The following is a 131,413-nucleotide window of genomic DNA, read 5'->3' as shown; positions in this document are numbered from 1 at the left end:
CATTTGCTATGCTCTTTACGGTGGTCAGAATGGAAGGCAGAAGAGGTTTGACCACATTTAGTTTTTTGGTGTGTAGATGATTTATTACATTATTTAAAGCATAAAATTTCAGTCAAAAAAAATTGACAATTAAAATAAATAAATCCTTTGAACCATACAGCTTAGAATAAAATTGAAGATATAAGTTTTTTATGTTCTAATGGTCCATTCACTCTCAACGAGACCTTACTTGCATGTATTAGTGAGGTGGCACAGCAGTGAGACACAGTAGTAGCTTTCAGAAAGCTGGCAGTACGAATCATTATCCATCCATCCAGATTTAAGTTTTTTGTGGTTTTGCTGAATTCATTAAGGTAGATATCAAGATGGTTCCTTTGGAAGGGATACAGTAGGTTCTCTTCCCCAACCCAAGTTTTGTTCCATCCCAAGTGACCACTATGTGAACAAGACATTAAAAGATAGTCTTCCTTTCTTACATGCATGTCAGATACTGGTACAAAATGTATAGGTAAATTCAACAACCAAACATTTCTGGAAGTTCTTAAGTTTTGTTTGAACTGGATGTTTGCATTGTTTCTTGCCTCAAACAAGTATGCATTGGGAAGGTTTCACTTTATTGAATGTGTCAAATGAAGAGAACTTAAAGAATTCTGCTGATAAGACTCCTAGAAGAATAGTTCATGTGAAATAGAAGTACATTGAATGCTGATGTTTCCTCTACAATGAAAGGTGTTGACCTGAAATGAGTTTCTGGATGCAAATAAAACTAAAATAGTCGATAAAAGGATGTTAAATTTTAGGAATTTGTAAGGGTAAACTGGTGAATAGAATACCATAAGCACTGAAAGGAGGGATATAACCAACTGTATAAAATACTATATGGTCATTGCAGAATCATTATCAGTCCTCACATGCAAAGAAAGTAATCCAGATGTCCATAACATTCTGCTGGGTATGACCATATGTCAATTATCCACAATGTCATTTAAAAATCTTATGTTCAAAGACAAGTTTAAGCAGTGGACAGTTTAATGTGTAGTTATTCGTAAAGAAAGACAGGAACTGGTTCTGATCATATCACAGTGCAAGATTATTTTGTAATGAACAGTTTCTTCATTACTTAAAGTTCACTGTTGTTTTAAATCACTTCAGTGTAAAGGATGGTATTTATTCTATAATAACAAACGTTTCAAGTATAAGAGTCGGCAAATTTCCTGTTGGCTTCTGTCTCTGGTTCTTCGGCTGACGTTCGTCTGATGATTTTTCTGTGGTTTTGCCAGCAGAAGTGGTTGACATTGTCAAAGTTTCACCCACAATTGCTGGTGGTGGACTGGAGCCAAGCTCGTGGCCGCAGACTATATGTCCCTGGTACGCCAACGTCTGATGGCTCCTCCACAGTCATAACCAGTGCAGTTCTCTTGTTAACTATGATGGTCGTTTGCTGCGGCTAGGGAAGCCAGGATTCATGTACCTTGAGGCTATCTTGTTGAAGCTAGTTTTGTGTTTGTTTATGTCTGTAGTTTCTCTGAACAAGCGGGTGTGACAGTTCTTCTCTACAGCCAGAACTTCTGTGTCAGCGAGTTTTACTACGTGGATGGTCTCGCACAGTGCATGCTCTGCCACTGCTGATTTCTGTGACTTCCAGTGTCACGTATGTTCTGTTATCCTGGTGTTGATCAACTGTCCAATCATTCCAATATAAACTTTCCCAAATGTGCATGGTATGCAGTATCAGTATATTGCCAACATTGCAAGTGGTTCCCTTTTCTCCTTTGACAATCTGAGACACTCTTTGATATTCTTTGTCGGTTTGTAAATGGTCTTTAAGCTTTGTGTGCATGATATATGGTCAATTCTGTCAGTCAGTCTGGGAGTGTATGGCAGAAAGGCTGTACCAGACATTTCTTTTCCTGATTTGTCACTTTGCCAAGTGTTTGGCTCTGTTCTACTTCTAATGTAACTTGTGGAGAACCCATTGCTCCTCCCAACACTTCCCATGTGTTGCATTTTGCATCTGAGGTGCTGTGGCTCACATATTCGTCTTGCTTGTGGTAGGAGCATATTAATCGTACCTCTTTTCTGGCTCAGGTGGTGATTTGATAGTTTGTGCCGGTATCAGTCCATGTGTGTCAGTTTTTGATACATGCTGTGTCCCAGGTTTTCACCATCTCTTGTGACCAGCACATCTAGAAATGGTAGGTTTTTTTTTTTCTGTGGTAAATTTTATGTTGACATGGAGGCTGTTAGGATCTCAGGAAGTCACCGTCCTGTTCTTCCCCATGGCTCCACACAACAAAGGTATCATCAGAGTATCTGTTCCATACCTTAGGTTTACAAGGTGCCAAGTGCAGTGCCTCTTGCAAACTTTTTCTTCTGTCGTTCAGTACAGCGCTCGAGTTTGTTATTCATGCTCTTGCAAGTGATGCTTTTGATCTTGTCCCAGTTGTCTCGATGCATTCTGCTAATTAGTTGATAGAAAATATCCTAAAGTTCCTCATCTGTTCTTGCCAAGTCTGTCCATGTTGTAAGAATTCACTCGCAAAGAAAAGCTCATTCCATTCTGTCGTAGATACGGTATGCTCGGGCAGTAGTGAATAGGCGCTTACATTTCAAGAACTTCGGTGTAGCACCTTCATCCCGGTACTGTGACAGGAAGTTGAGAGAGGACATCAATCGTGCTTTCTTCTTTCGTCGTCGTACAGTCTACAGATCTCATCCCTGTAGAGGCATAATACAAAAATTGTTAAGGCTTTCATGGCCACTTGCTGGCAAACTGCATGTTGGCTTCTGTCTTGGGTTCTTTGGCCGAAGTTAGTCTGATTTTTCACACGAACGTCGGTCAAAGAACCTGAGAAAGAAGCCAACAGGCAATTTGTCAACAAGTGGCCATGAAAGCCGTAACAATTTTATATTATAGTTGGACCCAATGTCCTGTTACTTGTTCGACATACTCCCCTATAGTTTTTACCCTCTATAGATGTTTTAAATACTGTGGAAGTTATTCCTTTGTGTCTTAATACACATCCTATCATCCTGTTCCTCTCCTTGCTGCTTACAGAGATTCTCCTTATTTCTTATCAGTGCACACAACTTTCAGCATCCATATATGTCACCACACCTCAAATGCCTCGATTCTCTTCATTTCCAGTTTTTCCACGCCCATGATTCACTGCCGTATAATGTGAGCTCTAAACATAGAAATTTCTTCCTCAAATTAAGGTTAATGTTTGGTGCTGATAGACTTCTTTTGGTCTGGAATGCCCTCTCTCTACTTGTGCTAGTTTTACTTTGTATGTCCTCCTTGCTTCCAAGTGGCAGAAGTCCTTCACTTCGTCAACTTTCCACCTGTCCAGATTGTATTGTTAAGATTATTCTTCATCTCATTTCTGCTGCTCTTCATTACTTTTGTCTTCTTTTAGTTTATGCTCAGTCCGTAGTATGTGCTCATTAGGCTGTTCCATTCAACAGATTGTGCAATTCTTCTGTACTTCCACTGGGTGGGATAGGGTAGGGCAGCAGGCAGGCAGCCATTTGACCCTAGCAAGACTTCATTTAGTTTATGGGACCTTTAACTGCTGGCACTCAACAATGACACTCTCCCGAACTCTACAGCATCATCAGCAAACAGTTGCAGATTGCGGTCCTACGGCTCTTTCCTGGGACACTCGTGACACTACCCTCGTCTCTGCTGAACACTCGCCATTGAGGACTTAAGTCTTTAAGCCACTTACATACCTGGGAACCTATTCCATGGAATTGGACTTTTGTTGGCAGTCTGCAATGAGGTATCATATAAAACACTTTCCAGAAATTTAGGAATATGGGATCTGCCTCTTGATCTCCGTCCATGGCTTGCAGGCTATAATGTGAGCAAAAGACATCCTGAATTTTTTGTGAATGATGCTTTCTAAATTCATGCTGATTTGAGAATAGAGGCTTTCCTGTCGCAAAGAAATGTATATGAGAGTTTAGAATATGTTCAAGAATTCTCCAGCAAATTGATGTTCAGGATACTGGTTTGTAATTTTATGGGTCTGTTCTTATACTCATCTTATATACAGCAGTCTTCTGCAAAAATTTTGAAACCTCAGCTTCCCTTTCCCTTTTGCTGTCTTCGATTACCACGCCAGACTGGTTGACAAATGACTGGATAGACGCCTTTGATCCGCTTAGTGGTTTTATGTAGGACCATAATTTTCTCGAGTTAACTGCAGCATCTTTTGCTAATAGCTTTTTAGTTACTAGTCCAAAACTTGATTACAGTTTTATTATGTTGCCATGATTAATAAGGAAAGAATTGCGGTGGAAGTAGTTGTATGCTTCATGCGTCGATCTTTCTATAGACACACAAATTTCTACTCGTTTTTTCCTGTCAACATTTTTGCGTTTGTGTTTGAACCAAGAATGCAAAAATATGTTTCCTCAGCATTTTCCGAACATTGTTGTTAAACCATGTTTGGTCTTTTTTGTCCTGAATGAACTTACTTGGGAGATACTTTTCTCATTAAGAAGGATATCTGTGATGAGAGTGCTGTCTCAGAAGTGTTGCTTTCTTAGGGAATGAAATAGTCATCCTCCCAGTTCCCACCTAACTAATTGTGCAAGTCTTCATAAACCTCAAATGGCTGTTGATGCAACAAAACAGTCACACGACAAAACACATCCAACAAAAGCTTACTCCTTCAGAATTCAGATAATGGTTAACGAGTGTCAGGCATTAATTTTAAATATATTGTGTTATTTGTATTCAAATGATGGGGGGGGGGGGGGGGGTGTTCACTTGTACTGTGTGGCTGCTGATCAGTACTTGCATGTAGAAGTAGGAAGTCATTGTCCTTGGAAGTACTGGAAGTATGCACTCTTAATAGTTATGGCACTCATTGGGTAATTGTTGTACAACAGCCTTCATTTAATTAATTTCACAATCTCTACTGCAGGTAAACACCATATTTGAGCAGGAACATCTCTGTTACATGCTTGTGTGAAACTCAGTTGATTGGTAAGACCCAAGGGAGTTGTTGGCAGTTAATGAAGTTCACTTTCCATTTTTTTTTTTTTTTTTTTCCTCCCCCGTATTCAAAAGTTAGTTGAGTAGTGGTTCATGAAAGTGGTTTACTTAGAATTTTGTACATTGTGAGATGTGAAAGCACAATGAAAAAATGACCAATATTTGTAAATACTTCATGAGTTTTTTGTACTTCATAAACAAATTAAAACCAAAAATGAAAATGATGGAATCGACATTATACTACTTGTGATGTAATGTCATAGAAAAAAAGTCAAACTCAAAAGTCTTTATTGAAAATCAGTCATTTTACTGATGGAGAAAATACACATGTAACTAGTACCTCTGCTGGCTTCAAATGCTGTGATGAAAAGGGTAATTGTCACCTGGGCAGTATTTTCTATGTTGGAAATTACATTGAAGGAAAAAGGAACTATTCCTTAAAGTACAAAGTTTCGTTGAATTTATGGCAACCTGACAAATTATAATTTCAAGAGATATAGATGGTATAAAAATAACATTTCGATTAAACTGGATGCCATGAAGACTTTATTCTAAAGCAGTTAAGGGTGCACTTTCAAGGTTATATAGGCTTATCTAACCAGTGGGAATCGTGCTGAATTCATAAGCCATTTAGTGACCAATTTCAAAAAAAGTTTCATAAATCTGCAAAAATGCATATGAATTCTGAATGGCGTAAAGAGACAGTTGAAAAGTCATGTAATTTTGTTAATATTATAACAAACAAAAAATATGGCAAAATTGGTTGAAACAAATTGTGCTAAGGTGAAATCAGTTGTTTCCTGCATATGACTTTGTGGACTACATGACTTGTCTTTTAAGAGGAAAAACAAACTCAAAATGATTTAGATACTGAAACCATGTTGTACCTATGTGAATATAAATGAAAATTGATGTTAAAGCTTTTGAAATGCTATACATATGAAATTTTTAATAGCAGGAAATCAATCAATTCAAAGATTGGCTTACGACAGTACCAATCAAAAATAAAGTAAATGGAGGAAAAATGTAAAATCTGGGAAAGTGTAAACAGGTGTTACTAAATTTATACCATTAGTTTATTTTTATAACACTGACCAGGTATGAAAAGTGCACACCAATAGGAGAAAATCATGAGCAGATGACAATGTCCTCAAAATTTCTAAATCACATTCATGGGGGAAATGTTCTGCCCCTACGGACCTGAAAACCTTTGTGTGCCCCTGTATGCTACCAGAGAATCTTATCATTCAGAACCTTTCACCTTGAATTTTAATCCTACTCCTGATCCTTGCATTTATTTCTGTCGCTGCACCTTTGATGTATATATTGAACAGTAGAAGTGAGACTACAATCCCGTCTTGTACTCCTCCTAATCTGAGCAGTTCATTCTTGGTCTTCCATACACGAAAATTTCTTAAGGTGAGACCAACCTTCACAACATTGTAGGGCTTATCATCAGTAAGCTAAAAAGTAGTTTACAGCAAGTAACAAATTTTATGATCTAAATTAAATGACAGAACATAAAAAAAGTTGTAGGTCCAGATTCCTTTTAAAAGGAATGAAGTTTCAGGTCTGAAAGGGTTTGCAGTACTCCAAACGAAGGATAGCAATTTCTGTGGAAGGAGTACCAAGCCTGAAAAACTTTTGAGTCTGAATAGACCTTTTTAAGGCTTTTCTACAGAAGCTTTTGTCGGTGGTACAGTTACTGTTAGTAGTTCCAACTTGTGATATTCTAGTAGTATTATAAGTTGGTGCTCTTCAATGAACACAATAGCTGAAACTGGTGTGTTAATTGTTTAAATTAATATAGTAAAATGACTTCATTCTGTAATTACACGAAACTGAAGGTGCCTTTTAAATTTGTGCCAGCTTTTCAAATGCAGTGGTAACAAAGTTGGCAGTGCTTACTTGATACTTGGACTTCAGAAAGATGTAAATGATATGAGAGAGTCAAAATTTGCTTGGATAGTGTATGTATGTAGCCAAGTATGTCACAGTAAAAATTGCACCTTATTTTCATGAATAAGCAGATTCCATATGGCAAAAGCCGAATGCATGCCATTGTTGAAGGCAGTAAATTCTATAGATGTTATTGCACAATAAACTGTTCAACTCAGTATTGTACATGTGTTTCTTAGACTTCTGAATATGAATGTAAAAATACTCACGGTTCAACATAATTGCAACGTTGGTGTCAGGGCATATTCTATCATGTGTATGATACACAGTTATAATACTTAAAACGATTGCAGTCAGTTTAATAATTGTTCATAGTGTAATCAGTAATTATTATTATTTGTGCAATTAAATGTTCACTGCATAGTCCATTTTTATTACATTGAAAATGTACGCTGATAGCCAGAATGTTATGACCACCTGCGGAATAGTTGGCATGTGCATATTTGGCATGGATAACAATGGCAACACATTGCAGCATGGAGGCCATGGTAGGTTGCTGGAGGGAGATGGCACCACCATTTGCACACACGTCATCTGCTTCCCGTAAATTCCGGGGAGGGGGTGGGGGTCGATGAGCTCTGATACTACATTCAATTGCATCCCAGATGTGTATGAGCGGGTTCAGATATGATGAGTTGGGGGGCCAGCACATCAACAGGAATTCACCACTGTGTTCCTTGAACCACTCCATCACACTCTTGGCCTTGTGACATGGTGCATTATCTTCTTGACAAATGCCAGTGCCGTTTGGAAAACATGATCATCATGAAGGGGTGTACGTGGCTTGCAACTAGTGTAAGATAGTCCTTGGCTGTCATGCCGCCTTGCATGAACTCTGCTGGACTTGACGTATCCCAATAACTACGGGCCATAACGAAAAGAAAACAAGTTCATTATCAAGTTGTAGTGTGTGGCTACAAAATATGGAAAAATATTTTTTTACTGAATAGTTACCTCAAAATCGTATGAGAAATACTACATAGCGGAGGACATGCACAAATCAAAAAATTGTGGGTTTTATTTTTTAACACAAAAACTAAAATTTTTCTTGAGAAATTAACTACAGACACAGATGTAGTTTTGCTTCATCTATGTAAAACAGTTTTTTTTTTTAAAGGAAAATCGGATGACATGAAATTTGACTCCCTATGTACTGTGCGATGTGTGTTGCGTACCAGCACCTTGGTGGTTGTGGGTACCCGGATGGAGGGGGATGCTTGACACACTTCGTGTGGCCTGAAGGCCACTCTGTTTAATTCTATGCTGAGTGCTGAGGGGCAGAGCCCTTGCCAGTAGACCGTCACGATTCTGCAAAAGCTTGGCTTTCACAATGAACGGACTGGGCACAAAAGCTGGTGAGGCACTCGCCGATGTGCATCTGGCGTCAGAGTCCTCTACTTGATTCAGAGTACAGGGGCACACAAGTCACTGATACTGCCATAATCTCTTTATAGCATGAAAATTGAGCTTTGGGCATCGTATGTTATTCTGGCTTCCTTTTGTGCAGCTCTTCCAGGAATAGCGTATTTGGCACAGCAGGGAGTGCAACAAACAGGTGCCCACGGAGTCACCTGCACTTTCCTGCGCATGCAGAAGGTGAGCCTGACAATTGGGACAAGGCTGGTGACATAAAGTAGCACCACTAACTTTTGACGAGAAGCCAGTCGATTGGTATAGCGTTTCCTGCCAGAGTTTTTGGCTGAAAATCTAGTTGGTTGGTGGGATCAAACACCCCAACTATTCAAGGATCTCTGTGCAGTAGAGTGCTGGAGGGATTTCGTTCTGGACCGCCAGAAGAGAAACGAGTGTTTGCTGTCTAGGCAATTGGGCAATGTTTCGCATTCTGTATCACCGTTCGGAAAACTTAAGAGTATTTCCCGAGACAGGAAATGCTCGGGCTCTTGCCAGCTGTCAACAATAGGTGCCGACAGTGGATTGCAATAATAGCAGCTCCAGCACATTAGGGACTTTGTCGATTTGCACTGACGTCCTCAGCAGTGAGAGTGTCCGTATTGTGGCAACGACAGTCACTAGTTACAGGAAGGGTAGAATAGTTCAGCCAGGTGCTCACTCACTGTGAAGCAGTAGTGCAGCACACAAGAATGGAATAGTACACTCTGATGCTGTTCCCATGCCCCTCGATTTCTACTTTGCCAACCAATCTCTGCTGGGTTAGAAAACCGAGATTTGACTTCATGTACATATGCTTATTAACACTTTCGCTGCGGCTGACGCTTATAAGCCTCACAAGAAGCCACGAGCCAGTGCGGCTGACGCTCATAAGCGTCCGTGCTCACTGTCTGATTACACAGTCTAGTTGTAGCGTCTAAGCTAGCATAAAAGCGTTATCAAACATATATTGTTCATAATGGAGACCAATGAACAGACACCTGGACCTTCCAATGTGAAAAGGAGCAGGAAAAGTGTTAAATTGACAGATGAGCAGTTACTTAGTGTACTAGACGACAGTGATATTCTTTGTAGTGAGGATGAGGCATACCATGGAGATTATCATTTAGAGGCTACAGAAGAATTGCAGAGTGATGATAGTGTGGACGCACAGCTTTCGAATCTGTTTCATGACAGTACCTGCCGTTTCAGAGTGTTACCGGTCCGCACTCGTGCGTTGCTGGGCCGCACTGGAGAGTTGCGCCCCTGCACCGATGCCGCAGCGAAAGTGTTAACAGCCCTGTGTTTAATATCAGTACAGTTTACGTTGTTATGCAATAAATCTATTGTTATATTCAAACCATCAGTCATTACAGTACTAGAATAATCAATCATAGCTCCTGCCCTTAATGCCATGTTTTGGGGGATATTAAATAATAATTATGAATTATGTGTACGTGTCCACTCGTGAAGATATTGCTAAGGCTTTGTGTGCAATTAAAGCAGTGTTTCTTGAGTGTGGAGTGTATCTAGGGGCACCTCAGGTACAGATTAAATACATAATTGGAGCATAATATCCGACCTCCACCATGGGCATCTCGCCTGTGTAATGAGCAGAAAGGGTGACATATTAAAATTGTGAAGTTTTATGGGCATATGTATCAAGAGAGTCAACAGAATTAAACAGCAAAACAAGGGCCTTGTGAATCATCTTTCATGAGCAACGAAATAATAAAATCTGCACATTGACAATTATACAATGTATCAAATACACCAAAACAAGTTTTGCTTCACCCCAATATGCAGCTTTGGAGATGGCATGGTGTGTGCATTGGGGAGCTGATCCGGGTACACCGAGTGAGGAACTTCATTCAGGAATGCTAAGGAACAGAGTTCATCCACGGGCAGTGATTGAGGTGAAGTCCAATGTTCAAGCCTGAGCATGGATGCCCAGGTGATGGAGATTTTTTGCAGCATCGATCTGCCTTACATACCCTGTGGCATGTCCTTTTGTGTTTCGGCAGCAGTTATTCAATTAATACACGTTGCACAGCCCTTCAGTTCCGTGGTTCACACTCAGTCACTTAGAGCTACTGTTGGTGAACAAAGTGGGATGTGTCACACAGAGAATTCCATCTCTTCAAGCAACTTTGCCAATAGACTATTATAATTGACATAACTGTCATTTTTATGTGTTTTGTTTGATCTGTTTTTCTGTATTATTTGCTTTGCACATCATATTCTATGTACATTTCTATGATAATAAATCAATCGATTCAATGAATAGCTTTTCTTATTTCAGTAGAGATTATACCTTGTTATTTAACAGTTTTTGTGGGATATTTCATGTTGGTATTTGTCTTATCGCAAGTTGCCAACTTAGGGTTGACTACTAAGGCAAAATAATACTAATAAGTGTTCAGATAGTTCTTTGTGTACATGTTTCATTAGTGTATCCTAAGGGTGAATCTTTCTCAGCAGTCATTCCAGTGCATAAATTAATCATAGATAATTCTCACATTACCATGCCACCACAGCATCTTGTAAATGTATGCAAAAATCGAAGAGTAATTAAAATATAATCTCTTAAGTTATATAGCTTGCCATATTTTTGTACCCTATTATCAACTATTTATTTTTGTTTACACAATAGACATGAGATATTCTAAACTGGCATACAACATTTTCAGAAAGTTTTTAACCTGAGCAAAGTTGTCTGATTTTGTTTCATTCAGTAGTGTTTCTTGATAACTTAGATATGAACACCACTGTATTCTTCACCCTAACAATTCTTTTTCTTAACTTATTATTACTTGTCACAGTTTTTCTTTGATAATAATGATGCAACAATGGTTATGGCTGCTCTGTTTTTGACAACAACACTATAAACTTCAGCTTGCCTATTTTCCATGATGCAACTCTACTGGAAACACTTCTGCAGGTAGTTGGGGCAAGTTACTGAAATTAACTTGCCGAAGTGACTTGCAGAAGTAAATTGGGCAAGATTTTGTTGCAGTGTATATATCGCAGCAAGTGCTTGTGGAAGTTACTTGCAGGCGTTACTTGATAGTGGATGACGACTTGAAGTTTGGTGAAACATTGATACAAAATATCAATATTTTTGTTTCAGTACGCGTACCTGGTAGGAAACGTTTGTGACAGGAACTCTTCTGCAGCAAGCCCTGTCCATTCAATCCCATCCACACCTGCCATGATAGTGTCTCTGATAGATATACCTGGTGTAAGTTAATGGTTACATGTCAGTGATAATAATCAGGAGAACCATAAATTTATTATTGAGTCATAAATGGGTGTTAAACATAAACATGTATAAAAATGAAGTGAAATCTTAAAAAGACATCATCTTTGAAGGTTTAAATTTACGTTTCTATAGCCAGAATATTCAGATTTGAGTACTTGTGAACAATGTGTAGCTCATAAGGAAAGAAAGATTACATGTCAGCAAACTCGGCATTACCAGTAAGCTATAATAAAATGAACATACAGCAACCGATCAGCTGAATAAAGAAACTACTACATATGTAAGCAGTCCCATTTAAGGAGGATGACCATAGTGAGAGCTCTGTTCCTAAGGAAAGAAAATGCCTCCCGCCCATTTTCAATGTCACTAAGTGTGCACATCTTCATAAACCTCAAATGGCTATTGGCAGTTGACATTTGCTTCAGTAATACTTGCTAGGGAATTGTGTTAACAGTCTAGGCATTGATCGAAATGGTGTGGTGGTAATTGAGTATTGACCAATGATTAGTGAGCTAATGACAACTTGGATGTGTAAGTATAAATTAATTATGAGTTAGAAATGAGTGGTCTCAATCCCTTAGCAGCCACAAGGGTCATCTGTGTTTCCAGACTTTATTCCTGTCACTTGCACTGAGATTCCTGATGTGCTGGTTTAGAGAGGTACAACAGGAAAGATTAAAATTGCCAGCATGTTGTATACCTGGAGGAAGGTTAGGATGCCCACTTCATGGTGCAACTGAGTGGCCGTAATGAAGTTTGGGGAATGTACCGCTCACCACATTGCTGTGTTTTGCGGAATCTGAAACTCCTGTATCTTGTGCGAAGCAGCATATGATTACTCGGGACACACACATTCCAAAATTGGTCGATATCACTTGAAATACTCATTCGCAGTTGCTACACAACGTAGTTGCAGACCACTATTGTTAGGTGTGTCAGCAACCTTTCATTGTAATGAAAGTAAAATTGACCAAATTTACATAATTGTAGATCTGTTGTTTCCAATCTGTTAATTTAAATCCAATTGTATTTACTGCGTGAGCAGTGAATATTATGCAAAGCAACCACTAAAATTTGTTATGATGTGCTCAAACAATTTGTAATGGCAAGAGAATAATTTATCAAAGGAATAGGGCTTATGATGGGACCAACAGAAAATAATGTAAATGACAGACAAACATAAAATATGGGAATGTAAAAACAGATTGTTCAGTGTACTTTGGAAACTGTAAATATCTCCAGTGACCAGTTTGTCAGGTCAGATTTACCAAACTCAGTTCTGGATTTTGAAATACACATGAAATCACCCACATTGAATCTATTCTCACATGGATCCACCATTTAAATAAAATTGTATACTATATTTAGAAGATCATTATCATGAACATCAATAGGTTTCATTCTTATGGTATGATGATAAATTGTTTCCACACACAGTTTTTATCATTCTGTTCAAATGCTACACAATACTCACTTCCATGTAGGAAAATGTTGATTAGTAGTGGTCTATTCCAAATCACTCTATTACTGTCTTGAAACACCTGTTGCAAAATTTGCCCCATTGGTCAGTTTGAAGATTGTCAAGGCAACGGTTCAGCCCTGCCTGCAGCAGTTGTTCAAACACCTGTGCAAATTGCTTCCCAGTCTTTGCTTTCACAGGTGGGTCCCAGATTAACTTGGAATGTATATTCATAATCATTAAAATATATTTGAAACCTTTATCAGCCTGTGAATATTGCCCCATATCTATGACATCTGCCTGCCATAAATCATCCAAACCTCCTATTATGACATATCTGTGTGGGAATGTTTATCATGTCAGTTTGTGACATTCTTGTGTCACCATTTCCATAATTATGATTCAATAATACATAATTTCTCAAAGCTCTGAAATGACTGATATTATTTCATTCATGTGACCTCTGTTCCCTGCAGCAGTTGATGCTGTCAGCTGTTGTAGGCATTCTGTTATTTCATTTGGGTCATTGTAGTATATGTACGCCAGAGGCAGATTGTTCAGTCTTTTATGCTGAATGTCAATGCCTCCACTTGCACTGTATTCACCAAATAATGCAAGTCTAATTATGTGCATGTATTTCCTACTGTTTTATCTTTTTATTTGTCTGTTAGGGGTGTTGTTTCACCTATGTGCATCAGTCATATGTGATATTTCAGGATACATTTGTGTCTCTGTTGGTAAATGCTTGTCTGGGTTCAAAGTTTTTAAGAATATTAGCTCCACTAAAGCATGTGTTCATTCAAATTGCTTATCCCCAACTTTATAGCATGCTTTTCCGCATTATACGGCTGATCCCAGCTCACTCTGTAAGCTGCATCAATTTCACTAATACTGTAATGTTTAACGTGATCAATAATAGCTTATATTTCTTCTTATCCTCCTCCTCCTCCTCCTCCTCCTCCTCTCCTATCTTTAACTGTTGTTTGTAAGAATTGTTTAACACTTCCTGTGTCTGGTTTCAATGTTTTGGAGAGAGACTGATCTTGCTCCAACATCCAAATTATAGCACTCTTAATTTCTGATGAATAGCCTTCCAGTCCTCAGTGACATTACATTTTACTGACATGCTGCTGCATTTGAAGATAGTATACATCTTATATAGTCTTATAGAGGGTTTTCTCGTTGTATGTCTAAAACTTTGTCTCGTCAGCCCTTGCATTTACTACATTGATTAACCTCAGAAGGTTTTTATTGCTTTCTTTCCAAGTTTTTTCTTCCTTAATATCTACAGGAGGGTTTTTTACATCTTTTTTTCTGTTTCGTTACTTTTACAGTTACCATTTTCATAGCATCTCTTAGCATTTGCTTTCCTATAGAATGACATTTAAAAGTTCCATTGAAATTTTCAATTTCTGTAGTAGTGCTTTTCAGACTTCCAACAATTGCATCAATTTTTCTTTCAACATATATGTATATGTTTGGCCTGTTTGTCATGCCTTCAGAGTGAGTACCTTACATGCATGTGATTTTATCCATAACCTACAATGTACTGACACAATTATGTATTGGTACAATTGGACATTCTGTTTAAAAAAAAAAAATGTCCTGGAAGTTTTGTCTATATTACTTGTCATTCAATTTTCTTATTTTATCAGTAACCAGCAGAAAACCATACTACATATGATTCCAGCAGTTCCTGCAAATGGTAATAAATAAATTGAATGCAACATTGTCAAATATGAATACACCGTTATGTTTCACTTTTTCAGGTAGCGGGATATCACTGCTTTCACTGAATGTCATATAAGCGACACTGTCAATTCCATGTAAAATCTCCTGTAATAGCCAGTACTTAGACTGAAATAATATTTTTGAAAGTATATAGAAATGTCTGCAGTCAGGTGCAGTAAATGAATCACGAAAATAAGCCTGTATGTGCAGAGTTTATTGTAATGTGTTACAGCTTACAACTAATTGCAGACAATGATAAACACACAGAATAAACAGCAAAATCGAAAGTGTGTAAAGAATAGAAGATCACACAAATCAAAGAAAAACTGTAGTGGTTCTTTAAGATGACATTAACACCATGCCTCAATGTTGATTATCAGTGCCACAAAAATAAATTTCGGGCTCTAAGAGCTTCTAACGAAAGTCTACATTTTTTCAAATTTTATTTTGCATAGTTGCTTTGTTAGAACATCAGCTTGTTGATCATTTGTGCTAATGTACCATAGCATAACTTTCTTAGTAAAAGCTCTCTCTCACACAAATAAAATTTTCACATCTATATGCTTTAGTTAATGATGGAACTGTTGGTCCTTGCAAAGGCGTACTGCAGGCATATTGTCTTCATAAAGTAGAACAGCTCTTTGACTGCCAAAAAGATTATGGTAAAAATTACTGAGGCAACAGGCTCCACTAGTTGCCACGCTTAATGCTATAAATTCAGATTCTGTTGACAACAGAGACATTGTGGGCTGCTTCTTAGATGTCCATAAAACACTACTACCCAAAACTTTGAAAAGATAGCCACTTGACTTTCAGTCTACTCTGTCACCAGCCCAATCAGAGTCCACATAACCGATTATAAGATCAGTATACTTTTCATCCCTGGCATACAACAGACTCAGGTTTGGGGTTCTCTTAATAGAACACAAGACATGTTTTAAAGCATTCCATAAATCCAGACTTGCACATGATTGGTACCTGCTTAGAATAGTTACAGCTATGCAAACATCTGGTCTTAATCCTAACATAGCAAACATCAGTGACCCTATTTTCTACACCTTTCTTCAATGTCTTCATTTTCAGGTTTTTCTCTTTTTAGCATACTGTGATCAGAATTTTCCTCCATGGGGTTGAAACAGAATTACATTTAAACATATCAAAAACTTTCAATATCTTTTCAAGATAGGTACTTTGGAAAAATAGTAATAGTACCCTCCCTTAAATTTTGGACAATATTCATTCCCAAATAGCTTCTAATCATACACAAAACTTTCATTTTCATGTTATCACACTATAAGAGCTTTAAATTGTTAATTTCACTCTGAAGGTATCAGCAGATCATCAATGTAAACAATTATGTATGCTTTATGACTATTTTCTGTCTTTATATATAAGCAGTACTCAAAATCACTTCTTACAAATCCTAAGCCAGTTATTACTGTGTGAAATTTAACGTTCCAATTTTTGGGTGAGTCCTTCAAACCATACAGAACATTTCTAAGTTTACAAACTTTACAATTCATTTTATTGCAACACCCAGTAGGTAATTTAACATAAAAATCTCCAACTATCTCTCCATATAGAAATGCACTACAGACTATCAGTTGATACATGGGAGAGTTATTCACATTACTAAAAACCAGAAAAAGTTTCTGTTAAGTTAGTTTCGCCACTGGGCTGTATATATCTGAATAAGATAAGCTTTGTTGGAAACCTGTTGCTACAAGACAAGCTTTATAAACAATAACATTATCTTTTTCATCTCTTTTTTCACCTAAAAACCCACTTTTTATCAGTAACATCACAATCATTTGTCTTACATACATAACCCCATGCGTTGTCTTCTTCCAGGGTGTGCAGCCTTGCTGTGGCATCTTTACAATGTTTAGCTTCACTACAAGACATTGCTTCAGCATAGGTGCTGGGTCTTCGTCGTTTACTGCTGTCAACAGGCCCAACTCGTAATCTTCCAAGTAATTTGGGTGTTGAATTTTCCTCCTGGTCTAAGATTGTATGTCTTCTTGTCATCACATCAAAAACTACATCTTCCTTTACATCCTCAAAAGAAATGTCCCTGTTTCACTGTATTCACTGATTTCTTGTTCTTCTTTAGGCTGACTTTTATTTTCTTCCACAACCTCAGTCCTCATTTCTTCTTTCTGTTCCTCTGAATCTGAAGCTTTATCACTGTTATGTTCATCACAACAAATAGTATCTGATTCTGTTACACTCGCAACCATTTTCTTCTCCCTTTCAGATACTGTTGGTGGAGAGAAAATTACATCTCGATGCATCTCAGTTCTTTTGTGGAAGGCATAATTATTCCGTACCCCTTCACATCATTATCATAACCCATAAATAAACCTATCTTGTTTTTGGGGTCTAGTTTCAGTCTCTCTTCTTTGGGTACAAGGACAGACATATGAGTTCCAAACATTTTCAAATCTGCTAAGGAGAATTCTCTGCCATAAAAAGCTTCATAGTGGAGTTTTACCTTCTACAGGGCTTGGACTAGTTTGATTTAGTACATAAGCCACCATGTTAACAGCTTCAGTCGAGAAATGTTTGGGCATTCCTGAAATCACCCAAGATGTGCACATCCCTTTCAGCTCTTCTGTTTTGCTGTGATGTGTACATAACGCGTCTTTGATGGGTTATACCATTTTCCCTAAAAAATGTATCTAAGTCAGGATTCACAAACTCCAGTCCAGTCCATTATCACTCCGTAGAACATTACTTTTCAGATCAGTTTCTTTCTCAGTTTTTGTAAAAAAAAAAAAAAAAAAACCTTATCAGACTTTTAACTTCATTCTTCTGTTTCATAAAGAATACTTTGATATAACCATAGTAGTCATTCTTCAAAAGCAAAACATAACTTGCTCCTCCAAGTGAATGCGTCTCCATGAGTCCACAGACATCTGCATGAACCAGTTCAGCTGGGGTGTTAGCTCTTGACGAACTGACAGGGAAAGGCAAGCAATGTTGTTTACCTGCCAAATATTCTTCACAAGTGACAAAGTCGTTAATGAAGCTCACCCCTTTACATGAAAAAAACTCTCTTACTTGCGTAATGCTCTGGTGGCACAATTTTTTATGCCAGTCACTCAAGTTTTCAACATGTTTAGACAAACTGACCAGGCCACCTTCAATATTGACTGATGAAACCTCACTAGTGTCATTACTGTCAACCACAGTGTGTGTTTTATCTGCACACATCAAGGTAATCATTGGCACTTCTGACTGTGTTCTGTTTAGTGAAAACAACATATGATACATTGTGTTCACACATTTGTATAATGCACGAACTTCACCTTTACTGTTGAAGAATTCACTCTGTTTGACACTAAATATATATCTTTGTCTAACACAGTTCCTACAGAAAACATTGAATTTCAGTTCAGGCACAAAAAGAACTCCACTAATACTGTTATGATAAATTTAACTCCATTCCATACATACAGTTCCACAGTACCACCGCCAATTACATCAAGAAGCTTACCATCACCCACAGTATCTTTCATTGAGCTTTGCATACTGTTGAGTTTCGCAAACAGTTCTTTCTTATTGCACATACAATTGCTAGCATCTGTATTCAAGATCCAATAATCTTCTAGCTCAACTCCTTGATTCATACAAATAAAAGCATTTTACATCCTGAGCCATTTTACCTTTCTTCAATTTCAACAGCCTGCAATCTGACTTCAAATGACCTCTTTTCTTACAATAATTGCAGCTTCTAGTTTCTCTCTTTGCTTTACTTGTACAGTCCTTTGCATAATGGCCCTTCTTACCACAAGCATAACAGTTAATTTTTTGCTGCATGCTTACATTGGGCAAATGCTGATCGGACTGATTATTTGTCCCTTTCTCAATGAGCAGTCTTGAAGTTAACTCATTAAGCATTTGCTTCTCAAAGGGGCAGACTCCCATGCTGAACGGAAATGTTCATATTGCTCTGGCAATGAAATTAACACTTTTGTTATTATTATTTTATCTGAAAGTGGTTCACCCCCTTGCTTCAATTTTGTGATGATTTCTTCTATTTTTGACATAACTGTAACCACAGAGTCATCACTAAGCAGGAGTGAGAAAAACTTTTGCTGAAATAGGTGAATACTCATTGTGCACTCTTTTTCATAAACGGTCTTCAGTTTCATCCAGAGTGGTGCTACCTCCATCTGTGTCACAGTAAGTTCCTATGCTTTCATCTCCTTTTCATGCCATCATTTTACTTCAGCTTCTTTCTCCTGTTCAGGCTAATAACAATGCTATTGAAAAAACCTAAAAGACCTTTTCCTCTGAATATCGCTTCCATTTGGTATTTCCACACTGCCCAGTTGTGCTCTCCAGATAACTTTAAACCCTGAAACTCATGAGAAGATTATTCCACTGCGCAATGCCAACACTATGCCAGTAACGTCAAATTTTCCTACTGCACATGACACTACCAAACAAATCTCTGCCACTACACTGAAAAACAGACTTATGCACCTGGGCCCATAAATTGTGATGAGGCACAGTAAATAAAGCACGGAGATAAGCCTGTTTGTGCAGAGTTTATTGTAATATGTAACACGTTACAACTAATGGCAGACAACAATACACACAAAGAATAAATACCAAAAGCCAAAGCATCTAAAGAATGGAAGATAACACAAATCAATGAAAAACTGCATAGCTTCTTTAAGATAACATTAGAATTGAACCAGTAACAATGTCCAAAGTGGATCCACTCCGGATGTGTTAACAATGACATAGCAATGTTCCCCTTCCAGCAGCTGGAGGGTCCTTCAGTTACAGCACGTATAATATTGGGAAGTAGTGATTCATTCTTCTTCTTCCAATTTTCATTATCGTTGTAGAGCAGCCTGTTACTATGAGGCTCTTGTGACAGGGGTGTTTCATCCACTCGGTAATGGTGAGGACTATGCATTTACGTTAGCATACAGGGGATTGGTCTTACAATTTTGTAGCTCTTACACTTTTTATTTATTTATAAACTCTTATGTATAAACATGGATATGGAAATTTAAATAAGAATGTAGTTTTGTGCCTACATCTGGTACAGTTGGTTCACTCATATTAACATGTATTGATACACAACATGAATCGTAAAGTAGAGTGATGGTTTCTTCTCATGGATGGAGATATTGCATGCTAATTCCAACAATACATATATAATTAATTCTGTATCTGTTCTTTATTTTCACATTAACCCCCAGTTTTGGTAATCGTAATTGTACATGAATTAATGCAAACACATTTATACATAGAAACAAACAGTTTTTTTTTTCTTTATGGTTGTAAACAAGTAAAATTCTCCTAAATATACATCTGCAAAAGAAGTGCACTGCACTAATTCAGATGAAGTGTTTTCTTTACAGTATATACACGTAAGCTTACTTCACTGGAGATGCATCACACATCAGCCCAGATGTAGTTATCCAATAAGCATTGATACTACACCACTGACCACTATCAAACTGTGATAGCACATCATTCAATTTATGTATGTTTTGACAGTTGTTGCAATAACAAATATATGTTTTATATACAGCAGTTGTAATGTATGTTTTCACATTCTCTCTCACGTTAATAAAGTAAAAGAGGTTTACAGATGGGAGTGAGCTGCTAGTCTGTTTTAACTCTCGAGTGGGTGCGCCTATGTCCGAAGTGTGTCTTGTACCATTCCATTGTTGTTTTACAGTTGTAAGCCCATACCCATTCCTTCATTATTGCTTCAGATAACACAGTTGTGATGTCATACATTCAAGTGACCTACAGAAATATAAAATAATGAGCCAGCTAGGTGAGAAAAAATTTACTTTCCAGGGAATGAAATTAGTCAGTTTCTGAGCTAGCAACAAAATCCCACAATGAGGCAGTTATTTACTAAAATATCAGTAATCAAATAAGTGGCTGGCAAGGATCTGATGCAACTCTGCTGTTTAATGCTTTGAGTCGGTCATTATTGTGATGTAACACTTGAATGTGACAACAGAGTGATATAATTAACAGCTTACTTTATTATTGTTTAATTAAACAGTGGTTTACCTCATATAATGTAAGTTTATTTATAATTGTGTTACCAAACAGACAGTAAATTTTGATTTTTCTCATACAAGTTTATCTCAGTAACATAAAGGCAGCTATATGTCACCTGTTCGTGTTATGAAAAATGATATGCCAACTTGAGGGTTAAAACACAAAGCTTATGTGTAGTTATTTTAATAATGTAGTGTATGCTGCATTATGTCTATCAACGGTCTCATACATAAAAAGTATCAACTGAATGCATGTCTTCCCAGGGAAACATAGTAATATGCTTGACTGGAGCTATACGCATAATGTAACTTTTAAAACAACATTAATTTACCACATTTTAATTGAGAAATGCTTACATATGGAAAACTTTTGAGATATGCCTATCCTTCCTCTTTCAATATCATAGCAATTTTCCATGTGACAATATTATTCTTTATGTTCACTAAATTCTACATTTATTGCATGTAATCCCAGTATGCAATCTTGTCCACATGCAGCTATACAATCATCCAACTCAGATCTCACATGAACTTTATGCTGCATTACACATTTTACAATACTGTCAAATGATATTTTAACATCATCACCCCACTGACAGAATTGGTACACAGCAATACCTACTGCATTGTATAAACTCTTTATGTTTTGACACTTTGTTGTTCTAAAAAATACGTTGCTACGTTGCATGTTGTCTCTAGACCTAATAGTTTTAGCATTGTGCCACTGAACACACTCACTATTGACACAGTAACGCAGCTGTTGCTGTAGCTGCTGGTACTGCTGCTGGTGGAGATATCTATGTTAATATGGCTCAGGCTCTACTAGGTGGTTAATTGGCTCTAGCTATATGATGGATGTCACACAACCACCCCTCTCTGTTTCAGAGAGCCAAATCTTCCTTCATTCCTACACAACCTTTGTCTCAATTACAACCTCAGACTCAATGTTGCCTGCAATATCAACACTGAGACACTTCAGCACCCAGGTGTTCAAAGAATGTGTGTTTGTGAACAGCAACATACCTATGAAAATGAATTAACTAGCTAGATGGAAGGACAAACTGGTGGGTTTATAAGCGCATGTAAAACCCTTCTTGCAGATGCTGCCTGCCAGTTGTGATAGACCACAACAGTCTGGAGTGGTAGGGGCATAAATGCGGGTCACTACACAACTGGCTATTTTTAATTTCTCGCCTTTTTGGAATTCCCATCACGTTTAAATTTGCCGCAGTTCCCACCATATTGTAATGTCACAAGGGAAAGTAGGGTATCCTTGTATAAAGTCAAACAATGCAGGGATATGCCGGCAATATGACCATATACATACGGAAAAATATCGAAAAAATATGAAAAAAGACATAAAGTCAGTAAAAATCAAGGAAAAGCTGGTATAATTACAATAAATTGATGGGGAATATGTAAAATTGAGGTAAATGTGATGATATATGTAAAAAGTGACAAACTTGCAAAATTACATAAATTGGCTGAGAAATAAAATTACAAGAAAAGTACCATGAAACGAGGGCAATTGAGGTGGGTTGGGGATACACATACATTCAGGACCGAGAAAAGCTTAAAATTATGCTCTGGCTGCACTCAGTTTTAAACCTCCCCCTCCCCCTGTAAAGTATGTGGGTTTTCGCAACACACTTCAACAGAGTATTACACTATATTAAATCAAGTGAAACAATGAGTTCCAATCCATAACTGTGTTCTCACACATGCTATCGGATACAGATACTACCAAATTACAGTTGGTTCTTACAAAAAATGTTATTCCTTAAGTATTAAAGAGAAGAATAAATATGTTTATCAGACTTAAGTAATTCCCCAGAGTGTTCTGCAGGTTTAACAAAGTAGCATTCTTTTGTACAGAATCATGGAGCCATAGGAGAGTGTGTTTATACTCTATGGTCATTTCTCTCATGCCACTACCTTCCTGGTACTAACCCCAGACAGAGGAATAATTCTTCAGAATTGATATCAGAGCTGATTTATCCATCTTGAGCTCCATCATGTATAAACCACAAGTTTCTTCTTAACGTCTGGTATATCACAGCAATACTCTCATGTCTACTATACAGTGATAAGAGGTGCTACCCTCCTTGATGTACATGCATCTGGAGAAATCTTGTTCATTTGGATGGGTGTCATGGGTAGGATTGGTGCAGAACATTCTTTGCTGAACAGCAGTTATGGACACAGCTTGCCCTATTCCTTCATGAGATGTGGAATGTAGTGGGTGTAAGACCCCCATACGTCTGGTCAGCTGCAGATTAAATTGGCGACTGTGGTGCATAGAGTATTGGTCAAGGACAATGTGGGAGGGATCTATCAATCTTCAACTTTATCCTGTGAATGCGAGAATACTCTGTGATGCCCATCCACACAGGGAAAGATGGCCAGTTGTAATCCTAAATTCTACACTGTGATTGATATGCTAGAAATATGTAAACTAACTGCATTGGTATAGGATGCTGTCTGGTATACTTTGGTGTCTATGACTGAATGGACGTACTGCACAGTCATCTATCTGCATTCGCAATCTAGCATATGGTACTCGCAAAATAGTAGGGGTGTGATTTAGTGATGATAAAGAAATTGGGAAGCATTCTGCTGTGTCATTGGCTGACATTGAAATTACAGAACAACTAGTGAAATTGCTAAAACTGAACATGCTATCAACTGCAGTGTGTATTACAGTACATTGTCTCATATCAATGATGTCTTTCCACCCCATCCATCCACTGGCACACTATTGATTACCACATAATGATTGACAGACATCACTTGGTTGAGATGGAGAGAGCTCTGGTGAAACACCAGATATCTGCTACTTGTCACTGAGGAACATGGGATTAAATGTAGAGGCATGTGTGAATTCCTAAGGAACCACCAAACTGCTGAGGTCACCGTCCCTAGACTTACACACTACGTAAACTAACTTATTCTAAGAACAACACACACACCCATGGCCGAGGGAGGACTCGAACCTCTGGCGGGAGCGGCTCTGCAATCCGTGACATGGCGCCTCAAACTGCGCGGCCACTCCACATGGCTAAATGTAGAGGTCATCACCTTCAGACAGTTATTTGGAAGTGTTCCTCAACATTGCAGACTCATCCTATTTCTATATGTTGCGATGCCCTCCACATGGTTTTTTTTTTTTTCCACCAGGAAAATAACAGTACCTCTTTTTATTTCTACTATCTCGCATGTGCTGTGAACATGACATTCCAGCGATGGTCAACACCAGAATAGTAATCATGAACATGACTGCAAAATGAGGAAACAATGATCTTCAAAATGGAACACCGAGACATCTGCTACCCTGTCGTAGTGGAGGATGACATTAACTGTATTAGTTGTCACCTTCGGGTAGCTGTTGGAAACTCTGGTTAAAGACTGGAGGCATATAGTTCTCTTAAAACTCTACCGATTTTGCTTGTAAAACTAATAGAAATCAGCTGTATCTATTCTTGTGGAATCATGACTGTTTTTGTTATTATCCTCACGATTGCGTGTTTAAAAATAGGTGTCACCTCAAGTCCTGTGTTATTTCATACTTTGTAAGCTCTAATTATAAAGTAGACACCACTTGAATTATAGCTTGTTGTGGAACCTTGAAATAATAATGCTTTTCCCGACATGTGAGTAGAAGGCATGAAACAGGCTGTGATGATCAAATTTCTTACAAAAAATATTCTGCAAGAGTTTGCCACTATTGTGAATGATTGTCTCCTGTATGATGGAAACTTTACTGACAGGTTGGTAGAGGGGAGTTATGGAGTAAAAATGTTAAATGTAAGCACACACATGATATTTGGTTTCTACTTATCTGAAGAGATAGATGCGGTAAAATCTTATAGGATGTTCTATTACAAGACAGGCTCTCACGATTTGTTTCGTAAATGCCAGTGATAGAGTATCACACCTGTGAAATGGAACCTGCCATAGTGTACAAAACAGCAACATCCTCTTGAATGGTTGAGTTTTTTCTGAAATGTGAGCAAATGGTTTGAAAGTTATATACTGTAATGTTATTTCACATGTCTGAAAGGTTTTTAATACACAAGTGCATGACAGTTTATTTACAGATGCTGGTTTGAATGCGATAGACACTCTCAGGTCAAGTAATTTGTCTGTCAAGCTGAAAGAAAATTCTTAATGTACATGTTGTTTCTTCAGAGTTTAAATTCTTGCTTTTTTTTTTTTTTTTTTTTTTTTTTTTTTTTTTTTTTTTTTTTTTTTTTAACTCCAATTATGGTTTCAAAATAATGAGGACATTCTGTGGTCATCTGCAGTTTTTGCAGCAAAATAGTGATAGTGGAAGTTTTATTTTTGCCACATTTAATGCAGAATGGACCTGTATAGGCCTCTGCAGTCTGGTCATCCATAATCGGCAGTGGAGCTTTAGTTTTTCTGCTTCATTGGATGTCGCAAAATAATGAGATGCGCATTGTATCCTGCAGTTGAATGTAAAAACTATACCGATTTTGCTCATAAAACTCAAAGAAATGGACTGCACCTATTTTTGTGGAAAGAGGACATTTATTTATTACCATTGTGATTGTATTTTCCTCTTTTAATAGATGCTAGATTATAAGAGTTGCGATGATGTTAAATTCAATTGTTACAGTGAAGTGTTTTCACATTCAGAACGGTGGGCACTTGTGGGGGTGGTGTGGGGATGGTCCAGTGTATGTGAGTTCACCAATGCAGCTGTGCCATGACCAGAGGGAGGTGTGTGGGATGGGGCGATGCCGCTATTTTTAGAAGAATAAGCAAGGTGCACTTGGGGGCCCTCATTTATCTCGTATTGTTTACTTGGATTTACATCCTAATGTGTTGGCAAAGGGCCTATGCTTGGACTGCCACCTAAGACAGGCTGGGTGCCACTCGTCTGCTGTGGGAAGGGTGGTAGGCTGCAGAAAAACTGCGAGGCGCATGGTAGCTCAGAAAATGGTTCAAATGGATCTGAGCACTATGGGACTTAACTTCTTAGGTCATCAGTCGCCTAGAACTTAGAACTACTTAAACCTAACTAACCTAAGGACATCACACATCCATGACCAAGGCAGGGTTCGAACCTGCGACCGTAGGGGTCGCGTGGTTCCAGACTGTAGCGCCTAGAACCGCTCGGCCACTGCAGCTGGTGCGCATGGTAGCTGTTGACCATTTGATAAAGCCTGTGTCCCCACTGTAGATGGAGGCAGTGGGGAGGTGGAGGGATGAGGGGAGGTAGGAGTGCCTATAATTTCGCTAGTTGTCAACCGTACATTGAGGAGAATGCACGTTCAACTGCCACCCTGTCTGCAATCTTTCGGGAAGATGGTTTTCCCCAGTACATGTGTTACATTATGATCCATTGATTATGAGTGCTGTTTTTTCAAAACAATTTTCATATCTAGTTAGAACAGTGAAGCATTTTCTATCAGTTGTGATAGTGTGTATGGGCAGGAGGGTTACTGTTGAGCAGATGTCAGTAGCGAACTCTGACGTCAGACAGCGATAGACACAGTCCTCAGCAGTATGCTTACAGGTAACATGCTTATTAAACTCCTCTCCACCCAACACCAGCATCTTGTCAGTTGAACACAGTTCCCAGCAAAAATATAGTACCTTCCACTGCAGCCTTTTTTCTTGCCAGCTTGTAGATGAATGGTAAAGTTTGAATACGTCTGCCACTAGTTTCGAGTGGTATTGTGAAATATTTTCCCAGCAGGATAACACCAGTTGTATGACATAGTCTACTTTGGAGCTGTATTGCGATTTTAAGCACTCCTTGTGTAGCGCTATGCATATAGTTGTGTAATTAGGACCGATCTTTATGATTAATTATGACCAATCTTTACTTCAGTTTCCGAATCAAAAGAAAGAAAGTACACTAACCTAACCTTCCTCTCCTGCATCTGGAGAGTTTCCACGTGTTGGGGGATAGGCTTTCCATCCAGAAGGACCAGTGTTCGAGTCCCAGAAAGGGCACCCCCATTTTTAATTTCCCGCCAATTCCTTGGTACAGGGTGATGTGGGATGTCAGGACAGCCCTGGGACAAAGAAATTCACACCAAAATTCGTAATTCCGTCCAAAATCTGAAATTCCCGCCAAAGTTCGAAACTCCTGCTAATAGGGTGGTGGGGGAGGAGGAGAGAAGGGGTTGATGGCGGGGAACCCACTTATCGGCTGAGGAAAACATATGACGTCATCTGGGGTGGGAGGGTGGTAGGCTGGGTAACTCATTGTTCATTTTAAGTAATTTGCAGTTTGATATCAAAAGTGACCTAGCACCGCCGTCTCCCTACTGCTGTCCAACAAATAGGATGCACAAGGTACGTTTAATAAATAATATTCCAATGTTTTACTGCCATTAATGTATGGTCTACAGGAAAACTTCTTTTTTGGTGCATCAAATTTTATGATTCTTCTGCACAGGCGTAAAGTTTCGAACAGTTTCGATAGGTGGCAGAGTAAACCATCAAAGCGGCGTCTACGAAAGGCACTCTTTACAAACAACATGCTGTACTTGAATTTTTGGTTGTGGAAAATAAACTGTGGTGAACATACATAAATGTTTGTGTAAAACATATGGAAAAATGGAAATGAGCGTTTGGCGTCATTGGCCGGGAGGCCCCCTGTGGGGCAGGTCAGGCCGCCTTGGTGCAGGTCTTGTTACATTCGACGCCACCTTGGGCAACCTGCGCCCCAGATGGGGATGAAATGATGATGAAGAGAACTTAACACCCAGTCTCTGAGCGGAGAAAATCTCCGACCCAGCCGGGAATCGAACCCGAGCCTGTAGGTCATGCTGACCACTTTTTTTTTTTATCTCTTTTTGTTCGCTATTGTTCGTCGCATCTGCTCGGGGCGGACGTCGTAAGACATCCATTTATGTTCATTGTTGATCGATTGACTCAGTTTTTTTATTACAGAGAGCACGTAACCCTCTGACCGAACACGCTGAGCTACCGTACCGTGCCGGCGTTTTTTCTCATTTTGTTTGCTTTCGTTCGTTGCATCTGCTCGGGGTGGACGTCGTAAGACATCCGTTAAAGTTCGTTGAGCAATTAACTCAGTTTTTTTTTTTTATTACTGAGGGCAGCTAACCCTCTGACCGATCACGCTGAGCTACCGTGCCGGCATCACTCAGCTATCGGGGCGGACAAAGCAAATGGTGATGGACAGTTGATAGGAGTACTGTTGGGCGATGGGTAAGGAGAGTGAAAGCATTAGGATGTGCAGAAATTAAACGTGATGATTGACCACATTCAGGATGTCCTGTGACAGCCATTGCTCTTAAGGTGACTTGCATAGATGGCATTATATGTGCATATCAGCACGTCACAAGTCGACAGTTGGCTGTACAGCTGTTGGTGATCATTGGAAGTGCGTGTGCAATGACTGAGACACTTGGGTACTCAAAGGTGTTCCCAATATAGGTTCCACAAATGCTTACAACAGACCACAAGTTTCTAAGAGGAGCCATTTCATTTGAACTGAGAAATTTTAGGCCAATAGAGAAGCCTTTGTGTCATGTACCTTTAGCCTGAGTGAGTCACTTTAACCCAAAAACAAAAAGGCACCCGCCAAGATTCCACCACCTGCTATCACTGCCACATCTACCCTTTAGCCCTATAGCTCCCCAACATTTCCATTTGTTTGGTCTACTTGCGGATTCTCTGCGTGTGACTCCTTTAAGATGATGAAAGCGTAATTAATGCAGTGAAAAGATAGGTGCAAGTACGGGACAGGAGCTTTTATGAACAGGTAACGCTGGCGTTAGGCTATAAAGCATGATAGAGCCTATGCAGAAAAATAGCACATGTCAAAGTGATGTTGACTGGTATTGTCACCAAATTATAACTATCAGGATAAACATAATTTGAGAAAAAAAATTGTCGAACATTGCTTACTTAACGAGCATTATTATGTGGGCATCTTTACCAGAGATGCAATGGAAACCTTTGGCTGCAGTTTCTCACCATAACAGTTATATCTTCTTTCTTGTCTACAGCATTTATTATGCCTTGTAAAGTTCAGCATTTTTTAGGATTTAGCAAATTTTTATTATTTCCTTGATATCACAGTCATGGTAACCCAAGGGAGGAAGCCTTGTGCGTCATCTGTCTGTGAATTGTGTTTTGTGTGTTATCATATTTTAACTGTTTGTGCATAATATTCTCTGTGACAGAATCTGGGAAACAGCCCATAATTTGACTAAACTAGCGTGGGAAGCTGCCTGAAAGCCACACACAGGCTGGCCGGTGTACATGCCTACCGACATTAATTAATCCGCCACCCGGATTCGTTCCGGGTCTCGCCCACTTCTCTCGCAAGGCAGTACGCTACGCTGTAAGTGCAGTCCGTAACAGCTAAAAATTGAGTAGTCCGCCTCGGTAGTTGCGCGGTCAGCATGTCAGATTGCTAATCGAAGGAGCCTGGGGCTCGATACCTGGCCGGGTCGGGGATTTCTCCGCCTGAAGAACCGGGTGTTGCGTAGTTCTTATGTTCGTATCGTCGTAACACGCAAAAAACTTGTCTTCAATACGATATCGTATCGTCTTCCATTACTGAGATGGCTGAGTGGGCACGACATGAAAACTAATAAAAAATAAGAAACTAATTGAATAATTAATCCATAGCACATAGTTCGACAAGGGGTAACGTCCTTATGAGCTGTTAGTTGAGACAACTTAACAGGAAGTAACTCTCCGATTCAATGTTCCTCTGTATAGTAACTATTCTGAATTGATTGAAAGCTGGTGGATTCTTGTTCACTCAGTGTACGTAAATGTTAAACACTCGCGTTCCCTGTTTTTATTTAAAGATATTTCCATTGCCTCCTCAACCGAGTGACAGAAGAGAAAAACCGATAATCGGGGAAGCAGTCTATCCAGTGCTGCTTTTTTCACGGAAAGGATGTTAATAAGGACAAAATTATTGCAAGGATAGTCACATTTTCCGTCTATTGATGTTATTGCAGAGATCTCTGGCAGCCGCATATCTAAGCTGATTTGCTAACCTTTAAACTCCCAATTGATTCACATACGTGAGGAGAAGGATTCACATTATTGTTCTACCACTCGGGTTTAGGTTTTGCGTGGTTTCCATTGATTAGCTCAGAGGAATGCCGAAATAGCTCCTTTGAAAAATCTCAAATCGATTTCCAGCCCTCTTCTTGATCAATTCGAGCTTATGCTATGTCTCTCTTCTCCCTAACGGCAAAAGTTATGGTGAACCTTAAGATTCATTAAAAATTCTTGGCAGCTTAAAACTGTGCGTCAGACCAGGACTCGCACCCAGAACGTTATCTTTTGCTGTAAATATTCTTACTGACACAACTAATAATCCTTCCTTGTTTCTCGGTACACAGACGAGGAGTGCATCCCCTTAGTATAGCTGAATCCATGAAAACTGCGCCCAGTGCAATTTGCGCCCAACCAGAAATCTGTGAAATCTGCGCCCGATATCTGTTCCCTTTGTGTCACGGTTTACCTGCACCCGGACCGTCGTAATTACCCTAAACTACCTGCTCCTCAGACACGGCCAAACAGCGTCCCCATAGAACTCCTCTACCACAGTAGCTGTCTGTATGAACTAATAGTACCGCTCTAGCTGTGGTAGAGCTGATTTCATGCGACTAATGTATTTCTGTCACAACAGTTCCGATATGAAAGTTTCAATGACCATTCACGGTGAGCCATGTTGCCACTATGAAGGTTATTCTTACATAGTGAATAGAACGAAAGAAGACGGGAGTGTGATGTGGTGCTGTTCAAGACAGAAAGCAAACTACTGCCGCGGAATACTTAAAACCAAGGACTCAATGATGCTTTTTCACTCGAGCATCAGTGTGGAGCCCCGGATGTAGCTCGTTGGGCAATAAGGTAGACTTTGAACGAGGTGAAGAAAAATGCACGAGCGGAAGAGACTTCCATTAACAAAATATACTCAGAGGAGCTGGGTTGCCTGCATAATCGAGGGTATGATTTTGTCACTGAAATGCCCGAGCAGCAAGCATGAGAGAGATCCGCAGACAAGAGCAGAAACTAACCTCAAAGCAGAGTTACTAGCTACGAATGACAGCAGCAGTTTCCTTTTAAGCGACGACAAATTAGGAGAAAGAATAACAGTTTTTAGCGGAAGAACAGGTAGAGAGGTCTAACAAGTAAACAAGATTTTTTTTATTGTTGGTACATTCAAGTGCTGTAGCAAGCAGTTTTCGAAATATACATCATTCACGCCGTCTTCAGGAGTACATATAATGAAACAAATCTTTATCCTGTTGCCTTTGCATTATTGCCAAAGAAAAGAAAAGGGACATACATCTGTCTTTTCCGAAATTTGGTGGAAATCATTCCAGAATGGAAATCAGCAAACGTGACCGTAGGTTTCGAATCAGCAGCGATTTCTGCAACTGAAGTTGTGCTACTGACAGTCAAAGTAAAAGGGTGTTATTTCCACATGAAATGTGACGCTGGAGAAAAGTGCAAGATCTAGGACTTACTCATGAGTACAAAGAAAATGAAGAAGTGAGACAACAAATCCGCATGTGTGCTGCGCTGGCGTTCCTACGGCCTGGAGATGTATGTTATGGCTGGCTCAAGATACATTCACAAGCACCGGTTATCCAGAGGCTTCCTGAGTTTTTTTACTACTTTGTCGATAGATGTAGGGAAAAGAAGAAAAAGAGCTACAAGGCTTTGGAGTTGCTACAAACGGCGCCATCGAACGACACCACGAAATTAATAACCTGTTTGCTAAACCAAATCCTAAAATGAATGACGTAACTCGGTGTATGAAAAGAAAAGCAGAAAATTCAGCGTGCGCGTTAATGAGGGCAGAGTTCAGTGTGGAAGGTAGACGGAAAAGCAATGTACATGAAATGGGATGAAAGGTTGGTAAAAATAGTAAAAAAGAACGAAGAGGATGGTGAGATCAGAGCTTGCATGAAAGCTATCTCCTACCCACAAAAATCTGACTAAATTTATCAGAAGATGTATGTACATAGAAAACTGTACTAAACGTAAATAGCAACTTGTAAATAAAAAACTTTAAAAAAAGATATATTGATGGTGATTATGAGTTGATTTTAAACGCACCTAAAGGACGACAATTTACTTTTGCCATTTAGCCAGTCCAAAGTCTGGATGAAGTGCGATAGAAAACTTTTAAAAGCATAGTCTCAATTCTATGGCCGGCCGTGGTGTATTTGGCTTTCATTGTTTCTCAGATCATTCCTCACAAGTGCTGGAATGTTTGTTTCTGTGAGTGAACTTGTCATTCATTTTATAACTTCTAAGAAACATACACATACTTTAACGACGTAAAGATAAGACTGATGAGCTATTTAAATGTTATTAAATGTCTTGGCGATATTCGAACTTGTACGGGACTGTACAAAGAATTCCGTATTGGGTTACCTACATGGTTCAAATGGTTCAAATGGCTCTAAGCACTATGGGACTTAACTTCTGAGGTCATCAGTCTCCTAGAACTTGGAATTACTTAAACATAACTAACCTAAGGACATCACACACATCCATGCCCTAGGCAGGATTCGAATCTGCGACCGTTGCGGTGGCGCGGTTCCAGACTGTAGCGCCTAGAACCGCTCGGCCACCTCGGCCTGCCTGTTACCTACCTAGCTAGTATTTTACTCTGGTTCAGACTGACGTCTGCGCAGTGGCGTAGCTGGGTAGTATGGTACCCGGTGCAGCTTTTAATTTATGCCACCGCCGTAATTGCCACCCCCGCTGAAGCATAAAATACAACATTTGTGATTAACATGTAACTTAAAATTTCTTCCTTCTTTTCCGGCTGCAAGTTTTGTATTTGCCCTTCAATATCGATATCCTTAGCTGCCACATTAAACGGTCGTCGTTGACTCGTAGTAGACCCAAGATAATTCTTAATTAGACTTTTGAAAAGAAGAATTCTCTTACACAACGTTATCGAAACATACAAAAGTTAAGAAAAATCAGAACGCCAAAATAAAGTTGGAGAAAAAAATCTTCATGAGGAATCTCACCGCTGCGGTCGCAGGTTCGAATCCTGCCTCGGGCATGGATGTATGTGATGTCCTTAGGTTAGTTAGGTTTAACTAGTTCTAAGTTCTAGGGGACTAATGACCTCAGCAGTTGAGTCCCATAGTGCTCAGAGCCATTTGAACCATTTTTTTTTTTTTAGGAATCTCATGATAACTGTCAACTGATTTTTGTATAATCGTTGGAAATTTCGTTTCTGAAGTTTTAATCAAATGACTTGTATCTGAAACAGCATATGATATGAGTTCCATGGTTTTGTAACGTGTATCGATTTCTTGCAGAAAGCTGTCGATGCACTCGTAACATTGACCTTCTCAGTTGCAGCGTTGTGTGTAGTAAGGCTTGAAAATGCGAGCTGGGAAACCTCCAGGTAGCGTCCCTCAGCTCCTCTACTTGCCAGGCAAGGGGATTAGTGGACCCTTGCTCGACCCTTTCCGGGCGCAAATTTCAGTGGCCGCAGTTTTCAGTACACCAGCACAATTATGCATACACTTACATAACAATATAAACAGGTTCAGTCAAAGCGTCAACTATCAATGAAAAATGAAACTATTACGGCAATTTATATTTCGAGAAAAAATGATATGTTTTCTACGCACGTGTATGAAAATAGCATCGCTTCCTGGCAACATTCATCCAATGGCTGTCTATCAGTTTTATTGTTACGTTTATGGCAACAGGTGCAGTGACATTCATCTGTAAACATACTCAGAAGAAATTCAGTCTCTGAAAATGGAAACGCTTTTAAATTCGATAGGTTCTGATAAAGTGCAGGATGAAGGTATGGCTTATTTATTGACACGTACGTACGGAAGTATCAACATATTATGTACGTAAAAAAAAAAAGAAAAATAGACAAGATCTATGTGTCCTTCCTGTTAGAGTAATAATATATATCGCTTCCTCATTTATGGCAAGTATGTTTTGAGAGTTTTCAACTACTTTAGGGTTACACTTTTTTTTAGCATTTAAGCTCACTGGATACGTAATCACAGTGTTTAGGTGACATTTAAATATATGCAGTAATATTCTTTTTAGTGATAGTCTGGAATCATCGCAATATAAATAAAGTTTACAAAAGGAAATAAAAAATATTGTATCCTGGCGGCAAAGAAGTGGTAAATTTTGTCCACAAATTTCAGAAAACTTTTGCCGGCTGTGCATGTTAACAGGAGACGTTTGCGAAGCTGCTGGCAGCTTTCATCGTCAAATTAAACTTCTGTCGTCTACACTTCTCTCAGACATAACACGTACTTTTGTGGTATTACGTGGGTACTTATATAAAACATTTCAGTTACATGCTCAGAAATTCTTACATTATACTGCAAAAATGTTTGTCAAAGATGATGAGTAATAAATCTTTGATGTTATGTAGTAGGATAAGGTCGACTAGTGGGTACGTCACGTAGAACGTAGAGGAAAGGATAGGTGGCAGTTGATACGCAACATGTGCTGGGACAGGCGATTCGGCAAGATCTTCGACACTCCTTTCGCTCGTCGAGTGCGCCGGCTCTACATGGAAAATAATTTGCTTGTGTTTGGAGTCATCGGTCATGTAAGTAGTTTGTTTGTACATGAGACGATTGATCGTCGTTGTTGTGCGCAAGCTGCTTTGTGAAAAACAGCGGGCGTAATAATGCTAGCAAAATTTTATATTTCACTGAAATTATTTGCGGTGTGGTTGAAACTATGCCACGGTAAACATAAGCCCTAAACCTCAAAGTAGTCATAGTAGTAGTTGCAAGAGGTATCTCGGGAGCACTCACTGTTACTCTAAAATCTTTTTTTCCTGAAATAGAATTAAGGATATTTGTTGTACTTCACAAAAATGAGATAGCCTTGGTATAAAATTAGTGGGGCTTCCAGGGATTCTGGGAACGGTCCCAGAGATTTTCGTTGCCTTCATAGGTAAATTAAGATTACCTGGTCCTTCTGTGCTCATGATATCACGATGTAACGGCCCATGTTCTGAAGAGAATGCCGTTTGAAACATGTTTCCAGCGCATAAATTGTGAAAGTTGCCGAAACCATGTTTTTCTGTATTTAATTGGAATTTGTTTTTAAGTAAAGGCGATGATTTATACATTTCCATATGCGTGAACGGACAGATACTTTTCAATTGAAATTAATTCCAGGTAAGTTTTCTCGGTAGATACAGCAGGCATCTTTGCCCCGATTTTACAGTTGGGCATAAATGCTTAAGTTCACCTAAACAGTGGAAACGCTTCTAATTTTTAATGAAATGGCCATATTATTCATTCCATATAGTTTACTTGGACAAATGCATCTTAAGATAGTTCGTGCAATGTATGAGATTTGTCTCTGGAGAGACAAAGTAGCGGAAGGACTTAAGTCCAGTGATTTATCTATTGTGGTAATAGCCCGAAGTGTATCCATTTATAAATTTGTTTAAAATGTCACATTACCTCAGGAAGAGTGAAGTTTCTTTTTGTCATGAAGGCAATCTGGTTTCGCATTTTGTTGATCATTGGAGACAGCTCAAGCTCGAATGAGGAAAGGATCATCCTAACTTCGGTGTTGATAGATTCATGAAAAGCACGAAAAACCTGTGACGGGTGTCACCATTACCGTCGTGTAACTGCTCTTAGTGTAATATGTATTACTCACGAACTTTTTTGCTTCCTTTTTAAACGTAAGTATTCTCGTTATTTCTCACCTCCTTGGGTATTTACAGCATTTCATTCTGACAGAAAATGTTTTGAGCTTCTTGTTTCCATTTCCTTGGTAAAGTAAGTCCAAAGTGGTTCTTACAGCATGATCGTGTGGAGCTGTTGCTGAAATTGTACTGTTTTCCCTGATACGAACCTTATAGGTAGATGTAATCATTTGGTTCAGTAGGTTACCATATTTCTAAAACTGTTCTTAAAGATGAAACTGCCACCTAGTTACTATCCTTACGCTCCTTTTCTGCGGTTTAAAATTTATAACCACACTTTCGGTCTAGCTAATTGCGGGTTATAATACCAACAGTCTAACAGTTTTAGTTCCCAACCTTGCGTCATGTCATCCCTGTAATGTGTACACTGTAACATCTCCATAGAAGTTCCATATATAGAAATGGGGTTTCTATTAAATGATAGTATATAAAAGGCATGTATTCAGCTATACGGTTAATACTCGTTTAAAGTTGGAACTCTGTACTCCGTAACAGATTTAGATAGCCTGTGAAAAGTGACAGTATTAAATGTTCAGTTGCGTGTTGTGCCAAATTCCAGCTTGAAACCGGCTGACGTGCTTTTTCAGTCAACTTTAATACAAACTCGGCCTAACAGGGCAGCCGACCTCGGTGGTCTCGCGGTTCTAGGCGCTCAGTCCGGAACCGCGCGACTGCTACGGTCGCAGGTTCGAATCCTGCCTCGGGCATGGATGTGTGTGATGTCCTTAGGTTAGTTAGGTTTAAGTAGTTCTAAGTTCTAGGGGACTGATAACAACGGATGTTAAGTCCCATAGTGCTCAGAGCCATTTGAACCATTTGAACCTAACAGGGCAGGAAAATCTGCACTGTGTAATGGCAAATCTTCATATTCCTTTTTATTACTCGGTGTTTCGCTGTGAAAAATGTGCTGGATTGATGTACTGTTTGACGAACTATAAAATGTCGCCGGTTAAAACGGCCAGTAATTAAAACAATTTAGAGCACCTGCTGTATAGCAAAATGTCCCCTTCGCCATCTGGAGAAAAGCTAAATTATAAAATGGTCTATTCGGGATGGCTAATAACTGTGCAACCTTAATTTGCCATGCACTTCCTTCAATGCCTCTCTGATGGTACTGAGCAAAGTGAATTTCCCTTTACCAATGTAAAGTGGGTGATAGCGATTTGTTTGTAGTGGCGAAAAAACTCTTAAACTAAGATGCCTCAAACGTGTAAGTTCCTATAAGGTAAATGTAATGCCAGAAGTTAATTGTGCGTTCAGTTCGATGCGTCAGAGAAGCGGTTTGCTTGGTCAAATGTTCTAGATACACTTGCTGATTGGTAATATGATCAGAATGTTTTCATGGTTTTGTTGATGGACGGAATTTTCAGTGCAAAGGCATTTCTATGTTCCACCGTTAAACTGTAATTTTTTCCTGTGTGCTGCAGCTTGATAACCAAAGCATTAAAGAGCTCTAATAATTACGCGGCAATTAAACTACAACTGGTAAATGAGTAAGTTGACATTGTTACAGTCCCACCTTGAACAATCACGTGGTCTAAATCTGTAGTTCAATCAAACTGAGTTTTTAAAAATTTTGCGGGATTATTTTGTAACGATGAGAGCGAGATAATTTATACTGATGCAAAAATCAGCTTCTGCCGTACAGTCAAGAGGCATTCCGTTAATTGGTGTGAATATACAGTAGTGATATTACTAATAGTGATCCGTTACTTATACCAACGTTTATCAGCTTGAGAATTGCCACATCGAAGCAATAATTACTTACACGAATAGTGCAGGAGCTTGTACAGGAATATTGAAGCAAAAGCTTTCATACTGTGCCGAATCAGTGAAATTCCCCCATTTCATTGCATAAGAACATTTTGTGCAACCTATCGGCCTTCATCACAGATGACGTCATAACTTCGAAAGAAAATGTAGTTATCGGTAGACTCAACGACTGTTGTGTATTACAAGCAGAGACGCACTTAGCGAGAATTCTGCCGATGCTGGTCAGAAACAATCTGACAAGCTTGTGAAGGTGTAGGAGTAGCTTGTGCTGAGAATAATTAATTAGCACTGAAGTTTAGCCAATTAGGCCGTTGCGCACATAAATCCAAGCGGATAGCCAGAGACGGTTTTGCCAAACGTGTCCTTAGTTTGATTTCTAAGGCCGAAGAAGAAAGTGAAACAAATTGTTCGTGGGACGGTAGTAAGGATCGAACACAAGCCAACGGCTGAGCAGTGCCGTGTCCTACCATGTACGGCTGAGAATAACGAACTAGTTCTATCCGGCCGGCCTCTCGAATTTGCGTCGCGACAGCCTGATTGGCTAACTTCTGCTCCAATTAAGTCGGAACAGCGCAACGTATAGTTAATTTTTAAAAATTGTTTCTCAGCACAAGCTACCCTGCAACACCTTTACAAGCTTTCAGACTTTGACACTCCTGTATAAATGAACAGAGGCCCATGTGAGAAGATGGTTTTTGACGGCGACGCTCTTCGGAGTAAATTAGTGAATATTAAAGAATGGCGTATCGTAGTTTTCACATATATCGTATTCTCCGATTTGGATAAACTAAAATGTAGACTACGATACAACTTTTTCAGCTGACACATTTTCTGTCCACGGCAGAAACGCAGAGAAGCTGTTAAATGTGTACAGAGGTTGGACAAAAATGTGAAAACACTGCGAGAAATGTATGCTTCAACAGATATGCATGTGCTAGCCAACCCAGAAAGTTTCGCTGTTATATTTCTCCACGAAAGGCATTTGTGCACGGTCTTCATGACGTTCCGTGTCAGTAGTGGTCAGTGCAATGTTCTGTGTAGTGAGTGCATTATGTCGAAGCTAAGATTTCGAAAGAGTGTAAATTGTTAGAGCACGTTTCGGGAGTCCGTTCGTAACCAAGGCAGCTGAAGTGCTCGGTGTTTAGAGGCACAGACTCGAATTTGTAACGAATAGAGGAAAAGCGGACAATGATGAGCAGATAAAAACGCTCACGAAAGTGTTGAGTGATCGTGAAGGACGGTCACTGAGGATTGTGACGAAAAATAAGATAAGCTACAAAAATCACTGCAGAATTGAATGTTTCGCCAGCACGAAAACACGAAGGGAGCTCTATAAGCAGGGAACTCCAGGGCGAGCTGGAATTGCAACTCAACAGTAATGCAAATGCCGGTGACAGGATCATTTAGTAAGCGCGAAAGCGTTACGGAGATGATAAACTCCAGTGGAAGACTCTGCAGGAGAGACGCTCAGTAGCTCGGTACGGGCTTTTGTTTATGTTTCGAGAACATACCTTCACCGAGGAGTCAAGCAGTATATTGCTCCCTCCTACGTACATCTCGCGAAGAGACCATGAGGATAAAATCAGAGATTTGAGCCCACACAGAGGCATACCGACAATACTTTCCTCCACGAACAATGAGACTGGAATAGAAGGGAGAACCGATACGGGTACTCAAGGTACCCTCCGCCACACACCATCAGGTGGCTTGCGGAGTATGGATGCAGACGTAGACGTAGACAGGAGAACGTGACGTCGAAACAATAAAACCTGGACTATGAAGTAACGGAGGAATGTCATTGTCGAATAAGTCTTGTTTCACACTGTTTCCAACTTACGGTTGAGTTCACATCCCAATAGTGACAATATGGTAAGATTCCATGGGCCCCATTGTTACTCTGGAAGGTAGCATTTCTATCGAAGATATTCTACCATTTTGGCTGATCAGGTCCTTCTCAATGTAAAATGTTCGTTCCCCAATGGTGTAGCTGTGTTCAAAGAAAGGGCTACTGTTTCCACAGCTCGTATCGTCCAGGGCTCGTTCTGTATGCTTGAGGATGAACTGTCGCGTCTCCCCTGGTCACCAGTCACCAGATGTCAATAACAGTTAGTCTTTCCTACCTGAACTTGGCACTATTTCGCAGGGAGAAGGGTATGATTCTTTCAAAACAATGAAGGACTTGTGGTTGTCCATTCAGGGACGAATGGAAGCTGTTTTGAATGCCAACAGATTTTCTACTCATTATTAGGCATAGTAATGTCATTTTGGTGTTTCCACATTTTTGTCGAGCCCCTTGAAATTGTGTAGTGTTGTCTGGTACACAATATAAAAAAGTGCATCCCGCCTGAAACTCGTAACTTCGTCAGTGTATGGATACTAAAGTTGTACAGAAATTCGTAACAATTTCTGTTCATTAGAGGGCTTTGATATTTAAGTTGTGGGGCACCTGATCGTGACTACGACAGGCCGCTCCATAATCCATGTTACACTAAAAGTAGAATGGATTGAAACATAGGAGTATGACGCGATTTTTGGTTTTCAGATAATGTCCGGCATGGTGTTCTTCGATATGGTCGAGAAGCTGTGCGGGGGCTCAGACACAACTTGGTCTCCGCTTCGACTACTGGGACCTCCGATGTGGCTCCCACTGAGAACTCTCACAGGTAGTCTCAACTATTAGAAAAAATAAGCTTTATATTATGTTGCCTTTGGTTACCAAAAAGTTCAGAATAAACATTTCCTTTAGTAAATACGGATGTTACCGAGAGATTCCCAAATAGCTGGAAACGGCAAGTAAAAATCAGTACTATGAAATAACAATTATTTAAACAACTTACCAAAGAAACAAAGGTATAAAAATGTGGAAAACTTCCTGAGATTTGCTCCCTCGTATTTCCTACAATCACCGCTCAGATAAAAGCTCACTGCAGCTTTTGTCTTCGCTAAATCATACGACAGACAACGAAATTTAGTTCCCCGTGAAAATATATAGCAAAACGTTATTGAATATACTTCTGTTGCAAAAGATTTTAAAGGCAGGTGGTTCAATACATTTTCGTGTTCCCGCTAGCGTGGGTGTAAAACACCCAGTAGTGCCAAGAATCATCCCACTTCGTCCGAATCACGTTGAGGCCACGCGATATCAGAAACGTGTGGGGATGGACATAGAAAATTCGTGCAGTGTCTAGCTAACATTGCTAGATTGGTGCCCGTAAAGAATGGCAGACTGCGATAGCACATTAACGTAAGAGGTAACTGGAATTAGAATATATACGTCATGGACACTTTGGCTGAGGGTAGATAAGATGCTAGTTTCCTGCGTCATCCAAGAACGTAGAACCGAAACATTGCCTTCAGCGGACAGTGCTTTCAGCAACCATCCTCAGTTTAAATTGTGTTAGCAACTCTCCTACTGCCGCGGTTTAACTTCACACTACCTGCAACTTTCCCAGTGGGTGTGAACCCTTCACCATCTAGGCTTTGTGAAGTGGCTCATGTTGACTTTAGCCTTCATTCGCTTCCTAAGGACACTACTCCAACCTCCGTCTATCGCCTTAAGTTTCACGAACTTCGCATGGAACTTGGCGAGAGTACCTTCGTCTACATTGACGGTTCTCGGACTGACCATGGGGTCGGGTGTGCCTTCGTCGTTGACATCCGTGCCTTTCGTTTTCGGTTTCCGGCACACTGCTCAGTATTTACAGCCGAGCTTTCGCCCTGTATCAGAGAACGGAGTACATCCGGCGACAACCTATTCAATTGTCCTCTGCTCACTCATTTAGCGCCTTTAAGTCTGTGCGCTGTACACTGCCCATTCCTTAGTGCAGTGGGTCCAGGAAATCTGTCACTTGCTCACTCTTCGTGGAGCTAGTGTAATGTTTCTGTGGGTTTCTGGTCATGACGGTCTGCCAGGAAACGAGGCTGCTGACGCTGCTGCCAAGGCTGCAGTCCTCGTACCTTAGCCGGAGCGTAATATTCCCTCCGATCTCTGCGTTGCCGCCTGTCAGGTGGTGGTGTCCCTTTGGCATTGCCAATGGTCCTCCTTTCACGGGAATAAGCTCCAGCTTAAGCCTCTCCCAGCAGCTTGGACGACCTCCTCTCGGCCCTTCCGCCGGGAGGAGGTCATGTTAACTAGGCTGCGTAATGGGCACTGCCTTTTTAGCCATCTTCATTTGCTAACGAGGAGACGGCACGACCGTGGGGTCGGGAATTTATCCGAAATTTTGTGTGGTGAAAGAGGACCCCTAACACCTCACGCGGTTAAAATATTAGGACGCACTACTCGGAAAATCCCGGGAAAAATAGATCCAAAAGTTTCTTGGGTGCCGTACGAGTATAAAATGTTAGTGCATTGCCGAGCCGCCGTCTGTCCTACATGTTTAGGGATCGGACTGTTACGCCAGAGGTCTCGGGTTCCATTCCTCCTCCGGCACTTTTTCTCCTGTTTCATTTTCTTTCGTTATTGCACCAATTATTCAGAAAGTTTCCCAAACCTACATTATCTTTAACAAATTAGTTAAATTATTGAATAAAAATTATTTTCTTTCTGTCAAACAACAAAACTCATGGCGGTGGGTTTTCCATTTCTCATTGTGAAGTATATGAGGAGAAACTTTGGGTTTTTAATTAGAATAACAAAGTTGATTGGGAAACATTCACTTTTTATACATATAATAATTATAAACAAGAACCGCAGTGGTAATTATCGTAAAAACAAAGCAATAATTTTTGCGACATCTTGCGCAACATATAAAAGCGGTTTTTTTTTTCAATCACAGGGCGTTTGCAATAAATCTGTACAAAAACATGCCCCATTAACATTTACGAAAATGTTTTGAGTTTCTGATAATTTTGAGGCAAACCAGGAATATTGAATCATGTCTCGGAATATTGGTGACGATAATTGATGGTGAATTAGAGATTGTATAAAATTCAATCTTCCCGATTCTCCTGTAACAATGCGCTGCGATTTTGCAAGCAACAGAATAAAAAAAGTGCCAGAGGAGGAATCGAACCCGATACCTCTGGCGTAAGGGTCCGAGCACTAACCATGTAGGCCAAACGGTAGCTCGGCAACGGACTAGAATTTTATTCTCATACGGCACCTAAGAAACTTTGGATCGATTTTTCGCGGGATTTTCCGAGTAGTGCGTCCTAATACTTTAACAATGTGAGGTGTCACGGGTCCTCTTTCACCACAGATTTCGGACAAATCCCCGACCCCACGGTCGTGCCATCTCCTTGTAAGTGGCGCTACCCCTACCACTTTGCATACATTGCTCCCAAGTTTTAACTGTCCGCCACTTCTTGGTGGAATGCCCATTTTTTAACCGTTTACGTTCCCGCTTCAGTTTGCCATCTGAGTGAATGGCAGTTTTAGCAAATGACACTTGAGCTATCGAACGCGTTTCACTTTTTATCCCGCCAAAGCAGTATAGCGAAAGCCATTTGATTTTTAGTTTTGGACCTCCGTTTCCATATGGTCTCCTTTAGCCCTTTCCCGAGTACCTTTTTCCTCCTATTATGTCGATTGGGATTGACGTAGAGTCGTTTTTAACTCCTCTGTCTTTGTGTTCTATAGTTTTGACTTTGGTGCAAAGTATGACTTTTTTGCGCCCTAAAGCAAAACAAAATCAAAAATCTCCTGCCACATTCACAGCCCTTCTGCATCCATTAGTGGGACAGCACTCTTAAAAAGCTGTTTGCACGCCGAATCCTCTGCAGTGAAATACAAGCTGTTCAGAAGTTTCGTGATATATTAACCGTTCTTGCGCTTCTAAGAATAAGGCTAGTTTGGTAAGGTGTGAAAGATAGGTCCCTATTTCCGCGATGCTTTCCAGAATTTGAGCTGTGGGAGCGTCTCGTGAAGTATGCTCGAATAACTGACGGTAACGGTGTTGCCCGCCAAAGGCAAATACCTGGCTTAGGGTGCCTGTATGGCAGGCAATTCCGCCAGAAAGATTCGTAGATGGGTTGGCTGATGTCTCCACGTTCGTACAACAGGCAATACGCAAATCTGTGGGCAATCTATTGAAACTAGATTGCTTTGGTGCGCTGTTAATTGCACGTTGCAGACAAGGTGGTTACGTTCAAAATCCAGAATGACACAGGTAGGAGAGACCAGGTATAGCTGATATTTTTGAGGTATGTCCAGTTCAGCACCATCGCCATACACTGAACAGGTGAGAGCTTTGGTGAAAGGCAGTCTAGTCTCTGGCAGTCATCCCATCATGTGTCTGGTAGTAAACTGTTTGATTTTCATTAGAATAATCTTACTGCCCACAATTTGTAAATGGGCAACCAACTAGCTTTAACACGAGTGGTCAGTGTTTCTTCGTTGTCAGTTTTTCAGTCTACTGAACTTAGTCCCTGTGGCCATTTTAGCTGTGTTTAAACTCTCTGGATTTGAGTACTTCCATTTGCATACTTTCCACCCTTACCAGTTACACCCCCTCCCTCCCCCAGGGGGCTCAGTCCTTTAGAGTCGAGCGTGGCGAGCACAGGGCCCCAAGCTATTGCAGCCTTCCTTCTTTCCTGGGCTGCAATTCCTTTCCTTCTCCCTCCCTCCCTTCCCCTCCTTTCCTTCTCCCTCCCTCCCTTCCCCTCCTTTCCTTCTCCCTCCCTCCCTTCCCCTCCTTTCCTTCTCCCTCCCTCCCTTCCCCTCCCTTCCCTTCTCCCTCCCTCCCTTCCCCTCCTTCCCTTCTCCCTCCCTCCCTTCCCCTCCTTTCCTTCTCCCTCCCTCCCTTCCCCTCCTTTCCTTCTCCCTCCCTCCCTTCCCCTCCTTTCCTTCTCCCTCCCTCCCTTCCCCTCCTTTCCTTCTCCCTCCCTCCCTCCTTTCCTTCTCCCTCCCTCCCTCCCTCCTTTCCTTCTCCCTCCCTCCCTCCCTCCTTTCCTTCTCCCTCCCTCCCTCCCTCCTTTCCTTCTCCCTCCCTCCCTCCCTCCCTCCTTTCCTTCTCCCTCCCTCCCTCCCTCCTTTCCTTCTCCCTCCCTCCCTCCCTCCTTTCCTTCTCCCTCCCTCCCTCCCTCCTTTCCTTCTCCCTCCCTCCCTCCCTCCTTTCCTTCTCCCTCCCTCCCTCCCTCCTTTCCTTCTCCCTCCCTCCCTCCCTCCTTTCCTTCTCCCTCCCTCCCTCCCTCCTTTCCTTCTCCCTCCCTCCCTCCCTCCTTTCCTTCTCCCTCCCTCCCTCCCTCCTTTCCTTCTCCCTCCCTCCCTCCCTCCTTTCCTTCTCCCTCCCTCCCTCCCTCCTTTCCTTCTCCCTCCCTCCCTCCCTCCTTTCCTTCTCCCTCCCTCCCTCCCTCCTTTCCTTCTCCCTCCCTCCCTCCCTCCCTCCTTTCCTTCTCCCTCCCTCCCTCCCTCCCTCCTTTCCTTCTCCCTCCCTCCCTCCCTCCCTCCTTTCCTTCTCCCTCCCTCCCTCCCTCCCTCCTTTCCTTCTCCCTCCCTCCCTCCCTCCCTCCTTTCCTTCTCCCTCCCTCCCTCCCTCCCTCCTTTCCTTCTCCCTCCCTCCCTCCCTCCTTTCCTTCTCCCTCCCTCCCTCCCTCCTTTCCTTCTCCCTCCCTCCCTCCCTCCTTTCCTTCTCCCTCCCTCCCTCCCTCCTTTCCTTCTCCCTCCCTCCCTCCCTCCCTCCTTTCCTTCTCCCTCCCTCCCTCCTTTCCTTCTCCCTCCCTCCCTCCCTCCCTCCTTTCCTTCTCCCTCCCTCCCTCCCTCCTTTCCTTCTCCCTCCCTCCCTCCCTCCTTTCCTTCTCCCTCCCTCCCTCCCTCCTTTCCTTCTCCCTCCCTCCCTCCCTCCTTTCCTTCTCCCTCCCTCCCTCCCTCCTTTCCTTCTCCCTCCCTCCCTCCCTCCTTTCCTTCTCCCTCCCTCCCTCCCTCCTTTCCTTCTCCCTCCCTCCTTTCCTTCTCCCTCCCTCCATCCCTCCTTTCCTTCTCCCTCCCTCCATCCCTCCTTTCCTTCTCCCTCCCTCCCTCCTTTCCTTCTCCCTCCCTCCCTCCCTCCCTCCCTCCCTCCTTTCCTTCTCCCTCCCTCCCTCCCTCCCTCCTTTCCTTCTCCCTCCCTCCCTCCCTCCCTCCCTCCTTTCCTTCTCCCTCCCTCCCTCCCTCCCTCCCTCCTTTCCTTCTCCCTCCCTCCCTCCCTCCCTCCTTTCCTTCTCCCTCCCTCCCTCTCCCTCCTTTCCTCCTTTCCTTCTCCCTCCTTTCCTTCTCCCTCCTTTCCTTCTCCCTCCTTTCCTTCTCCCTCCTTTCCTTCTCCCTCCTTTCCTTCTCCCTCCTTTCCTTCTCCCTCCTTTCCTTCTCCCTCCTTTCCTTCTCCCTCCTTTCCTTCTCCCTCCTTTCCTTCTCCCTCCTTTCCTTCTCCCTCCTTTCCTTCTCCCTCCTTTCCTTCTCCCTCCTTTCCTTCTCCCTCCTTTCCTTCTCCCTCCTTTCCTTCTCCCTCCTTTCCTTCTCCCTCCTTTCCTTCTCCCTCCTTTCCTTCTCCCTCCTTTCCTTCTCCCTCCTTTCCTTCTCCCTCCTTTCCTTCTCCCTCCTTTCCTTCTCCCTCCTTTCCTTCTCCCTCCTTTCCTTCTCCCTCCTTTCCTTCTCCCTCCTTTCCTTCTCCCTCCTTTCCCTCTCCCTCCTTTCCCTCTCCCTCCTTTCCCTCTCCCTCCTTTCCCTCTCCCTCCTTTCCCTCTCCCTCCTTTCCCTCTCCCTCCTTTCCCTCTCCCTCCTTTCCCTCTCCCTCCTTTCCCTCTCCCTCCTTTCCCTCTCCCTCCTTTCCCTCTCCCTCCTTTCCCTCTCCCTCCTTTCCTTCTCCCTCTCCCTCCTTTCCTTCTCCCTCTCCCTCCTTTCCTTCTCCCTCCCCCTCCTTTCCTTCTCCCTCTCCCTCCTTTCCTTCTCCCTCCCCCTCCTTTCCTTCTCCCTCCCCCTCCTTTCCTTCTCCCTCCCCCTCCTTTCCTTCTCCCTCCCCCTCCTTTCCTTCTCCCTCCCCCTCCTTTCCTTCTCACTCACTCACTCACTCACTCACCTTTCCTTCTCCCTCTCTAGGTGTCCTTTTTTATGTTGGCCCCACTGTCCTCCTGGTTATGTTGGCTTTGCGATTTGGTTTTGTTGTGTAATTACCTCATTCTTCTTTCCATCCTCTGGTCCCCCTCTGGGGTTTGACATCCATTACTAAATTTTTATTTCATAGTGCGAGCCATTTGGGGAAGAGCACCTGACCTAGTATGTGTGGCATCTGCCCTCCTGGTTCCTTCCATCTTTTTCTTCTTGGTGCTGTCTGATGCTAGGGTACATGCCTAGCACAGTAGCCAGCCCATTTGGCAGGTTCGCTATTTACCATTTTGGTTGATCGCCCTGAAACCACATGGAACACACTTCTGATACCTGAGCTGTGACCAACTCATGTAAGCCTAGGAGTGGTTGCTTTTCATCCTGAAGCATCGGAACTCCCGGCAATGGACGTTGTGCCAGACAGCCCTTGCTGTGGCTGGGTGGCGCCAGTGGGGTGAGACCCTGATTGGAGTGGGTGGTATCAGGGCAGACGCTATGCAAATGAAACGCATACTGGTCCAGAACTCTGGCCATTCTATGGCCTTCTCTTTGAATGGAAACGATTGTTTTACTGCTGCTTCTTCTGCCCCTTTGGCCTTCCCTTCCATGGCTATCTACTGGTAGGAGGGTCAGTCTCATAGGCTAGGGGCGAAACCTTGCCCCCACTATCTGGTTTGTGCCAGGACTGATGGGGATTCTTTCACCAATACCATACCTTTACCCCTGCAGGTTCGGGGGTAAGAATAGGCCCACGGTATTCCTGCCTGTTGTAAGAGGCGACTGAAAGGAGTCTCAAATGTTTCGGCCTTATGTGATGGTCCCCTCTCGGGTTTGACCTTCATATTTCCAAATTCTTCCGAAGAGTGAGCCAACTGGGGAAGGGCGCCTTATATGGTGCGTTGTCCATCTTGCATTGAGACCTTTAGCCAGCTTTCTCGTGGTCACATTGCCGTCCTTCTCGTTCTACATCTCTTGGGCGAAGATACATTCCTGGGTGTGTTTCCCACCATGCACTGTGCAGTGTTGCTTTTTGTGGAGACGACGACCATGGACTTCCTTGCACATAATATCCAGCACAGTAGCCAGAATTTTATGGTGGTGCTGCCATGTATCCTGTTGGTTGTAGCCCCCTGACAACACAGGGATTGCTCTGCTCATGCCTGCGCCGTTAACTCCCCACGTATGCCATGGAGTAGATGACCATCTCCCTGGGGCATCAGGACTCCCGGCAATGGCCATCCTGCCAGGTGGCCCTTGCTGAGGCTAGGTGGCGCCTATGGGGAGGGCCCTTGGTTGGAGTGGGTGACATCAGGGCGGATGACCCGCAGTGAATGCAGCACATCTCTTGCTGGTGGCCAGCCGCCAGCAGTCCCTAAGCATTCTAGGGCTCAATTCAACGCTCAGAAATACGATCCCAAATAGTTCCCCTCCCTGGACACACCGTGGGAGGAGTGTAAGGCTCAGGATGGCAGTGACACTTGCCGCAGTTCCTAGTTTGTAAGAGAGCTGATATGAGTCTTTAATGTCAACAAAGCCTCAATTCTTAGAACATTTAGAGGACAAGTTTGGGGAGGTGGAGGCCTTGTCCAAAATGCGCTCTGGGTCAGTATCGATAGAAACGACATCCTCTGCCCAGTCACGAAGGTTACTTGCTTGTGCTTGTTGGATGTGCTTGGGGATGTTTCAGTTACCATCACACCCCCTAAGAGTTTGAATATGGTCGGGGGTATTATTTTCCATAGGGACCTTCTTTAGCAGTCTGATGACGAACTGCGCGCCAATTTAGAGCGTCAAAGTGTTCATTTCGTCCGGCGCGTTCATCAGGGTCCGAAGGATAATGAGATTGCTACCAGTGCCTTCATCTTGGCCTTAGAGGGTGATCCATTACCGGAGGAGGTCAACGTGATGGTCTACCGCTGTGATGTCAAGCCCTATATCCCTCCCCTGATGTGCTGCTTTAAGTGCTGCTGGAAGTTTGGCTATATGTCTTCTCCCCCCCCCCCCCCCCCCCCAGGGGGCTTACGGTTCTTTCATGAGTACGTGCGTGGTGAGCACGGGGCCCCGAGCTATTGCAGCCACCCTTCTTTCCAGGGCTGCATTTCCTGGCACTTCTGCCCCTTTCCTCTCCTTGCTCCTTCCCCTTCCGCCCTCACCTCTCCCTCTCTGCATGGAACTGATTCTTTTGGTGCTGCTTCTTCTGCCCCTTCGGCCTTCCCTTCCATGGCTACCCCCTGGGAGGAGGGTCAGGCCCACCAGCTAAGGGCGAAACCTTTCCCCCGCTATCTGGTTTGCACCAGGACTGATGGGGATACTTTCACCAATACCAAACCTTTATTTTTTTGTGGAATACATTGAAGAAAAGTTTGGCAAAGTGGACTCAGAGCAAGATTCGGGTTCGTTGTTGATCAAAACTGCTTCAGCTGCCCAGTGTGTGGCCCTTCGTGCCTGTAAACATCTTGGCACAATTCATTTGTCCATTACCTCCCACCAGACTTTGAATATGGTTCAAGGTGTAATTTTTCACAGCGACCTTATCCTTCAAACTGATGGGGAACTTCGGGACAAGCTCGGACGGCAGGGTGTTCACTTTGTTCGGTGTGTTCAGAAGGGTCCAAAGGACAATCACACTGATACTGGTGCCTTTATCCTGGCCTTCGAAGCGGATACCTTCCCTGAGAAAGTAAAAATTATAGTTTATCGATGTGAAGTGAAGCTGTACATCCCACCACCTATGAGATGTTTAAAGTGCTTGCATTTTGGACATGTCTTCGCGCTGCTCCCGATGGACAGGTTACCTCGTTGGTCTTTCCAACGCGCCGATTGGCCTCTATACACTGCACAGGTCGTGTTTTCTCCCTCTTTGTCAGGTTGTGTTGATGACGTCAGACGTGACGTGTCTGACGCGATTGTTCGTGCTGCTAACCTTGCTGTACCTCGCTCATCTGGACCATTTCACCGCCGGCAAGCCCCTTGGTGGAGTACTGCCATTGCCATCCATGATCGCAGTCAAGCTTTGCAACACCTTAAGAGGCACCCATCCATTGCCAACCTTATTACCTTTAAACGCCTTCGCGCTAAAGCCCATTACTTAATCAAACAGAGCAAACACCTTAAGAGGCACCCATCCATTGCCAACCTTATTACCTTTAAACGCCTTCGCGCTAAAGCCCATTACTTAATCAAACAGAGCAAACGGATGTGTTGGGAACGCTTTGTTTCTTCCCTCACTTCTACTGTTTCTATGTCACGGGTATGGGCTACACTTTGCCATCGGCAGTCTACCCTCCCGGGCTTTGAAATCCCGGATGGCCTTTGCATGGACCCGTTAATTCTCGTGGAACATCTTGCGACCCATTTTGCAACAGCATCAGCCTCCTACCTGGCTGCTTTCTTTCTCCAGAAACAGCAGGCCGAAGCTTCCGCCTTACGTTTTACCCCTTGTCAGAATCTTACAGTAAACCTTTTATTGAATGGGAACTTCTTTCTGCACTTCATTCTTCTCGTGATACGGCTCCTGGCCCAGACTCCATCCATAACCAACTGCTTAAACATCTCAGTGTTCCACAATGGCAACATCTTCTCTGGGTGTTTAATCGTATTTGACTCCACGGTGATATCCCTTCTCAGTCGGGGGATAGCATCGTGGTTCCTGTTCTTAAGCCTGGTAACAATCCACTGTTGGTCGAAAGTTATCGGCCAATTAGTCTGACAAATGTTGTTTGTAAGTTAAACAAATGGTAGCCTTTCGGCTCAATTGGGTCTTCGAATCTTGGGATCTATTGTCCCCTTACCAATGTGGCTTCCGAGAGGGACGGTCTCCGATCGATCATTTACTTCGCTTGCAATCCGCAGTTCGGCAGGCTTTTTTCCCAGCGCCGCTATTTGCTTACAGTATTTTTCGACCTTCGCAAGGCCTATGACACGGCTTGGCGCTACCACATCTTACTTAACTTCATTAGTGGGGTCTAAGGGGCCCACTCCAGATTATCCGCCGGTTCCTGTTGCATCAGTCGTTCAGGGTTCGTATTGGTACTGTTTTTAGTTCTCCACGGACCCAGGAGCATGGCATACCACAGGGTTTCGTATTGAGTGTACTTCTTTTCGTCATCGCTATAGATGGCCTTTTGGCCTCCGTCGGTCCTTCGGTCACTCTTGCTCTGTATGTGGACGATTTATGCACTTGGGTTAGTTCCTCTTCGATGGCCTCTGCAGAGCGGCAGCTCCAGGGTGCAATACAGAGTGCATCTGCAAGGACACTATCATAGGTTTCAATTATCTCCTTCAAAATCGTTGGTGGTCCACATCTATCGCTGTACTATGGTCCACCCCAATCTGGAGCGCTACCTGGATGCACAAAGATTACCTGTGGTCCCACAGTTCAGATTCTTGGTTATTCTTTTCGACAACAAGCTCACTTGGCTGCCTCATATCAGACGTTTGAAGATTGGATGTTTCCGTAAACTCAACGTCCTTCGCTTCCTTGCTCACACTTCTTGGGGTGCAGATCATTCCACTCTTCATCTTTAATGGGCTTCAGTGCTGTCTCGATTTGACTACAATTGTCAAGTTAATGGTTTGGCTGCTTCTTCCACACTGCACCTCTTGGACCCAGTCCACCATTGTGGTATCCGTTTGACCACTGGTGCCTTCCCTACTAGCCCTGTTGATAGTCTCCTGGTTGAAGCTGGCATGTCCCCCCCTCCCCCCTTTCTGTTTGGCGGTCGCAGCTTCTGGTTTCTTATGCAATCGCCGTCTGTTCGTCTCCCACTCATCCCTCCTATTCCAACCTGTTCCCAGATGAAGGACGTCGCCCACCTGATTGCTGCCCTCGGGCGGGTTTACTGGTTGGGCTCCGCCTTGCGTTTCTTCGCCGCGATTTTCAGCTTCCTTCTTTGTCCTGTATCTCATGCTCTCTCCCCAACACCAACCCCCTCCCCCCCTTGATTGGTTCCTTGGCCCTGAATTCGGATGGATCTCTGCCAAGGTCTGAAAGATTCCATTGTCCTGATGGTGTTCCATTGTTTCTTCCGCCGAATTTTATGGGAGTTTCGGGGTGGTGGTGTTTTTTATACCGATGGCTCGAAATCTGCTGATCGTGTGGGATATGCCTTCATGTCCTCTGTTGGAATGGAAAATCACCTCCTGCCACCTACATGTGGGGCGTTTACTGCTGAATTGATGGCAATTTCTCAGGCTCTTATCTTTATTAAACAGGCCCAACACTACCGCGTTTTGTTATGTACGGACTCCATGAGTGGCCTTCTGGCTATTGACCATGTTTTTCCCACCCTCCCTTGGTCTTGGCCATCCATGACTGTCTCGCTGATGTTCACCATGCTTCTTGTTCCGTCGACTCCCTATGGGTCCCTGGCCATGTAGGTATCCCAGGTAATGAGCTTGCTGATCGTTTAATTGGGGTAGCAGTCACTTACCCCCCTTGTCTGTAACCCCTCCTGGTTGCGGATTTACGGCTTCACATCGAATCCCACTTCGCACAATCATGGGCGAACTCTTGGAGGCTACCTCCCTGTCTAATAAACTTCGTGTGATTAAGGTGACATGTCCTGTGGCCTTTCTCCTGAAAGGACTCGACCACCCTGTGACTTGTGTCTACGCATCGGCCATACCAGGCTTGACCCATGGTTTTCTTTTGCGTTATGAGTCACCCCCACTTTGTGGTTGTGGAGCTTTCCAGTGAGTATCCCACAGTTTGGTGGAATGCCCCCTTCTTTTGACTTTGCGTACTAAGAACAGACTTCCTCGCACTTTACCTTTAATATTGGCAGACTATTCCCGGGTGGTTGAACTGGTTCTCAGTTTCCTCCGTGAAAGTGGTTTTTATTTTCATTTCTAAGGTTTTTAATCTCCCCCTGGAGTAGGGGCAGGGCGGTGAGGGTCGTGGTGTCTCCCTCTGTAAGCTGTGTTAAGAGATTGACTCCCTTCCCTGGCCATGATACTCTTTTCTCTCCCTTTTACTCTGTTCTTATCGTTTTTTTTATTTGGTTAGTCTCCTTTTACACTATGCACTTTTACATTCTAGCGGTTGAATGCTTTTGAATAGGAGGTGGTCTTGCCTGTACTGAGTCACATGTGGGATACTTCATGCCTGTAGCATAGCCTTGGGATTGCCCACTTGCTGACTTTCCTCCTTTTTTCACCATAGCCAACACAACTGCACTTTTATGTTTTTTAGCCTTTTACTGTTATGACTCTTCTGAGATATAAATCCGTGCGAGTGGACTGCCTTTGACACAAGGTACTGATGACCTTGCTGTTTCGTCCCTTAAACACCTACCTATCTACCTACCACATTGCGGTGACACAGCTCCTGGGCCAGATCGGATCCAGTCAGATCATTAAACATATCTCGTCTGACTACAAGCGACATATCACGATCTTCAACTGGGTGTAGTGTGATGGAGTCTTTCCATCTTAATGGTGGGAGAGCACGATAATTCCAGTGCTCAAACCTGGTAAAAACCAGCTTGTTGTGGATAGGTATAGGCCTATCAGCCACAACAACGGTCTTTGTAAGATGTTAGAATGTACGAAAAGTCTGTGGTTGTTACGTTCTGCAGTCACGTGGCCTACTGGCTCTGTGCCAGGGTGACTTCCGCCAGGGTCACTCTACCACTGATAATCTCGTGTCCCTCGAGTCTGCCATCCAAACAGCCTTTTCCAGACACCAAATCAGGTTGCAATCTTTTTTATTTACAAAAAGCTTGACACGACCCGGCGACATCATATCCTTGTCCCATTATGAGTGGTGTCTCTGGGGCCCCCATACCGATTTCTATCCAAAATTTCCTTTTGCTCCGTACTTTCCTTGTCAAAGTTGGTGCCTCCCATAGTTCCCCTCCCCCATCCAGGAGAATGGGGTCCTGCAGGGCTCTATACTGAGTGTGTATCTATTTTTAGTGACCATTAATGGTCTAGCAGCAGGTGTCGGGCCTTCGGTCTCACCTTCTCTGTATGCAGACAACTTCTGCATTTCGTAATGCTCCCCCAGTACTGGTGTTGCCGAGCAGCGCCTACAGAGAGCCATCGACAAGATGCAGTCATGGGCTCTCGCCAATGGCTTAGTTTTCAACGGCGAAGTCGTGTGACATGCACTTCTGTCAGCATCGTACCATTCACCCAGAACCAGAACTTTACCTTAATGACGATCCACTCACTGTAGTTGAGATCTCTATTTTGAGGAATGGTTTTCTACGCCAGATTGACGCAGCTTCCTCATCTTAGTCAGCTGAAGCGCAAGTGCTGGCAGCACCTCAATGTCCTTTGATGCCTGAGCAGCACCAACTGGGGTGCAGATAGCTCTACACTGCTGCAGCTCCACAGAGCCCTTGTTCATCCTCACCTTGTCTGTGGGAGTCTGGTTTATGGTTCGGTGGCGCCTTCAGTATTGCGTTCACTCGACCCAGTCGATCACTGTGGTGTTAGACTGGCAACAGGATATTTTAGTCTGGTGACCAGTGCCTTAGTGGAAGCTGGAGTCCCTCTATTGAAGGTTAGGCATGTGTAACTGCTCACCAGTTACGTTGCACACATTCATAGTTCTGAGCATCTGAATTACTGTCTCCTTTTCCCATCCATGGCAGTTCATCTCCTGCATTGGAGGCCCAGGTCAGTGCTTAAGATTGTGTTTTGTGTCAGATCACTTCTGTCTGAAAAGGAGTACTTGCCTTCAGCACCTGTAATCTAGAGCTATTCACGTACACCTCCATGGTGTACACCTAGGCCGAAGCTTTGCCTGGACCTTTCACATGGTCCAAAGGACTCAGTTAACCCCACAGCTCACCACTGCCACTGCCTCTAGATTCTTGACATGTACTGGGACCATGAAGTGGTTTACAGTGATGGTTCGAGGTTTTGCGCCCTATAACCCCACAAAAAACTGATGGTTCAATGGATGAGTCACATTGGCTTCCCGTACGTTCATGGAGGACATATTGAACAACACTCCTTGCCCCCCCCCCAGGGGGTCCACAACTCTTTCGTGGATACGTGCGTAGCGAGCACGGGACCCCGAGCTAATGTGGCCTTCCTTCCTTTCCGGGCTGCATACCTTCCCATTCCGCATCCTTCCCCATCCCTATCTTCGCCCCTCCTCCCCTCACCTCTGGCTCTTTCCTTCCCTTTCTCCCCATCTGGGAGTATGGTTTGTGCCTACGTCCGGAGACGGACGCTCGTAAATGTACTGCATTCTTTGCCTTCCTTGCTTCTCTGTCTTCTTCCTTCCTTTGTCCTTCTCTGTCTTCTTCCTTCCTTTGTCCTTCTCTGTCTTCTTCCTTCCTTTGTCCTTCTCTGTCTTCTTCCTTCCTTTGTCCTTCTCTGTCTTCTTCCTTCCTTTGTCCTTCTCTGTCTTCTTCCTTCCTTTGTCCTTCTCTGTCTTCTTCCTTCCTTTGTCCTTCTCTGTCTTCTTCCTTCCTTTGTCCTTCTCTGTCTTCTTCCTTCCTTTGTCCTTCTCTGTCTTCTTCCTTCCTTTGTCCTTCTCTGTCTTCTTCCTTCCTTTGTCCTTCTCTGTCTTCTTCCTTCCTTTGTCCTTCTCTGTCTTCTTCCTTCCTTTGTCCTTCTCTGTCTTCTTCCTTCCTTTGTCCTTCTCTGTCTTCTTCCTTCCTTTGTCCTTCTCTGTCTTCTTCCTTCCTTTGTCCTTCTCTGTCTTCTTCCTTCCTTTGTCCTTCTCTGTCTTCTTCCTTCCTTTGTCCTTCTCTGTCTTCTTCCTTCCTTTGTCCTTCTCTGTCTTCTTCCTTCCTTTGTCCTTCTCTGTCTTCTTCCTTCCTTTGTCCTTCTCTGTCTTCTTCCTTCCTTTGTCCTTCTCTGTCTTCTTCCTTCCTTTGTCCTTCTCTGTCTTCTTCCTTCCTTTGTCCTTCTCTGTCTTCTTCCTTCCTTTGTCCTTCTCTGTCTTCTTCCTTCCTTTGTCCTTCTCTGTCTTCTTCCTTCCTTTGTCCTTCTCTGTCTTCTTCCTTCCTTTGTCCTTCTCTGTCTTCTTCCTTCCTTTGTCCTTCTCTGTCTTCTTCCTTCCTTTGTCCTTCTCTGTCTTCTTCCTTCCTTTGTCCTTCTCTGTCTTCTTCCTTCCTTTGTCCTTCTCTGTCTTCTTCCTTCCTTTGTCCTTCTCTGTCTTCTTCCTTCCTTTGTCCTTCTCTGTCTTCTTCCTTCCTTTGTCCTTCTCTGTCTTCTTCCTTCCTTTGTCCTTCTCTGTCTTCTTCCTTCCTTTGTCCTTCTCTGTCTTCTTCCTTCCTTTGTCCTTCTCTGTCTTCTTCCTTCCTTTGTCCTTCTCTTTTCCTTACCTCTTCTCTTTCCCTTTTCTCCGCTGCGGCGTTTGAGACCTCTCTTCCTTCCTTTCTCTTTCTTCCTCCCTGTGCGTGTCTGAAGGCCGACCCACGCCCTTCGTGCGTAGCCGGTGACGGGGTAACGCGTAATGCCCCGCCCCGGGTAGACAGGTAGGACACGTACGTACCCCCTGGTAACGGCCTGGCCCAGGGAGGGATGATTACCCGAGCTGATACCTTCCGAAAATGCCGATTGGTCCCTCCGTCCGTTTGTCGGGAGGTGTGACCTGAGGTGTGAACAATCACCTAAGGCGGGAGTGCCCTCAGAGAGGGCCCCCACAAGGGAGGAGCGCGCCATCGGAGACGCCGGTAATCATGGGGGATTCTTCCGCAATGGTTTCCTCACCTTCCACTAAGTCTAGTCACAAACGTAAGCATACTGAGTCTCAGCCACAGACGATTCTTCCATCGTTACCACAGTTCCTTGTTGTTTCTCGGTCTGGTGAAGGTCACGACTTCTCCACGGTCAACCCTTTCATTATTCAGAAAGGTGTCGACGCAATTGCAGGTCCTGTAAAGTCTTGTTCCAGATTACGGAATGGCACACAGTTGTTAGAAACACACAGTGCCCTCCAGGCACAAAAATTGCTGCGTACTTCTCTGCTCCACACCTTCCCTGTCCGGGTGGAACCGCACCGTACCTTAAATTCCTCGCGTGGAGTCGTTTATACACGCTCCCTCGATGGATTGTCTGACGAAGAAATTCAGCACTATCTGTCTGACCAGGGCGTAACGGCAGTTCATAGAGTAATGAAACGGGTTGACACGAACATCATTCCAACCCGCACTGTCTTCTTGACATTTGACACAGTTCAACTCCCATCGAAAATCAAAGCAGGCTATGAGATAATTTCCGTTCGCCCTTACGTCCCAAACCCTACGCGTTGCTATCGATGTCAGCGGTTCAATCACACCAGCCAGTCCTGTTCCAATCCAGCCAAATGTGTTACGTGTGGCAAGGATGCCCATGAGGGTGCTTGTCCACCTCCATCCCCTCGCTGCATCAACTGTATGGGTGACCACGCTGCTTCCTCTCGAGATTGCCCCGTTTTTAAGGACGAGAAGCTCATCCAGGAAATAAGGGCGAAGGAAAAGGTGTCGACCTTTGCTGCTCGAAAATTATTCGCCAGTCGCAAGCCCACCGTGCCTCAGACAGGAAAATACAGCACTGTCCTTGCTTCTCCTCGGCCTACAAAGGAGGCGGCCACGCAGACTTGCGACCTCACCTTTAGTACCACGGTCGTCAGATCGGCCAGCGCAAAGATCGCTCGTTCAACCTCACCACTTTCGCCTGCCCACTCTATGGCTCACCCTTCGTCGGGTTCTGCTACATCTCGAGCCCAAAAGTCGGACGCCAAGTCTTCGAAAAAGAGCATACTCGTGAAGAGTTTTTACGTACCGCAACCTCACAACCATCGGTTCCTCCTTCATCTAAACAACATTCTTCCAAGAAGGCTACAAAGAAACCCAGTTCCTCTCCTTCTCCGCCAGGGCGTGCCCCCTCTACAGCACCACCTGGCGGAAATCGCCCTCGGCCGTCTTCTGTGTCGCCGAGGCGCACTGCTGGTGGCCGGTCCACCGGCCGATCGCTGGTGGCAGGGACTGCTCCTGACCAACCTATGGATCAGGATCTTCTGCCTTCGGCTGAATGCCATCCCATGCTGTCGGTTGCTAGCTCCGAGCAGTCTTTGAGTTGACAGCAACTTTGGTCACATTCCTCCATTTTCTTTTCACCCCATGTCCATTATCCACTGGAATATCCGCGGCATTCGAGCCAATAGGGATGAATTGTCGATCCTCTTACGATCCTACTCGCCGGTCATCTTCTGTCTTCAGGAAACAAAGCTGCGTCCCCATGACCGCTTTGTTCTCCCTCACTTTCAGTCCGTCCGATATGACCTCCCCTCTGTTGAAGGCACTCCAGCCCATGGAGGACTCATGATTCTTCTCCATGATACTCTCCATTATCACCCAATCCCCTTAAACAGTTCCTTCCAAGCTGTCGCCGTCCGTCTTTCCCTTTCTGGATACACGTTCTCTCTTTGTACTGTATACATTCCATCATCCACACCAATGGCACGAGCTGATCTCCATCTTCTTGGTCAGCTTCCACCCCCCTATTTGCTGGTTGGGGACTTCAATGCCCACCACCCGCTTTGGGGATCTCCTCATCCTTGTCCACGTGGCTCTCTATTGCTAGACGTCTTCCACCAAGCGGATCTAGTTTGCCTCAACACTGGGGTCCCCACATTTTTGTCTGCCTCCACGACAAATTTCTCATTTGGACCTTGCGGTCGGTACTGTTCCGCTAGCTCGGCGCTTCGAATGGTTCGCCCTTGATGATACACACTCGAGTGACCACTTTCCATGTGTCCTTAGACTGCAGTCTCCACTGCCATATATGCGCTCGCGACGCTGGAAATTTGCCCAAGCCGATTGGACACTTTTTTCGTCTCTCGCGACATTCGATGACCGTCGCTTTCCCAGCGTCGACGATGAGGTCACACATATTACCGACGTTATTCTTACAGCTGCGGAACGTTCAATACCACGCACCTCCGAATTGCCCCGGCGCCCCCCAGTTCCTTGGTGGAACGAGGCATGCCGTGACGCACTACGTGAGCGGCGACGTGCTCTACGCAATTTCCGTCACCATCCTACTTTGGCCAACTGTATCCGCTATAAGCAGCTCCGTGCGCGATGCCGTCGCGTCATCCGCGATAGCAAGAAGGCAAGCTGGAAATTCTTTATTAGCTCATTTAACACCTTCACTCCCTCCTCGGAAGTTTGGAGTCGGCTTCGACGGTTCTCAGGCGCGCCTAGTTTCTCCCCGGTCTCTGGGCTCACTGTCGCGCATGATACCTTAGTGGACCCCGTCGCAATTTCTAACTCGTTGGGTCAGCACTTTGCTGAGATTTCGAGCTCTTCAAATTACCCGCCAGCGTTTCTCCCGACGAAACGTGCAGAAGTAGTGCGACATCTTGCTTTCTCCTCTCCAAATCACGAAAGCTACAATACTGTTTTCTCCATGCGGGAACTCCAACATGCCCTCTATTCTTCTCGCTCCTCCGCCCCAGGACCGGATGGAATCCATGTCCAGATGTTGCTGCATTTATCAACCCATAGTCTGCGTTACCTCCTTCGCCTTTATAATCGAATTTGGACCGACAGTACCTTTCCCAAACGGTGGCGGGAAGCTATTGTCGTTCCCGTTCCGAAACCTGGAAAGGACAAACATCTCCCCTCTAGCTATCGTCCCATTTCTCTCACGAGTAGTGTCTGTAAGGTTTTGGAGCGTATGGTGAATTACCGTTTAGCTTGGTGGCTGGAATCCCGCAGTCTTTTAACACCTGCCCAATGCGGATTCCGAAAGCATCGTTCTGCAGTTGACCATCTTGTTGCTCTCTCCACTTACATCATGAACAATTTTCTCCGGAAACGCCAAACGGTAGCAATATTTTTTGATCTGGAGAGAGCATACGATACCTGTTGGAGGACAGGCATCCTCCGCACACTGTTCTCTTGGGGCTTTCGAGGCCGGCTGCCCCTTTTTCTTCGCGAATTTATGGCAGAGCGCACATTTAGGGTGCGGGTGAACACTACTCTCTCCCGTACTTTCTCCCAAGAAAACGGGGTACCCCAGGGTTCCGTGCTGAGTGTTGTACTGTTTGCCATCGCCATAAATCCAATTATGGATTGTCTCCCTCATGATGTCTCGGGCTCCCTCTTTGTGGACGATTTTGCGATCTACTACAGCGCTCAACGGACCAGCCTTCTTGAACGACGTCTTCAAGGATGTCTCGATCGCCTCCACTCATGGAGCATCGAAACTGGCTTCCGTTTCTCACCCAGTAAGACCGTTTGTGTCAATTTTTGGCGACGTAAGGCGTTATTTCCGCCCTCCTTACATCTAGGTCCTGTCAACCTTCCGTTTTCCGACGTCGCTAAGTTCTTGGGTCTTATGTTTGACAGAAAACTATGCTGGTCCTCCCACGTTTCCTACCTTTCGGCTCGCTGTCTGCGATCGCTTAACACCCTCCGTGTCCTGAATGGTACCTCCTGAGGAGCGGACAGAGTGGTCCTTCTCCGCCTCTATCGCGCCTTAGTGCGCTCGAAATTGGATTATGGAAGCATAGTCTACTCCTCTGCTCGGCCGTCTATTCTTCGGCGTCTCGACTCTATCCACCACCGTGGATTACGTTTAGTGTCTGGAGCTTTTTACACTAGCCCTGTGGAAAGCCTTTATGCTGAGACTGCTGAACGTCCGCTGTCCAATCGGCGAGCAGTCCTCCTGAGTCGTTATGCTAGCCATCTGTCTTCCATGCCTGCTAATCCAGCCCACGACCTTTTTTTCGACGCCTCCTTTGATGTAGGGTATGCAGGCCGCTCCTCCTCCCTACTACCCCCGGGAGTCCGCTTCCGTCAACTGCTCCATTCTCTTTCCTTCCGCTTTCCTAACCTTCTCAGCACCCTACCTTCGGTGTTGGGCGACAGTGCCTCAACAGCAGCTTTAGTTTTACGTTTTATTCATGACGGTTTTTTCATACCATCTAAGGGTGGGCATCTAGCCTTCTCTCTGAGGTCGCCACCCTCCCTCCATTATTAGCTCTGTCGCACTTTCTTAGCGTTTGCCTTGATGGTCGTCTTTTCCTTAAATGTATTCATCTTGCCTCGTTTTTTGGGGTGGACATTTTTTTTGTTGCCGAGTGGCTGGCTCGTCCTCTTTTTATTATTGTGATCAGCCAGCCCAGGCCATATGCTCTATCTAATACCTTCTTCTGCTTTTCCTTGTGGTTTGTTTTCCCCATTTTTGTTCGTTCCATTCGTTTTAATTTTAGATGTGGTGTTGGGTGTTTTTATAACTTGAGCCTTGCTTGCGCCAGTAAAAAGGAACTGATGACACTGTAGTTCAGTCCCTTTATACCCCAGACCAACCAACCAATGATTCCATGCAAACCAGCGTGGCTTTCTAGAGTAAAGGTCATGGGAAACCGACCTCGCCATTCTCACGTGACACCCTGAAATCGTGTATCAAGGCAGTCAGAAAAGCATTTGATGCTCTCGCGCGCCTGCACCTTAACGAAGGTACGGTCATGTGGCTTCAAACGAAATACTACTGACTAAATGAGCGTTTCTTGGTAGGGAGCCTGCAGTTTGACTCAGATGGAGTCAGATGTAATTCAGGCAAGCACACATGGAAAGGTGTTATGACTGTTGTTGGTCATATTATAGAAGTGCTAGGTCATCAAATATTAACCTAATCTTTTGCAGATGTTCTTTGATACACTACTTGGAAAAAAGCTACAGTGTCAGAGCTGACAAGATTTTAAAGTTACGTTAAGATTGGCAACTAGCCTTAAGTGTCCATAAATGTGAAATTACGCATTACTAGACTCGGGAAACAATTATTCTGTGATAATGAGCCAACTATGAAACAGAATGATCACGTAGGCTCAAGTGTATAAGTAGGTACAGCAGATGGCCACATCAGTTGAATGGTAGAGCGTTGGGGAAATGCAGTCGTTGAAGGCGAATGCTAACAAAACAAATCCGTCCCATATTTGTGTATTGCTCAAGTAGTACTAACGTGAACTATACAAAACAAGGGTGACAGAAACGATCTTAGGTTTGACTCAAGGATAGGTCAAATGCTGAAAAACCTGAACTGGCAGACGCTTGAAGACAGACGAAAATTGTCTCGTGAAAGCTTACTTCCAAAGTGTCAAGAACCAAAATTTTTTTAAAAGTAGAAAATCATTAAAACCTCTACATATCGCTCCTGTAGTGGTGGAGAATGCAAGATGAGACTAACTACAATGCATATAAATGGATTTAAGCAATTATTCTTCCTGTGCTCCATAAACAATTCGAACAGAACGAAACACTGACATTTACAATGCTAAATACTCCCTGCAGTACAATTCGGTAGTTAAGTGTGTATGTGGATGTAATTCACATGGGGTTCGGTTACTTAATTTCCAAGCATATTTTCCCCGGATTATAGCGGCGGGGGTATCCAGTGTATGATGGTTCTTTCCCGGATGTTTGAAATTATCCTTTAGCCCTGCAGGCTTCTAAGATTTTCTGTGACATTCCGCGAACTTTATTGGTTTGCAAAATCAGGTTATGTTGTTGCGCGATGGCAGCACCGAAGAGAATAGCAGGGAAGTCTGAAGCTGTAGAGGGAGCTGAACAAGGTGGCCTGTGGATGAGAAACAAGCCAGAGTTGGTGTTGCCCTTTGCTCACGAAATCAGTCGCTCGTGCACTATCATGGAGCATGGAATGCAGATTCGGCAGAATCGAACCGTGGAGTTTTAAATGTAGTTCAGAGTATCACAGGCGAAGGTAGCCATTCTATAGTGTGTAAACATCTTACGGCAGCACCTTTACTGTAATCTTAGCTGATCAGCTGTTTCTCAAAATCGAGACTACCGTTATTCAGGACGAAGTGGATGTTAAGACAGTATTGTTTCGTCTTGGGAACCAATGATGAAGGAAATTGTTTCGGCGGGCGTTTTATTAACGGGAACAAGCTGTTGTTCCTGTAGCTGAAGTATTCAATTGTGACTTTTTCTCTAGTTTTACTCCCACTCAAAGATCTCTAGCTTGCTAACAAATGTTAGGAAGCTAAAGATCTTGGGGTTGTCGAGAGCCGGTTGGTTACACAGAAATTTTTTTCAGTTTAGTGGTCGTGTCTTGGCGATTGAAAGCAATTAGATTGCTACAGAACAGAGATAATTTGCTTTGTTAACTTTGTCTCTTGGGTCAGTGAGGGTAGCGAGTCGTGCCAGAACCTTTACTTATATGTATCCCAGTCTGGGATCGCCGCTTAACAGTTCCCATGCAGACAGTTAAATTAAGTAGGGCAGTGTGGTCTCGTGCTTAGCTAGTCCTGAACGCGTTAGCTGCAGCGCGGTCATGTGTTCTCGTGACTGCACAGCTAAGAAAATACGAATATGGTTAGTAAAAATACAGTCGGCAGGGTACATGATTTCTAGTGTGTAAATGTGGCTGCGTATTCAGAACGCGCACAGAACATACCTTAAACAATGGTGATTTATGGCCTGATTGAGAAGCATCACGGTGCTGCGGTGTGTGGCACTAAAAACACTCAAAGGTGGGTATGTTTCTACCGGCAGTCGCGGCACGCCTGCTGATGTAGAATTCTGCCTTCCACTCATGGCATGTGGCAGACAGTTTTCAGTTACATCAGCGTATTTTCAAATCATAGTAACTTTACGAGACACAGGAAAGCACTATAAAAGTGCGATGTGCTTATCAGTGTGACACCACTTATCTATTAGTGATTGTGGCTCTATTGAGAACTCCTATAAGTCTGTTAAAGTTGAGAGAAAATGGATGATCTTACCACAGAGGGGAGATAATTTCACACAAAAATGTCTCTTGAATGATACCTGTCGTTTTTTACTACTGCAACGTTCTGGTAAAATCAGCTACGCAAAGTCTTAATGGTTCCCTAACTCCCAAGACTGACTCTGCAAGTAGAGGCTACGTTTGCTTGCCTGCAACAAGTACCAAACACACAATTTCTGATTATTGGGCCAAATTTACTTACATATTGAAGTGATAGAAAGGCCCCATCTCACATATCATCGATTTAATAAAACACCAATCCAATAATCAAGATAAATGTTACTGAAACATTGCTAAGAGAAGGTGCAAACTAAGGATCCTGACTAGCGAGCGGAATGGTACTGTGAAATGTAATAGCAAAAAATTTAACAATAATTCAAAATTGTTTTTTCAGTAACAAACAGAAGTTAAAATAGTCGCTTGGGATGCATAGACACATGGCACATTATACAGTGCAGCATATGGACTGACAAATGTGGGCTAAATTACTGGATACAATGTATCAAGGTCACACACACCGCGTTCACATTGCTCACTCACACAACGAAAGATAGAATTTCGAAAGCAAGCTTCCCTGATCCACATGTAAGGTCATTGAGCGACTGCCTTTAAGGGTCAATTTAAGAGAACAAAGTCCACATCAAAAATACCGTAAACCTCCGTAATTTTACCAAACCAGAATACATCTACTCCGTCATGAAACTGAGGCTTCAATTCGAACACGAAAGGTGTTTACGTTGAACTGAAGTCTCATGGTGTACAAAGAAACGTAAGTGGTGCACCATAGTACGGGCTACCAAGTCCGTGGAAATAAAATACAAATTGGACGGTAAATTAAATAAAATTTAGCACAAGCATTCCACAAAGCACATTCATACCTAATACGCTAAACTAACTAAAACTGTAAATCTTGTGGTGGCACCGCTCGTCCACGTCAAGTTAACTGCACAGAACATCTCCCCGAATAAACGGAATATTACTGAAATTAACGCCGTTCCCTGATTGAATTAGTTGGTGCGGCAAGATTATCAATGCCACGCACCAGAGTGACTACTGGGAACTCAAACGAAGCTCACACACGTTTAAACTCAGCAGACAGAGATAATACTCGTAGCATCCGTACGCACCGACGTCCTAGGTAAGAGCAACGTAGTCGTCCCTGCCGTCCGGAGTGCACACATAGTGGCCGGAAGGGCTCAGTCTCACAATGGGTGCTGACAAGTTGCCACTAATGCCTCTGACTCAACGTAGCCGTATTCGCAGCTCTACACAATGGTTGGCTACACTGCTCTTTACATTCATAGAACCATGTAGCCTTTACAACCTTTATTATTTTAGGTAACAAGATAAGTTTTACATTTCGTTCTTTGTAGCTGAAATGAGATTAAAGAGCGAAAGTATGAATATGCTTGAGAGATTAATTTTAGGCTAGAATCGACTTTAAAATTGAAACTAGTTCCGGAAGAAATTCTTAGAGTAAAGAGTAGTAATTATGGAAAACAGCAAGAGCGGGTGCCATAGGCTTAATTTGACAGCGGTCGATGCTGGACATGTGCTACCTAAGCCGCACGTTTTGGTTTGAACTTGTTTCTTGCCTGTGTGCTCTCAGAAGTTATAAAAACGCGTTTGTACCGCTTAGAACTTACTTTTGTGGTTCCTCACACTTCACCGATTTTGCGAATGATGCCACCAAGGGATTAACGTTCGGTAGTGTATACCGATGGTTTTTAGCAGGTTTCGCGTGTTAACCAAAGTATGGACTCTACTTCGTGGCCTAAAGCACAGTGGGGAATTGTCTTTGAGGGTGTGCTGAAAAGTAATGCCTCAAAATTCATACAGATAATCTTAAAGCCATCTAAATAAAGCAAACTTTAACGTTAGATATCTTTATCCTTAATGTCTACATATTTCTCAACATAGTCACTCTAGGGACGAATAAGTTTCTCCCAACGACAGACAACTTCGTTGATACCTTCAGTGTAGAACTTTTGACTTTGAGTCACTCTCAACTTTGCTTGCACCGCTTCATCAGTATCGGTAAAGTCCCCGAAATTGTCGTCCAATTTTCGGAAACAGATACTCAGACACCGGCAGTTATGTTAAACACCACGTTATACGCTACAATTCGGAACCCGCTAGCGGCAGAAGACTACAAATATACAGACAGGAAGAATACAGGTGTACAATATTACGGTTTGTTTCGCTTTAAAATCTTTCGGCGTTCTCATATACATTCGGAGGCATTAGTTTTTAGCTCGCTCCCGTATTTATGGCTGATAGAGGAATCGGAACTACCTGTTATTAGAAGTTATTCAGTTTTTAAGCACGCTGTCGGAGTAGCTCTTACCCATTAAACATCTCATCAGGGCTAAAAATTTACCTTTCTTCAGACTTCAGTGAAAATTGTGACGGTGCAGACTACTGAATTGCAATAGTAGTTAGTTATTGATTTTTAACTCACAGAGGCTAAGAATGTTTACTAAAATTTGGGTGAAAATTTTGTTACAGGAAAGTTGATGGCCGCTCAAACATTGGTGCACAGTGCAATGTATTTTTTCGCGTGTTACTATCTGGTGCAATCGAGATACCGGGTAAGCACAAGTCACCAAATCAGTAGTATAAGAAATAAGTTACTTAGATGTGAATGGAACGTTTGTACTTGAGAATTAAGTATTAGTGTTAATTTCCCCTGTGAACGCTTGTCTTTTTATTAGAAAAACATCAGGCTAATGGGTCCCTGGATTGTTATGCACTGCTTCTTCATGGTATATCAGATAGTCCTCGTAATGGAGAACCGGGATGACTACGAACTCTGGGAAGCCTTGTTAGCGCTTTCGGATTTCCGTGAGTAAAAACCTTTTACCAGCTGCGTCTCAATTAGTTTTGTAGCAAAAATAGTGTTACATCTTTTGGATATTTTAGGTGTAACGATTCTCCATGTACCTGAAATTGAGTCAAATGCCTTGTAGAAAGTTTGACTTTTAACCTGGAGAATAGTTTCTATTTTAAAGAATTGAATTCACTCTCGGATGATAGTGTACGGAAGAATACAGGTGTTATTCAAATACTAATAGTGGGAAAGCAATCGTCGGTGAACGTAACTGTGGTAAAGACACGGATATGGCATTTCAAAGTACCGTTCTCGTTGGTTACCGGGTATATCAACCTAATAGTTGGTATTTTTCTGTAGTGCCACATTTCGAAAACAACTATTTTGTAAGTTCGTAGCAGATGCCAACAGCTGGACTGAGAACGAACATTAAATTTCACGGGCAAGGCTCCTACTTGATCCGTCCCCCCGACAGTGTCGTATCACCTCACTCGACTCATAGGTTAACCCTGTTACCGACTAAGCCAGCCATGCACGACCCACGACCTGCCTCAAAGCTTCAATTTCGACAGTCTCTCTGCTACTTCCCAGACTTCACAGAATCACTCACATTCCTAGAGCTCTAATCCAGGATGGAAACTGTGAACTATCTCAACTTCAGCCTAGGGAATGTTTCAAACGAGATACTAACAGAATTGAAGCTGGGTGCGAGTCGTATATCGTGAGTGGGTAGTTGTCACCGAGAAAATTACCTTTTAACTGAAAGAGGTGGTAAGATGTTGAGCTAGAACTTGGCGGTTCAAATCCCCCCTCTGGCCATCCAGATTTAGATTTCCGCATTTCACGTAGACAAATGCCGGGGTGATGCCTTTGAAAGGATATATCTGATTCCCTTCACTAGACTTCCAGTCCCATCATGTGATTACCTAGTCGTAATCAGACGTTGAACAACAAACTTTCATGCCATTCTCCTTAGCCTGTGAGAACCAGGGTCTGGGTTGGTTCTGGTTGATATAGTTCTAATCTGTCAAGAAGTTTACAGGCTGTGCATACTCCGCTGCAGAATAAACATTTCTGGAAAAATCAAAGTGTCTTAAGTTCGCATTAAACCCTTCCACAACGATTTAAGGAAAGATTTCCTTGCTGTTGAGTCTGCTTCTTATTTCCTAATTAGTTCTGCCATTACTTATTGCAAAAAATAGTAAAACCCGTCTATTACTGGTGTGTCATTGCCTAGTCTAATTCGTTCAGAGTTTCCTGACTCGACTACATAACCTTCGTTCAGCTTTTGTTGGCGACCATCTTACAAACTCGGTCCAAGATACTATCCATTCCGTTAAACTTAGCTTCAAAGTCTTAGCAGTTTCTGGCTGGTTTACAATGTAATATACAAACCATATTGTTTCGTGACTTAAGTTATCCTTCCAAACAGCTTAGTCTTTTACTACTTCCGTATTACAGATTCAGTAACGTGGAGAAGCTGAAACCTTTCTCAACTACTGTCCTCGTTTAGCACCCGCAGCTTTTGTTCGCTGCAATCTTGGTCCTGTAAAAGCTTTAGAATTTCTGCTCACAATTCCCCTAATAACTTAGAATAATACTGTTTGTCAATTGTACTCAATATTTCACACTCTTTCTGTACATCTAAATATGCTATAGGTAGTTCACCTGTCTCCCGACCATTACTCCTATGGTCGGTATGGCCCCAGGTGATGCTACATTCCTCCCAAACCCAAACTCCCCCATGCCAGTTTCTACCAGTCGCTCCCTATTTCCGTAGATAATTACTGTTGGTATTGTCCAACAATGACTTACTAAACTGGTGGTTCGACAATATCATTTAGAACCTTCATTCCTTGGTACTGGGATTACTGCAAACTTGCAGAAATGTTTCGTATGCATATGACGGAAAATATTTACTTCTCCCGAGGATGTTATTTTTCAGTGTTAAAATTTTCATATTACATTATCAGTGGATCATTGTATTAGTACACAAATAACGCATTTAGTGATTAAGGGTATGGTTTTATGGCAAACCAACCTGCATTAATTTTGGATTCGTCAAAGTTTCGAAGATTACTAGGATAGAGTGAAAATTGCAGCTGTAAACTTCTCAGATATTGAGTGTACGCGAAGCACTTCGTGTCAGTGGAAATAAAGCACCGTGCTTAAATATTTGTGGTTTAATACTTAACCATATCTTTAGTTTCAAGACTTGTCTATTGCCATCCTTAAACAGCGTTAAATACAAAATACCGTGAGTTTGTTTTAAACGTGTTAGTTTTGCATTGCAGCCTAATTACTGATTAGCAACTGATTCCACTTCGTCCTCGTATGTAATTGAACATAACGCCGCAATGTCTATAGAGTGAAAACATCTCCACAAAACTGTCAGGTTAACTCGGTTACACAGCCTGAGATCATGACGATCGGTTAGGCCAGGGTACAGGAACCCATACAAATCTGCAGTTTTAAGTGGAGTAGGATTGCATTTGACGACACATTGCACCATGGGTTGTTTTCGTACTGCTACTACCGGTTACACACATTAATGCCCGGTACTTGTCTACCTTTTCGCACGCGATACTGGAAAGAGGAGCGAGAAGTGGGCAGACGTCAGCAGCAGCTGTGGCATCGCAGAGGACACCGAGCGAATGCCCATAATACGAAAACAGCAGGTAAAACAGTTACAGCATATTACTATTAAATTTTGTATACTTCCGTCCTATGCATTGACTTGACTTCTGTAAGACAGTAAGCCTCTAATGTAAGCGTAACTCTTCCATAATTACTATTTTCAAAATACTGCTTCCACTTTTCGCCTTCGAATGTTCTCATATGTACATCCATATGCACATGCGAAAATTTATAAATGATTAGGTTGATCAACTTTTCTTACTCTTGAGGGTATACAAGAGCTATTAGATGAAAATTCAATTTTTGGACAAGCACTTTCTAGATATTTGGGATATTGCCTTTAAAATAACACATATGGAAATACTTTAATGTTCTTTCAGAAACCGAGGGCAAATAATGTTCCATCAGTCAAGACAGCATTTAATCGGACTCAATTACCAGAGATAGTATTTAGCTCGAGTTGCCTTCAGGGGGCTCACAGCTCCCAGAAGTACGTGGTAGCTAGCACAACTGCAAAATCAATACCCTTTCTTGCGTTGCAATCTCACGCTCACCTGGACCGATTCGCCACCGGCAAGCCCCGTGATGGAGTACGACCATTACCATTGCCATCCGTGATAGCCGTCGAGCTTTGCAACACCTAAAGATGCACCCTTCCGCTGCCAATCTTTTTACCTTTAAACACCTTCATGCCAAAGCCCATTTCTTAATCAAATAGAGCAAACGGGTGTGTTGGGAACGCTTTGTTCCTTCCCTCGGTTCTACTGTCAGTCTTCCACGGGTATGTGCTACACTCAAAGGTTGCCATTGGCAGTCTACCCTCCTGGACCTTGCCCTCCTGGATGGCCTTTGCACGGACCCGTTGACACTCACGAAACATCTTGCATCAGCCTCCTATCCGGCTGCTTTCCTTCACCAGAAACAGTGGGTCGAACCTTCCACCTTATGTTTTACCCATTGTCAGTCAGAATCTTACAACGAACCTTTTACTGAGTGGGAACTTCTTTTTCCACTTTCTTCTTCTCATGATGCGGCCCATGGCCCAGACTCCATTCATAACCAATTGCTTCAACATCTCAGTGCTCCACAATGACATCCTATCTGGGTACTTAAACGAATTTGGCTCCAGGGTGACTTCGCTAATCAATGAAGAGATAGCATTGTGGTTCCTGTTTGAGCCTGGTAAGACCTCCCCCCCACCCCCACCCCCGCCCTGTTAGTCGAAAGCTATCGGTCAATAAGTCTGACAAGCGTTGTTTACAAGTTACTTGAACATATCGTAGCCTATCGGCTCAATTTGGTCCTTGAATCTCTTTATCCATTGTCCCCTTACCAGTGTGGCTTCCGAGAGAGACGGTTTCCGATCGATCATTTACTCTGCTTGGAATCCGCAGTTCAGCAGGCTTTTACCCATCGCCGTCATTTGGTAGCAGTATTTTTCGACCTTCGCAACGCCCATGACATGACATGGCTTGGCGCCATCGTACCTTACTTCCCCTTCATGAGTGAAGCCTTTGGGGCCCACTCCCGATTTTTATCGATCAGTTACTGCTCCATTGGTCGTTCAGGATTTGTGTTGGTACTGTTTTTAGTTCTCCACGGTCCCAGGAGAATGGCATCCCACAGGGTTTCGTATTGAGTGTACTTCTCATCCTCATTGCTATAGATGGCCTCTCGGCCTCCGTCGGTCCTTCGGTCACTCTTGCTCTGTATGTGGCTGATTTCTGCGTTAGGGTTAGTTCCTCTTACATGGCCTCTGCAGAGCGCCAGCTCCAGGGTGCTATACAGCGTGCCTCTGCATGGACCCTTTCATACAGGTTCCAATTCTCATCATCGGAATTGCTCCACTTCTGTCGCCATCCCCCCTGCGGGTCCGGGGATTAGAATAGGCCCGAGGTATTCTCGCCTGTCGTAAGAGGCGACTAAAAGGAGTCCATCCCCCTCACGGGGCTAGTTAGCGCCTGCGTCCGGAGACGGACGGTTCCACGACCTCTATTTGCAGTCATTTTGCTTTTTCACTTCTCGTTTCTTCCTACCTTTGGTTGGTTCCTTTCTTTGCTCTTCTCCACCTCACTGTCTTCCTTACTCTTTCCCCTGCACAATCTCCTTGCCTCCTTCTCCTTGCCTCCTTCTCCTTGCCTCCTTCTCCTTGCCTCCTTCTCCTTGCCTCCGCCTCGGCGTTTGAGACAGTCTGTCCTCTCTCTCTCTCTCTCTCTCTCTCTCTCTCTCTCTCTCTCTCTCTCTCTCTCCTCTTTCCTCTTCTTCCTTCCTCCCTGTGCGTGCCTTAAGGCCGACCCACGCGTTCGCACGCGTAGCCGGTGACGGGGTAACGGGTAATTCCCCGCCCTGGGTAGACTTGTAAGGCACGCGCGTACCCCCTGGTAAAGGCCAGGCCCGGGGAGGGGTGATTGCCTGAGCTGATACCTTCTGACCATGCCGATTGGTCCCTCCGTCTGTTTCTCGGGAGGTGTGACCTGAGGTGTAAACAATCACCTTTGGCGGGAGTGCCCTCTGAGAGGGTCCCCACAAGGAAGGAGCGCGCCATCGGAGACGCTAGCAATCATGGAGGATTCCTCCGCAATGGATTTCACTCCATCTCTCTCGACTTCTGCCCAAAAACGGAAACGTGACCAGCCACCAGTGACAAAAGTACTACCGCCTGCCCCACAGTTCCTCGTCGTTTCTCGATCTGAGGACGGAAAGGATTTTTCCTCTGTCAACCCTTTCGTTATCCAGAAGGGCGTAGATGCCATAGCCGGATCTGTCAAATCTTGTACCAGGTTGCGTAACGGTACCTTATTACTAGAAACTGAGAGCGCCTTTCAGGCACAAACTGCTTCGGGCCACCGTCCTGTACACGTTCCCTGTCCGGGTGGAGGCCCACCGAACTTTGAATTCGTCTCGTGGTGTAGTCTATACTAGCTCCCTCGACGGATTGACTGACGAGGAGATTCAATCTTTCCTCGCTGAGCAGGGCGTGACGGCTGTCCATAGGGTCATGAAAAAGGTCAACAATGACCTTGTACCAACCCGGACACTTCTCTTGACCTTCGATAGTGTTAAGCTGCCATCGCGCATCAAGGCGGGCTACGAGGTTATTTCTGTTCGCCCCTATGTCCCGACACCTACGCGCTGCTACCAGTGTCAGCGTTTCAATCACACTCGACAGTCGTGTTCCAATGCGGCTAAATGTGTCACTTGTGGCAGGGATGCCCATGAGGGTGACTGTCCACCTCAGTCTCCTCGTTGTGTGAACTGTCAGGGTGACCATGCCGCATCCTCCCGCGACTGTCCTGTCTATAAGGAAGAACGCTGTATCCAAGAAATTCGGGTCAAAGAGAAAGTGTCCACCTCGGCTGCTCGCAAGCTATTGGCTAGTAGGAAGCCCGCGCTGCTCCCAGCGGGGAAATACAGTACTGTCCTCGCCTCTCCTCGGACTACCCGGGAGGTAGCAACCCAGACATGCGATCTGACCTTCAGCACCACGGTCGTCCGTTCGGCCAGTGCTAAGATCGCGCGGTCGACGTCTCCTCTTCCTCCCATCACCCCACAGACACCAGCCCCTTCCTCAGCTTCTGCTAAGACGAAGACCCCGAAGTCAGATGCACGGGCCTTCAAGAAGGAACCATCCTGTGCAGACTTCCTCCGTACCTCGACCTCCCAGCCTTCGACCGGTACTTCCACCAAACGTCCTTCCAAAAAGGCGCATAGGAAGCACAGTTCTCCTTCTCCGCCACGGCGCATTTCTTCTCCTGCGCCACCCAGCGGTTGCCGCCCCAGGCCGTCATCCGTTTCGCCTGGCCGCACCGCTGGTAGCCGTACATCTGGCCGTTCTCCTCCCGAGATGGCCGATGACCCTATAGACCCAATGGACGATGACTGTCCGCCTACTGATAGCGGCGGCAGTGCTCGCTCGAAGCCAGGCCCTAAGCGGCCTTCGAGGTGACCCCTTCTCTCATCCTCGTTTTCTTACGATGGCACTTATTCACTGGAATATTCGCAGCATTCGCTCCAACCGAGAGGACTTGAAGTTGCTGCTCCGCTTGCACCGTCCGCTCGTCGTAGCCCTCCAGGAAACGAAGCTACGCCCATGCGATCAAATTGCCTTGGCACACTACACCTCTGTGCGTTTTGACCTACCCCCTGTGGTAGGTATCCCAGCTCATGGAGGGGTTATGTTGCTGGTCCGGGATGATATTTACTACGATCCCATCACGTTGCACACCGGCCTGCAGGCAGTTGCCATCCGCATTACTCTCCCCACTTTTACGTTTTCCTTTTGTACCGTTTACACTCCATCGTCATCTGCCGTTACCAGGGCAGGCATGATGCAACTTATTGCTCAGCTACCTGCACCATTTTTGTTAACTGGAGACTTCAATGCCCACCATCCCCTTTGGGGCTCTCCAGCATCCTGCCCGAGGGGCTCCTTGTTAGCAGACCTTTTCAACCAGCTCAATCTTGTCTGCCTCAATACTGGCGCCCCTACTTTTCTTTCGGACACATCTCACACCTATTCCCATTTAGACCTCTCTATATGTACTCCACAACTTGCACGCCGGTTTGAATGGTATGCCCTTTCGGATACATATTCGAGCGACCACTTCCCATGTGTTATCCAACTCCTGCAGCATACCCCCTCTCCGTGCTCCTCTAGTTGGACCATCTCCAAGGCAGACTGGGGGCTCTTCTCTTCCAGGGCGACCTTTCAGGATCAAACCTTCACAAGCTGCGATCGTCAGGTCGCACACCTCACGGAAGTCATTCTCGCTGCTGCTGAATATTCCATCCGTCACCCTCCTTCTCCACGTCGCGTACCGGTCCCCTGGTGGACCGCAGCATGTAGAGACGCTTTACGTGCTCGTCGACGTGCTTTACGCACATTTAAACGCCACCCTACAGTGGCGAATTGTATCAATTATAAACGATTACGTGCTCAGTGTCGTCGTATTATCAAAGACAGCAAGAAAGCCAGCTGGGCTGCTTTCACAAGCACCTTAAACAGTTTTACTCCTTCTGTTGTCTGGGGTAGCCTGCGCCGGCTATCTGGCGCTAAGGTCCACTCCCCAGTTTCTGGCTTGAAGGTCGCGAATGACGTCCTTGTGGCCCCTGAGGCTGTCTCCAATGCCTTCGGCCACTTTTTCGCAGAGGTTTCGAGCTCCGCTCATTACCACCCTGCCTTCCTCCCCCGCAAACAGGCAGAGGAGGCTAGGCCACCTAACTTCCGCTCCTCGAATTGTGAAAGTTATAATGCCCCATTCACCATGCGGGAACTCGAAACCGCACTTGGCCGATCACGGTCCTCCGCTCCAGGGCCTGGTTCTATTCATATTCAGATGCTGAAGAACCTTTCTCCTGCGGGTAAAGGTTTTCTTCTTCGTACATACAATCGCATCTGGATTGAGGGACATGTTCCCGCATGCTGGCGCGAGTCTATTGTCCCGATTCCTAAGCCGGGGAAGGACAAGCACTTGCCTTCCAGTTATCGACCTATCTCGCTTACCAGCTGTGTCTGTAAAGTGGTGGAGCGAATGGTTAACTCTCGATTGGTTTGGCTGCTCGAGTCTCGACGCCTACTTACCAATGTACAATGTGGATTTCGTAGGCGCCGCTCTGCTGTTGACCATCTGGTTACCTTGTCGACCTTCATTATGAATAACTTCTTGCGGAAGCGCCCGACCGCGGCTGTGTTCTTTGATTTGGAGAAGGCTTACGACACCTGTTGGAGGGCGGGCATTCTCCGCACCATGCATACATGGGGCCTTCGCGGTCGCCTCCCTCTTTTTATTCGTTCCTTTTTAATGGATCGACAGTTCAGGGTACGTGTGGGTTCTGTCCAGTCCGACACCTTTCGCCAGGAGAATGGGGTGCCACAGGGCTCAGTTTTGAGCGTCGCTCTCTTCGCCATCGCGATCAATCCAATAATGGATTGCCTCCCAGCTGATGTATCAGGCTCCCTTTTCGTGGACGATTTTACCATCTATTGCAGCGCGCAGTGTACACGTGTCCTGGAGCGCTGTCTTCAGCGTTCTCTTGACCGTCTTTACTCCTGGAGTGTCGCCAATGGCTTCCGTTTTTCTGCCGAGAAGACGGTCTGTATTAACTTCTGGCGCTACAAAGAGTTTCTCCCACCGTCCTTACGACTCGGTCCCGTTGCTCTCCCGATCGTGGAGACAACCAAATTTTTAGGCCTTACATTTGACAGGAAACGTAGCTGGTCTCCACATGCCATATTTGGCCGCCCGTTGTACCCGTTCTTTAAATGTCCTCCGTGTTCTCAGTGGTATGTCGTGGGGAGCGGATCGAACCGTCCTACTTCGTCTATATCGGTCGATCGTCAGCTCCAAGCTGGATTATGGGAGCTTCGTATACTCCTCTGCACGGCCATCCATCTTACGCCGCCTCAACTCCATACAACATCGGGGTTCACGACTTGCGATCGGAGCATTTTATACTAGTCCCGTAGAGAGTCTTCATGCTGACGCTGGCGAATTGCCACTCACCTACCGGCGCGATGTACTGCTTTGTCGGTATGCCTGTCGGCTACTGTCAATGCCCGACCATCCGTCTTATCGTTCCTTTTTTGACGACTCTCTTGACCGTCAATACGGGTTGTATGTCTCTGCCCTGCTACCCCCTGGAGTTCGCTTTCGTCGCCTCCTTCAACACCTTAATTTTTCACTCCCTGCCACCTTTCGAGTGGGCGAGAGCCGCACGCCACCTTGGCTCCAGGCTCAGGTCCGCGTTCACCTTGACCTCAGCTCGCTCCCAAAAGGGGTCACCCCCGGTTCGGTCTACCACTCCCGTTTTTTGGAACTTCGTTCGAAGTTCATCACCATGACTTTCATTTATACAGATGGCTCTAAGACCAATGACGGGGTCGGGTGTTCCTTTATTGTCGGGGCACAAAGTTTCAAATACCGGCTCCATGGCCATTGTTCGGTCTTCCCAGCTGAGCTCTTTGCCCTCTACCAGGCTGTTCTTTACATCTGCCGCCACCGACATTCTGCTTATGTCATCTGCTCCGATTCCCTGAGCGCCATCCAGAGCCTCAGTGATCCGTACCCGGTTCACCCTTTTGTACACCGGATCCAACGTTCTCTTCAGCAGCTGGTGGACGTCGGTTCTCCGGTTAGCTTTATGTGGGTTCCTGGCCATGTCGGTATCCCTGGGAACGAAGCTGCAGATGCCGCGGCCAAGGCTGCGGTCCTCCAGCCTCGGACAGCTTCTTGTTGTGTCCCTTCGTCCGATTTTAGCAGGGTCATTTGTCGGCGCATTTTATCGCTGTGGCATGCCAATTGGGCTGCACTTACAGACAACAAGCTTCGGGCCTTAAAACCTCTTCCCGTGGCTTGGACGTCCTCCTCACGCCCTTCTCGGCGGGAGGAGGTCGTTTTAGCAAGGTTACGAATTGGCCACTGCCGGTTCAGCCATCGCCATTTGCTGACGGCTGCGCCGGCGCCGTTCTGCCCATGTGGGCACTTGCTGACGGTTAGACACATTTTAACGTCCTGTCCAGATTTTCACCAACTGCGCCTAGATCTTAACCTGCCAAGTACTTCCGATGCCATTTTAGCGGATGACCCACGTGCAGCTGCTAGAGTTCTTCGTTTTATCAATTTGACAAACCTCGCTAAGGACATTTGATAATGCTGTTTTTTAATCCTATGCCTGTCAGTCTGTCTTTTATCGTGTTTTCCTTTTTAGTTGTTGTTGTCAACTTGTGCCTCGCGGTGCATTCTTAGAGTAGTCAGTGCGCTAATGACCATTGAAGTTGTGCGCCCTAAAACCACAAAAAAAAAACACTACTTCTCCATGTCGCGTACCGTTGCCCTGGTTGACCGCAGCATGTAGAAACGCTATACGTGCTCGTCGACGTGCTTTACGCACTTTTAAACGCCACCCTACAGTGGTGAATTGTATCAATTATAAACGATTACGTGCGCAGTGTCGTCGTGTTATTAAAGAAAGCAAGAAAGCCAGCTGGGCTGCTTTCACAAACACGTTCAATAGTTTTATCCCTCCTGTTGTCTGGGGTAGCCTGCGCCGCCTATCTGGCACTAAGGTCCTCACCAGTTTCTGGCTTGACGGTCGCGAATGAGCTCTTTGTGGCCCCTGAGGATGTCTCCAATGCCTTCGGCCGCTTTTTCGCAGAGGTTTCGAGCGCCGCTCATTATCACCCTGCCTTCCTCCCCCGAAAACAGGCAGAGGAGGCTAGGCCACCTAACTTCCGCTCCTCGAATCGTGAAAGTTATAAAGCCCCATTTACCATGCGGGAACTCACGGTCCTCCGCTCCAGGGCCTCATTCTATTCATATTCAGATGCTGAAGAACCTTTCTCCTGGGGGTAAAGGTTTCCTTCTTCGTACTTATAATCGCATCTGGATTGAGGGACTTGTTCCCGCATGCTGGCGCGTTTCTATTGTACCGATTCCTAAGCCGGGGAAGGACAAGCACTTGCATTCCAGTTATCGACCCATCTCGCTTACCAGCTGTGTCTGTAAGGTGATGGAGCGAATGGTTAACTCTCGTTTCGTTTGGCTGTTCGAATCTCGATACCTACTTACCAATGTACAATGTGGATTTCGTAGGCGCCGCTCTGCTTTTGAGAATGGGGTGCCACAAGGCTCAGTTTCCAGCGTCGCTCTCTTCGCCATAGCGATCAATCCAATAATAGATTGCCTCCCAGGTGATGTATCAGCCTCCCTTTCCGTGGACGACTTTACGATCTGTTGCAGCGCGCAGCGTACATGTTTCCTGGAGCGCTGTCTTCAGCGTTGTCTTGGCCGTCTTTACTCCTGGAGTGTCGCCAATGGCTTCCATTTTTCTGCCGAGGAGACGGTCTGTATTAACTTATGGCGCTACAAAGAGTTTCTCCCACCGCCGTTACATCTCGGTCCCGTTGCTCTCCCATTCGTGGAGACAACCAAATTTTTAGGTCTTAAATTTGACAGGAATCTTAACTGGTCTCCACATGTCATATTTGGCTGCCCGTTGTACCCGTTCTCTAAATGCCATCCGTGTTCCCAGTGGTATGTCATGGGGAGCGGATCGAACCGTCCTACTTCGTCTATATCGGTCGATCGTCCGCTCCAAGCTGGATTATGGGAGCTTCGTATACTCCTCTGCACGGCCATCCATCTTACACCGCCTCAACTCCATACAACATCGGGGTTTACGTCTTGCGATCGGAGCGTGTTATACTAGTCCCGTCGAGTCTTCATGCTGAAGCCGGTGAATTGCCACTCACCTACCGGCGCGATATACTGCTTTGTCGGTATTCCTGTCGGCTACTGTCAATGCCCGACCACCCGTCTAATCGTTCCTTTTTTGACGACTCTCTCGACCGTCATTACGGGTTGTATGTATCTGCCCTGCTACCCCCTGGAGTTCGCTTTCGTCGCCTCCTTCAACACCTTGATTTTTCACTCCCTGCAACCTTTAGCGGGCGAGAGCCACACGCCACTTTGGCTCCAGGCTCAGGCTCAGGTTCACGTTCGCCTTGACCTCAGCTCGCTCCCAAAGGAGGTTACCCCCGGTTCGGTATGCCACTCCTGTTTGTCGAACTTCGTTTGAAGTTCGTTAATGACCTTCATTTATACAGATGGCTGTAAGACCAATGACGGGGTTGGGTGTTCTTTTATTGTCGGGGCACAATGTTTAAAATACCGGCTCCATGGCCATTGTTCGGTCTTCCCAGCTGAGCTCTTTGCCCTCTACCAGGCTGTTCTTTACATCTGCCGCCACCAACATTCTGCTTATGTCATCTGCTCCGATTCCATGAGCGCCATCCACAGCCTCAGTGATCCGTATCCGGTTCACCCTTTCGTGCACCGGATCCAACGCTCTCTTCAGCAGCTGGTGGACAACGGATCTCCGGTTAGCTTTATGTGGGTTCCTTACCATGTCTGTATCCCTGGGAACGAAGCTGCAGATGCCGCGGCCAAGGCTACGGTTCTCCAGCCGTGGACGGCTTCTTGTGGTGTCCCTTCATCAGATTGTAGCAGGGTTATTTGTCGGCGCATTTTATCACGGTGGCATGCCGATTGGGCTGCACTTACAGACAAGCTTCGGGTCTTGAAACCTCTTCCCGTGGATTGGACGTCCTCCTCACACCCTGCTCGGCGGGAGGAGGTCGTTTTGGCCCGGTTACGAATTGGACACTGCCGGTTCAGCCATCGCCATCTGCTGACGGCTGCGCCGGCGCCGTTCTGCCCGTGTTGCCAATTGCTGGCGGTCCGCCACATTTTAACGTCCTGTCCGGATTTTACTACACTGCGTCTTGATCTTGGCCTGCCATGTACTCTGGATGCCATTTTAGCGGATGACCTAGGAGCAGCTGCTCGCGTTCTTCGTTTGATCAACTTGACAAACCTAAGGACATTTGATTATGCTTTTTTTAATCCTATGCCTGTTACTACGTCTTATAGTGTTGTCCCTTTTAGTTGCTGTTTTAACCTTGTGCCTCGCGGTGCATTCCTAACTTAGTCTAGGCGCTAATGACCATTGTAGTTGTGCGCGCGAAAGGAGACAAAACATAACTAGTCTGGCAGTTCTAACAACAAATGCAACGAATATAATACAGTTTACGTTGGAGAGAAGGACGTTTAAGGGGACCTGGACATGGAATGACTGAACTATTCTAAAACATATTTTTGTCACAGCCTGAAAGATATTTTTCTCGAGTTTAAAAAAATTATCTACTTTTCAATTGATTTGGTCTTAAACGCTGTTTAAACAAATGTGTGCGAACCAGCCACGCTCATGCGATAGGCAAGGGATATCACCATAAACATTTCTTGCCTGCCATAGTCATGGAAACAAACAATAAAACCAATATACAGGGACCTTGCAGATACAAAATCACTTAGTAAATGTCTACACGGCCATGCAACAAACCGTAATGACAACTTAAACAGATGCGTGGGGCAAAGAGTACCAAACAGTGTTTGTTCGACTGACAGTACTCAGGTGTAATGCAAGCTGTCATGTTTCATTGACGGTGTAATTAGCAACACAAAATTAATGAACAAACTAGGCATCCAACCAGAAAATATGATAGTTGTGTTGAATGACAAAGATTGTCAGCAAGTAGTTGAAGCTGAAGGGGTTGCGAAAGTCAGCACTAACGGTCCAGAATAAGGAAAAGATACCTAAAAAAGTCTATAGAGGATGAAGCAGCATCTGGCCAGCAAGAATAATGCTGCTGGAATGTTCTGAAAGAGGCATACGGTGAGTCAAAAACACCGAGAACAATCTCATTATCTCGAAACTGCATTTTCAGGACATTAGGTACATGTATCTTCACAATGACTTGAGCTATGTTCATCAAATTCCTCCACAGTGAACAGCCTATTACACAGAATGTAGTATTTCCGAAAGTATAACTGATAAAAAGCTTTCCTTGTACAAATACAGTTAACGTCATTCAGTGTTGGTACAAAACCGCAACTTCCTTCGCATTCTATATAGAGTAACATGCGATGAAAGCGAGGCGTAGTTACGCAGCCCGTTTTCTCCAGGTCCCCTTGGAACGAGATATACAAGATACATAAACAGAAGCGAAAATAACCTTCCAATTTTCAGTACGCATCTCAGAATAATACATACTCAATTGAAAATATCGAGAGAAATTTCAGTACTTTAGATGTCTTCAAAGGCCAATTGACGGACATGCCAGAAGAAATACCTGTACAATCTATATTCACATGACTGAACTCTCAGAACAAATGTTAAATCAACAAACAGAATCGCGCAACAGAAAAATCATAGAAAATTTCCATAGCACCTTAACCAGCACTTAATCCACCATGCATTAATCATCATACGCGACTACAAACGATTCATAAAATGGCTCTGAGCACTATGGGATTTAACATCTGAGGTTATCAGTCCCCTAGGACGTAGAACTACTTAAACCAAACGATTCATAGAAACCTCAGAGTACCTTAATCAGCATGTGAATCGCAACCTATACAGTGAGAATTATAACAGCAGTGTACTATTGTATGTAGATTTCATTGAAGTACAAATTACACATTGGGTTGCTTTAAAATAGTGCTGAAAGGAAATGAAATATTCATTGTACAGCTGTAACGGAACACTCTTACACTGGATATAGTCATTGATCTTAATAGTCACGAAGTAAATTGAATACATCAAAGATTATATAAGACGTAATAAAATTCATTGCATCAGCATCTGTCAAAATTGTGGTACTTACGGTAAATAAGCCAGCGTGACGCACAGTGTAGTTAAGAGGAACTTCTCCATTGTGTGTAAAATATCGTCACATAAATCACACCATGCTGGGTAATGAAGGCACAACAATTAAGGAAAATACATATTATGCAGATATGTCAACATAGTACACCTTACTGTAACTTCAATTGTGATATTTTAACGCAGATGTGAGATGTTAAGTGTTAAAACATAAATAGAACTGTCGACACCGCACAAATTCTGAATTACAAAATAATGTAGTTAGCATATGAACCATACTATTACTGACATGCTAAATTTATTATCCACATTAGACGCATTGCCTTATTACAAATTTTATTCTCTAACAGGTGGCATCTGAAAATAGGCAAAGCCCGAAACTTGTCAGCCAACAATAAATAACTAGCAGCTCTGGTGTAAACTTCCAAAAATATATTTTTTCAGCTCTTGAAAGAGGAATATCATACTTCTGTATCAACCCCCACTGGCCAAAAAATGAACGATTGCAACTCGTATATAACATACAATAATGGTATTGGTTTTACCAATTCTTGGCCGAATTACTTTTAAACGATATATTCGAAATCGGATTTCGGCATTCTGGAAAAGATATGTTCACAGTATCAGTTAACAAGCTAAAGTTCCGGAAGCAGTTCGCCCACTTCAAAAATGAACTCATCCATTATGCCCTATTTCTTCTATTTTTGCTAGTTTTTTCCTTGTAGAACGCAAATGTATGAGTGAGTGTTCCCTCGCATGCTCCATCTTGCTACTGTTCATTACGCGGCCGTAAAATTTCTGCAGAAATTTTTACGAAGTCTCCGACGGTGGTCAGGAAAGAGAGATTAGGCAGAATTGGTGGTGGAGTGTTTCTCTGTCAGTAGTGGTTTATCTTGTAGTGAAGTCGAAGTAGATACTCCGTGCGAATTGGTATGGGTGGAGGTTATACTTAACATCCGAACTAAGTTAATACCTGGCTCCTTCTACCGACCCCCCAGACTCCGATGATACAGTTGCTGAACGGTTCAGAGAAAATTTGAGTCTCGTAACAAACAAATACCCCACTCACACGGTTGTAGTTGATGGGGACTTCAACCATCCCTCGATATGTTGGCAAAAATACTTGTTCAAAGCCGGTGGTAGGCAGAAAACAATCTTCAGAGATTGTCCTAAATGCTTTCTCCGAAAATTATTTCTAACAGTTAGTCCACGAACCCACGCGAATTGTAAGTGGTTGCGAAAACACACTTGACCTCTTAGCCACAAACAATCCAGATCTAATAGAGCATCATGACTGGTACAGGGATTAGTGACCACAAGGTCGTTGTAGCTAGGCTCAATACCGTTTCTTCCAAATCCACCAGAAACAACGCAAAATAATTTTATTTAAAAAAGCGGATAAAGTGTCACTAGAAGCCTTCCAAAGAAACAATCTCCATTCCTTCCGAACTGACAATGCAAATGTAGACGGGATGTGGCTCAAATTCAAAGATATAGTAGCAACAGCAATTGAGAGATTCATACCTCATAAATTGGTAAGATATGTAACTGATCCCCCATGGTACACAAAACAGGTCCGAACACTGTTGCAGAGGCAACGGAAAAAGCATGCGAAGTTCAGAAGAACGCGAAATCCCGAAGATTGGCTAAAATTCACAGACGCGCGAAATCTGGCACGGACTTAAATGCGAGATGCCTTTAATAGGATCCACAACGAAACATTGTCTCGAAATTTGGTAGAAAATCCGAAGAAATTCTGGTCGTATGTAAAGTACACAAGCGGCAAGACGCAGTCAATACCTTCGCTGCGCAGTGCCGATGGTACTGTTACCGACGACTGTGCCGCTAAAGCGGCGTTATTGAACGCAGTTTTCCGAAATTCCTTCACCAGGGAAGACGAATGGAATATTCCAGAATTTGAAACACGAACAGCTGCTAGCATGAGTTTCTTAGTAGATACCTTAGGGGTTGCGAAGCAACTCAAATCGCTTGATACGGGCAAGTCTTCAGGTCCAGATTGTATACAGATTCGGTTCCTTTCAGATTACGCTGTTACAACAGCTCACTACTTAGCAATCATATACAACCGCTCGCTCACCGATGGATCTGTACCTACAGATTGGAAAGTTGTGCTTACATGTTTAAGAAGGGTAGTAGGAGTAATCCATCGAACTACAGACTTATATCATTGTCGTCGGTATGCAGTAGGGTTTTGGAGCATATACTGTATTCAAACATTATGAATCAACTCGAAGAGAACGATCTATTGATACGTAATCAGCATGGTTTCAGAAAACATCGTTCTTGTGCTCTTTATTCGCGCGAAGTAATGGCCGCTGTCGACAGGGATCTCAGGTTGATTCCGTATTTCTGGATTTCCGAAAAGCTTTTGACACCGTTCCTCTCAAGCGACTTCTAATCAAGCTGCGAGCCTATGGGGTATCGTCTCAGTTGTGCGACTGAATTCGTGATTTCCTTACAGGAAGGTCGCAGTTCGTAGTAATAGAAGGCAAATCATCGAGTAAAACTGAAGTGATATCAGGTGTTCCCCAGGGAGGCGTCCTGGGACCTCTGCTGTTCCTGATCTATATAAATGACCTGGGTGACAATTTGAGCAGTTCTCTTAGGTTGTTAGCAGATGATGCTGTAATTTACCGTCTAGTAAGGTCATCCGAAGACCAGTATCAGTTGCAAAGCGATTTAGAAAAGATTGCTGTATGGTGTGGCAGGTGGCAGTTGACGCTAAATAACGAAAAGTGTGAGGTGATCCACATGAGTTCCAAAAGAAATCCGTTGGCATTCGATTACTCGATAAATAGTAAAATTCTCAAGGTTGTCAATTCAACTAAGTACCTGGGTGTTAAAATTACGAACAACTTCAGATGGAGAGACAACATAGATAATATTGTGGGGATGACGAGCCAAAGGTTGCGTTTCATTGGCAGGACACTTAAAAGATGCAACAAGTCCACTAAAGATAGCTTACACTACTCGTTCGTCCTCTGTTAGAATATTGCTGCGCGGTGTGGGATCCTTACCAGGTGGGATTGACGGAGGACATCGAAAGGGTGCAAAAAAGGGCAGCTCGTTTTGTATTATCACGTAATAGGGGAGATAGTGTGGCAGATATGATACGCGAGTTGGGATGGAAGTCATTAAAGCAAAGACGTTTTTCGTCGCGGCGAGATTTATTTACGAAATTTCAGTGACCAACTTTCTCTTCCGAATGCGAAAATATTTTGTTGGGCCCAACCTACATAGGTAGGAATGATCATCAAAATAAAATAAGAAATCAGAACTCGAACAGAAAGGTTTAGGTGTTCGTTTTTCCCGCGCGCTGTTCGGGAGTGGAATGGTAGAAAGATAGTATGATTGTGGTTCGATGATCCCCCTGCCAAGCACTTATATGTGAATTGCAGAATAGTCATGTAGATGTAGCGTGGCTCACGTAAGCACATTTGTCCCAGAAATGTTTTGCCGCAAACATTGCCGGGCAACAGTGGCCAGCAATGTTACCGTACATTAGACTGTAATTCGTATGACCGTGATATTGTCAGAGAATACTGCCGGCCTATACGGCCAGCAATAGCCAATTTTTACGGTCCGTGTAAACGTACTTGTACGTGGTGTACAGGTGAATGGGACTAGTGATGATCGAATAAGATTCGTAATGACACATTACTTGCTATGAGAAGTGTCATTTTTTTCTGTTGGCTTTTACTCTGGATCACGGGATTCCCGGGTTCGATTCCCGGCAGGTTGGGATTTTCTCTGCCCAGCGACTCGTGTGTGTGTGTGTGTGTGTGTGTGTGTGTGTGTGTGTGTGTGTGTGTGTGTGTGTGTTCATCATTTCATCATCATTCGTGACTGGCTAAATTGGACTGAGTAAAGAAATTGGACTGTGTGAAAAATTAAGACTTTGTATGGACGCTGATGACCGCGCAGTTGAGCACCCAATAAAACCAAACGTGGTGCTCCATACATGGAATGTCACTTATAGGAAGTGATAATGTGGTGTCTGGATTTTTCGTAATAAACACTCCCCTCACACTGTAGTACGGCTTTGGAGTGGCTAAATGGCAAGAGCAAACTGTCATTTAGAAGTGTTTCAAATCAATTTGTGTTTACTTTTTAAATTTTATTTTCAAATTCGTAAGTTACTATGATTATTTACATTTTGTACAGTGTTTGATATATATCGTCCAACACTAACATGGCTTAATTCAAATTTTTGGACACAAGAGATGACTTCATACTTTCCTACAATTTTCTCCAGCCCTTAGTCAAGTTTCGTGTAAGTTGTTTCGTTTGGCTTTCATACTTAATTCTGACCTCATTAATGCACATGCCGAGTTCTCTGCTTGTCTTCATACACTCGATCACGTCTTTAATTTTAGGATTCTGTTTTCCTAGAAGATTATTAATTTTGTTGTGCCAACCTTCTACAGCGTTGATGGTAAATTGGCGCCGGCTGTAGCATTTCCAGAGACTGGCCGGGTTTTCGTCATTTTCCAACCATCTGTCTACAAAATAGTGGAAAAACTGAGAAATCTGGGCGATATCCGATGCTTGTGATTGCATCATGAGCCAGCCATAGCAGACATCTTCAGGTCGAAGGAACGGCAGAGCAGCACACATGCGAATTTGTAGCCTTACTTCCTAGTTTCCTCTGTATTCGCAAGTAAGTCTGAAGTCTTGCAATTTCCACCTGAGATTCCTTCATAGGGAAGTGGCAGCCATGTACCTGAACCGACGGAATCACAACTTTCAGCGCAGTAATCTCAGCTGATTCGAAATCAACGATGACATTATCAGGTTTCCTTCCTGGTACATTATCCACAACATCGCGGAAAAGGCAGATATATTTTTTCCTTTTGTTTGGTATGAATGAATGCAAAAGCCATCGGATATATGTTTGTTTCGTACTTTGAACTTCCGAAGCCTGCATGAATAGTATATATTTGTGAAAATTGCTTGCTACCGCATTTGAAGCTTCAGTCCGTAAGTCTTGTTTAGTCTTCACAGCTTCTCTTCCTGCTTCTCCTCTAAAAACCATGATCCTATCTCCAAAGCCTCGCCGGCCGGAGTGGCCCAGCGGTTAAAGGCGCTACAGTCTGGAACCGCACGACCGCTACGTCGCAGGTTCGAATCCTGCCTCGGGCATGGATGTGTGTGATGTCCTTAGGTTAGTTAGGTTTAAGTAGTTCTAAGTTCTAGGGGACTTATGACCACAGCAGTTGAGTCCCATAGTGCTCAGAGCCATCCAAAGCCTCAATTCCACCTCAGCTTCAGGAAAGAGTCGAGTAACATTTCGAGCGACTAAGTTCTTTCCAACAGTGTTAACTAGTTGCGGAAGAAAAAACCACTATGCACTAAATCGGAAACAAATTTTCCGCTGCCTTGTACGTGAGCATTTAGCGCTTCTAAATGATCAGGGTATAATAACCACAGATTTTCTGGGACAGTTTTCATTTTGCCAGCATAAACTGTATTCATTAAGAGGTAAAACCTGCCTAAATCATGGCTAATTCAGTCACCTAAATAGTAGTCTTCGCAGTTTCCTTGGAGATTCTCCCTGCTCTCAAGACTCTTAATTACACACTCTATTGTTCATATTTACGCAATTTACACCTGAAAGACACCAATAAATTTTTTAACATTTCTGCACGGTGAACACCAATCATGTTGCCGCTACGACAGTCACTGTCTAATAACTGCCGAGCACGGAAATGTGAAAAACAAGGTTTATGACGTACAGCACTGTAGTAAAGAAGAGCCGTGGTAGACTGAGCTGAAAGCCCCATGTGGCCAGTGTTGTGGTTGTCCCTAGACTATAGCTACAGTGAAATATAAGCTGCATAGTTTTTCCTGTAAAATGAACTTCTTGTCACTTTGTCTACTCGGAGGAGGGTGGAATTTTCAGCCGTTAAGGTCTTCCCATACACGCGAACCAAAAATACATGAAATTAAGGTTACTATACAAAATTTGTTAAATGTGTGTTTAAAATTTTGAAAAGTAATTTCAAATTGTCACCAATTTAGTAGAAAGGCTGTGTCTACGTACTGCAACGAACAAGGCCCACTACTGCCAGATAAAATGGTTTTTTTGTTACACTGAACTTTGTAAGGAAAGGGCACTGGGTATACCTTCAACGCCGCACTAAATACTTCTAGAAAACGCTGAAGGAAATGTGATGGATCACGCTGACAGAGCCACAGCATTTCAGAGCTTCTTATCACATATTACCTTATTCTTGCTGTTTAGTTAATTGGATTAGTCAATTTTCCCTTACACATAATGCAGCACACATTGCTTCTCAAAATGCGTATAAAATGTTTTTACTTTACATTAACGAAAGCCTCTCAGATCTTGTAAGTCCATTTCTCATTTTTTTTCTAAATCACAAGTCAGCCTTCATTACATGCACTTCTGGTAACAGTTACGGCCATGCAGGATAACTTACAAAGCGGACATTCCTTTTACTGTTGTGCGTTTGTACAGGACTTCAATTTTTTGCTCTAGCCACTTACAAAACCATTTCCAATTCTTCGTAGAGAAAGACAAATCTTTTATCCCTTGATTATCCATTCCTCTCATTCAGAACCAGTTAAGGTATATAGGTCTCTATTGCTTGATAGAAATATTAAGCTGAAGAAACGTCAGTGAGACATTAAAGTGCAAGGAGTGGAATTTTGTAGTGTTAAATTATATGATTGTTTCCAGGCTTATTTCTGCAGCCTAAGAATTTGTTCTTCTATCTGCATCTTTCCTTTCAAATGATGGAAATTTGATGTGGATGAGGCTTATGTAATTTTATCAGGAGAGGGTTACTGATACTGCCGTATCACTTTCGGACATGGTATAAAAAAATCTGAGGATAGTCATTACAGACTGAAACCGATCATCTTCTAAAGAATTCACATTGTGATCAGAGACTGGAATAACAAAGCATTTTGAGGGTTAAAAACTTCGTTTTCTGAGCTTGTTAGCGATGCCAGTTCTAAATTTTAAAGCAGATCTAAAAGTAGCTTCGAAGGTTTAACCATATTATGTAACACGGTATGAAATCATTAGCAGTAATGAACTCCTCGCAATTACTACAATCTGAAACGTCTTATGGACCGTCTGCAGTGCCAGCCCACGCACGCATTAATCCACGGTGTTTAAAGATGGGTTTAAATTATTCTAGTCCATTATTCGCATTATTATAATAGAAATTTTTCGAACGGAGTAAGACTGAAGAGACAGATTTCACATTTTTGAGGGCAGGTAATAAACTGTGATTCCTCGTAGAAATAGGCATAGAAACTTATTCATAGAAATCAGTTCACTGGGCCTCCTGTAAACGCACTGGACCGAATGTTGTAATGTCTTTAAAAGTTCCATATTAAATGTAAAGTATCGATTGCTATTTTTATGTTAGGCTAAAATTTCAAAGGCCAACCGCTTGATTGAGCTAGTTTCAGAATTTGGTGGTAGTTTTACTTCAAACTGTGGCTATACCTTATCTGCAGAAGATAGGAACGACGACGTTTGAACTCGTTTGTCATCCCAAAATTGGATGGATGAATATTCATGAAATCAGAGGCATACCATCCGTCATATGTCGTACATAGTCATGAATGTGGTTACTAAACTGATGAAAAATTTTCGTATGGTAATATACTTAATGGTAGAGGTAATGAAATTTGAATTGTGACTTCTTCTAATGCTAGTAGTGTTTAGCCATTCACGTTCGCTGCATGATAGTACAAAGAAGTATTTAAAGTCTCTGTATTTAGCAGTTGTGAACGTGGTGGTGGTGCTGATTGCAACCCATACTGGAATACATTGGATACCGAGTCGCCCACCACAGCGTGCTGCAGCAGGTGTCCCTGTGAGCACTGAACTTCAACCTCTGTATGCACATACAACCGAAGAAAATCCAGATAGTACTGGTCATTCTGCCGAGACAGTATTGGTCACTGATGAGGCGTGGAGCCTGCCCCCGCCACCGTCTTACGAAGACGCCGTCCGAACACCGTCGCACGCAACTGGTGCCACCACGTTTTGGCAGCCGGAGAACCAAGGTGGAGCCATAAACGTCAGTTGGCCGTGGCGCTGGAGGTTATTTCGCGAGGCGGCCAGGGCGGCGGCGGCGGCAGAGACGACAGCGACAGGTGGTATCGAGCTCCAAACGTTGGGAGTTGCAACAGCTGTCCAGCCGGAAACAACTGAAGCTGCAACTGCTGCGGAGCTGCAGACATCGGAAACGGGAGTCGCTGTTGCTGAGCCGCAGCCGTCTAGTGGCAGTGAACACGATAGCGCGCGCCGCACTGGGTGGCTCGGTCGTTGGCGGTGGAGACGGCTTCTCGAAGCAACGAGAGCTGCTGCAGAGGAACGATCCAGTAGCGGCGGACAGGAGCCGCAGCAGCTGTCGGCGCCTCGGCGGCGTGCTGTTGGTGGGTCGGAGCCTTCCGCTGACCAGCCACTGCTCCAGCAGTCACACTAGTTGACTGTGTGTTTGCGTTTAACGTGGGTTGCATTGCACTTCGCTTGCTAAAAATAGACTACCTGCGACTTGATTTAAGCAATACTTTGAAAAATATCTTGTACTGCATGTGATCAAGGCACGATTTAGTACCGTTTTTAAAACTTAACTTCCATTCACTTTTATGTTTAACAGTGTGGTTTTTATCGTATGTTGCCTCATAATGTATGCAGGAAGGCCTTTGGATTCTGAGTTTTGTTGATAAAAAGTGTGAAAAATATTTTGTTCTGCATGTGATCATCGCAGAATTCCTTTAGTACCACTGAGTGTCATTTTTAAAATATTTATTTCGGTGTAGGAACTATAAATGAAAACACATAATTAGTCTAAGACTTCATAGTTTTTTCTTTTCGTAACTACATACTCCCACATACATGCCAGTAAGTCTTTGAAGCATTAAATAACGCAGACATTTGCACTTAAAAAGAAACTGATAGAACCGGTTCTATTAAAAGAATTCTTCACATTCCCCAGACACATTATGCAGTTCTGATTTATTCTCGAAATAAAGTAGCTTAACCCATTTATATCTATTGGTGCTATTACTATAGACAGACTTGGATCGCACTCGCGTTGAGGCGAACGTGCTGCAATGACAGCTCCAAGGACCTGCCTGTAGCAGAAATACTCAACATCAAGAAAGTCAATTTCCTCACTAGAACTGACGTCCTAAACCAAATACCTTGAAATTAGTCGTACAAAAGATTCTAGGTTTCAACTAATCTAAATAAGACCTCTGTCAAATATCGTCTACAGTGTGCTGAACGATCTTGTTTAGAAATATCACACGAGCTTCTACGAATTACAAAAACGGTTAAACATTCTCCACATCTCTGGACGCGAATTTGTGTAACTCTTCTCCAGAATTTTGTAGAGCGAAGTGAAGTGTTGAACTGTGCTCTCTCTTTTCCTGGGTATGCAAATCATCTTAATGTAAATGAAAGAATTATGCCTTCAGAGTGCGGCTACGCAGCTATTTGCACTAGACGCGGCTGACGCGCATTCCTGCGCACTGAAAACGAACAGTCAAGAACAGCAGTTGTACACCGTTACACGCCCGATTGAGGGCTAAATTGTTGGCAGATTAGCTGAAATGTCAGCTCCATGTTAATATGGGAAAGAGCTTACTTACGAAAGGTATGGACAAAACCCAGTTTGATAAGAAACGAATTTACCTGAGTAGCTAATATCCACTTCCACTGATTTAGCTAATGGTTTTCGTTGTAAACTTCGTATTAAAAAAACGCAAATAGTTGAAAGAATAACAGTACACACTTGTCAGTCACACCAAATTAACCATAATGTAGTTCTTAACAAAACTTTTCTAGCAGGTACTGGGTGCGCTGATTTCACTTACATTATTAGCTTCACACCAAACACAGCCTTGGCCCATGTGTGCTGGGCTGCTGGAGAGAGGAAGTAGTATACTTTCTTCATTTTGGAACAATTTTGGGATGGATTTCATATAGTTCATTTATTAAACGGATAAAAAACACTAGACCTGATGTGCTTGGGGTCATGCTACATAGCCTACAGACTTGCAAAACTCGTAAATTACTCAATGTATAACACCCTGCAAACAGCCGAAAATAATGCAGTACACAAACACCCAGTGCACTTAAAAACGCTTTTGAACTATCGTCAACCGCAACGTATCAGTGAACTATTCCAACGCACGCATGCACGGACATCGTGGGAGAGACGAACACAGAGATGTGAACCATTGCTCTCGGGCTCCTGCCGCCCACTGCCCGGAGGTGAAAGTCGCACCTATTTTCGGGTATATAGTTATAATTCTTAGTGTTAGACTGACTTTACATGTGCATCTAAATAAGAGCCAAGTCACTCTCCGTATGCACACATGTTCAGTTCACCATTGCGGTCACGATTCCTTTCTACGTGCGACGACTACCGCGGTCAACTTCACCCCCCCCCCCCCCTCCCAAGGGAACGTCTCACACCAGACGAGTGAAACCCCTATGTTTGCCTGGTAGAGTAATGGTGGTGTACGCGTAAGTGGAGAATTTGTTTGCGCAGCAATTGCCGACATAGTGTAGCTGAGGCGGAATAAGGGAACCAGCCCTCATTAGCCGCGGCAGATGGAAAACCGCCTAAAAACCATCCACAAGCTGGCCGGCTCACCGGACGTCGACAAAGTCCGCCGGGCGGATTCGTGCCGGGGACCAGGGGCTCCTTCCCACTATGTCGCATGGACTACGTCCCAGGGCGCTAATGACCATTGAAGTTTTGCGCCCTAAAACCACAAAAAAAAAAAAAAAAGGACTACGTCCCGTATGAGACAGATAGAGGAAACATAGAACATCGAAAGAAGAGCAGTGCGTTTCGGTACAGGTTCATTGAGTAAGCTGATTGCTGGTGACCACGAAACAAGCACTTTCAGTTGTAAAAGAAGTTCAAATGTATGTGAAATCTCCCGGGACGTAACTGCTAAGGTCATCAGTCCATAAGCTTACACACTACTTAACCTAAATTATCCTAAGGACAGGCACGGGCACGGGCACAGTTCATTTTATCTAACAGATAAGAGGAAGGTTCCCATACACTAAGTGGGACAACATTGGGAGAGAGCACATGGTTCCAACTGTAACTTTCATTCGGGCAAGTCCCGCGAGTTTTACTGGATATTATGAAGGAACAATTAAATCACACGCGTGAATTTACGTAGAAGATCCAGCTCGATCACGAAATGTGATTACGTCGAGCTGAAGCTTCTCACTAAGAAATGCAGAGGGTCTGCGGACCACGTGTTACCACTCTCTCCACAATCAGGAGTCAATAAACACATCTAAATAAAATACACTTTGCATATATACTTCACACTCACACTGAAATGCAAATTGAGCAAATTGAGCGCCTGTTCACTCCCAAGTGCAGTGAACACAATTTCCATGAAATTACTTGGCAAAAGAAATCATCTCCCTATCTCTTCTAACCGAGATGATTCTAGAAATACCATAGTGGCTTTCCTCAGCAGGGAAGCTGCTTCCAAGTTCAAAGGGAACATGGAATTCTAAATCTTCGCTAACTATCGGAGCGATAGAGCAGAGCATGCTTACTCACCCAGGTCTTCCCAGCAACAACCCCGATACGGTGTCCCTCGTCCGGGTCCACACATCGTGGCCGCAGGGACTCGGAGATACCGCACACGGTTATTTGCCAACCTAACGAGCGCTAATGACGTGCGTGGAGCTTATGCCTCTCTGGTCCAGTGCAGTCGCGCTCTACTAGATTCGAGGTTGGCTACACTTCCACTATGCCTATAGCACACCCACAGCAGACATCTCACGCATACCTCATCATACGTTCGCATTCACACCTTGCAGACAATTACCATATCTAATATTAAAATGATACTCTATATTTAAATAATCCTATCTATCATCAGACTCTTCCCTGAGTGTCGGAAGGGCACTCAGGTGTCTTTAGTTGTGGGGTCGAGCCATGTAGCAGCTTACATGGAGACGTTACAACGTTGTTGACATGGTGCTCCGCAGCAGACGGCCCCTAAGAGTTCCCATGTTAACGACATCGTCAGTTCAGATTGCAGTGGGCATTCCATAGAGACTAGGCAGTGGATCGATGGAAGTACGTTGGTTTGTTTGATGAATTACGTTCCTTGTTACACCAGGTAGATGGTCATGTCCATAAACGCCGTTTCCTAGGCAAATGGCCTCTCGAAACGTGTACTGCTCCACGGATGCAGGTCGGTGGGAATAACGTTAAGTTATGGAGCACATTTAGCTGGGCTTACATGGGAACTGGGATAGTAATCGAAGGCACCATGACAGATGTGGGTTACATGAACATTGTCGGACTACATGCATCCCTTCATACATGATTTCTCCACCGACGGTTGTGGTACCTTCCTGCAGGATAACTGTCCGTGTCAGAATCGTGCTATAGTGACCTGAAGAGCACGATAGTGATCTGATGTTGATATTTTGGTCAGCAGATTAGTCTGACCTGGATCTAGAACAACACATCTGGGACGTTATCGGGAGCCATCCCGCACCCACTGACCACCGGCCCACAAATTAGGGGATAGGGAATTGCCTGACTTCCGCTAGGCGTTTGAGCCACATATCTACAGAAAGCTACAAAGGACTCGTCAGATCCATGCCACACAGAATCGCTGCTGTACTGCGTTCGAGGTAGAGCAACATGTTATTTAGCTGGTCGTCAAATGTTTTGATTTATTAGCGTAGATAGTGAAGAAACCCCGATTTATTAAAAAGTAAGGCATTTTGCGAATTACTTTCAGCATAAGCGAAAATCAGTAATAAAAGTATTCAGACAAGTCCTGAAAACTCATTAATTATGACAACAAAGACAGAACTATTTTTCTCTGGCGTTTAAAAAAACTAACATACACAAGAGATACCATGTGAAACATCCCCTTTGAAAAATTATACAAGACTATGCTTAAACTGACACACAATGTTTTTAGCGCAACGCAATCTTTCAGAAATCCCTACAAAAGAGTGGCCCTGACTAACATTCAACTATACCTTTCACAAATCACTTACCTCACCAAAAATCTTAGTTACTCGAACTACTGCAATACAGCGAACACCACTACTGCCAGCTAAATAAAAGATTCAAACTACTGAAGGCACTAACTACTAGTAGGCATAGTTAGCAAATGAAAGATTTTAATAGAGAACAAACAATGTACTTACCTTAATAATCATATATATATATATATATATATATATATATATATATATATATATATATATATATATATATATATATAATCAGTTCATGCCATCCAGTCTTACAAATTTCAAATCTCCGCCATTTCTCTCCCCACATCCACCACTGCTGGCGGCTCACCTCCAACTGTGCAACGCTACGCGCTGTTCACATCCAGCTGCCCCCCCTGCGGGTCCGGGGATTAGAATAGGCCCGAGGTATTCCTGCCTGTCGTAAGAGGCGACTAAAAGGAGTCCATCCCCCTCACGGGGGTAGTTAGCGCCTGCGTCCGGAGACGGACGGTTTCACGACCTATAATCGTGGTCTTTTTGGTTTTTCACTTCTCGTTTCTTCCTTCCTTTTGTTGGTCCCTTTCTTTGCTCTTCTCCACCTCACTGTCTTCCTTACTCTTTCCCTTGACTTCTCCTTGCCTTCTCATTGCCTTTTTCTCCTTGCCTTCTCATTGCTTTCTTCTCCTTGCCTTCTCTGGTCTCCGCCTCGGCGTTTGAGACAGTCTGTCCTCTTTCTCCCTCTCTCTCTTCTTTTTCCTCTTCTTCCTTCCTCCCTGTGCGTGTCTGAAGGCCGACCCACGCGTTCGCACGCGTAGCCGGTGACGGGGTAACGCGTAAGTCCCCGCCCTGGGTAGACATGTAAGGCACGCGCGTACCCCCTGGTAAAGGCCAGGCCCGGGGAGGGGTGATTGCCTGAGCTGATACCTTCTGACCATGCCGATTGGTCCCTCCGTCTGTTTCTCGGGAGGTGTGACCTGAGGTGTAAACATTCACCTAAGGCGGGAGTGCCCTCTGAGAGGGTCCCCACAAGGAAGGAGCGCGCCATCGGAGACGCTGGCAATCGTGGGGGATTCCTCCGCAATGGATTCTACTCCATCGCTTTCGACTTCGACCCAAAAACGGAAACGTGACCAGCCAACAGTGACAAAAGTACTACCGCCTGCCCCACAGTTCCTCGTAGTTTCTCGCACTGAGGACGGAAAGGATTTTTCCTCTGTCAACCCTTTTGTTATTCAGAAGGGCGTTGATGCCATAGCCGGATCTGTCAAATCTTGTACCAGGTTGCGTAACGGCACCTTATTACTCGAAACTGAGAGTGCCTTTCAGGCACAAAAACTGCTTCGGGCCACCCTCCTGTACACGTTCCCTGTCCGGGTGGAGGCCCACCAAACTTTGAATTCGTCTCGTGGTGTAGTGTATACTAGCTCCCTCGACGGATTGACTGACGAGGAGCTTCAATCTTTCCTCGCTGAGCAGGGCGTGACGGCTGTCCATCGGGTCATGAAAAAGGTCAACAACGACCTTGTACCGACCCGGACACTCTTCTTGACCTTCGATAGTGTTAAGCTGCCATCGCGCATCAAGGCGGGCTACGAGGTTATTTCTGTTCGCCCCTATGTCCCGACACCTACGCGCTGCTACCAGTGTCAGCGTTTCAATCACACTCGACAGTCTTGTTCCAATGCGGCTAAATGTGTCACTTGTGGCAGGGATGCCCATGAGGGTGACTGTCCACCTCCGTCTCCTCATTGTGTGAACTGTCAGGGTGACCATGCCGCATCCTCCCGCGACTGTCCTGTCTATAAGGACGAACGTTGCATCCAAGAAATTCGTGTCAAAGAGAAAGTGTCCACCTCGGCTGCTCGCAAGCTATTGGCTAGTAGGAAGCCCACGCTGCTCCCAGCGGGGAAATATAGTACTGTCCTCGCCTCTCCTCGGACTACCCGGGAGGTCGCAACCCAGACATGCGATCTGACCTTCAGCACCACGGTCGTCCGTTCGGCCAGTGCTAAGATCGCGCGGTCGACGTCTCCTCTTCCTCCCATCACACCACAGACACCAGCCACTTCCTCAGCTTCTGCTAAGTCGAAGACCCCGAAGTCAGATGCACGGTCCTTCAAGAAGGAACCATCCCGTGCAGACTTCCTCCGTCCCTCGACCTCCCAGCCTTCGACCGGTACTTCCACCAAACGTCCTTCCAAAAAGGCGCATAGGAAGCCCAGTTCTCCTTCTCCGCCACGGCGCATCTCTTCTCCTGCGCCACCCAGCGGTTGCCGCCCCAGGCCGTCATCCGTTTCGCCTGGCCGCATCGCCGGTAGCCGTACATCTGGCCGTTCACCGGCGGAGGAAGCTCCCCCTCCCGGCCATCCTCCCGAGATGGCCGATGACCCTATAGACCCAATGGACGATGACTGTCCGCCTACTGATAGCGGCGGCAGTGCTCGCTCGAAGCCAGGCCCTAAGCGGCCTTCGAGGTGACCCCTTCTCTCATCCTCGTTTTCTTACGATGGCACTTATTCACTGGAATATTCGCAGCATACGCTCCAACCGAGAGGACTTGAAGTTGCTGCTCCGCTTGCATCGTCCGCTCGTCGTAGCCCTCCAGGAAACGAAGCTACGCCCATGCGATCACATTGCCTTGGCACACTACACCTCTGTGCGTTTTGACCTACCCCCTATGGTAGGAATCCCAGCTCATGGAGGGGTTATGTTGCTGGTCCGGGATGATATTTACTACGATCCCATCACGTTGCACACCGGCCTGCAGGCAGTCGCCATCCGCATTACTCTCCCCACTTTTACGTTTTCCTTTTGTACCGTTTACACTCCCTCGTCATCTGCCGTTACCAGGGCAGACATGATGCAACTTATTGCTCAGCTACCTGCACCGTTTTTGTTAACTGGAGACTTCAATGCCCACCATCCCCTTTGGGGTTCTCCAGCCTCCTGCCCGAGGGGCTCCTTGTTAGCAGACCTTTTCAACCAGCTCAATCTTGTCTGCCTTAATACTGGCGCCCCTACTTTTCTTTCGGACACATCTCATACCTATTCCCATTTAGACCTCTCTATATGTACTCCCCAACTTGCACGCCGGTTTGAGTGGTATGCACTTGCTGATACTTATTCGAGCGACCACTTCCCGTGTGTTATCCATCTCCTGCAGCATACTCCCTCTCCGTGCTCCTCTAGTTGGACCATCTCCAAGGCAGACTGGGGGCTCTTTTCTTCCAGGGCGACCTTTCAGGATCAAACCTTCACAAGCTGCGATCGTCAGGTCGCACACCTCACGGAAGTCATTCTCGCTGCTGCTGAATATTCCATCCCTCACCCTACTTCTTCTCCACGTCGCGTACCGGTCCCCTGGTGGACCGCAGCATGTAGAGACGCTTTACGTGCTCGTCGACGTGCTTTACGCACCTTTAAACGCCACCCTACAGTGGCGAATTGTATTAATTATAAACGATTACGTGCTCAGTGTCGTCGTATTATTAACGAAAGCAAGAAGGCCAGCTGGGCTGCTTTCACAAGCACCTTCAACAGTTTTACTACTCCTTCTTCTGTTGTCTGGGGTAGCCTGCGCCGGCTATCTGGCACTAAGGTCCACTCCCCAGTTTCTGGCTTGAAGGTCGCGAATGAAGTCCTTGTGGCCCCTGAGGCTGTCTCCAATGCCTTCGGCCGCTTTTTCACCGAGGTTTCGAGCTCCGCTCATTACCACCCTGCCTTCCTCCCCCGCAAACAGGCAGAGGAGGCTAGGCCACCTGACTTTCGCTCCTCGAATTGTGAAAGTTATAATGCCCCATTCACCATGCGGGAACTCGAAACCGCACTTGGCCGATCACGGTCCTCCGCTCCAGGGCCTGATTCTATTCATATTCAGATGCTGAAGAACCTTTCTCCTGCGGGTAAAGGTTTTCTTCTTCGTACATACAATCGCATCTGGATTGAGGGACATGTTCCCACATGCTGGCGCGAGTCTATTGTTGTCCCGATTCCTAAGCCGGGGAAGGACAAGCACTTGCCTTCCAGTTATCGACCTATCTCACTTACCAGCTGTGTCTGTAAAGTGATGGAGCGAATGGTTAACTCTCGATTGGTTTGGCTGCTTGAGTCTCGACGCCTACTTACCAATGTCCAATGTGGATTTCGTAGGCGCCGCTCTGCTGTTGACCATCTGGTTACCTTGTCGACCTTCATTATGAATAACTTCTTGCGGAAGCGCCCGACCGCGGCTGTGTTCTTTGATTTAGAGAAGGCTTACGACAACTGTTGGAGGGTGGGCATTCTCCGCACCATGCATACATGGGGCCTTCGCGGTCGCCTCCCTCTTTTTATTCGTTCCTTTTTAATGGATCGACAGTTCAGGGTACGTGTCGGTTCTGTCCTGTCAGACACCTTTCGCCAGTAGAATGGGGTGCCACAGGGCTCAGTTTTGAGCGTCGCTCTGTTCGCCATCGCGATCAATCCAATAATGGATTGCCTCCCAGCTGATGTATCAGGCTCTCTTTTTGTGGACGATTTTACCATCTATTGCAGCGCGCAGCGTACACGTGTCCTGGAGCGCTGTCTTCAGCGTTCTCTTGACCGTCTTTACTCCTGGAGTGTCGCCAATGGCTTCCGTTTTTCTGCCGAGAAGACGGTCTGTATTAACTTCTGGCGCTACAAAGAGTTTCTCCCACCGTCCTTACGACTTGGTCCCGTTGCTCTCCCAATCGTGGAGACAACCAAATTTTTAGGCCTTACATTTGACAGGAAACTTAGCTGGTCTCCACATGTGTCATATTTGGCCGCCCGTTGTACCCGTTCTTTAAATGTCCTCCGTGTTCTCAGTGGTATGTCGTGGGGAGCGGATCGAACCGTCCTACTTCGTCTATATCGGTCGATCGTCCGCTCCAAGCTGGATTATGGGAGCTTCGTATACTCCTCTGCACGGCCATCCATCTTACGCCGCCGCAACTCCATACAACATCGGGGTTTACGACTTGCGATCGGAGCATTTTATACCAGTCCCGTAGAGAGTCTTCATGCTGACGCTGGCGAATTGCCACTCACTTACCGGCGCGATATACTGCTTTGTCGGTATGCCTGTCGGCTACTGTCAATGCCCGACCATCCGTCTTATCGTTCCTTTTTTGACGACTCTCTTGACCGTCAATATAGGTTGTATGTCTCTCCCTGCTACCCCCTGGAGTTCGCTTTCGTCGCCTCCTTCGACACCTTAATTTTTCACTCCCTGCAACCTTTCGAGTGGGCGAGAGCCACACGCCACCTTGGCTCCAGGCTCAGGTCCGCGTTCACCTTGACCTCAGCTCACTCCCAAAAGAGGTCACCCCCAGTTCGGTCTACCACTCCCGTTTTTTGGAACTTCGTTCGAAGTTCATCACCATGACTTTCATTTATACAGATGGCTCTAAGACCAATGACGGGGTCGGGTGTTCCTTTATAGTCGGGGCACAAAGTTTCCAATACCGGCTCCATGACCATTGTTCGGTCTTCACAGCTGAGCTCTTTGCCCTCTACCAGGCTGTTCTTTACATCTGCCGCCACCGACATTCTGCTTATGTCATCTGCTCCGATTCCCTGAGCGCCATCCAGAGCCTCAGTGATCCGTACCCGGTTCACCCTTTCGTACACCGGATCCAACGCTCTCTTCAGCGGCTGGTGGACGTCGGTCCGCCGGTTAGCTTTATGTGGGTTCCTGGCCATGTCGGTATCCCTGGGAACGAAGCTGCAGATGCCGCGGCCAAGGCTGCGGTCCTCCAGCCTCGGACAGCTTCTTGTTGTGTCCCTTCGTCCGATTTTAGCAGGGTCATTTGTCGGCGCGTTGTCGCTGTGGCATGCCGATTGGGCTGCACTTACCGACAACAAGCTTCGGGCCTTAAAACCTCTTCCCGTGGCTTGGACGTCCTCCTCACGCCCTTCTCGGCGGGAGGAGGTCGTTTTAGCAAGGTTAAGGATTGGACACTGCCGGTTCAGCCATCGCCATCTGCTGACGGCTGCGCCGGCGCCGTTCTGCCCATGTGGGCACTTGCTGACGGTTACACATTTTAATGTCCTGTCCCGATCTTAACCAACTGCGCCTCGATCTTAACCTGCCTAATACTTTCGATGACATTTTAGCGGATGACCCACGAGCAGCTGCTCGTGTTCTTTGTTTTATCAATTTGACACACCTCGCTAAGGACATTTGATGAAGTTTTTTACTCCTATGCCTGTCAGTCTGTCTTTTATTGTGTTTTTCCTTTTAGTTGTTGTTGTCAACTTGTGGCTCGCGGTGCATTTTTAGAGTAGTCAGGGCGCTAATGACCATTGAAGTTGTGCGCCCTAAAACCACAAAAAAAAAAAAAAAAAAAAAAAAAGAAATCCAGCTGCCGCTGCCCAACACTACAATGGCAGACAACAATGCAAACTAGCCACAGACAGCACACAGCACAGCCAGTGATTTTCATACAGAGCGCTACGTAACGTTGCCAATAAGAAAACATAAACAGCCTACTTACATAGCCCCCATGCTCCCCACAAAAAATTTTACAAATTGTTTTGGGCAGTGGCCAAGAATGATTTGATAAAATTTTTCATAATTACAATAACAAAGATATCAAATGCGCACACTTATTGATACAATGTTGGTCAACAGCTAAAATTTTCTCACAGTCCATAAAGACAGTCCTGATCATTCATCACAGTAAAATTGCAGTGTTTTTCTCAAAGGCTGAGCAGTAAAAGAAAATGCATACGGAAGTAGTGATTTCCATGCATTCTTGAAGTAGTGTTGTCCTTCCAACGGAAAGACAGTGCTGACTCTAGACATGCAGACAGGTAATGGGCCACAACAGAGCAAACCCACAGCAGAGTCATTCGAAGATTCGAAGAATATTGGTAGGTAGGTCATCAGAGTAGACCAACTGTAGTCCTGGTAGAGATTATGGTATTGGTGGGCCACCAGAGGTGCAGACCCACTGCAGTCCTTGTAGAAATGGTATTGGTGGATCATCAAAGGTGCAGACTCACTTCAGTCCTTGTAGAGACGGCCAGCAGTCATCTGCTGCGACTGTGCAGGTGCACAATCACCGTCGAAGAGTCTTGCAGAGAAGATAGCAAGTCCATAAACCACCACGCACAAAGTTTTTGGAATTGTCCTTAGAACCAGCAATGCTGTTACTCAGTCCCTTGCTGAATTAGGAACACACGTGCAAACACTAACAGTCCCAACTTCTCACATATTGTGCATTACTATGACCAACAGAAATGTGTGCAGTGAAATGAATGCTTAAAAGTTACTTAATTTGATGAACTGGTGTCAATTACAATATTATAACATAAGAATAAAATAACAAATGTACAAAATACATCATTAAAGAAAATAACAATACAGATAACATTTGTAGTAATACAGGCTTTACAAAACAATAGAAATAAACATATACATTAGTGTTACAGGAATTATGACAAGTAAATACATAAAAAGATCAGAATAACTTTTAAAACATCAACTTCACACATGCGCATTAAAATAAAACAATAAATGTCTAAACATCTTTACAAAGTAAATAACATAGTATTAGAAAAATTCTACAACATAGCTCTCATCAGTTAAACACATAAAGACAGGAAAAACACAAACACAAATACACAAGGGTACACAAACATAGAGGGATGACACAAAAGGGAAAGGACAGGGTTTGTTTTACTGCAGTATTTTGCATGGAGATCTCCCTTCGTTCATCATTATTCCCAAAAAGTCCTATCTAGGCCTGCTTCCTGTAATCTGTTCACATCCTGTCAAAAAATAGTTTTTCTCCACTGTACACTACATTTTTTTTTTTTTTTTTTGCCAAAACATTTTCTTATAGCTTCTCAATGCATTTCTTAAAATTCATCATAGTTAGTGTCTTATATAGTCTACCCCCTCTTAAGCTAACTTAAGTCTACTGAGCTCAGATATATATATATATATATATATATATATATATATATATATATATATATACCAGTGAACGAGGCAATGCAGCAGCACATAACAAATTAACACAAACAGCAAGGACAAAAAAATACAAATTGGCAAAGTAAGCAACAATATTACAACTAATATAAGGCAATGAGCAGCAAACAAAAATAAATCAGTAGTAAAACTGGCTTAACAGAGTAATGTAAAGTGAAATTTAGTAGCATTATGCCTGGCAAACAGCAGCAGCAAATGCAATGACTTATACCTAAACATGACAAAGCTCAAGCAGAAAAAATATTACAGTAAAAATGGCCATGTTTAATACCTATGCCACATCTTAACACTAGTGATGCATCACAATTTATTCTATAAAAGAAATTACCAAGTACTTGAAAAGAAAATTCTGTATGCAATTCCTGTGAAGGGAAATGTCTTTTTGTCCTCCTTCGTTTTTTGAAGTACATCATAAAGTTAGTCTTTACTGGGTCTGTAGGCATAAAATATTGATATTAGTAAATCTATAAAATTCTATTTTAACCATTGCTGCAGTGCAGCTAGAAACTAGATATTAAACAAAATAGGCAAAGCAAGGCGTGAAACGTCATTCACTAGCCATATGGCATTTCATAATGCAGTAAACAATCTTTCGTCTAGCAAGACAATAGATGTGAAATGTTTCTCATCATTTCATTTCAGTAAATATCATAAATTAAGAGCTCCACAGTGTAATCACATGTTTTCGAGTTTGAGTGTGTTGTATTTGCGATGCTTTCTACAAAGGAATGTCAATAGCGAGGATAATGGCTTTTTTCTTTTTTTTTTCCCCTCTCTCCTCCACCTGTGCCTCTGAAAGGCTCACACTAATGGCTTTCTTCCAGGCATCTGTCGCGCAGCTGGGTGCCCATGACGCATTACGTGAAGGTGGTCACTTAACTTTCTTACCGAAATATTTACGACAGCAATTTCCGCTACAGTGACAGTCTCATATAAAAATATTTCACAGGTCAAGAATTTGCATTACAAATCTGTAGAAACAAAATCCTATCGATATAACAGTGTCCAAAAAATTTTTGTCGGCATTGTAATACATTCACGCATTTACATACATTTCATAACTCTTAAAGTACGATTCTTGGCTTCCAACAACCTTTTTCACAAACCAGAGTCCCTAACCACTACTCATTATTCCTTACCTTATTTGTCGACACTTCAATATTTCATCATAAGATACGTAGCCTAATCGAATAACTCATATAGCATCAGCTTATTGATTATAAACGTACCGCAACAGCATAGTACACATAGTCATCGTAATAACAACATCCTAACACCTCACTCAACTCTCAAAATCGTCGTAGCTTCCTCCAATAATTTAAAAAAAAAATCTCTGCTCATGTCAAGTGTCATCTGCCTCAAACGTACTTCAAAAATCGTGATCCCATACCAAATATATCATTCAAAGCTCTCATAATATCACAATGGGTCCGAAAAAATATGAACAGTTCACAAAGTACAGACAAAATACAATTTCGTAAGTGTGAAGTAATCCAACTCTGTAATTGCGTAAACATGTCACTGATGTAGTAAAAAAGTTGGTCTCTCTGTTAAATGAGATAGCTGTGTAATTATGTGTTAGAGAAATATGGTACCGATGTGTAAAGTTGTGTAAGCAAATACCATATTAGCTAGGGCTCCTTGTGCTTGCCAAACACATGATACACAAAGTGTGTACGCTCCTGAGGATTAAAGTAATTATACACTCAGGTGTTACAGATTACAGCAATGGAATGAAATGTTTCACGGAAAACCTTTGTATCATTGTACTTCAAATATCTTTAAAAATAAATGATTTAAGTACAAAATTAATCACTCAAATAAGTGTCCTGTAGCGCTAAATGTGCGTCTTGCTGTAAGATAATCTCTGTGGAAGTGTCGTAGTTATCGTCCTCCGAAAGCTAAGTTCTGCAGAAGCCAATGTACTTACCTCATGATACACAAAAGTGAAATGAAATGCTTTGCGTATAGATATCTTAGTTATTACACTTATTGCCGTGATGAGGAAAGTACTGTGCTGTAACGTATTGTTGTGCTACGGAAAAGGCTGTCTCCTTGTAGCTATAGCACAAAAGTTACTACTAATACATGTTTCACTATCCAGAAGAATTCCGAAAAACTGTGCAGATATAAAACAGATACACCGCAAAAGCATCATTGTAAATTGTCACTCATTAGTAGCGTCGTGATATAATCGTGTAGCTGACATAAACTAACCACTGTGTCATCTGGTATATCACAGAAAGTACTTTAAATCCAGAATGTATTTTCAAGTAAACCAAAATGTTACAATAAAATCTCGTTAGCAGTGCCAGTATATGTTCTAAGTATGTGAGCCTTATAGTCGTTATGTGATCGTGCAACTAACAAGCAAGAATGTACACACACACACACACACACACACACACAATAACACTGTGTCGTCTGTTCTATCACAATGCAGTGGTAATTTCTGTTTAAATAAGTTCTCTTGGATCTTGACTGGATATTTATCTTCAGACATTGTTGCATGTTAACAGATTCTAAGTCTGACAAAGCATACTAGAAATGTGAAGTGGAAAGTTTTATGGCAAAGACAAAGTTAAAAAGCAGATCATCTTTCAATAAACGGTTTTACATGTGAAATGTGGTGTAAACCTTTATTCTTTCTTCCTAGTACGCAGAGGTTCAACTTGGAGTTATCATGCGGTATACGTCGGTGAGCCCCCTGCGGGTTCGGGGGTTAGAATAGGCCCGCGGTATTCCTGCCTGTCGTACGAGGCGACTAAAAGGAGTCTCACATGTTTCGGCCTTATGTGATGGTCCCCTCTCGGGTTTGACCTCCATCTTTCTAAATTATTCCGAAGAGCGAGCCAATTGGGGAAGGGCGCCTTACGTGGTGCACTGTATCCGTCGTGCATTGAGACCTTTAGCCGGCTTTTTCGTCGTTGCAATGGTGTTCCGCTCGTTTTCCATCTCTTGGGCGAGGATACGTCCCTGGATGCGATTCCCACGCTGCACTCTGCAGTGTTTCTTTTAACTGCGACGACGACCTTGGACAGTTTTGCACCTAAGATCCAGCACGGTAGCCAGTCCGTTGTGGTGGGGCCGCCATGTACCCTCTTGGTTGTAGCCCCCTGACAACACAGGGATCGCTCTACTGATGCCTGCGCCGTTAACTCCCCACGTATGCCAAGGAGTAGATGCCCGTCTCCCTGGGGCATCAGGACTCCCGGCAATGGAGATCCTGCCAGGTGGCTATTGCTGCGGCTGGGTGGCGCCCGTGGGGAGGGCCCTTGGTCGGAGTAGGTGGCATCAGGGCGGATGACCCGCAATGAAGCGTGGTACATCATCTCTCGCTGGCGGCCAGCCGCCAGCAGTCTCTAAGCGTTCTCGGGCTCAATTTAATGCTGAAAAGTACAATCCGAAAACGTTCCCCTCTCTGGCCACGCCGTGGGAGGAGCGTAAGTCTCAGGATGGAGGTAATAGTTATTCGCCCCGATTCTTGGTTTGTACGAGAGCTGATGGGGAGTCTTTTCTCTCCACAAAGCCTCAGTTCTTCGTCGAGCATTTAGAGGACAAGTTTGGGGAGGTGGAGGGCTTGTCTAAAATGCGCTCTGGCTCAGTACTGATACAAACGGCATCCTCCGCCCAGTCACGCAGGTTACTTGCTTGTGACAAGTTGGGGGATGTTAACGTTACTATTACTCCACATAAGAGTTTAAATATGGTCCAGGGTGTTATTTTCCATAGGGACCTCCTTTTGCAGTCTGATGACGAGCTGCGCGCCAACTTAGAACGTAGAGGTGTTCATTTCGTCCGGCGCGTTCATCGGGGTCCGAGGGACAATCAGGTTGCTACCGGTGCCTTCATCTTGGCCTTCGAGGGTGATACGTTACCGGAAAAGGTCAAGGTGATGGTCTACCGATGTGACGTCAAGCCCTATATCCCTCCCCCGATGCGGTGCTTCAAGTGCTGGAAGTTCGGCCATATGTCTTCCCGCTGCACTTCCAGCCTCACATGTCGAGATTGCGGACGCCCATCTCATCCCGATACTCCATGTGCCCCGCCTCCCATCTGTGTCAACTGCGGGGAGCACCATTCACCTTGCTCGCCTGACTGCAAAGTCTTTCAGAAAGAGCGCAAAATTATGGAATATAAGACCCTGGACCGGCTGAGCTATACTGAGGCCAAAAGGAAATATGACAGACTCCATCCTGTGAGAATGACATCTTCTTATGCAGCTGCTACGACAACTGTGCTAGCCCCATCAGTTTCGAGACTTCCAGCCAGCTCGATAAGCAGTACGACTCCTCCTGCCCCCTTGCCTGTGGGGGGGCTCTACCCAACCGGTTGCTCCTGCACCACCTACCTCAGGAGCAACCTCCTCCCACCCGTCGGGGACGTCCGTCCCCGCTTCTCAGCCGGAGAAGCGTCTAACTTCTTCGGCTACTCTCGCCCGTAAGAGTTCCCTTGGGACCCTCCCTTCCCAGGGTTCCACCAGCGGGAAGGATGACGGCCGCCAGTGGCTTAAGTCCTCACCAGCGGCCGGGCGTAGGGCTTCACGATCCTCCTCTGTCCCGGAGACTGAATCGGTGAAGCCTTCCCAGCCGGTGCAACCCAAGGTTCAGCGAGAGAAGTCCAAGAGAAAGACCTCTAAGGCCAAAGAACTTGCGGTGGCGCCAACCCCACCGCACCTTTCGCGCTCTGCGTCTGAGGATGCAGTCGAGATTCTAGCGTCCGCTGAGGACCTTGATCTCGCTGGTCCCTCAGACGCCATGGATGCCTCTCGTACGGGTACTGAATCGGTGGCAGTGAGTGAACAAGCGGCGTAAATTGCCTTCCCAGTCCTTTCACGCCTTTCTCAGCCATGGACAATATCATCCTCCAGTGGAACTGCGGCGGTTTTTTCCACCATCTAGCTGAGCTCCAACAACTTATCAGCCGTCACCCTTTCTTCTGCATAGCTCTTCAGGAAACTTGGTTTCCAGCAATGCGAACCCCCGCCCTCCGTGGCTATCGGGGTTATTATAAGAACAGGGCAGCGTATGAAAGGGTGTCGGGTGGCGTCTGCCTCTATGTCCTTCACACTCTGCACAGCGAGTCTGTCCCTCTCCACACACCTTTAGAGGCTGTCGCTGTTCGGGTGTGGACGCCACAGGCTGTTACCGTCTGCAGTCTTTACCTTCCACCGGATGGTGATGTCTCGCAGCATGTCCTGGCTGCGCTGATAGCCCAATTGCCGCCACCTTTCTTGCTATTGGGCGACTTCAACGCCCATAACCCTCTGTGGGGTGGGTCAGTGGCAACAGGTCGAGGCGCCATCGTTGAGCATTTATTGTCGCAGCTCGATCTCTCGATTTTAAATGATGGTGCCTTCACACACTTCAGTGTGGCGCATGGCACATACTCCGCCATTGACCTTTCAATATGTAGCCCTAGCCTCTTACCGTCTGTCCAATGGAGTGTGCATGACGACCTGTGTGGTAGTGACCACTTTCCGATCTTTCTGTCACTACCACAGCGTCACTCTTCTGGGCGCCCTAGCAGATGGGCTATGAATAAGGCTGACTGGGACTTGTTCTCCTCCACTGCCGCTATTGAGCCTCTCTCTAGTGATGACATTGATGCGGTGGTTCAATCGGTCACCACCGGCATCGTTACTGCCGCCGAATCTGCCATTCCCCGTTCTTCTGGGTCCCCTCGGCGGAAGGCTGTGCCTTGGTGGTCGCCTGAGATCGCTGAAGCGATTAAAGATCGCCGGCGGGCGCTCCAGCGTCACAAGCGACATCCCTCCTTAGACCACCTTATCGCCTTCAAACGGCTGCGTGCGCGGGCCCGCCTCCTTATCCGCCATGGCAAGAAGGAGTGCTGGGAGCGGTATGTGTCCACCATTGGCCTCCATGTCACTCCTTCGCAGGTCTGGGCCAAGATTCGACGCGTCTACGGCTATCGGACCCCTGCCAGCGTCCCTGCGCTCTCACTGAATGGAGCAGTTTGTACTGACTCCGACGTCATTGCAAACCGCTTAGCAGAGCATTTTGCTATGAGTTCCGCTTCTGCGAATTACCCCCAGGCCTTCCGCTCCGTTAAATAGCGGATGGAACGTCGGAGCCTTTCTTTTCGCACCGACGCTTCTGAACCCTACAACGCTCCATTCAGTGAGTGGGAATTTCAGAGTGCCCTTGCTGCTTGCCCTGATACCGCTCCCGGGCCAGATCGCATCCACTGTCAGATGCTGAAACACCTTTCAGTGGACTGCAAGCGACGCCTCCTCGACCTTTACAACCGTCTCTGGGTCGAGGGCGAGTTTCCGTCGCAATGGCGGGAAAGTATTGTCATCCCCATTTTGAAACCTGGAAAGAACCCTCTGGAGGTGGACAGCTACCGTCCCATTAGTCTCACCAACGTTCTTTGCAAGTTGCTTGAACGGATGGTGAGCCGGCGCTTAAATTGGGTACTGGAGTCTCGGGGCCTTCTGGCTCCGTCTCAGGGTGGGTTCCGGAAAGGCCGCTCCGCCGCCGACAATCTGGTGAGCCTGGAGTCGGCCATCCGTACTGCCTTTGCCCGCCGTCAGCACCTGGTCGCTGTCTTTTTCGACATGCGGAAGGCGTACGATACGACATGGCGTCATCACATCCTTTCTACGCTTCATGGATGGGGTCTTCGGGGCCCTCTGCCGATCTTTATCCGCAATTTCCTGTCGTATCGTACCTTCCGCGTGCAAGTCGCAGCCTCCTATAGTTCCACCCACGTCCAGGAGAACGGTGTGCCACAGGGTTCTGTTTTAAGTGTCTGCCTGTTTTTAATAGCCATTAACGGGCTCGCTGCGGCCGTGGGAAATTCTGTCTCTGCTTCCCTGTATGCTGACGACTTCTGCCTTTATTACAGCTCTACTGGCATTGCAGCTGTTGAACGTCAGCTACAGGGCGCTATCCGTAAGGCGCAGTCTTGGGCTGTAGAGCATGGGTTTCAGTTTTCGGCAGCCAAGACCCGCGTTATGCATTTCTGCCGGCGCCGAACAGTCCATCCTGGGCCGCGGCTTTATCTTGGCGACGAACTCCTTGCTGTGGTGGAAACCCACAGGTTTTTGGGGGTGGTTTTCGATGCCCGGTTGACTTGGCTGCCTCATATCCGGCAGCTTAAACAGACGTGTTGGCGGCATCTAAACGCTCTGAGATGCTTGAGCCACACCCACTGGGGCGCCGACCGCTCTACCCTGTTGCGGCTCTACCAGGCGTTAATCCAGTCTCGCCTGGATTATGGGTGCCTAGCTTATGGCTCAGCATCCCCATCTGCGTTGCGGGTGCTGGACCCAATTCTCCACAGCGGGATACGCCTTGCCACTGGTGCTTTCCGCACCAGCCCTGTGGACAGTGTACTAGTGGAGGCAGGTGTACCTCCACTGCGGTTCCGGCGCCAACGTTTGCTGGCCGCTTATGCGGCCCATGTTCTAAGCTTGCCCGGGCATCCAAATTATCGTGTCCTGTTCCCGCAGTCAGTCGTCCATCTGCCAGACCGTCGGCCCCGGTCGGGTTGTCCGATCGCCGTACGCATCAAGGAGCTTCTCTGCGGGCTTGGGTTTTCCCCAGTTCCACCTCCTTTCCGGGCGTCTCTGCGTACACCCCTGTGGTGTGTTCCTCGCCCTTGCCTTCGGCTCGACTTGGCACAGGGCTCGAAGGACTCGGTCCCTCCAGAGGCCTTCCGCCGCCGCTTTTATTCCATCCTGGCCACGTATCAGGGCTCTGGAATTGTTTACACCGACGGTTCGATGGTTGCTGGTCGTGTCGGGTATGCGCTAACTCTAGGGGACCATTCCGAACAACGGTCCTTGGCGGCTGGCTGCAGCGTTTACACTGCTGAGCTAGTCGCCATCTTTAGAGCCCTAGAGTATATCCGCTCCTGCTCAGGTGAGTCCTTCGTTATCTGTAGCGATTCCCTGAGTGGTTTACGAGCTCTCGACCAGTGTTTTCCTCGTTCTCGTCTGGTGATGGCTATCCATGAGTCCCTGCATACTCTTGCGCGTTGCGGCCGCTCTGTGGTCTTTGTGTGGACCCCCGGTCATGTCGGTATCCCGGGCAATGAACATGTTGACCGCCTGGCGAAAGAGGCCACGAGTAAACCATCTCTGGATGTTGGCCTCCCAGAGGCTGATTTGCGGGCGGTCCTCCGCCGAAAAGTTTTTGCGCTTTGGGATGCTGAATGGCGCGATCGGATTACACCCAATAAACTCCGTGCCATTAAGGAGACGACGACTGTGTGGCGGTCCTCCATGCGAGCCAACCGCAGGGACTCAGTCGTCCTTAGTCGGCTCCGCATTGGCCACTCCCGGCTAACACACAGTTATTTACTGCGCCGGGAGGACCCTCCTGTATGTCGCTGCGGGGCGGCTTTGACGGTGGCCCACATTCTGTTGGCCTGCCCCCTTTTAGCTGTGGTCAGGCAGACATTTGCGCTGCCTGATACGCTCCCTGCCGTTTTATCCGATGACCCTGTTATGGCTGCCTTAGTTTTACGTTTTATTAGGGCAGGGGGTTTTTATTCTTTCATCTGAGTGTTTCTGTTTTATTTTTTGTTTTGATTCTGGCCTTTGGCCTATGATTTTAAACTGATCTTTTAATGTGTTTCTAAGTGGTTGGCTTTTCCTTTTTTATTTCTATGGTCGGCCAACCACTGTCACACTCTGTGTGGTTTTAGTTCGTTTTGTCTTGTCCTTGTCTCCGTTTCTCTTGTTCTGTATCGTCTGTGATCTATTCTGTTCCTCGTTTTTATTCTCTGTGGATGTTCTTTGTCTTTGGAAAAAGGGACCGATGACCGTAGCAGTCTGGTCCCTTTCATCCCCCAACCCAACCAACCAACCAACCAACGTCGGTGAGGAATGCTAAAATTTTTCTCAAGTTTAGCGTCTGTTATTTTTCTCGGAGCCAGCCGGCGCACGCGGCTGCCTGCGGTGCGAGTCATTGTCTGTTCCTTCGTTGGCGCGCGTCGTTATTGGGATTAGGAGACCTAGCTTCTACAAATTCACGTTGTCGAAAGTGCCCTGCTCTGTTTGAATCCCGCCAGTTCTGATGAGATAATCATAACGACAGACCTGAATTTCATCTGTCGTCATGTCGGTAGATTTCATAATTTCTTTCTTGTCGGTCATGTGGTGGAGAATTTCTTCCTGAATCATAACTGCGCGCTGAACTGTTGCGTGTGACGTTATTCTGTCTCCCTTGTTTTGGTTCCCATATTGTCTGTTTCTAAGGTAATCTCTGTCATATTCATTACTACGGAAATACGATCTTTCTCTGTAACTATTATTACTCTGCCAGTGGTTGTCATATGGGTGGTGTATGTTTTGATCACGATTTGCGTTGTAAGAATAGACTTGTGTCCAGTTATTGTTTCTGTCGTCATGGAATTGTGACGGATGTGACCTGTAGTGATTGTTTTCCTGTTTTCGCATCCCGCGACTGTGTCAATTTCTAATTCTTGTAAGAGTCCCTGAAAAGCTTCAATGTCGTCTTTGCAACGTCCTGCTAAAATAATGTCGTAAATGTTCAGGTAATTTGATTAAGCAAATGCGGATGAGTTCTGAGGGGCTGTATGGGTTTGACAGGTACTAATTCTTGTGCAACATGTCTTCAAAATATTTGACAAGACTGGAAAATTCAGATTGTTCGAAACGTTTCATTATTATGATGCTATGTTTTACTCGGTCTTGTGTAGTTTGAGACCAATACGCTGAGAGGAAGGCATGATACAATTCTCCTTCACTGTGACAATCGTGAATGACCGATCGCATTCTTACAGCTGGTTCATTCTCCAAGTAGCCACGCATAAATTCTAACCTGTGCTCCAATGACCAGTTGGGAGGAAAACAATGAGAGAATTGATGAAGCCATGCTTGTGGATGAATGTCAGTCAGAATTCTTAAATGTTTGGAATTTACGTGTAGTAATGAACAGCTTATAGTCAAAATCATCGCGTCGGCGAGTAGCATGTCGGTTATTGTTACGTCGTTTCGGCGGTTCCATCTCAAAATTCGGTGTACCTTGCCAATTTATTTCATAATTTCCGAAGTGCCCTGAGTTATTATTTTGTGGCTGTTCCGTATTTCTATGTCCCTCTTCCCGTATTGGAGCGCGAGTGTCCTCTGAAATACGTAATTCTTGTATTACCTGTGTCAGCTGATCTTGTACTTCCCGGATTTCTCTTTGTTGTTGCGTATTAATTTGATTCTGATTTTGTTTGAATTTCCTAATTTGTTCACTCTCTTCTGTGTCATTAAAGACCACTGGTTTTGTGTCATTCAGATTATCATCTACCTTGATAGATAAATTATTTAGCTGATCCGAAAGTTCAACTACTTTCTCTGATAATGAACTAATTTCCTCCATGTGTCTTTCTACTGTGTCCTTTAAGTTTTCCTGAGTTTTTGCAAGTTGCGTAACCAAGTCGGTAGATGCAACTGAGTCCATTTTAGCTTGCAAGGTCTCATGATTTTCATGAACAATAGTTTGCAGTTGTTTTATGTCTGCTTCGTGATTCTGTAATGCATTTTCATGACGCGAAAAAATAGGTTGGAAATGCTCACAAATTTGTGTTTTTACGTCATTACAGACTTTTTGACATTTCGATTCTATTTTATGTAACTCAGTAGTTAAATATTCACGTATTTGTTCAAGCGTGGTGTGAAGATTTTGTTCCATTGTGTCTAACTTTTGAAGCTTTTGCTGTGTTTGTCTCTGATTTTCTTCCATTTGTTGCATTAGCTGTAATAACAATGCATTAGTGTCTGGAATCTGTTCCTCTATGCTTTTCGGCAGTGCATTTGCACCGGCAACATTCACATTTTGACAAGCAGAAAATGTGTCTTGACTTGTTTGAGAAAACGGTGAGGACGCAAAACCTGAATCTACAGTATTTGCAAAATTGTGTCCTGTCATTTCGGATTCCAGAGGCGAGCTGTTGCCGAGCGAGCGAGCGAGCGATCGATCGATAATGCTTCCCCGTTCACTAATTGTTTCACTGCCTACGCCATTGTTTGCCGCCCGCTCCATTTCCCTATGCACAGTTACCAAATTACTATGTTGAACATTAGTTAATTCATTACACGGTGGCGCTAACACACTGCTTTCGTCTTAACTGTCATTTCTCAGTTTACTTTGGAGCCTAGTATAACGTTTTTCACACGTTATTATTGTCACAATATTTCACACGATAACACAGAAAAACACAATTTGAAGAGCAAAAATAAGGGAACACATTAACATAGCACTGAAAATATCTAGTTAATTGCAAGCAGCTGAGAAATACTTGGTGCAAATCTACATGCATGCTACAACTGTTTTACTGTACACGAATGAAAAACTACAACTACAACTACAAAGAAAATTCTCTCTACAATTACGCGCTAGCAATAAACAAAGGCTGCACTAATTGCACAAACAACAAGAAGAAATCAGAAGATTCCAGTGAGGTATCCTCGGCTAAGGGTCGACATATGAAACATCCCTTTTGAAAAATTATACAAGACTATGCTTAAACTGACACACAATGTTTTTAGCGCAACGCAATCTGACTTTCAGAAATCCCTACAAAAGAATGGCCCTGACTAACATTAACCTATACCTTTCACAAAGCACTTACCTCACCAAAAATCTTCGTTACTCGAACTACTGCAATACAGCGAGCGCCACTACTGCCAGCTAAATAAAAGATTCAAACTACTGAAGGCACTAACTACTAATAGGCATAGTTAGCAAATGAAAGATTTTAATAGAGAACAAACAGTGTACTTACCTTAATAATCATAATATATATATATATAGCAGTTCATGCCATCCAGTCTTACAAATTTCAAATCTCCGCCATTTCTCTCACCACATCCACGACTGCTGGCGGAATCTCCGCCATTTCTCTCCCCCACATCCACGACTGCTGGCGGAATCTCCGCCATTTCTCTCCCCCACATCCACCACTGCTGGCGGAATCTCCGCCATTTCTCTCCCCACATCCACCACTGCTGGCGGAATCTCCGCCATTTCTCTCCCCACATCCACCACTGCTGGCGGCTCACCTCCAACTGCGCAACGCTACGCGCTGTTCACATCCAGCTGCCGCTGCCCAACAATGCAAACTAGCCACAGACTGCACACAGCACAGCCAGTGATTTTCATACAGAGCGCTACGTAACGTTGCCAATAAGAAAACATAAACAGCCTACTTACACATGACATTTCTGGACAGGATGCTGGAAAGCTTATACGAGAGGTAAAATATTAACATATTTAGCGCACAACAGCTGTCAAAATTAGGGTTCTGCAACTGAAGATACCATATTACAAAATAAAAAAAATGGAAAATATCAGATGGTAATTTCTAATTATGTATTTATTGTGTAACATGGTATCAACAAGAAGACAGTTCCATGGATATACAAGTATTGGCCGGTAGCTGCTACACTGTGTCAGACTGACGGAATGGATAGAGTGTAAACTAATAAGGATACTTTTCTAAAATTTGGTTGACTTATTCCTCGGGCATGTCCACAAGGAGCTATAGGCTATTTTTTATTTTAATTTATTCATTAGTTATTGCAAAATGTGACCAAAATGCACGACAAAACATCTTTGTTTCAAACGTTCATCATTTTGTCAAATTTCAAAAAACTGTGCTACTACTCCGTGCGCAATATTCTAAAGATTAAGAAAATTGTCTTTTTCAGATAAGATTTGCAGACGGCAGAACTTCTGTCATCGACAAACGCCATTTCGACAGGACAGCTTAGTCGTCAGATTTAGGGCTTAATGATGGCTGAATTTATTAAAAAAAATCATAAACGTTGTCCCACGACCAGTAAATAATGTGGAAAAAGCTTTGTTTATTGCTTCATTAGTCATTCCAAAAATATCGTAAAAGTCGCTTATTTTTTAGGCTGCCTGAGAAGACTGGACCATTAAGAAACTATAAAAGCTCTAGTCAATTGCTTCGCAGACATCGTTGGAATTCTTCAGCTACTTAAGGCCACGTATCTACGAGGGAACTTCAGAAAGTTGTGATTTATGGACACTCAATAATGTGGTTATCAGCACTCTTACAAATATTAGTATTAATGCAGGAAAAATTTCATAAAACAAGGAAAAGTCACGCACTCTCTCCCAACCTCTCATGGTCTAACCATATTATAATAGGCCAAGTAACTTACATTGAATGCTGCACTACGCTTCAATGTGACACCGATATATGGCTCTACTTTGCAACATAATCACCAACTCCCTGTAAACACGGTCAAAACGTTATACTAATTGGTCAGATTCTTGACGATAACCCCCCCTCTCATTGGTCACGGAACCATTCAAGAACCGCTGCGCAAACGTCCTCGTCACTGGAAAATCTTTTCCCCTGTTGTGTACAAAAGATACTACCCCTGCATGATAGGCCTCCCCTCCATCGTGTCAGCGTTCGGCGTAGCATACATCATGGAGGGGCCAGGAGCAGCGTGTGTCGTAGTGGCCTGAGATTTGTCAGACATGCTTCCGTAATGATCTTATACGTTTGAATAATCCCATATTGCACGAGTGTTTATTGGTTATTCAAGCATATTAACAGATCCAGAGCAAGCGCTCGAGTACAGATGATGCGAAGTTTTTGACACTCTCAGGGTAGTGATGCATGCATGGGTAAACAGGAGGGCAAAACTCAGCAAACATCTAGGAATAGTGCTATACCACAGCAGTGGGTTCAAAATGGTTCAAATGGCTCTAAGCACTATGCGACTTAACTTCTGAGGTCATTAGTCGCCTAGAACTTAGAACTAATTAAACCTAACTAACCTAAGAACATCACACACATCCATGCCCGAGGCAGGATTCGAACCTGCGACCGTAGCGGTCACCCGGTTCCAGACTGTAGCGCCCAGAACCGCACGGCCACTCCGGCCGGCGCACACACTCAGCAGTGGGGCTGATAGAAATTCCGTTGGACATTATTACAAAGGCAAATCTTGTGCTCAGTGCTTCGTAACTCGTGATAGGCCGACACGCTTCTACAAACGCATGAAATGTTTATACTGTCAGAAGCCGGATAATGAGGCGAAGGTTTGTTACAGAAACAACGCCGCATCGTCAAACGCTCTACTTGCACTGGCAACGCCAAAAATATAGTGAATGGATTTGATTCTAATATGGATGATTTTGAAGATAATATTTAAGTGTTATTTCCAGAGGTCTTAAATCAATAAGTGTTACTGTGATAAGACAGATTAAATCATAGATTATTGTATCATGTGTTTAAGTATAAAAACATATGGGTGCAGGTTCATTTTTAGTGACACAATCGCCTACAGCTGCCGACATCATGAACTGGATCTGTTTCTAGTGCTTGGTTTCACGGAATTCAGCAAATCACATCCAGTTCACAGATCAGGAATTGTATGTGCCCAATTCTGCACCAAGTACAAACAGCTATTTTCAGGTTTCCATTCTAGCGTCAAAGACTATGCAGTGTGCATCTCCTTGCACCCTGATGCAATCCCAAAATTTGGTAAGGTACTTAACGCTTTACAGGACAAAGTAAAATAGGAGTTGGACCAGCTGCAGGCGGATGGCGGCGGTGGGTGACGCTTTCGGGGTGTTTTTTAACAGTGTAATTACGTGCAGTGAATTATGTTGACGTAGATTTCGTGGCAATATTCGTTGCGCGACCGGGAAAAAGCTCCTCAAATTGTGTAAATGTTCCACAACTGACTTGTCACTCACAGATTGCTTAAGTAACATTATTCCACACAATGTAGTTAATTTCCTGATAAATTCTTTAAATAAACAAATAAATAAACCATATTCCACACATTGCCTTGTCTCCCAGAAATTGTATAAACAATATTCCATTAACTGCAATCTATTTCCCAGCAAATAGTCAATCAACATGTCCAGAATGGGAGGGGGGAGGGGGGGGGGGGCGGGCAGGCAGGCAGGCAGGCAGTATCCACCAATAGGATGCAAGGAGAGGAGTGTGGTAGAGAAAAGAGGCTCATAACTCTCATTCAAAAATGCAAGAAATTCAAAATAGGGCATAGTACTGGTGGGAGAGGGTGGAGGGAGGGTAGGGCCACGTGCCAATTGGAGAAAACCCATGACATCATCAGGAGGGGAGGGGAATTAATTGATCAACAAATTAATTGATCAGCTAATTAGTTAATGAATTTTATATCAATGTGATATCAAAAGTGAACTTGTTCCCACTTTGCCCTACTACTTATATGAAAGGTGGTAATTAGTTTGACCAGAATACTTAGAAGAAACGTTGTAAGCCCACCTCAACGTTTTCGTCTGAGTATTGCTTACCTGCCGTATTATCATGCATCCTCCAGTCTTCGAAATACAGCATTTGAATCCACCTGATTTTGACAAGTAAAGATGTCCCCCGCCAAGCCACAGTCCCCTGATAATTCCCCCGAAAACCCATTACTTTCCGACAGCACTGTTCCATTAGTTAGAAGACTGTCTTTACCTTCACTCATCACTGAGTAGAGAGCTATCACAAGTAAAATAGCACACTAACGTACAGAAGGAAATTCACAACCATGCAGAGTGTAAGTTATGTACCGCAAGGAAGCAAGGGAGAGGATGTTGTTATGGATGCCCGGTATCCTTTTCTGCAACCCAAATGCGCACGTGGATTAGGAGGTTATTTATTTACATGAACTGTAAACTTTACTTAACTTGAATGGAGTCCATGTGTTATGGTTAAAGGTCATCAATAACAGTCGTCTTGCGGACTAATGTAAAGCACAATTCTGGTTGGAGGTATACTGGCGCCGCTGTAGTCGCTAATCTGGTCGCTATCTACTATCGTAGCCTGTGACTCACTAAAACCAACCAACCAACCTACCTGCCTACCTTCAGACAGATCGGAGAGCTAAATGGTTTGAGAACCATAGCAGACACAAATGGAAGCCAACAACACATTCCCAATTGTGTGAGGTAAGTAAATTACCGCTTAACTGCTGAAATTTCGTATGTTTTCTATATAATTTATATGTTAATGATTTTTTTTAAAGCTTCACTTTGAGGATTCACAGTTAGTTAAGGAGAGCTGATGGAAGGCTGCTAAAATGGAATACCATTCCAACGAAATTTAACTTCCCAAATCCACCCAGACTACTTTCTTCTAAACGGAAACATCCAAAAGCAAGGACAGCAACTAAGGCAGATGTTAATGAAAGTGAGTTATAGATCAACGTTTTTCAGTTTCCATATGTAACCATGTTTCCGACAGAACGCAGTTGTTTATTTTATTTTAGATTTATGAACGTAACCTTGTAATCCATAATCAGTTACCATCACTTGTGGAACCTGAAATGATGCTAGTTTATGAGGAGACCAAATTTGTGGCTAGTAAATTGTTCCCGGAATTAAATTGTAGACGCGCACAAATTTATATGAAGCACTTCTGTTTAAAACTCTGCTTTGGGCCTACTGCGGTTTCTGTTGATTCTCAGTACTGTACTGGCATGCATTCTCGCGACAACATGGGTTTGTACAGTCTGTTATTGTGTTATGTGGTCAGTGAAATCTTTCATATTAAGAATAAATCGTAAATCGTAAATCGGAAGATAGCGATTGTCACACATGACACAGTAACTGTTACGCCAGTACTGTAACTGCAAATGCAATGTTGGGATTACGGAACATGGTTTCATAGCTGAGTGCATGCAAGTGTTTGTTTAAAGGCCCAATGCTGGTAAAATGGTTACTGTAGAGGCTGTTTCAACTTTCGTCTTTATTTGAACATTTTTAGCTGTGAAATAATGGAGTATCGTAATTATACGAAGCGTTTGAGGAAGAAACACATGAACAGAAACAGGAAGCATGCAGTACAGATGAAGATACTCTTGCAAACTTGCAGTTGCAAGACAAGAGACTAAAAGCGGAAGTGAGTTTCCATAGTGATATCACTTCTATCATTAATAAAATACACTAGTGATAAAATGTGCAATAATAATAATAATCATTTACATAAGTTTTGATGGTAGGCCCATATAAAATATTCTTCTCTCCTCACAGATGAAGAAAATGAAATAGAATATGGCTGCAATGGAGTGCAACATTAGGACATTTTTATACCCAGACCATATAAAGTACACTACTGGCCATTAACTTTGCTACACCAAGAAGAAATGCAGATGATAAACGGGTATTAATTGGACAAATATATTATACTATAACTGACATGTGATTACATTTTCACGCAATTTGGATGCATAGATCCTGAGAAATCAGTACCCAGAACAACCACCTCCGGCCGTAATAACGGACTTGATACGCCTGGGCACTGAGTCAAGCAGCTTGGATGGCGTATACAGGTACAGCTGCCCATGCAGCTTCAACACGATACCACAGTTCATAAAGAGTAGTGGTTGGCGTATTGTGACGACCCAGTTGCTCGGCCACCATTTACCAGACGTTTTCCATTGGTGAGAGATCTGGAGAATGTGCTGGCCAGGGCAGTAGTCGAACATTTTCTGTATCCAGAAAGGCCCTGCAACATGCGGTCGTGCATTATCCACCTGAAATGTAGGGTTTCGCAGGGATCGAATGAAGGGTAGAGCCACGGGACATCTGAAATATAACGTCCACTGTTCAAAGTGCCGTCAATGCGAACAAGAAGTGATAGAGACGTGTAACCAATGGCACCCCATACCATCACGCCGGGTGATACGCCAGTATGGCGAAGACGAATACACGCTTCCAATGTGAGTTCACCGCGATGTCGCCAAACACGGATGCGACCATCATGATGCTGTAAACAGAACCTGGATTCATTAAAAAAATGTTTTGCCATTGGTGCACCCAGGTTCGTTGTTGAGTACACCATGGCAGGCGCTCCGGTCTGTGATGCAGCGTAAAGGGTCTCCGAGCTGATAGTCCATGCTGCTGCAAACGTCGTCGAACTGTTCGTGCAGAGGGTTGTTGTCTCGCAAACGTCCCCATCTGTTGACTCAGGGATCGAGACGTGGCTGCACGATCCGTTACAGCCATGCGGATAAGATGCCTGTCATCTCGACTGCTAGTGATACGAGGCTGTTGGGGTTCTGCTAACAGTCGTTGAATCTCGACCAACGCGAGCAGCAATGTCGCGATACGATAAACCACAATCGCGATAGGCTACAATCCGACCTTTATCAAAATCGGAAACGTGATGGTACGCATTTCTCCTCCTTACACGAGGCATCACAACGACTTTCACCAGGCAACGCCGGTCAACTGCTGTTTGTGTATGATAAATCGGGTGGAAACTTTCCTCATGTCAGCACCTTGTAGGTGTCGCCACCGGCACCAACCTTGTGTGAATGCTCTGAAAAGCTAATCATTTGCATATCACATCTTCTTCCTGTCGGTTAAATTTCGCGTCTGTAGCACGTCATCTTCGTGGTGTAGCAATTTTAATGGCGAGTAGTGTACTTGGAAAGAGTTCCTGAGTGAGACTCTTACAAATGGTCAAAAAAAGAAAACTATAAGATTTGCTCTAAAAGTGAAATGCGCTGTTGATACAAAGGGTTATGAATATCGGAGGAGCACCAACTACCCACTGCCAACAGCAAGGACCCTGAGGAGGAGGATTGAAGCCTACAAATTTGCACCTGGCATTCAGCATGATATTATTCAGTGGTTAGCTGTGAAGCTGCAGTCTGAATATGTGCAAGGAAAACTGTGTACTTTCATTGGATGAAATGTCTATGAGGCCATTTGTTGAGTATGACAAAGGTTTAAAAAGATATATAGGATTTTTTAGTGAAGAGTTAAGCTGTTCATCAGAGTTGCAGCTTGCCAGCCATGCCTTAGTTTTTGTGGTGCGGGGTTTAACAGTGCACTGTAAGCAGGTTGTGGCATATTTTTTAACTGGGAACACTAAAAACCCAAACAAACTTTGGAACACACTCAAGAAGGCAATTGAATGTTTGTATACTCAAGGTGTAATAGTGAACTATATTTAAAGTGACATGGTTGCTAGCAGTGTTGGCATGTGAGGAATTCTAGGAATTCATTCAATTCGCATCCAGATGAACTGTAAAATTAAGCACCCATACTTGCCTGATGAGAGCTTATATTTTGATGCATATGTGCCCCACATTTTAAAGAAGACTTGAAATTGTTTGTTGTCACAAAACGTAATATTGTCTGTGGCCAGGGTAAAACAAAATACTCAGTCACAACACAGTTTCACTGAAGCATGTAGAATCTTCAATCAAAATTCAAGGGGAGGGTGGACCTGTAGTTGCTCCAAGTTTGTCAGCTACAGAGATTAATCCGAGCACATTTGAAAAGATGAGAGTTCCAGTGGCTAGAAACTTCTTGAATCATAATGTGGCTTCGGTTTTACAGTTTGCTTCATTAGCAGGGCTTCTTTCAAAAGAGGCTCTAACAACAAGCTGATTTATTAATAATGTTAATAAGTGACATGAAATAATGGTAAGTAGAAATAAAGCAGAATCACTCTGCAAGAACAATGTAGATAGGATGATGCATTTTAGACAGATGCTGAAGTGGCTTACAACATTGAGTTTCAGCAACAAGAAGCAGCAGAAACCAATACAAGCTGGACTTCAGCTGTCTACAACAACTGCTCTGTAATTTCCACAGACTCTGTAGAAAATTCCTTTTCCCAACTCCGTGAAGCTGGTGATATTCATCCTACATCAGTAAAACTAAAACATGTAATCAGGATGATAAGCATTGCACAGTATTCACATGTACCACGACCATCATGATATGCAGTGGATGATGATGGGATGATGATGATGAACATTACCTCCACTCTTTTTCCAAATCAAAACAGCCAAAGGGTGAAACTGAGTTAGAGCCTCATGCCTCAGACCCTGTAAGTATTTACACTGTTCAGCTAGCAGGGCTGTATCACTTGTCTGGGTGGGTGGTGCATAAACATATCAGAACTTCAAACACAGTTATATGTGACACATGTATTAAATCAATATGTTCTCCAAAACCTTCAGAGAACCTTCCCTAAGAGTGGACATCAGCTGTGAATCAAGAGACACTGATACATCCAACAGAGGCTGCATTTAATGTTATATGCAGTGGTAAAAGGGTCTTCCAAAAATGCAGTTATGAACTGTTGAAGTAAGAGAATGTGCCTCACCATTTGCTTACAATGTGTCCCAGTTGTATTGAATGTGTCAGTGGTTCATTTTTCGCCAAAGGCTGAAACATGCTGTTCACTAGTAAATCAAAAGTCTATGCCAGTAAATGTCCATTTATGCAAATGTGTGCTGATGTTCAGAAATAACGTTTTGCTACTGTAAGTAGAACGTTATGTTTTACCTGATCATTTCCTTTTTTGTGTTAAGCAAACCATCAACAGATCTCATATTTTCATTTTTATTTTACAATTGCACATACTTTGTTGTAGCAGTTGCCTTCAGAAAATTGATTTGTTTTATCTGTTTCTTCTTCTTCTTCTTCTTCTTCTTGTGGTTAACACTTTTGGCCATAATTATAATTTTTCTGTAATTGATATGGCAGTAATGTCACAGTAGGTATAGTCTAGTACATTGAGACTCAGCTATTACCAGATTTGAAACATAGCTGGTTGGTACATAAAGTTAAAGGAGACTGCTATCAAGTCAGCATGTTTCTAGTACGCTTGCATGGCTGAAACATAGGCAGAAAAGTTACTGCTTTTCAGTGACCTAATGATTTTTGCAATATCTCTAGCAGTTGTGCTGGCAAAACTGATGTCATCTGGTGGATTAGGTGATGCCAGTAAAAGAAAATCCACTGGGGTCTGCTTTTGATGGTCCATTTATGTCACTGGTTTTTCTAAAATGTCCTGGCACAAGATACTTTGATCCTAGATGTAAGCTACCTTTACTCTGTCCCTTCATTGAAATTGTCTCTGTCTTGTTGTAAAGATAACCAAGTCCATGGTGACGTAAAAATTATTTTCAAGAGATAACTATTCACTGTTGAAAATACTGCTCAGGTAACTAATAATGTAAAGTCTTGGGTCATTGTGAACTGTAAATGATGTGCACTGTTAGACAACATATTAGTTACCATACCTAACGTATTTTTATCTGATCAACTGTTAAAACTAAAAGTCTCACACAGCAGCAGTTACGTTACTGATTTCCAGGAAATGTAAATCTTATACCACAGTCTTCTTTTGGGATTGTGTGTAAGTGAACCATTTGCCTAAATCAGTTTACAAAAAAAAATCCGGTTTTAGCAAGTACATCAAACTCGTTACCCTCATTTATCAAAATAAATATCTGTAAATTATTGGAATTGTCTTCTTTATTAACGTTTTCTTAACCGTTTCTTAATCGTGATGCCTCGGTCAGTTGCAATATTGGTTTGGTTTGAAGCAGTGAAACCAAAATTTGAGGCATGCTGGTTATACAGAATGTGACCATATTCATTCTCACTGCAATACTGGTATGTATCACTTTTGGCTAAAGATACAATTAGTAAATTGTATTACATTGGAAGGAAAAAGGCCTTTTCATAAACAAAATTCTGCTTTCCCCAAAGCATCTGGGGAACATAAAGCTGTGTGTTATGCTTTAAATAGTCCGTAATTGTGCCCTGTCTTCCAGTCACTGAAGCAAAATATTATTAATAAAAAAAATCTGAGGGGTGTTGTCGGTGGGATGGAACGCCTAGTGAGCTTTTCTGGCCAGATTTTTTTCGCCTGCTAGCATTGTTTTTAATCAGTTTCTCGGTTTTAGGTACAGGAAACGGGCCAACTTTGCAGGTAATGAGTTACTAGTGATTTTCCCGTGATACATTACACAGTTTCTCTCACTCGTTTGTTCACTCAGAATACAGTACAGATATAAATGTGGATCCACCTTTGAATCCTATCCCTGATGTGATGCATGGTGGTGGATCCACCTAAGAGCTATATCCTGACCCTATCCTGAACCTATCCTGTGTCATGCGGATCCCCATGTGAAACTGATACACACACACACACACACACACACACACACACACACACACACACACACACACAGAGAGAGAGAGAGAGAGAGAGAGAGAGAGAGAGAGAGAGAGAAGAGCGCAGTTGCACTAGGTGTTGACAGTTGTACTACATATACAAACAACATTAGAATATGAGGCCAGAAGTGAGGTCATGATCACATGAGCAGAAGTGACGCAAAATCGGTAAAATTACGAAAATTGACGGAATGTATGTGTAAATTGAGGAAAAAATACGATAAAATGTGATAAAATTGGAGGAGAACGAAGCAGTATTTACATATTTTTGGTGCCGGAAAATTCCTGTACACGGAAACGAGTGTGGGACAGCAAGAGGAATACGAGAAAAAGTCATGATGGAAGCACTGGGAACCATGGAAACTGTACTTTTTCATGGACAGGGATAAGACAGCTGAAATAGATTGTTCAACGTGGATGACCACCAAATGTACAGTAAGAAATTTATATATGTGAGATCACAAGCCCATGTGTGACCCCAAAGTTATCAGTGATCATGTTATAGATCTTTATAAAGTGATCGAACATGTGGCTATAATAAACTTCACATCTTCCTTAGCTAACGAACATTGTATTACCAGCTTAGAAACTGCAATATACATCTGCCAAATGAATCGCATGCTTGACTCTATGCAAGACCGTTTAAATGTCTTAAAGTCTAACAAACAGTATTTACAATGTGCTTCTCTGTACTCTCTATCAACCGTAACCATGCGGTGTCAGCCAATAAATATCTTGCAGAACATTTGCTGTATGAGTTTTAACAAAATTCTGCAGCATGTATACTGAGGTAATAGAAATACGTGCAAGTAACCTGCTCTCTTGGATGTTTTCTTAGGAAAGAGAACCATCTGCATCTAAACTGATATGGATCTGCATTAAAGGATAATAGTAAGCAGATGGAGTAATCGGTTGAGAGGGTTTGTAACGAGGTAGGATTTAATGGTAGACTGATAACGCATTCTAGAGAGAGAGAGAGAGAGAGAGAGAGAGAGAGAGAGAGAGAGAGAGGGAGATGTTGAGATGTTGTGGCAGTTCACTTATCGCACATTTAACCATTTGTTTCCATTGTTCTCTCAGGCTCTATCAGTTGCACAAACCATACGTTTCTTCTTCTTCTTCTTCTTCTTCTTCTTCTTAACCGTGTGTTATATAACGAGAATAGTCTCAAATGTATCAGGCTAGTATCAACTATACATCAATAAGGAGTGCTAACCTAATCAGCATGCATGCATCTAGAGAGATTGTGTAATTGGATGGTTGATGTAACATGGGTACGGAACACTCTCTGTAGAGTGGCAGTTACAATACTGGCATGAGAGTACCTGTCTGTATCACTAGCGTCAGTCGGATGTGCTAGTTGGCAACACATGTTATGCTCTTTCTGAAAGCAAAATATTGAAGTATATTGATTATGTGGAACTCAGCTCGTTCTGTTCCTTCGCGAGATATCGAATGTGACATGTATTGTGTCCTCTTACTTCTGGCCAGTTCAAAGTTAAATCGGAAACTATGTTGCAGGGAGGGTTGGTCAAAGACAGAGGAACAGTTACATGATGCATAGAGAGACCATCTAGAGTTTGTCTGGATCCTTAGCCAATAGGTTGATTGAAGGGGTAGATCGTTTCGAAATAGAGAGCACAGTGCTGTTATGGATATGGTTCGTTTGTTGGGGTGGTAATCATCATGTGTGTGAGATCCTTAAATTTCAGACTTTATCCTACGAATGCGAGAATACTTTAGGACTCACATCAACATGGGGGGGAGGGAGGGAGATGGGTAATCATAATAAAATATTACCAAATTTATAAACTTTTTCGGCTAAGGAACATAGTTCACGCACCTCCTCTCAGCTGCTGGGTATTTCCTACACTAAGAAACAGTATTTGCGTTATGTGATGCAGGCAGTGTAGCAGGGTTCATGAGAATCATGCTGCAGTGTCACTGGCAGAGGGTATCACCAGATCGTCGAGATGAGAGGTTTTTGAAGTGGGACGTCGCTGAGAGTGGTGGTTTGGAATTCGTGTAATAGGGTAAAACGATTTGAAATTGCAGAAAAATTTGGTAAAATTACGAATATTGATGCAAAATATGTAAAACTGATGAAAATACAACAAAAATGTGGACCAATGAAAGTACGTACTTGCTTGCCAGGGTGTATGAGTCAGTCTATTCCTCCACCAGTGCCATTGACAACTGATGGTGCATACTATCTGTGAACTATGGGTCTACGTCCTGCAGAATACAACCCCTTGTTCCACATGCGGTTTTTCAGTGTAAGCCATAAAAATGGAAGACATAGCGTCCAAAGTTTTGGAGGCCATGATGAACACCACCTAGGACGTCAAAACAGTGATCATATACCTGGGTGCAATATGCACCACCAACATGAGGAATAAATGCTGTAACTCTCTTTGAAAATGTAACACCGAGACATCTGCTACCCCATCACTGTCGAAGATGAGATTAAATGTAGAGGTCATCGCCTTCTGAAGCTGCTTGGAAACACTCCACAAAGCTGCAAACTCTTCCAGTTTCCTTATGTTGCAATGTCTTCCAAATTTTTACCAATAAGAAAGCTTAGTTTACACCATGTGATGTCCACCTTCCTGTGAGAGCAAATGGATCGAAACGTGTTAATGTGGGTTTAGTACCTGACACGGATCTCAAAACCACGGTAGAAAAACCATATGAATGGCTGTGTACACAGCTGTAGTTGTACACTACTTTGATGTGTTGCAACAACAGAAATAATTTATCAAACTGCTAATGAAACACCAACATAAGAACCCTCTATTGTGACTGATAGTCTGTGGGCTATGGTCTGCCGCGCGCGCGCGCGCGTGTGTGTGTGTGTGTGTGTGTGTGTGGTTCTTAACATAAGTTAGTTTAAGTAGTGTGTAAGTCTAGGGAACGATGACCTCAGTTTGGTCCCTTAGGTATTCACACACACATTTGAACATCAGGATATGGTCTCCCTCGAGTACAGTTGGCAAAAAATTTACACAGATCTGTGGAAGCGATTTCGATCGCTGGCCGCCTGCTCCACTGGACGAGTACACATTAATGGTATCACCACATATGGTCGATGTCAACATGCAGACTGTATCTTTTTTTTCCACTTTTTCACTATATCGGAAGAGAGAGAGAGGCGATAAAATCTTATTGAGTTCTCTACCAGGTTGCATTGAGAGAGAGAGAGAGAGAGAGAGAGAGAGAGAGAGAGAGAAACTCTGTCCTGTCAACGAAGACTGACACCATTACACTGCCGTATTTCTATTGTAATAATCATAGGAATACGATAAAGGAGATTAGGACAAGTACAGGGAGATATTTATAGATAGTCATTCAATATCAATGAATTGTATGTGTTATGCATCTGAATTTCTTCATGGTTGTGAATTTCCTATGTTAGTGTGCTATTTTTTTCGTTGTGACAGCTCTCGACTTAGTCAGTGCTTAGTGGAGGAATAGATAGTCTTCTAACTAATGGAACAGTGCTGTCTGAACGTAATAGGCTTTCGAAAGAAATAGCAGGGGTCTGTGAGTTGACGGGGGACACATCTTACTTGGCGAAATCAGGTGGATTCAAGTGCTGTTTCGAAGAATGGACGATTCGTGAGAATACAGCAGGTGAGCGATACTCAGAAGAAACTGTATAGAGCTCACCTCTCCTCTTTCGTCAAAGTATTGTGGACAGACATATTACATACAATCTCTCACATACGTGTCGCTAAGTTACTGCAGTGAGAAAATTGTGCTGATACGAAGGTTTTTGCCGAGATCAGCAGCGGTATTTCCGTCTTTTGTTTAATCGACAAATAAGAGACAACATTCTTTGGTGAGTTTTGTGTCTATAAATGTATGGACTGACATCTTAACAGGTAAATTTACATCTACATGCATATGCATACTCAGCAAGCCGTTGTACGGTGTGTGGCGGAGGGTACCCAGTGCAACTACTAGTGATATCCTTTCCTATTCCACTAGCAAATAAAGCAAATAAAAGAATAACTGTCTATATGCCTGCATATGAGCGTTAATTTCTCGTATCTTATTTTCGTGGTCCTTACGTGGAATGTATGTTGGCAGTGGTAGAATCCTTCTGCAGTCAGCTTAGAATGTCGGTTCTCACTAGTGTTATCTGAAAAGAACATCGCCTTACCTCCAGGGATTCTCATTTGAATTACCTAGCGAGTGTAATCCGACAGCTGGAAAAAAATTATCCACCATGGAACGGGGCTCTCATGATCCGTTTAATTAGTCAATCTGTTTGATATAAATGACGTCCCGCCAGATGGATGGAAGTAAGAGTAACACGGATAAGATTCGCGAGTTGGAGCATCAGGCGTTTTTTCATTGCAGCGAGATCTTTTAACAAAATTTTAGTATCCCATCTAGATACGGAGAGACGGTAACCGTAACAAAATCAGCTACATTACCGAATTTATAAAGTGATATAAAGTATTTACGTGATAGTAGAGCATGCTGTTAGCACCTGGTCATGAGCCAAAAATGAGCTTAATATTGTAGTCCTGTGATGCAGAACGTACCAGATATCAAGCTGCAAGATTTGATTTTTTTACTGGATGAGAAAATACTTAGAGGAAATATAGCCTGTGTCACACTGTTGTACTGGACTTTCACAACAAGTAACAATAGTTATTGATGTGGAAACGCTTGTATGGTTCAATTTCTTCTTCTTCTTCTTCTTCTTCTTCTTCTTCTTCGAAAATACCTCGTTTAAAACGAAGGAATGTACATTTCATGTGAGAAATTCGGAGTGTATGGACAAAAACATCCCTGTTTTGGATTGGGCAAAGTGGACTAGTGAGTTTATGTTGGAGTGGAATTGCAGTTAGAACTATATACGTCCAAGTCGCGCCTGCTTGTCTCACAGTGTCTGCAGCCAGTGGTATGCTCCAATCTGTCGGCTCTTGCCCGCAGCCGTAGGGGCAAGTCCTGGCGGCGGCGCCCTGTGGGTGGCTAAATAGTGAACTAGTCAGTATGCTGGTAGAGTGGCGACAGAAGTGGACATGTGGCTTGTCCAAGAAGATTCAATATGGCAATTGTTTGAGCTGGATGATTAGTCCCCTCTGCCCCCGTCCCCGATGTAAATTGATTGGTTGACGGCTGGGCTATCACGGTGACAGCCTCTCTGGCCTCTGAGCGTCTGGTACAGCTGGAGATGTGCGTGGGTGCAGGTGTCTATTTCTCACAAGGCAGGAACGGACATGTCTCTCTGGTAGTCGGCGGACTGTGCGCGCTTTTCGATCGTGTGTGTGTGCAACCAGGTTTTTTTTCCCACCAGACACGCTTAGTGTAAGGTGGAGACATCATGGTGGAGGACAGTGCTTGTGTCCTCAGACCTCGGTGCATACAAGATGTTGGATATTTTTAGTGCTACAATGTGTTTGAGCTGGAAATTTAATTACTTGATTAGCGTAATGTTGCATGTGATTATCAAACGTTGAAAATATGTTTTATTATGAAGAAGGATCCTCGTAAGGTGGTGGTGAATGTTTTAAGCGATCTACACTGAAGAGCCAAAGAAATAGGTGCACTTGCCTAATATCATATAGCGCCCAGTAAGCATGCAGAAGTGGCATGTACTCGACTCGTGTCTGAAATAGGGCTGGAGCGAACTGACGCCATGAATTCTGCCGGGCTGTCCATAAATCCGTAAGAGTACGACGGGGTGGAGATCTCTTATGAACAGCACGTTGCAAGGCATCACAGATATGCCAAATAACGTTCATGTCTGGGGAGTTTGGTAGCCAGCGGAGGTGTTTAAACTCAGAAGAGATTTCCTGAGGCCACTCTGCAGCAATTCTGGACGTGTGAGGTTTCGCATTATTTGCTGGAATAACCCAAGTCCGTCGAAATGCACAATGGACATGAATGGATGCAGGTGATCAGACAGGATGCTTACGTATGTATCACCTGTCAGTCGTATCTAGACATATCAGGGGTCCCATATCACTCCAACTGGACACGCTCCACACCATTACAGAGCCTCCACCACCTTGAACAGTCACATGCTGACATGCAGGGTCCATGGATTCATGAAAGTGTCTCCATACCCGTTCACGTCCCTCTGGTCGATACAATTTGAAACGAGACGCGTGCAAGCAGGCAACAATTTTCCAGTCATCAACAAGTCAATGCCAGTGTTGACGGGCCCAGGCGAGGAGTAAACGGCTGGCCTTCAACTCCGAAACCCCATACCGATGATGTTTTGTTGAATGGTTCGCACGCTGACACTTGTTGATGGCCCAGCATTAATATCCGCAGCAATTTGCGGAAGGGTTGTACTTCTGTCACGCTAAATTATTCTCTTCAGTCGTCGTTGGCGCCGTTCTTGCAGGATCTTTTTCCGGCCGCAGCGAGGTCGAAGATCTCATGTTTTACCTGATACCTGATATTCACGGTACACGTGTGAAATGGTCGTATGGGAAAATCCCCACTTCATCACTACCTTGGAGATGCTGCGTCCCATCACGTTCAAATTCACTTAAATCTTGATAACCTACCATTGTAGCACCAGTAACTGATGTAACAACTGCACCAGACACTTGTTGCTTATATAGGTGTTGCCGACCACAGCTCCGTATTCTGCCTGTTTACATATCTCTGCATTTGAATACGCATGCCTATACCATTTTCTTTGGCGCTTCAATATATTTGACTCCTGTAAACTGTTAAACAATTAATTTGATACGGTAGTGCAAATAGAGTATTTTCCAAAATTATTTATATCGCATTTGCACAAGCCCTCTCTTTGTTCCCAGCATTAGACAATAGGAACACTGTATTCTGAGGAGGGATGGAAACCTCCGTCTGCATGTTGAGACGTTGATTCACACATAAACAGGAAGTAGCCACCTGAGAGAGAGAGAGTGGTGGTGATTTGGTGGGAATTCACCAGGTATCAAATATCAAAGGCTTGCCGTGACCTGATACTTTGTTCGACAGGATGTAGCCACTTGAGAGGGGTTGACGCATGTGCAGACGACCAGTCCTATCATGGCTGGCACGTGCAGGAATCAACAATGTGCTGGCCAGCGTGGCTGCAGTTCCTGGTACTCGTGTATTGGGCGGATGGTGACGCATGGCTCCAATACATGTCTTTAGCAGTGTTCGATTTGCTCTTATATGTATATATAGTGCAATAATGAGTGAATCATTGTTTTCAAATGGGACTTATCGATGTATTTGTGGTCGAAATTTCTTTTTATGTACGGAGATGTGTCTATGTGATGCTCAAGCTTTGTTGCAGTCGTCAGATATGATTAGTGATATGACATACTTGTAATTGCCTGTTTTAGATGTGTAATTACAGTATTCCACTATGCATGATCAGAATACCAATTTAACTACTTTGTGGTCACCAATCAAAGTGCTCCCAGTATAAGCACACAAAGACATGTCCATCAAGATTGGTAGCGTTACATCCTCTCACAAATTGTTTAAGTAATATTCCACATTGTCTTGGCTCCTGCAAATAAACATCGATATTGCTAGCACACAGACATTTCCCACCAAATTATCAAAGCTTGGTAGTGTGAACAAAATGTTTAAATAAATTTAATGTCCAATGTCAAATAAATCCCATCATCTGTTTAAA

The 131,413-nt window shown here is 44.0% G+C and overlaps 1 protein-coding gene across 1 annotated transcript; it reads left to right on the top strand.

Annotated features, from left to right (window-relative positions):
• The first annotated feature begins 34,344 nt into the window (after window positions 1-34,344).
• Window positions 34,345-89,477, top strand: LOC126184954 (uncharacterized). The gene is made up of 5 exons (XM_049927631.1): window positions 34,345-34,452; window positions 39,890-40,010; window positions 65,579-65,661; window positions 65,785-65,914; window positions 88,545-89,477. Exons 1-5 carry the CDS (start codon window positions 34,345-34,347, stop codon window positions 89,249-89,251), a joined length of 1,149 nt encoding a protein of 382 aa, XP_049783588.1. The 3' UTR covers window positions 89,252-89,477.
• Window positions 89,478-131,413: the final 41,936 nt, after the last annotated feature.

This window comes from Schistocerca cancellata, chromosome 4 (assembly GCF_023864275.1).
Source record: "Schistocerca cancellata isolate TAMUIC-IGC-003103 chromosome 4, iqSchCanc2.1, whole genome shotgun sequence".
NCBI lineage: Eukaryota > Metazoa > Arthropoda > Insecta > Orthoptera > Acrididae > Schistocerca > Schistocerca cancellata.
Note: the sequence above shows the minus strand (reverse complement) of the source record. Positions and strands in the feature narration are given on the sequence as shown.

Bases quoted from the DNA above. Each gene is read 5' to 3' on its own strand.
- LOC126184954 (XM_049927631.1), top strand. From the start codon at position 34,345: ATGTGCTGGGACAGGCGATTCGGCAAGATCTTCGACACTCCTTTCGCT. The intron at 34,453-39,889 runs GTAAGTAGTTTG...TTTGGTTTTCAG, and splicing joins TGTTTGGAGTCATCGGTCAT to ATAATGTCCGGCATGGTGTT. The intron at 65,662-65,784 runs GTAAGCACAAGT...TCTTTTTATTAG, and splicing joins TGGTGCAATCGAGATACCGG to AAAAACATCAGGCTAATGGG.